Source organism: Acanthochromis polyacanthus, chromosome 9 (genome assembly GCF_021347895.1).
Source record: "Acanthochromis polyacanthus isolate Apoly-LR-REF ecotype Palm Island chromosome 9, KAUST_Apoly_ChrSc, whole genome shotgun sequence".
In the NCBI taxonomy this organism is placed as follows: Eukaryota; Metazoa; Chordata; class Actinopteri; family Pomacentridae; genus Acanthochromis; species Acanthochromis polyacanthus.
In genome coordinates, this window is record NC_067121.1 from 12,350,681 (window position 1) to 12,494,859 (window position 144,179).

At 41.1% G+C, this 144,179-nt stretch overlaps 4 protein-coding genes and 1 long non-coding RNA gene across 5 annotated transcripts in view; 2 read left to right on the plus strand and 3 right to left on the minus strand.

Annotated features, from left to right (window-relative positions):
- Positions 1-475: 475 nt before the first annotated feature.
- Positions 476-93,570, minus strand: LOC110970274 (contactin-associated protein-like 2). Its single transcript, XM_051953317.1, has 25 exons — positions 93,107-93,570; positions 85,577-85,687; positions 82,489-82,682; positions 74,231-74,378; positions 56,581-56,784; positions 56,247-56,431; positions 51,836-51,979; positions 46,255-46,513; positions 45,944-46,093; positions 39,004-39,166; positions 38,773-38,879; positions 38,416-38,535; positions 38,057-38,172; positions 37,161-37,245; positions 36,805-36,961; positions 36,219-36,346; positions 35,924-36,094; positions 28,038-28,256; positions 14,835-15,071; positions 14,501-14,734; positions 14,273-14,406; positions 13,369-13,462; positions 6,691-6,921; positions 6,497-6,571; positions 476-3,670 (listed from the first exon to the last, which is right to left on the minus strand). Exons 1-25 carry the CDS (start codon positions 93,186-93,188, stop codon positions 3,471-3,473), a joined length of 3,948 nt encoding a protein of 1,315 aa, XP_051809277.1. The 5' UTR covers positions 93,189-93,570; the 3' UTR covers positions 476-3,470.
- Positions 57,728-59,133, plus strand: LOC127535424 (uncharacterized). The gene is made up of 3 exons (XR_007944272.1): positions 57,728-57,937; positions 58,470-58,591; positions 58,733-59,133. It is a non-coding gene; the product is annotated as an uncharacterized LOC127535424 (long non-coding RNA).
- An 8,891-nt stretch (positions 93,571-102,461) lies between the features above and the next one.
- Positions 102,462-108,314, minus strand: LOC127535417 (C-C chemokine receptor type 3-like). The gene is made up of 2 exons (XM_051953406.1): positions 108,227-108,314; positions 102,462-105,664 (listed from the first exon to the last, which is right to left on the minus strand). Exon 2 carries the CDS (start codon positions 105,648-105,650, stop codon positions 104,568-104,570), a length of 1,083 nt encoding a protein of 360 aa, XP_051809366.1. The 5' UTR covers positions 105,651-105,664; positions 108,227-108,314; the 3' UTR covers positions 102,462-104,567.
- An 8,596-nt stretch (positions 108,315-116,910) lies between these two features.
- On the minus strand, positions 116,911-121,799 carry LOC110946148 (C-C chemokine receptor type 3-like). The gene is made up of 2 exons (XM_022187722.2): positions 121,688-121,799; positions 116,911-118,858 (listed from the first exon to the last, which is right to left on the minus strand). The coding sequence occupies exon 2, from the start codon at positions 118,842-118,844 to the stop codon at positions 117,762-117,764; it is 1,083 nt and encodes a 360-aa protein (XP_022043414.2). The 5' UTR covers positions 118,845-118,858; positions 121,688-121,799; the 3' UTR covers positions 116,911-117,761.
- An 8,824-nt stretch (positions 121,800-130,623) lies between these two features.
- The window catches only part of xkr4 (XK related 4), a 48,951-nt gene continuing 35,395 nt past the window's right edge, over positions 130,624-144,179 (plus strand). The window contains exon 1 of the mRNA XM_022220393.2: positions 130,624-131,778. Within this exon, the coding sequence (XP_022076085.1) occupies positions 131,084-131,778 (695 nt within the window). The 5' untranslated portion in view covers positions 130,624-131,083. The remainder of the gene's footprint in view (positions 131,779-144,179) is intronic.

A 144,179-nucleotide genomic window follows, 5' to 3' on the forward strand; every position in this document is an offset into this window, starting at 1 on the left:
GGACAAGGCCAAGGGTATGATTAAAACTGTGAGTCGGTTTATTTGCATGTTGAGAAAAGCCAAGTGAATCTAATGCATTAAATGCAGTTGTAAGGCTGTCACTTCTGTGCCAACATGAATGTTAAAGTCAGTCAATAATGGCTTTGTCTGAACTGAGCACTTTGATAAAAAGACAGAGATAGAGAGATTAAAAACTCAGAGTAAGGAACGGGTGGACGATATACAACAACAAATAAAACTGGTTTCTGAGCTTTCCAATCTGGATGAGAGAGAATAAGATTTTCAAATGAGCTATAATAGCAAATTTAACATCTGGGCAAAATTTTCAAATAATAAATTTTCATATAACTTTGCTAAAGTATACAGCGACTTTCATATCAAAATTTAGGGCCCTCTTCCAGTTTCCTCACCTAGAACTCGATTGAGATGTGTTAATGTTCAGTAAAAATAAATACATTTAAAAAACGAGCCAGTCCAAGATTTGTACTCATTTTTTAGTGGTCTTTCCAAGTGGAAGCATCCATTTTTTTCAAGACAATGAGAAAAACACAAAGAATCCAGAACCTGCTATTAAAACAACAATTTGAAAAGTTTTACATATAATCTAACATAAATAAAAGGCAATGCGATGCTACTGTGGCTTATGAAACACAAGTGTGTGTTATTCAGTGTCAAACAGCATGCCATTACACCACAGTGCAGTCCAATGAATACAGATGCAATACAATCAAAGGTTGTCAGGTCTTAAGCCATAGTGTAATATGTAGCTAACAAGCATTCTTTTGTAGTAACACCACCCTACTTCATAAATTTCAAAGAATTTTGAAGGTTAAGGGTTTTAAAAGACAGATACGAGAGGGGTCCTGAACTCAGAGCCCTTCCAGTCCATCTGAAAAAAAGTGAGTCGAGTGAATCTAGATGTGCCCCATCAGGAAATAGCTCACATCAACATGACCACACCTATTCTAATATGCCAACCTCAAATTCACTCAGTCAGAGAAGGGACAAGAAACTCACGAGAAAACAACATCAGCCACACTTTCTAACACTCTCTCTAAAATACTGTATTAAATAGAAACAAAAAAATCTTTCTCAGTGAGCAGGGTCATAAATTATGCCATGCCGCCAATACAGTGACTAATCACCTTGGAAAGATAGAACAATCGAGTGAGCGGTGAGTTGCCTGCTCTGCTTGATATTCCGCACATTAACAGTTGAGATGCTAAGTACTGCTTTCTCCTCTGACTCAAGTAATTTCATGTTTCATCTTCTAGAGATAGTTCCATAATGTGTTTAGCCAAATAGGCAAGCCCCACCAGGAGCAGTGGGACACTGTAGCCTAGTTCCATCACAAGTGAAACTACAAGTGGATTAGGAGAACACAGTCCCTCCCTGAGAACAACGCCCCACCTTGCAATCTAAAGTAGTGATCTGAGTCTCTCTTAAAATTTAATGAGTTCTTTCTTACCTCATGCTTCACCTTTTCATCAAGTTGCATGAAACTTGGTCTTGTCGTTTTTTTTATGTAATTTTGCTGACAGACAACCAAAGAAACAGTGGTTTAGTTTGTCATAACTGTCTTCCGGACATGTTGACTTGCACTAGTCTCAGTCACGGCTTCTGGTCTCACCTGGTCTTTGGTGTCTATATGACAACCAGTTTGCTTTTCTTTTCTTTTTTTCTGGCCAGTGTGGTTGGCTGCTATCCTAACAGAAAGGAGAGACTGTTCATAGGTTTAGGTAATGATTATTTCCAAATTGTGTTTTTCCTGCAGAATAACCAAAATACTGTACTTTTATCTTTAGTTTTTGACACTACAAAAAATATCCCCAATATTTTGTTTCCAAGATTTAGTTTCTTTGCCCAGAGTTGTTTATTGGAGTCGTGTTCTGTTTCTGTTACTTTTAGCTTTTCTGAAGTGATGAGTGAAGAGAGTGATAATATTCTACAGCTGACATACACAACAAACAGCAGGAAGACAACAGTGTTTTTTGCCATTCCTTTGTACTCAGCCTTGAAGTGATCTCAAAACCACTTTGATCAAGGACTAGTCTTACTCTAGACCTACCTACAGCCCTTGTACCAACACCTCTGCACTGTTTCACACATTTTATTTTGCATAGACATTGGAAAAACTAAACAAAACATAATGGTCGGATGTGCAGTTAGAGATGAAGACAGTTTGAAACATATTTAGTCTACATGTGGGTGCCTATACTAACTCTATTGTGGTGCTGAGCTGACTACAGTGACTATGTCAGTTAGGTGCTGAAAGGTGTATTGGTTCATTTGTGACAGAGCTAGGTTCGAAGTCTCCCCCTGCTTACAATCCTTGTGCTAAACTATGCTACACTCCTTCCCCACTTGTCTCTCTCCTGGATACACCAGCATAAATTTCATAATGTCTGACTCTGGGTCCGACTGTACATACAAAGATTTCCAAAATGTTATGATGTTTCTCAAATAGCAGTGATATGAAGAAACCTTTTTTTATTTGTTATCACTGTTAGATAAATGCTTTTGCAATATGATGTTCAGGTATTGATAACAAGAGACAACCTAAGACAAGCTCTTGTGATTGCCAGGATCTAGTTTTACCTTCAAAATTTTGAACTCATTGCAGAAGTCCTCTGGCAGCAAAACAGTAAAACAACAACAATTATGCTCGGAAGTCATTAAGAGACACTGTCAATTAAGTAGGTGAAAGTGCGTTTTTTTTGTTGTTTTTTTTTGCATTTGTTCCTATGTCTTAGTCCAAATAATGCAAACAAAGTCATGATGACATCCTCTTTGCAGACAAGCAAGCCAGTCAGCATACACACATGCCCACATGCCAATGTTTTCATTCTTAAGTGTAAAATTAAGAAGCTTTACTGAAATATAAAGGAAGGTAAATGGCGAACTATGCCAGTTAAAAAAATAACAGCCAAGAAACAAAAACTGTAATTTATGAGCATTGCCACACAAATTATTCTTTACCATCAATGACATCATTTTCTAAGGTAACATAGCTGCACATCACACAGACATAAAGATATTAAGTTATGAAAATAAAACCTACATAAATTAAACTTGTATTAAAAATATATATTACATACATATGCATAAATAAATTACATAAGTTGAGTGAATATCAGAATGATATTGAAAAATTCCAAAAATAAAAGCTAATGAACACAGTTACTCAATGCCTGTAACTGTATGGCACATCCTCTGAAGGCTGTCACTGTGTTACACTGTCCATTGTAAATAAAGTTAACATAAACTGTTCCACTTCTCCAGATGAGCGCTACACCCTGTGCTTTAATACCCATGCTGTAATGTCATGGTGTCCATTGTCCATAAGGTTTGTACATTTACCACGAGGCACATCTTCGACATTCCACAGGTGGTCTCATTACTTCGTTACTACTTCCTATGCTGAGAAAACTACATACATCCTAATGTCACATGTACATGTCATTGAGGGTTCAGATGAACCACTCCTTCTTGCTCTCATCTATAGTTTCAGTGAAGGCTGGGTCATTCACAATGATCGCTGCGTCGGCACAGTCTGCTGACTCCGCTCCCTTGGCTTCATTAGTATGGTAGGAGCCTTTATGACGAAACATATGACGGATCACAAACACCATGATGCAAAGGACAGTGAAGATCACAGTGGAGATGATGCCTGGAAATAAAACAAATCAGCACTTTTAGGTAACAAACTGAACAGCTGAAATATTCTGTCTGATGCTTCAATTATAGAAATGTCAGAACTGAAGCAGCAGCAGTCCAAAAAACAAAAACACATTCTCCACAATACCAACTGATGTTAGATTCGCCCTTCCTGGGAAGCATCCATGTCTACTAACACCACACCCTCAACATGTAGCACAGGCTTTTTGTTGCAAATTTGTAGTCCATAGGCCAGGGATGACAACACTGCTTCTCACTGGCTAATCCTCATATATGTACATACACTACACTCAAAAGAACACCCTAATTTTTCCATTTTTTAAAGTTAGAAATGATGCACTTTTTAATGTCTCATTGTACTCTGGAATCAAAAAGCATAGAAGAAATAAACAAATTGAGGAGAAAAATATACTATTTAGAAACCAAAATGTATTCTAAACTTTTGACTCATCAAAATAGGCAGCTTTGGCAGATGTAACATCTGAACACACTCGTGGCATTCTTTCCACAACGTAAATCAAATATTCTTTAGAAAGTTCTTCCCAAATTCCCAGTTGTTTGTAGGTTGCTTTGATTTCATTCTTCTGTCTAGCTCAGGGGTTGGCAACCTTTAACACTCAAAGAGCCATTTCGACCTGTTTCCCACAGAAAAGAAAACACTGGGAGCCGCAAAATCCTTCTGACATTTAAAATGAAGACAGCACTGCATATATCGCTTTTTACCTCTACGCCCTTGTTAATTTTGACAAATTAATTAATAGAAAAAATAATGTATTTAATCGCACCTTTCTCAGTTCCCCACTTTCTGGCACACTGGTAACACTGATGAACACTCTAGCCAGGTTGGTAGCGCTAATGAACCTAAAGTCTCTTTTCCAGCTGTGAAGAAGATTCACAGGATGCACTGTCAGCGCACAAGGAAGTTTGGTGAACAGTGATTGAAGACGAGAACACTCTGAGTGTGTTGGACAGAAAGTTTCTTTTAAAAACTTCCTGATGGCAGCTTGGATAAAAGCGTGGTTATTTGCAAATTGTGCAATAAAGAGTTTTCTGATCACTGCAGCACTTCAAGCCAGTGTATCCATCCCATAATAGACCACTTTTCGAGATGCTAAAGGTGCTTGAGTTTGCATAAAGCTATAAAATACTGAATATAATCGCTATAAATGAACTTTGAGTTTGCACTAATCTGTAAATGTAGTAGACAGATGAAAAATGCAGATAAATATAAATGAAATACACTTGTTGTTTAAGTTAGTGTATATGTCTGTTCACCAATTTTAGTCATCAACCAAAAGTTATTTGAATTCAAAAGCTCTGCTGATTATGTCAGATATTGTTATTTGATGCCATCAGTTGTGACTAATTAATTACAAAGCCTCTAATTAATTAGATTCCTTTTTTAATCGTGTCCTACCACTAATATTTATCTTAGTTGGTTAATGTCATTTTTGCTCCTGAACCTCATATGTTAGGCTACGTAACATTAGCTGGACATCAATATTTTGTGAATGTCTATTTAACTTGTAAAATTTATTATGTGTTCCCGTAAACTAATAACTTTTCTCCGGTAAGTCGCTGCTCTATTTTCCAAGACGACACTCCTCTGACTCTCTGACCTGCTGCCTGGATGGTGGACATGACATCAAGCTGCACTCTTGCAAGCAACGTCGTATTAACCCGACACATCAAAGAGTAGATACTGAGCAAGACAATTATCCGTAGTTTACCTTAGTACTCAGGAGTACCTGACACAATGCAGGACTCTGCTGTGAAGGCGGAGACATGTGGCAGTGGTGTATTTGCGACAATAAAAAAAGAAAGAAATTTGAAGGAGTGACGGCTAGGATTTAGGAATGGTGGCTCGCCGCTGCTGAATGAATGTAGCGCAAACACTGGAATCCAAATGAATACACGCAGGCCGGCGAGTGTCGGGGATTGACGGCTGGGACGCATATTTTGCTAGACAAAAAAATTAAAATGTTTTATTTTGATGTTACGAGATCACCATAATCTTCAAATTTAGAATTAAATTTTGAAAACTAACGAACTAAAATAAAAGAAATTTGAATTAATTAGCCTGCTGATTATTTATTTTCCAAAGCTACAGGGAGCCTCAACAGAGGGAAAAAGAGGCGCATGCGGCTCCAGAGCTGTGGGTTGCCGACCCCTGATCTAGTGTAATATCCCCTATGTTTTCTCTATCTACATTTTAAACATTTATTTATGCTCATTTATTTATGCATGCTCATTTCTGATTGTTAAAACTAAAAAAAACTGTTGATAGAAACACATATTGTCTGTATTATTGTTTTTTTTGCTTTGCCAGCCCATTCTGTAGTACACAAAGCACTGTCTGCACTACACACCACATTCTGCTATACTGGGAATAGATGCACTGGCTTGTTTGTATTTCTTTAAATCAGTTATGGTTGTTGTGGACAGGACTAAACAAAGAATTTGGCTTCAAGTTCACTCAAAAAAGTGACGGCTGGAATCGTTGTGGAGAACATTTGCGTGCAGCTCACTGAGTGCAGCTGTTGTAGCACTGTGATTAAAATGGATAATCCACCAATATAACAACTAGAAGAACTGTCTGACTGCACAATTAAAATGCTTAGCAACACTTTCAGTTTCATCGTCAGTGTGACACGTTGCAGCCCAAAAGCTTGCTGTTGTTGTCTCCCATGGCGAAGAACATTTTGAAGAGGACAAATGCTAACTGAGATCAGTGGCCAATGGCAGACTTCTAACTCATATCTTTAGTCAGACTAGGACTTTGTAGAGTTAAACAGTTCAAAAACGTTTCAGTTTTTACCTCCAATTATGGCAGAGTTGCGATCCACACCTTCACCAGTGGCCTTGCTCTCACTGAAGGGGAAAACAGCTCCAGCTGTGGGTAAAGCAAACACTTGTTATCTGTTTGAATCCTGACATAAACTCTTCTAATTTTGATTGTGACTTTGGCATGCCTTTATTTTCCTTTAAATTGTCATTTGTGTATGTCTTTACCTGCTTCTATGTGCCAGGGGTCACTACCGGAGGCCATGGGGGAGATGGTCAGAGGTGAGGCCCCACAGTTGGATGGAACTAATATCCCATGGGTACTGACAGGTGCTGCCATGCCAGAGCGCAGTGCAGCTTTTAGTGGCGCCACACTGTTAAACTGAACTTTGGACAAGCAGCCAACAAAACCAGGCGTGTTGTAGCGCTCAATTAGGATGGGATCAATCTGTCCTGTTTCTGCAAAAAGGACACAGCAACATTTTTCTTATTACTGATACATTTAGACCCTTTCAAATATTTCTGGAAACAACACAACTGAAACTGTTCTCAGAGTTCTACTTTGCCTTTTAAAGATTCATTGTTGTAACAGAATAATGTTAAATGTCCACAATGTCAGGTAATTGTTCAGTATGAAATAATCTCAAATTTGTTTTAAGCTTTACCCTCTGGAGTCTTTCCACATTTCATTTTCCTGCTCAGATGTCTTACTACAAAAACTTTAAGTTCAGTTCTGTAGCAGCTGATTTTTTTTAGCACGAGAGATGTTTAAATAAAAGCAGAGTGCTGCTGAAATGCCATGTGATACTACAAATAGTTACAAAGTACACATAATTTAGAATTGTAACATTTTACAACCACACACACACACACATACAAAATTATCTTCTTGAAGCTTGTAGATCAAAGTCTGAGGTAACAACACACATTAGGAAATGTTACTGTCTCCAAACTAAATGCTAAATGTAAAGTTTAGGGCTGGCCTGAATAGCAATTTCTGGGCTTTGGATATTCGATCCTGATTAATGCTGAATATCCAAATATTCAGATGGGATCGTAACATTCGACAGGGGAGGGGGCATCTGAATATTCGGATCTCAAAATAAATATTTGGAACACCGTAACGACCCAATATTCCGATATTTCGATATTCGGGTCCAGCCCTAGTAAAGTTATGCAAATACGAATATTTGACACTTTATGCTTTACATGATCAAATTATAAAAGGTATTGAGCTGATAACAGAGTCTACACAACTGTTGCACAGTACAGAAGTCGTTGCTACACTGATGCACCTAAAAAGACTATGTTTGGTGAATACCTGTCTTTGCCAGTTTTGGTTGCTGATTAAAGACAGTCTCACTGACTATCAAATGACTATGAAAGAGGCAAAATGTCAGTATTTATCTAATATCATCTCCAGCAACAGTCATCGCCCTAGAATTCAGTTCAACACAATGAACTCAGTTATAAACCCAGGCACATCTGTTCTGACTGATGCTTCAATTTAGACTTGTGATATTTTCCTTCACTTTTTCACTAATGAAGTTGTCCTTATCAGGCAGCTCACCGCAGGATATCTGAATGTTGACTTGACAGTTGCTCTGGCACATTCTGCTGTTTGAGCAGTTTGAACTGGTTTCTCAGTCAACTCTCACTAAAATGGTACAACACATGAAACCTACATCCCCTTGGGCATTGTTCCCACCTAATTGTTGTCAGAGGTTTTCAACATTGTTAGTTCCAATCTGCTTGGTTTTATTAACTCTTGTCTCAGTTCTGGACTTGTTCCAGCTGCATTAAAACAAGCTGTGGTCAGCCTCTCCTTAAAAAACCTCAGCTTGATCCTTTCATTTTATCAAATTTTAGACCTGTTGCACATTTGCCTTTTTTGTCCAGGGTTGCAGAAAAAGTTGTTTCTACTCAGTTACAGTCTTTCCTTGAGGACAATGATATTTTTGATAAATTCCAATCCAGGTTCAGATCTCTTCACATTACTGAGTCTGCTCTGTTAAAGGTCCATGATGAAATTGCAGTGTCCGTTGATGCCAAGCATAATTCTAGTGCTGCTGGACCTCACAGCAGCCTTTGACAAGGTGGAAGATACAGTCCTCTTGTCTTGTCTGAACCAGTATGTTGGCATCAACGGCATCGTTAAACGTGGTTCACTTCCTACCTTACTAATCAGAGTTTTTCAGTAATGACTGATGACTTGTCCTCCTCTTGCGTGTCTCTCTCTTGTGGGGTGCTGCAAGGTTCAATTCTTGGTCCTGCTCTGCTCTCTCTTTATGTGCTTCCACTTGGGTCAATTATAGCAAAACATGATCTGTCTTTCCACTGTTATGTGGATGACACTCAGACCCAGTCCAACCAACATAAAGTGAGGCACTGAGTTGAGTAACTAGTTGTATTAAGGACATTAAGCCGTGGTTGTCATCTAACTTTTTACTTTTCAATGAGGACAAAACTGAATGCATTGTGTTTGGGGGTACTGATATACAGGGGTTGGTAGTAACGAGTTACATTTACTCTATTACATTTACTTGAGTAACTTTTTGTAAAAAATGTACTTCTGAGAGGAGTTTTACTCTGCCATACTTGAGTAGATTTGTGAAGAAGAAACGCTATTCTTACTCCGTTACACTGGGCTACATGCGACTTGTTACTTTTTCATTTACCACGTTAGATATGCTTTATTTTGAAAGAGAGATGCCCCAGTAGATCTACCACATGACTGTGTTTCACCAATCAGACGAAGCAACAATAATCACGTGACTTCGTTTCACCAGACGTCGCCCTGCGGTCACCTCATATGAACTGTAGCGGCACAGCGGCACAAACTCTACACACGTAGCAGACATGGAATGAAAAAAATGGGGGCATTTTCGAGATGTTTGATCTTGTTTCGGAGTCCGACAACATTAGCATAGCATTAGCATGGATATCTCCGTCTTCGGCTTTTGTCTTCTGTTTACTAACACAGGCGAAGTGAAGCGTGACGTCAGGCTTGATCGGTCTCATATACCTGTAGTCACCTTACTACAAGTATTTGTTTCAAAAGCTTTATGCTGTGGAAAACTGAGATTTGGAAATTTGTGTTTCTTGTGCCTTAACTTGTCATTTTGTTATTTATTTTTGCTATTTTTTTTTATTTTATTATTTGGAAATACCAGAATTTGCCCATTATTTTACAATTTTGTTTGTCTGATCACATCATTTCTAAAAAATAAATCGGACATTACAATCAAAGTTACTCAGTACTTGAGTAGTCTTTTCACCAAATACTTAAGTACTCTTACTTGAGTGATTTTGTTGGATGACTATTTTTTTTTACCTCTACTTGAGTGATATTATTTTGAAGTAATGGTACTCTTACTTAAGTACAGTTTTTGGCTACTCTACCCACCTCTGCTGATATATCAGGTTTCGGTACAATGACTTTCAGAACGATGTTCAAAAATCTTGGGGTGATATTAGACAGAAATTTGAAATTTGATGAAAAATTGACACAATAGTCAGAGCAAGTTTCTTTTAACTGTGTCTTTTAGAAAGAGTCAAGCCTTTTCTTCATAGTACCAACCTTGAAAAAGGTATTCATGCTTTTATCTGCTCAAGACTGGTCTACTGCACTACTGCAATGCACTTATATTGGCATATCCGAGTCTTCCATCAGCTGCCTGGAACTCGTGCAAAATGCTGCAGCACGTTTTTTTAACAAACATTCCCAAATGTGAGCACATCACCTCTGGAAACTCAAGATTGTGATGACATACACGGTCTTGACAGCTGTGTCAAAAGATCTGTTCATGACATCGTCTTTACAGGTGTGTGAAAAGATTTGTTCATGACTACACATATTTAGTTTATGGTTTGAACTATTGGTGGGACGCGATTAAAAAAATGAATCTAATTAATTCTAGGCTTTGTATTTAATTGCAATTAATAACATTTTTGTCAAACAGCAATATTTGACACAATAAGCAAAGTTTTTCCATTCAAATAAATTTTGGTTGATGACTGAATTGATGAGTAGACATACGTGAACATAAACAACAAAAATGTTTGTTTTATTTATACAGTGGTATGATAAAGTATCTGAACCTTTTGGAATTTCTCACATTTCTGCATAAAATCACCATCAAATGTGATCTGATCTTTGTCAAAATCACACAGATGAAAAAACAGTGTCTGCTTTAACTAAAACCACCCGTACATTTATAGGTTTTCATATTTTAATGAGGATAGTATGCAAACAATGACAGAAGGGGGAGGAATAAGTAACTGAACCCTCTGCCTAAGGAGACTTAAAGAGCTATTGAAACCAATTTCTACCAAACAATTTAAGTCAGGTGTGTGCCCAATCACTGATGAGTGGCCTAAAGCTGCCCTGCCCACTATAAAACACACACCTGGTAAGAATTGTCTTGATGAGAAGCATTGTCTGATGTGCACCATGGCTCGCTCAAAAGAGCTGTCTGAAGACCTGCGATCAAGAATTGGTGATTTGTATAAAGCTGGGAAAGGATACAAAACCATCTCTAAAAGTCTGGATGTTCATCAATCGACAGTCAGAGAAGTTGTCTACAAGTGGAGAGAGTTTGGCACTGTTGCTTCTCTCCCAAGGAGTGGCCGTCCACCAAAGATGACGCCAAGAGTTCAGCGCAGAATACTCAGAGAGGTAAAAAAAGAACCCTAGAGTGTCTGCTAAAGACAGAAATCACTGGCACAGTCCAATATCTCTGTGCACACATCAACTATATGTAAAACAATGGCCAAGAATGGTGTTCATGGGAGGACTCCACGGAGGAAGCCACTGCTGTCTAAAAAAAACATTGTTGCTCGTTTAATGTTCGCAAAAAGGCACTTGGACACTCCACAGAAGTTTTGGCAAAATATGTTGTGGACTGATGAAACCAAAGTTGAATTGTTTGGGAGGAACACACAACGTCATGTGTGGAGGAAAAATGGAACAGCTCAACAACATCAACACCTCATCCCCACCGTGAAGCATGGTGGAGGGTGCATCATGGTTTGGGGCTGTTTTGCTGCCTCAGGGCCTGGACAACTTGCAATCATTAATGGAAAAATGAATTCAAAAGTTTATCAGGATGTTTTGCAGGAAAACCTGAGGCCGTCTGTCAGACAGTTGAAGCTAAAAAGAGGATGGATGCTGCAACAAGACAATGATCCAAAACACAGAAGTAAATCAACTTCAGAATGGTTTCAGAAGAACAAAATACACGTTCTGGAGTGGCCAAGTCAAAGTCCAGACTTGAACCCCATTGAGATGCTGTGGCATGACCTCAAGACAGCGATTCATGCCAGACATCCCAGGAATCTGACTGAACTACAGCAGTTTTGTAAGAAGAATGGACCAAGATTAGTCCTGATCGATGTGCCAGACTGATCTGCAGCTACAGGAAGCGTCTGGTTGAAGTTATTGCTGCCAAAGGGGGGGCCACAAAATATTAAATGTGATGGTTCAGTTACTTATTCCTCCCCCTTCTGTCATTGTTTGCATGCTATCCTCATTAAAATATGAAAACCTATAAATGTTTGGGTGGTTTTAGTTAAAGCAGACACTGTTTTTTCATCTGTGTGATTTTGACAAAGATCAGATCACATTTAATGGTGATTTTATGCAGAAATGTGAGAAATTCCAAAAGGTTCAGATACTTTTTCATACCACTGTAGTTGTCTGTGCATTTCTCATCTGTGTACTACCTTCACAGATTGCTACAAACTCAAATGCAAGTATACCTATTATTGTCAACATTTTGAGACTCTTTGGAAACTCATGCACTTTCAGTGTCTTGAAAAGTGGTCTATTGTGGGCTGGCTACACCGTTTGTTGGTACCAGGACTGTCAAAATATACCTGTCCACAGGATCCGTCAATATCTTGCATCCTATTCACTGTCTATGTGAAATGCACTGCGTTGCATGCTGATTGCATGCTGGTCGCATTGCGGCACGTTTCTAGCTGCGCTGCGGCATGTCTCTCTGCGGCTCATTTGCATAAAGTAGATTTGACATAAACTTTCTGCAAATTCGGTGCAGCGAGCAGAGGTCTGATGCACTGCAAAACATTCGTTAAACATCTAAACTGGCTGTTGAACTAAAATGAGGACAGATTCATCAAATGCCTAATTTATTTCTCACCTCAAATGCTTTCAGAAATATTTTCTGCTGAACTGTTTTCGTAATAAAAGAGAAAGTTTGTGACCGAACCACCACGTTGGTCCGACGCTTCTACCGGACTGAAGGTCTGAAGGGTTGTCATGTGATCAGGTAGTGGCCTGCCAGCAACACTCCCACCAAGCGGGCAATATTCAGATGTAGCGCGTTTCCATGCAAGAAAAAAGGATCCTGTGGACACATAGCTTTAACTTTGGTGTCCGTGATCGCAGCAACATGTTTTCGATTGAGGTGATAAGTCAACTTTTTGTTGCACAATTTGCACACAACCACGCTTTTGTCCAAGCTGCCATCGGGAAGATTTTTAAAAGTAAACTTTCTGCCCAACAAGCAAAGCAATGTGGTTTCATCTTCCTTCACTGTTCATCAAACTTTCTTGTGTGCTGACATCACTCAGTGTGTCCTGTGTATCTTCTAAACGGCTGGCAGACTTCAGTTTCATTACCACCACCAGGCTGGAGTGTGTGCATCACTGTTATCTGTGTGCCAGTAATTAAGGAATTGAGAAAGGTGCGATTAAATGCATTTTTTTAGTAATTAATTGAAATAAGCATGTTAAAGTTGATGCCCTAGTTAGAACACAACCATTTTCCCCAGTTTCCACTTATTATATTTACCAGATAAAAAAAATTAAAGTAGATTACCCCAAAATCCTGTTGCTGGATGAAACACTAAAGAACGCACACACACTGCTCTTTGACATACTCACCAAATACCTTTCCGAGAAAAATGCTTTTCACCAAGTTGAACTCGATGTCTGAGGCCTCAGGCAGGGTATATGTGGACACTGGGTAGTGGTCCAACTGAAGAATAAGGACAGAAGAAAGTAACTGACAAATTCAACTGACAACTTAAGTCTCCATCCATGCAGACACCAGGTTTGAAATATCCGTTTCTGACTTCTGTCTCCTGGTCTTCTCTATTGGCAAACCTTTGGGTAAAAGACTCTACAGTATAAAAACTAAACATTGAGCTTCTGCAGTAGCCCCCACCCAGAAGCAACCCCTGTAATCAATGCTTCATTGGTTATATGAAGCACAAACATGCATTCTAGCAATAAGGGCACTGGGCATATGCCTGCACTATTCTTGGTTTACTTTATAATGGCTGTGTGTAACAGTGTGTTTTCTGTGGTCATGACTTGTATTATGTGATTGTATGGTTCTTGTGGAGTGTACTGAAACATGTCTGGTGTGCACTAAATGATTCTATGTCTGCTGTTGCAGAGACACCAAAACAGATTCCAATCAGTGGTTTATATGACGGGTTCAAATTATTGAATCAAGAAACTGCTTGAAATTTCCAATTCGGGTGAACTTTTTAATACATTTTTTCTACAATTTCATCTGTAATGAAAATTAATATCAATATATCAAATCATTTTAGAAAAATCATAATTGACATTCCTCCAAGGTGACAAGTGTTATGTAACTACATTTAAAAACCACTGTTATTTCTGTTCATTTGTGGAAAGGGTATGTTAATTAGCAAGGTTCCAAGGTGTTGAAGAACTATGAATGAAGAAAGCAAATAAGTCGTATTTATGTTGCTTTTTTATGCATACATTATTCAGTTTAACTTTGTGAGGCAATATACTAGTAGGAAGTACTAACCTGTAATTGAATCTCCCTCAGGTTCCTAGTTATGTTGACAGAGTGTGGCTGTCCATTGGCCATGTTACGATGGTCGATATCTATGGTGTAAGGTTCTGTTAGCCCTCCAAGACGGTAACGGATTTGAAGAGTGCCTGGACACACCATCATACAGACATAGACAAAGCTTCTTAAAAATCTATATAAATAAATTAACAATTGACTCAGATATGATGTAAATGAGCCTACCATTGTGTCTGAGCACAACGGCCACATAGTCTTGCGTCCTGGAACTGATATAGACCAGGATGCTGGGAGCACTGTAGGTGCTAAAGCTGAACACCAGCTCCTCCTTAGTCAGGTTGCCCTCACTTGGAATACCAACAACTGACAGGCTCTTCATTTCCTGCAGAGCAAAAGGTCCTAACTCTGGCAGGAAGTCATAACGCACCAGGGTTCCTGTTTCAAAGTAGCCACCTACATCTAACATACAAACACAGAAAGTGTTAATCACTAATGACAGATGGCATCATCTAATCTAATTTTATGTAATCAAATGTAATTCAATCGAGCATTGGGGTACCATCAGTGCAGAAGGGTCCATCGTATGCAGTAAGTGAGCAGTCACAAGAATATCCATTGTACTGCTCCACACATTTCCCTCCATTCCTGCAGTGCATTCCATAGCTACTGCAGTGGCCCTGGCAGCCTGGATTCACCCCTGAAGTGATCTTTGCCCTCTCCTCTAGGTCAAACGTCATACCATTAATTTTCAGAGCACGCATGCAGCCAAGGAAACCCCTCTGACCACTCGAAGCACCTGGGACATAAGAAATAAAACAGCATAAGTTCAGACCAAAAAAGGGGAAACCCCAACATACTCATGCCAACACTACAGAAACAACATTAAAATCACTGACATGTGAAGTGTATCACAATGATTCTTCTCAAATCTCATTATTATGCAGAGTTCTGTCAGGAAATTTTGGGTCCTAGCATTTATATTGATGTCTCTTTGGCTTGTACCGCCAAAACCAAAAGTATGCCAGGGGTAAAAGTATGCCATGCTTCTTTTTGTTTCTTTAGGTTTCTTTTGTCATGGGCAAAGCACATTAGAGAGATGTATCATTTTACTGTCAGGCGAGTTGCAGTGTTTTTCCTGTTTCTAGCGGCAATTAAGCATAAGTTACATTATTTCAATAAATGTACATACATATTCACATAATTTTGGACTATTACAATATAAATACAACAGCAATAACTATAATAATTAGAAAAAATTTAATTGTGATTTTCTCAACCTCTCATTTACACATATCAGTGCTTATTTATAACATTTGTATATGTACAGAGACAGACAGACACAAGCACACACAAACACCCCTCCTCTATTCTCTTTCTTCCATTATTAATGTTCCCTTTTCAGCTAATACAATATGAAGACATCTCTGTTCATATAGGATGAAACATTTCATGTTTGTGTCAAAATGATTGGTTGCATTTGGTTTTACTACTATTAAGCATGATGGAGGCAGTATCATGGTTTGGGAATGCATGAGTGCTGCTGGTGTTGGTGATCTCGTTGTCTGTGATGGCACATTGAACTCTACAAAGTATTGTGCCATTCTCGAAACCTACATGCTCCCATCTGCATGTGCACTGTTCCGTCAAGGTCAAAACTGGATGTTTCATCAAGATAATGTCCCTTGCCACACATCCAGGACCAGTAAAATTTGGCTGCAGGTGAACAGTATCCAAGTCTTACGAGTGGCCAGCTCAATCCCTGGACATGATCCTAACTGAAAATCTGTGGTGGATTATCAAAAGGTCTATTTCAAAGCGTAAACCAAAGAATTTAGAAGAATTAAAAGCAGTAATTCAAGAATAATGGGACAAGATTACCCCTCAACAGTGTAAAAGGCGCGTGGGGAACATGCCTGCCAGGATTAGAGCTCTACTATGTGTTAATTGCAGGACTACTAAATATTAATTTGATGATTTGATGGTTTATTTATATTTTGTTCGGTTTTGAACACATTCTCTGTTATTTGTTGATTTTATTACCGACAGTGTTGAGACCTGACATATTGAAACTGTCAAAAATTTAGTTTGATTAGTTTTTCTTGTAAACAAGAAACAAAAAATGTAATTTGTATTTGTTCGTGTCTGTGTAATGCAGCCACATCTTTTGAAACACAAAAAAGATTTTTCCACAAATATGCCATTTTTGTAAAATTTTAAAGGTGTCCGAAAACTTTTTCCACTGTAGAGTTAGAGGTGTAACCAACATGAAAAGAAGAGAGCTGTCTATGGGTGAAAAACAAGCAATTGTCAAGCTGAGAGATAATTGAAAATAAATCCGAGAGATTGCACAAACATTGGCCATAGCCAGTACAACCATTTGGAATATCCTGCAGAGGAAAGAAACTACTGGTGTACTAAGTAACAGACGTCAAATGGGTAGACCAAGGAAAACAGCAGCAGATGACGACAGAAACATTGTGAGAGCTATAAAGAAAGACCCTAAAACAACTGTTAGCGACCAACCTCCATAGGGCAGTGAAGATATCACAATCTACTGTTTCAAGTAGTGGTGTGCGATACTGTAAGATCTGGTATCGATCCGAAACCAAGTAAATACAGGGCCAGTATCACTGATATTGATACCAATACTCCAGACTAACTTCTGCAGTAGTAGATTTTTAAGATAATTTTTTTGCACAGTTACTTTAGTAATGTCAAATATGATCTTTTAATTCCTCCAAGTTACTGTCTTTGACAATAAAGTGTGACAGGCATGGTCAGTTTGTCGCACCCACCTGGTCCCATTTGTGTCACAGTTCCGTTCCTCTGCCCTGTCTGTCTAGTTGTCTGTCTGTCTAGTTGTCTCCCATCCGCTTCTCTGCCCTGTCTTTCCCCTGCAGCTCGGTGCCTGAGTGGAGTCTGGCTTCTCCAGCTGACTCCACTCAGGCAATCAACTATCTCCACGGCTCCCGGGCAGCTGACAATCATCATGCTAACGACTCACCTCGGCAATAAATACCGGCTCAGCCTTCCACTCCCTGCCAGAGTATTGAACAAGAAACCACGCAGTTTGGTTCTCTCTCTAGCCTTCAACATCTTCTTCTGTTTTGAGTTCTGCCATATTCTGACATTGTTTTCTCCTGTTTGTTCAGTTCAGCTGCCCGGGAACCCCCACTCCTGCCTGGAACCCCCACTCCTGCCTGGAACCCCCACTCCTGCCTGGAACCCCCACTCCTGCCTGGAACCCCACTCCTGCCTGGAACCCCACTCCTGCCTGGAACCCCCACTCCTGCCTGGAACCCCCACTCCTGCCTGGATCCCCCACTCCCACTCCTGCCTGGATCCCCCACTCCCACTCCTGCCTGGATCCCCCACTCCTGCCTGGATCCCCCACTCCCGCCTGGACCCCCACTCCTGCCCGGAGCTCCCCGCTCCTGCACCCTGGTTTTCCCCCACCTAGCCACCTTTACTCACCCCCGCTAAATAAAACACTTTCTCCTCAACCAGCCTTGGTGGTGTGGCTCTCTGCTCGGGTCCACCAGCTCCGATTCGTGACAGAATACTCTGGCCAAACATGGACCCAGAGAACTCACCACCAAGGCCGGACCAGCCCACTCCATTCGACATCAGGCAATTACACCAAACCTTCCGTCTGCTTACTTCAAACTATCAGAAGATGAGCTCTCAACTCACCATTTTAGCCAGCCAGATATCCCAGGAAGCCCCCGACCCGACCCGGATTATTCAATACAGCCAAGCCCTACAAGATGTTGCCGCCACAAAGGCACAACTAAACCACTTCGTCACCCTGCTCAACCAAGTTTGCTCGTCTCCAGCCCAGCCCAAACCATTTTCCCTTCCACCAGTACCATCAGTCCCGGACCCAGCCGTCATCCAGACCCTAACCCAAGGCACACCCGTGGACATCTTCTCCTCCTGCGAGGAGCATAGCATTTTTTTCAATGTGCTGTACGAGTTGTGGGAGAAGTGGAGGGAAGATCCCCAAGACTCACACATAATCTTGGGCCGCAAGCTAGCAGGCCAGCGACCCGGATTAGTCGACGATTTACCTGCTTACCTTCATGAATTCTTGGGCGCTCCGCTGACTGACCCGCCTGCTGACTCCCCTGGTAGCCGACCGGGCCCAGTCTCCTTGCCGCCAAAGGAACCACCTGTCAAGCGGCCTGGCCGTCAAAGACGCAAAGCCAGGAGGCACCATGACCCCCCGGCTCCCGCTCCAGTCCCCGCGGAGGTCGACGACGCTCCGCCTCCAGTCCCCGCGGAGGTCGACGACGCTCCGCCTCCAGTCCCCGCGGAGGTCGACGACGCTCCGCCTCCAGTCCCCGCGGAGGTCGACGACGCTCCGCCTCCAGTCCCCGCGGAGGTCGACGACGCTCCGCCTCCAGTCCCCGCGGAGGTCGACGACGCTCCGCCTCCAGTCCCCGCGGAGGTCGACGACGCTCCGCCTCCAGTCCCCGCGGAGGTCGACGACGCTCCGCCTTCTGTCCCCGCGACCTCAGCGGCCTTAGAAGGCCATAAAGCCTTCCCTGAGCCCCTGGATCCTGCGCCGCCCCCGGAGGGGCCCCTGGATCCTGCGCCGCCCCCGGAGGGGCCCCTGGATCCTGCGCCGCCCCCGGAGGGGCCCCTGGATCCTGCGCCGCCTCCGCTCCCTGAGGAGGCCGTCGACGCCCCGCCTCCGCTCCCTGAGGAGGCCGTTGACGCCCCGCCTCCGCTCCCTGAGGAGGCCGTCGACGCCCCGCCTCCGCTCCCTGAGGAGGCCGTCGACGCCCCGCCTCCGCTCCCTGAGGAGGCCGTCGACGCCCCGCCTCCGCTCCCTGAGGAGGCCGTCAACGCCCCGCCTCCGCTCCCTGGAGCCTCGGCGGTTTTGGAGGGGCCTGGGGTCTCCCCCAAGTCCATGAAGAGGCTTTGCGCTTCCCATCCGGCTCCGCCCCCGGAGGACCAACCGGACCCGGCTCCGCCCCCGGAGGACCAACCGGACCCGGCTCCGCCCCCGGAGGACCCACCGGACCCGGCTCCGCCCCCAGTCCAGCCTCCAGCCCGGCCCCTCTGCCCTGTCCGGCCCCCGGGCCGTCCGCCGGAGCGGCCCCTCTGCCCTGTCCGGCCCCGGAGCCGTCCGCCGGACCGGCCCCTCTGCCCTGTCCGGCCCCCGGGCCGTCCGCCGGAGCGGCCCCTCTGCCCTGTCCGGCCCCGGAGCCGTCCGCCGGAGCGGCCCCTCTGCCCTGTCCGGCCCCGGAGCCGTCCGCCGGAGCGGCCCCTCTGCCCTGTCCGGCCCCGGAGCCGTCCGCCGGAGCGGCCCCTCTGCCCTGTCCGGCCTCGGAGCCGTCCGCCGGAGCGGCCCCTCTGCCCTGTCCGGCCTCGGAGCCGTCCGCCGGAGCGGCCCCGCCTGTCTGTCCGGTCCCCGGGCCGTCCGCCGGAGCGGCCCCGCCTGTCTGTCAATCCCCAGGACCGTCCTCTGGAGCAGTCTATTCCGGCTTTACCGCCCCCGGGCCGTCCCCCCGAACGATCCACCCTGTCTGTCAAGTCCTGGCCCGTCCGGCCGCCAGGCCACCCTCTGAAGCGGGCCCTCCGCCCGGTCCGGTCTCGACCTGTCCCGCCTTCGGGCCGTTCCCCGAAACGGACCCTCCGGCTTGCCCAGCCTCGACCGGGCCGCCCACCGGAACGGACTCTCTGCCCTGCTCATCCACGTCCAGTCCGACCCCCAGGCCGCCCACCGGAACGGACGCTCTGCCCTGCTCATCCACGTCCAGTCCGACCCCCAGGCCGCCCACCGGAACGGACGCTCTGCCCTGCTCATCCACGTCCAGTCCGACCCCCAGGCCGCCCACCGGAACGGACGCTCTGCCCTGCTCATCCACGTCCAGTCCGACCCCCAGGCCGCCCACCGGAACGGACTCTCTGCCCTGCTCATCCACGTCCAGTCCGACCCCCAGGCCGCCCACCGGAACGGACTCTCTGCCCTGCTCATCCACGTCCAGTCCGATCCCCAGGCCGCCCACCGGAACGGACTCTCTGCCCTGCTCATCCACGTCCAGTCCGACCCCCAGGCCGCCCACCGGAACGGACTCTCTGCCCTGCTCATCCACGTCCAGTCCGACCCCCAGGACGCCCACCGGAACGGACTCTCCGCCCTGCTCATCCACGTCCAGTCCGGCCCACGGTCCGTCCGCCGGAACGGATCCTCCGCCCACCGGAACGGACCCTCAGGCCCACTCATCCCCAGCCAGTCCGACCTACGGTCCGCCCGCCGGAACGGACCCTCCGCCCTATCCATCCTCGGCCAGTTGAGCCTTCGGGCCGACCCCCAGAGCTACTGCCCTGCTAGTTCGGTCCAGCCCTTCCCTTCACTCAGTCCAGTCCGGCCCTTCCCTTCACTCAGTCCAGTCCGGCCCTTCCCTTCACTCAGTCCAGTCCGGCCCATCCCTTCACTCAGTCCAGTCCGGCCCATCCCTTCACTCAGTCCAGTCCGGCCCATCCCTTCACTCAGTCCAGTCCGGCCCATCCCTTCACTCAGTCCAGTCCGGCCCATCCCTTCACTCAGTCCAGTCCGGTCCTGCTCTCAGTTCAGTCCTGTCCAGTCCTGTCCAGTCCTGCTCTCAGTTCAGTCCAGTCCTGTTCAGTCCTGTCCAGTCCAGTCCTGCTCTCAGTTCAGTCCAGTCCAGTCCTGCTCTCAGTTCAGTCTACTCCAGTCCTGCTCTCAGTTCAGTCTACTCCAGTCCTGCTCTCAGTTCAGTCTACTCCAGTCCTGCTCTCAGTTCAGTCTACTCCAGTCCTGCTCTCAGTTCAGTCCAGTCCAGTCCTGCTCTCAGTTCAGTCCAGTCCAGTCCTGCTCTCAGTTCAGTCCAGTCCAGTCCTGCTCCCAGTTCAGTCCAGTCCAGTCCTGCTCCCAGTTCAGTCCAGTCCAGTCCTGCTCCCAGTTCAGTCCAGTCCAGTCCTGCTCCCAGTTCAGTCCAGTCCAGTCCTGCTCCCAGTTCAGTCCAGTCCTGTCCCTAGCTCCGCTCAGTCCAGCCCGGCCCAGTCCTGTCCTTTCCTTCAGTCCAGTCCAGTCCTGTCCTGTCCTTTCCTTCAGTCCAGTCCAGTCCTGTCCTTTCCTTTCCTTCAGTCCAGTCCAGTCCTGTCCTTTCCTTTCCTTCAGTCCAGTCCAGTCCTGTCCTTTCCTTTCCTTCAGTCCAGTCCAGTCCTGTCCTTTCCTTTCCTCCAGTCCAGTCCTTTCCTTTCCTTCAGTCCAGTCCTTTCCTTTCCTTCAGTCCAGTCCTTTCCTTTCCTTCAGTCCAGTCCTGTCCTTTCCTTCAGTCCTTTCCTGTCCTTTCCTTCAGTCCTTTCCTGTCCTTCACTCCAGTCCAGTCCTTTCCTGTCCTTCACTCCAGTCCAGTCCTTTCCTGTCCTTCACTTCAGTCCTGTCCTTCAGTCCTGTCCTTCCCTTCTCTCAGTCCAGCCCTGTCCTCAGTTCCGTTCGGTCCAGCCCAGTCTTAGTTTATTCCCTCTCCCGTTCTCCCTTCTTGTCTGTTCCCCTCGTTTTTTCTGTCCTTTTGGTTCCTTCCGCCCTGTCTGGTCCCTGTGTCTGTCTGCTCCCTGGTTGCCCCAGTGGGCCTCTTTGGTTGGGTCCATGGGGCGCCAGGAGGCGCCCGTTGAGGGGGGGGTACTGTCACAGTTCCGTTCCTCTGCCCTGTCTGTCTAGTTGTCTGTCTGTCTAGTTGTCTCCCATCCGCTTCTCTGCCCTGTCTTTCCCCTGCAGCTCGGTGCCTGAGTGGAGTCTGGCTTCTCCAGCTGACTCCACTCAGGCAATCAACTATCTCCACGGCTCCCGGGCAGCTGACAATCATCATGCTAACGACTCACCTCGGCAATAAATACCGGCTCAGCCTTCCACTCCCTGCCAGAGTATTGAACAAGAAACCACGCAGTTTGGTTCTCTCTCTAGCCTTCAACATCTTCTTGTTTTGAGTTCTGCCATATTCTGACATTGTTTTCTCCTGTTTGTTCAGTTCAGCTGCCCGGGAACCCCCACTCCTGCCTGGAACCCCCACTCCTGCCTGGAACCCCCACTCCTGCCTGGAACCCCCACTCCTGCCTGGAACCCCCACTCCTGCCTGGAACCCCCACTCCTGCCTGGATCCCCCACTCCCACTCCTGCCTGGATCCCCCACTCCTGCCTGGATCCCCCACTCCCGCCTGGACCCCCACTCCTGCCCGGAGCTCCCCGCTCCTGCACCCTGGTTTTCCCCCACCTAGCCACCTTTACTCACCCCCGCTAAATAAAACACTTTCTCCTCAACCAGCCTTGGTGGTGTGGCTCTCTGCTCGGGTCCACCAGCTCCGATTCGTGACAATTTGGTTACAAGTGAAACACCTCATGACAGCTCAGTGACATGAACATGAACACCTCACAGTGCAGACTGCGGTAGATGCTGCTTAGTAGCTGGGTGATCAGACAGGTGTGAGAGCAAAATTGACTTTGAAAAAGAGTGACATAAAGTGTCCTCATTTCAGATTTGTCCAAGCTGAAAGCGATTGATTTTTTTTCCATGTATTGTTCTCTATGAGTGGAGAAAACAGCGCACGTAAGTGCACTACGTCTTTTTAGAGCGGAGTGCATTTTTAAATTTTAAAGGCCACAGTCAATTGTTTACTTATAGTGGTTTGAAGCTAAAAATCATGATTGTGATGAATGATTATTTACTTTTGTACAGCAGTAGTCTATGTAATTGTCTCTGGTTCAGTATCTTCTTGCCTGCAATCTGATCTGTCACGGCCGCTGCAGGTGATCTACATGAATGAGATGAGTTGCAGGACGTGGACCTCTCTTTCTCATCAACATGATAATGACAAAAATTGAGTCCCAGAGAACTAAGACCACAGGCCAGTCACTTTCAACAACGAACACTGTGAGCACTGTCTCACTAACAAACTCTCAGTTCAATGTTCAGTTCATGTCTACACACAAAAATATAGTAATTTACAATAGCATTTTTTTCTCTAACCACGCATGTTGCTTAGTGGGACTTCTGGCATTCCTTGCTCTCAACAATCCTTTTCAAATCTGGTTTATAATCAGTTGTTGCCACTCGATTCCTTCACATGTGTGTCAGAACAGATCGATTCTTTGATTTCACGTTTCAGGGTAGAAAAAACAGACTTGCAGACGTATGTTGACCCAAACATTGACAGTATCTTAAGCGCAGCCCATTTGACATTTGGGTACTTTTCCACAAGCAGGTTTCAGTTGGTCCTGTTCACAAAGATCGATCATCTCCAACTCAGTCGCAGCCTCATCTATGACCAGTGGAGTTTTCAAACAGCCTGTCTCCGCATTAAACGGGTTCACGAGAAACGTAATCTGCAGCCTTTTCAGTTGAAGATCACGGACCCGGGTCACAAAGCTTTCGTGCAGGTTTTCAACCAGTGTTGTATATCTGGCTGTTTGCTTATTCAGGACAGCGCTGGTGACTTGCCTGCTGGCTTTTAGCAGAGTGGGGAAATGAGTTAAATCTCTCTTCTGAATATGAGTCTTGAACAGCTTCAATTTGTTGGCAAACGCAAACACACTTTGCACCAGGTCAGGCAGTATTTTTGACTTACCCTGCAGGGTCAGGTTCAGTCTGTCCAAATAACACTGCATGTTGACCAAAAAAGCCAGATCCATAATCCACTTGAGATCTGAGAACTCGGGATAGTGCTTGTCCTTCTCTTCGATGAACAGTTTCACGGCATTCAAAAGCTCAAAGAAGCGAGAAAGCACCTTGCCTTTTGACAGCCACCTCACAGTGCAGTGCAGCAGTAGGTCACCTCGAAACCCTTGGCCCAGCTCAGCGATGAGATTTTTAAATTGCCTGTGGTTAAGCGCATGTGTGCGGATGTAGTTGACGATTTCCATCACAGGCTCCATGACGTTGTCTAAATTCAATGTTTTAGACACGAGTTGCTCCATGTGGACGATGCAGTGGAATTCCAAAACTCTGGAAAAGTTTGGTCAGCTTTGCGGAGCCCCACAAGCCTGTTCACAGATACGATCGTGGCTGGCGCTCCATCCATGGCTCTCGCAGTTAGTTTCAGTATCGGCAGATTTGCTTTCCAAATGCAGCCATCATTGTTTCTTTCACATCTGTGCCATGGGTTCTGTCTTTTAATGGCACAATATCAAGGAGTTCTTCTTTGATCACACCATCTTTTGACATAAATTGCTCATATATACAAATTTACATCAGCCTGAAAAAGACTAACGTCCTGGGACAAGGAACAGAAACACCACCAACCATTACCATTGATGATTACGAGCTTGATGTGGTCCACCATTTCACGTACCTAGGTTCCACTGTCACTGACAACCTATCCTTGGAAATGGAGCTTGACAAGAGAATTGGAAAAGCGGCTACCACACTTGTACGCCTCACTACACGTGTGTGGTCCAACCCCATGCTCACAGTGAAGACCAAGATGGTAGTGTACAACGCCTGTGTCATCAGTACACTGCTATACGGTAGCGAGACATGGACGACATACGCCAGACAAGAAAGATGCCTGAACACCTTCCACATGAGAAGCCTCCTCCGCATCCTGGGAATTTCGTGGCAAGACAAAGTCCCAGACATAGAGGTCTTGTCTCGTGCGGGTCCGCCTAGCATGTTCACCTTACTCAGGCAATGCAGACTCCGCTGGCTAGGCCACGTTCACCGCATGCCAGACGGCCGCATCCCCAAAGACTTATTGTATGGTGAGCTGGCCACTGGAAGTAGACGCACTGGACACCCACAGCTGCGATACCGTGAGATTGTGAAGCGTGACATGAAGGCTGTGGGTATTGACACAGAGAACTGGGAAAATCTCGCTGCTGATCGGTCACAATGGAGAGGAGCCGTGACCAAGCACCTCAAAACAGGTGAAGAGAAGCTGACACAAGCCGCCACAGAGCGGCGGGCCCGCAGACAGCTTTGTCAGCTCTGTCCAACAGTCAGCATACACATGCAACACTTGCAACAAGGACTGCCATTCACGCATCGGTCTCCACAGCCATAGTCGCCGATGCTTCAGCCAAGTACACAACTAGGATGCTATACCTATAGTCGACCCTGACCGACGGAGGCCAAAAAATTGCTCAAATACTGCCAGCTGAGGCTTGTCTTGTATGTCACAACACTCATCCAATGCGACACTAAAATACTCACAGGCTTGAAGGTCGGAGTGCAACTGTATTTAATAGCCATGTTAATGTCCGATATTCTGTGTTCAACCGTGTGACAGGACAGTTGAATGTCTGATACCATTTGATTTAGTTTGTCGTTTTCAGGAGACAAGATTTCAACATCACTGAGGCATGTTTTTACGAACTCCCCTTCATTGTATGGCTTTTTAGACTGTGCAATGTTCCAAGCAAGTTTATACGATGCAAGCGTTACGGTCTTTGAGTGCTTCATAAATTTTTGGAACAACTGTCTACTTTTCTGTCTGACCTTTCAAAGTGACCAACTTGTGGGTGCGAAGTTCAGTCCCCTTTGGAAGTTCCTGGTCGATGTTAGCATGGAGTGAACTGAAGCGCTGCTGAAGATTTGAAGCCTTGAAATGCGCTAATGATGCCTGACATACAAGGCAGAATGGTTTGCCATTACGTTAAACAAAACAAAACAAACTCTCCCACTCTGTTAAAAACGTCCTGTGTTCATCTTCATATTTTCATTTGGCTGTGCATTTTTTCCCTGCCATTTTGAGAGTGAATTTGGTAGGCCTACACTACTCAATGGATCTTCCCTCCAAGTCATTTAATGTACGCACATGCACGTGAGATACATGTGAGATGCACGTACTGTAAAAAAAAACACAAACACAAAATTTGACGTGAATGTAAGAGCCGCATGAAACTGGGCAAAGAGCCGCAGGTTGGCCAGGCCTGGTATACAGCTAAAATAAAGGAATTTGCCTCACTGTTCCAATACTTTTGGAGGGGAGTGAAACTGCTGGAAAATGTATTTTTATGCGATTTTTATTGATGTTCTATCTCATACAATTAAAATAAATAAATAACGACAGGATGAGCTACTTAGTACAAGTCACAAATGTGCACTTTGAATGCAGTCATCACAAAAGGTGGTCAGGAACAATTTCGCAGAACCTAGAAAGACAGTCTAAAATGAAAAAAAGCCTTAGTTAAATAATATCCATCATTAATTGGTTTCTTTGCAGCACTGTAGACAAGTGATTAAAAGAAAAAATCTATCAAAAGAGAATTTTATAATTCCTGTAATCTAATCTTTACTTAACCCGTTAAACTTCAGTGTACCGCCGGCTGTACACTTACTAATTTGCATAGGAATTTAAAGAATGTCCGAAGGCTGCAAATGCGATTATATAAACACTATACGCCGATGGAAAGCTTAGATTCTCATGAATCCGCTGGTGTAAACCACTTTCAGATGTGATTACCAAAGCGGATAATATAAACACATTTGTCCGACAAACAACGAATATCCATCCATCCGTTCTCTATACACGGCTTCAACGTACACAGCGCGACTCACATTTCCGGGTTTATTATTACACACAGATGAAAATATTCCACAAAAAACGGCCGTAATCCAACCTTGGACATCCAGACGACACAAGCCAGTAAAATATTTTGTCCAAAACATGTCCTGAAGTCGGTATATAATCCACAAATAGGTCGTTTTCAAGGAAATGCACCTCGTGATGCGCGTCCAATATTCCCTGTATTTCTCATCATATTTTTTATTTACAAATAGAATATTAGCGATTTTTTGTACTGAAAATGGCTGGAATTGACTGCAGTTTAAAGATTACTCTTAATCCAAGTGTTTTAGACAACACACACACACACACACACACACACACACACACACACACGGTTGGGCTTTTTTTTCCAGAACATTCTAGGCTATCCAGATCTTTCCAACAACTGATACTAAGATGCTTTTAGACTTTAGCCTTTATATTAAGAAAAATAAATATTTCATCTTGTGAAACTGCTATGCTTTTAGATTTGTCTGACAATATAATATTATCAATAGAGATATCTTTTCATAATTGCACAAGAAAGATTATCTGGAATCTGACAATGTCAGAACCTTGAAGTTTTAATGAAATATGTGCTCAGTGCCTAATCTAAATAACAGACAGGAACCAAACAAGGGCCTCCCAGTGGCCACTTTGCTTTGGGCACCCAGACACGAGTGGCTATCTTGCACATATGTGACCTGTGTTCGTCTTTTGACCACAACTTTTGAATCATTGCAATAAAAAGCAAATCCTCTTTCCTGGTTAAATACCTGGTACCGCTCCTCTCCTGTGTCTTTGACTCGATGAATTCATATGCCATTACTGAATGTCATTAACTTTGTATCTTTCTTCTTCCTGTAATTTGTGCTTTTTACTCTCTCCTCCCCTATTTCTAATCTGGACATTTTTTCCTGTTAGGGTAAAGGTATACGTCCTGCCAATTGTCATCGAGTGTTTGGGAAATTGTAATGTCAGCCTTCACGTCTCTGTAAAATTGTATGCTCGTTATTTGATGTAAAACGTTGTGATTCGGTGCTGTATAGATAAAATGTAAATGACTTGCACTGGTATACAGTTTTTTCATCAAGGTTTGAAGCAAAGTCTCATCCTACAAGTATTCCTGTGGGGCTCTAAAATGACAGGAATGTCAGAATTTCTAGTGCCCTCAAAAAGGAAACCTGTAGCTGCTTTGGAAAGCACTGCAGTACACTGTGTGTGTTTGTGTGTATACATGGCTCACCAACATATAGATCACTATAGAACTGAAGTTTTGCATGTCCTTGTGGGGGAGTGGGTCTGATCTCTCTGTACTTTCCATTAAGCTGCAGTACTGCCTCCTTGATGTTTTTCTCCACCTCCACACGATGCCACTGGTCATCATTTAGTGGTGCTGGTGAGCGGACACTGAGCTCCACCCGCTCACTGCCCACATCAAAAGAGAACAAGATCACTGAGCCTCCTGTAAGAACCAGAATAAAAATCAAGCATTAGGAACATTTTGGATGTTTAATCCTCACTGATTTCTCATTTATTTTGGAATTACTACATTCAAAATCTCTTTAAAAAAATACATACTTAATGAAGCTGCCCTCAGCTTTGTGCTGCCCAAATCTGAGCTATAGCCAAGTCAAATCAGAAGTATCTTATAAATCACTTTTCTGAACTCTCTTTTGCTTGAGTAATTCTTCAGACTATATCTGTCTTATTGTGTTTAAGTTATTTTAGGACCTTTTTCTGTCTTGTCAGATACCTTATGTTCAAATATCCTAATAACTCTCAGGAAAGTTTCCAGCTGATAAGACGGGAACCAGAAAAAACATATTTCTCCAGTATTAGTTTATCTTGACTAAATCCCTGAAAAATCCAGAATATAATTTAAAATCCCCTTTCTTACATATAAAACCCTTAATGGCATAGCTCCATGTTATCTTCAAGACCTCAATGCTTTTAATGAAAATTACTGAAATGAAAAGCTATTGCATACATTTTCTAAAATAGCCTGGACAAAATTTTTGTTAAAAGTGGTGATATGTAAGTGGATTGTAGTGAATATTCAAGAACACTCTTGTCTTTAAATTAGCTTCACTGGAGTGATTTATCTTATGTTATCTTATCTTCCCTTCACTCTATTTAAAAGATGAAAAGCATTCATTGTGGTGTATGGTATTATTGTATGTACCGTGGAACATTGAAGAGTTGAAGAGAGTTGTAAGAGAAGATGAGGGAAAAAAATAACTGTTAGGCATGGTCATACTAAAAGCTACAAGACTATCTCCAAGACACCTCATGTTCTTGTGACCATGGCTACTTACTGAAATTAAAGATGCCTAGGACTGTAGCCAACCTCCCTGGACGTGGTCACAAGAAGAAAACTGAGCCGTGATTAAACAAATAGATTTTCTAAATAGTTGAAAAGAAACTAAAAACAACATCAAAGTGTAATTCTCATTGTATGTTGATTTCTGAATAAATGCAGCCATCATGGAAGAAAAACAAGTAAGATACCACTTTTTGATAGAGAAACAAAAAAAGGCGAGACTGCAGTTGGGACAAAGTGAAGACTAATTTACAGCGTCTTGGTAAGCTCCATTTTCACCCTCTCTCTCCCTTATTCTTTGCGCATCCCCTTTTCTTCTTTTACACACGTGGACAAAATTGTTGGTACCCCTCAGTTAAAGAAGGAAAAAACCACAATTCTCACTGAAATCACTTGAAACTCACAAAAGTAACAATAAATAAAAATTTATTGAAAATTAAATAATCAAAATCAGCCATCACTTTTGAATTGTTGATTAACATAATTATTTAAAAAAACAAACTAATGAAATAGGGCTGGACAAAAATGATGGTACCCATAACTTAATATTTTGTTGCACAACCTTTCGAGGCAATCACTGCAATTAAACGATTTCTGTATTTGTCAATGAGCGTTCTGCAGCTGTCAACAGGTATTTTGGCCCACTCCTCATGAGCAAACAGCTCCAGTTGTCTCAGGTTTGATGGGTGTCTTCTCCAAATGGCATGTTTCAGCTCCTTCCACATATGTTCAATGGGATTCAGATCTGGGCTCATAGAAGGCCACTTTAGAATAGTCCAACGCTTTTCTCTCAGCCATTCTTGGGTGTTTTTGGCTGTGTGTTTTGGATGGTTGTCCTGTTGGAAGACCCATGACCTGCGACTGAGACCAAGCTTTCTGACACTAGGCAGCACTTTTCTCTCCAGAATGCCTTGATAGTCTTCAGATTTCATCGTACCTTGCACACTTTCAAGACACCCTGTGCCAGATGCAGCAAAGCAGCCCCAAAACATTACTGAGCCTCCTCCATGTTTCACCGTAGGGACAGTGTTCTTTTCTTCGTATGCTTGGTTTTTGAGTCTATGAACATAGAGTTGATGTGCCTTACCAAAAAGCTCCAGTTTGGTCTCATCTGTCCAAAGGACATTCTCCCAGAAGCTTTGTGGCTTGTCAACATGCATTTTTGCAAATTCCAGTCTGGCTTTTTTATGAGTTTTTTTCAGCAGTGGTGTCCTCCTTGGTCGTCTCCCATGAAGTCCACTTTGGCTCAAACAACGACGAATGGTGCGATCTGACACTGATGTACCTTGGCCTTGGAGTTCACCTTTAATTTCTTTTGGAGGTTGCTCTGGGCTCTTTGGATACAATTCGAACGATCCGTCTCTTCAATTTGTCATCAATTTTTCTCTTGCGGCCACGTCCAGGGAGGTTGGCTACGGTCCCGTGGGTCTTGAACTTCTGAATAATATGAGCCACTGTTGTCACAGGAACTTCAAGCTGTTTAGAGATGGTCTTATAGCCTTTACCTTTAAGATGTTTGTCTATAATTTTTTTTCGGATGTCCTGGGACAATTCTCTCCTTCGCTTTCTGTTGTCCATGTTCAGTGTGGTACACACCTTTTCACCAAACAGCAGGGTGACTACTTGTCTCCCTTTAAATAGGCAGACTGACTGATTATGAGTTTGGAAACACCTGTGATGTCAATTAAATGACACACCTGAGTTAATCATGTCACTCTGGTCAAATAGTTTTCAATCTTTTATAGAGGTACCATCATTTTTGTCCAGGCCTGTTTCATTAGTTTGTTTTTTTAAATAATTATGTTAATCAACAATTCAAAAGTAATGGCTGTTTTTGATTATTTAATTTTCAATAAATTTTTATTTATTGTTACTTTTGTGAGTTTCAAGTGATTTCAGTGAGAATTGTGGGTTTTTCCTTCTTTAACTGAGGGGTACCAACAATTTTGTCCACGTGTGTAGTTCTCCCTTCCTCTCTCTCTCGCTCTCCTGTGCCACTCTCTGCAGTAGCTGCAGCGAATCACAATCAGTCTCTCCACTCTCATCAGCAGAACTCTGGGCAGCTGCAGCGCAGAACACTTGTTTCATCTCCCTGACAATAAAAGCCGGTTCCACACTACACACCCTGCCAGATAGTTGCTTCAGCATCTGCTGTCAGTGTTCGGCCAATTGTACATTCCTGCTTGTGATTTTTCTACCTTGTCTAACCCATGTTTTCCCTGTTGTGCAGTTTCTGCTGGTCATGCTGCCTGGAGCTGCTTTGTCCTGCCTTTTCGTGCCATTCCTGCCAACGGTCCGACACTCACCTCTGGAAGAGGTTATTGGTCCTACCTGCCTCAGCACTGTCTACACTACCCAACCTCCAATTCTCACTTTTTGCTCTAGTGCAGGGGTCGGCGAGCCGCATGCGGCTCTTTCCTCCCTCTGTTGCTGTTCCCTGTAGCTTTGGAAAATAAATAATCAGCAGGCTATTTAATTCAAATTTCTTTTATTTTAGCTTGTTAGTTTTCAAAATTTAATTCTAAATTTGAAGATTATGGTGATCTTGTAACATCAAAATAAAACATCTTAATTTTTTGTCTAGCAAAATATGTGTCCAAGCCGTCAATCTCCGACACTCGCCAGCCTGCGTGTATTCATTTGGAGTCCTGTTGATCTTCGGATTCCAGTGTTTGCGCTACATTCATTCAGCTGCAGCGAGCCACCATTCCTAAATCCTAGCCGTCGCTCCTTCAAATTTCTTTCTTTTTTTATTGTCGCAAATACACCACCGCCGCACGTCTCCGCCTTCACAGCAGAGTCCTGCATTGTGTCAGGTACTCCTGAGTACTAAGGTAAACTACGGATAATTGTCTTGCTCAGTATCTACTCTTTGATGTGTCAGGTTAATACGGCATTAGTCGCGAGAGCACGGATCAATTTCACGTCCAGCATCCAGGCAGCAGGTCAGAGAGTCAGAGGAGTGTCGTCTTGGAAAATAGAGCAGCGGCTTACCAGAGAAAAGTTATTGGCTTAAGATAACTCATAATAGACTTTACAAGTTAAATAGACATTCGCAAAATATTGATTTCCAGCTAACATTACGTAACATATGAGGTCCAGGAGTAAAAATGACATTAACCAAGTAAGATGAATATTAGTGGTAGGACACAATTAAAAAAATGAATCTGTCTAATTAGAGGCTTTGTAATTAATTAATCACCACTGATGGCATCAGAAAGCAATATCTGACATAATCAGAAAAGTTTTTCAGTTTAAATAATTTTTGGTTGATGACTGAATTGGTGAACAGACATATACGTTAACTTAAAAAACAAGTGTGTTTATTTATATTTATCTGCTTTTTTCATCTGTCTACTACATTTACAGATTACTGCAAACTCAAAGTTCATTAATAGCGATTATATTCAATATTTTAAAGATTTTTGTAAACTCAAGCACTTTCACCATCTCGAAAAGAGGTCTATTATGGGATGGATACACTGGCTTGAAGTGCTGCGGTGATCAGAAAACTATTTGTTGGACAATTTGCAAATAACCACGCTTTTATCCAAGCTGCCATCAGGAAGTTTTTAAAAGAAACTTTCTGTCCAACACACTCAGTGTTCTCGTCTTCAATCACTGTTCACCAAACTTCCTTGTGCGCTGACAGTGCATCCTGTGAATCTTCTTCACGGCTGGAAAACAGACTTTAGGTTCATTAGCGCTACCAACCTGGCTGGAGTGTTCATCAGTGTTATCGGTGTGCCAGAAATTTGGGAACTGAGAAAGGTGCGATTAAATACATAATTTTTTTTAATGCATTATTTTTTCTATTAATTAATTAGTCAAAATTAACAAGGGCATAGAGGTAAAAAGCGATATATGCAGTGCTGTCCTCATTTTAAATGTCAAAAGGATTTTGCGGCTCCTGGTGTTTTCTTTTCTGTGGGAAACAGGTCGAAATGGCTCTTTGAGTGTTAAAGGTTGCCAACCCCTGCTCGAGTGGATCGGCTCCCACCTAGCCATTCCCCCTGCCCAGCTCTTTAGTAAGTTTTAATTAGTTTATTCTTCTTATCCTCACCTTAGTTTAAATCCGGTTTATTTAGAAGACTTAGTGTTTAGTTAGAATTCCCTTGTTTAATTCATTGATTTGGTTATTCTGTTGATACAATCCTTTGTTGAACCTTCACTGGTCTCTGCTGTGTCTGTGTATTCTCTGCTTGGGTTCAAACTCAGCACCGTGTCAAACTGCTGTGTTGCATGTGACACAGAGTGAGTTGAATCTGTGCAGGGCACAAAGACATAGGAAGATTATCAAGGCTTTCTAGGCAAATGTAGAGCTTAGTCTATGTCTCCATTTTTTTGTGTCTTATTTATAATCACATGTTGCAAGAAAAATTGAAAGCAGCATGTTGGTTCTGGTAAATTTTAATGGTGGATGCTAAGTACATTTGTTACTTTCAGCTTATGTCAGGGAAAACTTGTGTTTTCCTAAGTGAAAGATTACCAATAATTTTGGCCACATCGGTATACAATCTTTCTGTTTAATAGTGGCAGTTAGTTAATATAATACATTTAAAAAAAATGTATGTGAGTTAAGTGACAGAATTTGGGGATTTGTTCTGTGGCAATCTCTTCTGGTAGCATAAAAGTCTAGAAACATTACAGGATCTTTACACATTACTTAGGCTGAAAAAAAATCTTAGACTACTCACAATAAGTTAGGGATATTGTGAGGTCCTCAGTGGATTTCATACATAAGATATTTGCTTCACTTAAGGGATTTTTGGGGATAGGAAGGCTATTGGGTGCTAGACACATCTCACTTTGTTTTCCACGTAATGGTCTCTCTGTGTACAGTGTCCCTTACTTACTGGGGTCAATACCAAAAAAGACAGCCCTTTTCAACATTCTAGGGGTATAAAAAGCTGGTATTGTCACTAAGTCATTCCCAGTTCATCATTCAAGCAGCCATGAACACACAACGTCACTTAACGGACGAGCAGCACCACCTGGCCATAACGCACCTTCAGGTCAGTAGCAGGCAGTCAGATGTTGCTCGTGAACTCGGTGTGTCTCAAAGCAGACTTGCAGCAAGACACAGAACCACTGGCAGTGTCGGTGACAGAGCCAGGAGTGGAGCCCCATGAGTGATGGACCGCAATAATGACCAGTACCTAAGGACCTATGCACTCAGACACCATTATGCAACTGCCACACAGCTGCAGGCCTGTTTACGAGAAGTGAGGGGTACTAGGGTTTCCAGACAAACCATTTGCAACTGACTCCACCGCTTTGGCGTGAATGCCAGACAACCGTTGCAGGCGACTCCACTGACACCAAGACACCGCCGTGACCATTTGCAGTGGTCACAAGACCATGTGACCTGGACAATGCAGCAGTGGTCTACCGTCCTATTCGCTGATTAGTGTCCGGTCACCTTGCATAGAAATGGGGGTCATCAGCATTGCTTGAGAAGGGAAGGTGAGCGATACGCCGAGATCAACATGGTCCCATCATAGAACCCATCATCAACACACTTCACTTCACTGAAGAAGGCTCAACAAAGACTCTTCTTCCTTAGGAAACTGAAACGTGCTGGTCTCTCCCCTCAGCTCCTGGCAAACTTCTACAGGGCCACAATAGAATGCATCCTCTGTCTTGATGTAACATTGTGGTATGGGGGCTGCACAGCTCAGGAGAGAACTTATCGCGGGTGGTGAAAACAGCACAGGGGATTGTGGGAAGTCCTCTTCCAGACCTGGACTCGGTATGCATGGGCCGGGTCCAGAGGAAGGCCCGACGTATCGCTGCCAACCCTACCCACCCGGGAAATGGACTGTTCATTCCGCTTCCCTTGGGGAAATGGTAAAGGAGCATAAAAACTCTGACCTCCAGACTGATAAACAGTTTCTACCCCAGAGCTGTCCAGTCCATTTCCCCCCTACACACACAACAGACTCACTATGTGCAATAAAGAACTGAATCTTGCACTGGACTGCACTTTACACTGATCCTACTGCTCATGTGCACTAACTCTATTTATATATTGATATCTTTTAAGTATTTTCTTTAAAATGTATTTGTATATAGTGTGCTTTTTTCTCCTTTTTTATCTATGGCTGGGAGTCACCAATCATAATTTCGCTGTATGAAAACACAATGACAATAAAGATTCTTGATGTTTGATTCTTGATCCCCCAATTCCGCCAGCACACCCCCAACTTTCTGTTCATGGATGATAATGCTCTACCACATGGTGCCAGAATTGTCACAGCTCGACTTCAGGAAGTCGGAGTGTCTCATATGATATGGCCAGCAATGCCCCCTGACCTGAACTCCATAGAGCATGTCTGGCACCAGCTTAAGCAGCCACTGGACGCTCTTACCCCACCCCCACATGACCTGGCAGAACTGCACGTAGCACTTGTGGAGGAGTGGAACGCATTGCCTCAGAACAACATCATGAGGCTAGTTAGAAGCATGAGACGTCACTATCAAGCTGTCACTGCGGCAAATGGTGGAAACACCAACTACTGACTTTGTCAATTTTGGTTATTTGGGGCTATCTTTGTTATTGTCTAAATTGTTGGGGTAATAAATATTGCACTCATGAAAATGGTGCTTCTTCTCATTCATTATTAGTAATATCAAAAGGAATTGTTACTTATTTCATTAAAATTCTGAACAAATAGGAAAAGAACTCATGTAAATAATATCTTTAACTTATTGTGAGTAGTGTAAGTTAAAAGTATTCATGTCTTTGCTACAAATATGTTCCTGTCCCTTTGGTTCTAACATGTTGTACAGTGTGTGTACATACACACCTCTGAGTTCGATGTGAATGGCACCAGGGCTTCCCAGGTTTTCCAGAAACACTCCATGAGTGGAGGATGTCTTAAAATAGAAGGAGATGTCAGTGCCTGTTTCTCCTCTGTAGGAAGGGAAATGGAGGAAGGAGGCAGGGCTGGTGAACGAGGCTGCGTTCCAGTAGTTACCTTTCAAAACGACAGCAGGACATGCATTAAAATGCAAATGTTTATCTTACAATAAATATTTAATGTTCTCTGGTAAAACACTGTGTGTGCGTTTGTGTGAGGAAAAAGCTAGAAAAACACTCACGATCACCCTGGCATTTGAGTGGTCCTATTGTAAGCTTGGCTTCAGATCCAGCTCTGCTTGTATCACCAATCACAACCTGATTGACTGGCAAATGGTCTTTGTAGACCAATAGGCCTGCATCCTCTCTCCTGAACATTCAACACACATACACACAGACATCGACAAACAAGACACATTTTAGGGGCCAGTATCATGGTTGCTTTATACAATATCTAATCATCCAGTGCCAGGACTCAAGGCTTTCCAGCAGAACATTATATTAGAATTAGAACAAGTGGATTGATGTTATTCACTTCACCTATCAGTGGTCATAATGTTGTGGCTGATTGGTATTTTGGAAGCAAGGGACGTACAATAGAAAGAAACAACAGAAAACACAAATTTCCTGGTTGTATATCCCGAGCATACACCTGTCATGTAGTAATAGTGTGATTATCTAAAAGGAAAATTTGATCTGCTGGCTGCCACAGCTGTTTTGGTGAACACAAGGATGACATTTTTGAGTGTGAATATAAGAATGCTGTATCCTTAACTTGTCAAAAATGAGAAGCTGCTCAGCTGAGCTGCTAAAGCAAGATGCACTAACCAGGTACGCAGGTCAGCGTCACAGTTACAGTAGTGTTTGGGGTCAGTACAGTTGTGTTCAATACCACAGGAACACTTCTGTATCCCTGGTCCTGAACCCCCCCAGTAGAAATGCCTCTCATTGGCTCTTCCTACCCACCAGGTAAATGGGTTGCCATCTGAACATCAAAGAAACAAGTTAGAGTCAGTTTTTTTTTTCATTTCAGTTAGATCAAATAATAAGTCTTATTTTGAAAATGTCCTGCTGAGTTAATGACTTGTAACGTGATTCTGTGTTAATGATAAGCACTCTGACATAGAGTACATCTGTATCACATCAAAACCAAATTATTGTTTATTGAGTGATGGATACTTCACCTGGACTGCTGAGAAGACGAGACATTCGGCACGCATAGGCTACATACTGTTCACAGCTCACTGCACTGCTGGTAATTGACAACACCTGGTCACAAAAGGGACAAAGAAGGAACTTCGTGTATGTTTTATTTACTAAATACCAAATCATTATATTTTAATGAGAAACTTCTAACAACACATCATTCCATGTCACTTATATTAAGAGGTTTTCTCCGTAGTACACAGTACCTCTCTACTTTTCTGTTGATTAGTTCCTTGTTGGAGTGGTCTTGAATATGTACAGCATGGTATGGTTTGGTACCTACTGATATGATAATTATTATAATATTATTGTAATGATTTCTGAGAGTTTAATTAATCTGTTTAGGTTCCCATAATTATAAATTAGTCCCAAACAAATTAAACAATAAATATAGTTTGACATCTATAGGGAAAAAGGAAAACAGAAAGCGACAGGAAATAATTTCCAAATGAAAATAGTGATTGTGTTTAAAAAGAAAGTAAGAGCAACAGGATGTGTAACACAAATTTAATTTCATTGCTGGAAATGTTTGGGCTGTAAAAAACAGACATCATACTGAATTCACACTGTGTCTGTAGCACATAGGTCAAGTTTTGTCCATGCTGGCCATTATTTGTATAGTGGCTTGTATTTTTTGGTAGTCCCAAATGTATTATTACAAAAAAATGTTCTAATGTAGAATTGGCAGTTGGCTATTTTTTTTTACAGAATGTCCATTCATTCTTTTCCATTGAAATTTCTACTTTAATTTAATTCAGCTTGTGGCTGTAGGCTACTTAAAATCATGATCAATGTATTACCTACAAACAAACAACAAGAAAATGCAATGAAAAAAATTAGAAAGTATAAAAAAGAAGTGTGTGGCATGATGTACCTGTTCATCAGTCACATTATAAGTAATCTGCAGCACTGCTTTCCCTTCCTGGTCTGCCTTGGAGATTGCTGTCTGAGGAGACAGGTTGTTTCTCAGTGTGGTCCAAACCGTTTCCTCTAAAGGACCAGAAAACAATGTCAATGTTCTCTCACATCTTCTGGAGCAAAAATTTACCACATGCATGACTTGAATCCCACATACAGAGAAACATATTATCATTGGTGTACATTTCCATACCACAGTACCACCTGCTGTAACAGTAGTAAATGCTGTATAAAAAGGTATCTTACATTTACATCTTAAGCCACCTGAGAAAATTAAATGGCCCACCCAACACAACTCTCATTGTGACATCTCACCTGCCATTTCACAATTGACTCTGAAGGGGGCAATAGAGCCACTACCATCTGGGTCAATCCAGTAGCTTCCTGAACTCTTCCCCTGGTGCTTATACTCCACACAGGATTGCTGATACAGTGCTACAGAGGAGAGCCGACACACAGTTAAGCCAACACAAAGCAGTGTGTGAGTGTGTGTGCATTACCCACGTTGTGGAGAAACAGGTTTACACATTCACACTATGGGCAATCAACTTTTTATTAGGTAAAATGATAAAATTTCAGGGAGAATGCTTAGAGGAAGGTGAGGTTAAAATTCACTCAAACTTAGGTATTGGTTAGTCTACACAAAACCAATGAATTTATGAATGCACTCACAGGTATGGCATGTAGCTCCAGTGTAGCCCGTACCGCTGCAGTTGCAGTTGAATGTGTCCCATGTTTGAGAGCAACGACCACCATGCTCACAGTGGTTAGGAACACACCTGACATGACACAAAAATGCACAGCAAACTGTCAACAGTGAGAACACAGTCATTTCGAACCCACAGTATTTGCTGTGAACTAACCACCAACTGTGCTTAGAATTACGTTTTCTAAACTGTATACCTGTCTATAATGGCACACATATCCAGGCTGACATTTTCAAAGGTTCCAATGAGCCCCTGCTCCACAGCCCTAAGGTCAGCCAAATGATCATCGATGTGGATCATCTGCATGCAGCCCTGGAAGGACCGCTGAAGTGATCGTGCATTAGTGTGTAGAAAATAACCTGGAGACAAATGGAAGAGGTCAAAGGTCAATATTACAACCATTTAAAGAACAGAAATGGAATAAAACCAATGATAATTGGACAATTTATCTGTACCGAGTCTTTCTTATACTTTCTGACACCCTTTCAACAGTAGCCATAATTCTAGATCACTTACGTCATAAGGCTAAGCCCCCTGTTCCTGAAAAAAATAGACACCAATAGACAATAAATGCAAAAAATGATGATGATTTGCATGTAAGTAAATAATCACTAGACTATATTTTCTCTCAGTTATATTTCCCACCATGTAGGTCTACAGTTTCAGTCTCCTTACAAATAGAATTATAACACGAACTAATGAAATAATACAATGAAAGCAATTTGGGTACTTTGTTGGGAAACGATGGGTTCAGACAATACTGTAAATATGAAGATTTAGTATAGTCAAAAGCTGACCTCAGGCTATTAGAATAACGTATTCACTATTTTTGTTGAACTATAATGTTGGAACATCTGAGATTAAGGTACCAATCTGTTTCATTTAGGCTACCTTGTTCTGATCACAGATGTATTAAAAATGACTCCCAAGACACAAACATGTTTTGCACACACTGTTGCTCAATGAAATCTAGCTGGTACAACCATGTCCGACCAGTAGCGTGAACGCGGAAATGCCCGGCAGCAGCCGACCAGGCGAGTTTCGTGTTGCGGTGACGGACTGGCTTGGCTCCATGCCAGTGGAAACGCAAACTGGTTTTTAGAATGAACCAACTAAGCTCTGAACTAGCACTAGCTACTGGAGCCAGCGGGTGGAAACACGGTATATGGGTGCGATCGATTCTTCGCCAATTGCCGACCACTGTTCTATGATCAGGGTGAAACTCCTGGAAAGGTGCTTGCATGGTGAATGAAATAACAGCAGGCTGATCTTTTAGGAAATTCTTCAAATACATTCTTACTTCAAAGGCAACCCATGACAAATTAGATGTTATTTATTACACAATTTCACCAGCCACACCCACATAAGATAAATGCCAGACTTGTTGAATCTAAACGTCACTTGCACTCAGGCCCATAATATTTGGACATTGACACAATTTTCAACATTTTTGCTCTACACCATCGCAATGATTTTGAAATGAAACAATCAAGATATGCTTCAAGTTTAGACTTTCAGCTTAATTCGAGGGTATTTACATCCAAATCAGGTAAACGGTGTAGGAGTTACAACACATTTTATATGTGGAAAAAATGTGTTAACGTTGAAATATTTACGGTCCTGATGGTGAATAAAACCTGTTTGGGCCTTGCTCTAAAGAGATTCAAGAACTGATGCAAAACAAAATCATTGACATTTATCAGTGAGGAAAATGTTACAAAGCCATTGTTAAGGCTATGGGACTCCAGCTAAACACAGTGCGAGCCATGATCCACAAATGGAGAAAATATGGAAGTGGTGAACCTTCCAAAAATACCAAAATTTCTCCAAGAGCTCATCGATATCTCATCTATGAGGTCACAAAAGAACCCAGATGAACATCAAAAGAGCTGCAGGCCTCACTTGCTTCAGTTAAAATCAGTGTGCATGATTCCACAATGAAAAAAAAAACTAGGCAAAAATGGTGCCCATGGGAGAGTTGCAAGGTGCAAATAAAACCAAAAAGAACATAAAGGCTGGTATTTGCAAAAAAAGACTGCAACATTAAGTGTAAAAAATTTGAAACAATAGAAGAAAGCGGCAAATGCTTTTATACAGCACTTGATGCCTTACAGTGTCCTTCAACTATGTCGTGAAGAGTTGTAGCAACAACCTGATGTGATATTATCCTTTCCGAATCTCACACACAAGAGGCTGAAATGGTAGTATCAATGCACGCAGAAAAGGCTTTTGACTGGGTGGAGTGGGGATATTTATTCTCGGTTATCAACAGATTTGGCTTTGGCCCAAAAATATACAGTGGGTACGGAAAGTATTCAGACCCCTTGAAATTTTTCACTCTCTGTGTCATTGCAACCATTTGCCAAAATCAAAAAAAGTTCATTTTATTTCTCATTAATGTACACTCACCACCCCATCTTGACAGGAAAAACTGAAATGTAGAAATTTTTGCAAATTTATTAAAAAAGAAAAACTGAAATATCACATGGTCATAAGTACCCTGCAATTAGAAACACTTGGGAATCAGAGCTTAATGTTACTTTCTCAGCTGACTGTTGGCAGAGGGCCATGGAAAGAGTCAACACTACCTCTCCTTGTGCTAGTTTGACACCGATACAGTTTCAGGTTTTACACAGGACACAGTTTTCCAAAGTTAGGCTTCACAAACTATTTAACACTGGTGATATGTGTGACAGATGCTCCCTCTCATCTGCTAATCATGTGCACATGTTTTTCTTCTGTCCAAGCTGGGTCCATTCTGGTCCTCTTTTTATGACACACTATCTAGAGCTCTCAATTGGCCCATGGTTCCCAGCCCTTTTATCTCAGTTTTTGGGGTACCTGAAGACTTTGCTTGCTTTTCTGTCAGGGAGAGAAATGTTATTGCTTTTTCCTCCCTTGTGTCACGCTGACAAATCTTACTTCACTGGAAAGATCAAAAACCTCCATTTTCTAATCTTGGTTGAAAGATCTAATGTCCTTCATTCATTTAGAGGAAATTAAGTTTAGTATTAAAGGTTGTTCAGATCATTTCCATAAGACCTGGGGCCCTTTTCTGTCCTTACTCAATACTATGTCACTTTTGGTAGACTAACATATATTTGACAGCTTCAAAGAGCAGGATGCTAATAGGCTATACAGATCAACTTGGAACACACTGTAATTCTTTTTGATACCTCGGTTTACATCCTATAATACAATTTATTTATTATAACTTATTATATTTGCACTGGTTTTACTTTATTTTTGTTTACTTATTTGTCTAATATATTTTGTTATCCTTTTTTAGGTTTTGCTTCTATTGTCAATGCTGGTGTTTCTTGTTATCTACAATTCTATAATTTTCTTCATCTATATGTATGTATGGGGGGGCATTGTTTGAGATGGCGTTTTTTTTTGGTGGGGGGATGGGGGACGCGACATAATTGGGTTGTATGTCCCCTGAAGAGAACGTAAGTAAATGGTGAAAACCCACTAAAAAAATACATGGGGAAATAAACCAAAAATAACAACCTGATGTGATAACTATAGGTCACTTGCGGAATCCCGGTTCTCAGAGTAGCATGAGTGAGATGTCTCGCTATGGGATATGCCCCTGCGTATGCCTCAGAAGCATTTATCTCATTACGTCAATCCTGATTGGCTGGTGATTGTGACGCCTGCATCAGGTGGAGCCACCTATCCTTAAGTAGCCTGCGCTACCACGCAGCATCACTCAAAATAAGTACCTCTTTTTGCTTCGCCCATCAAGAAGGGCTGTTTGGTGAGACATCTCACTCATGCTACTCTGAGAACTGGGGTTACGCAAGTAACCTATAGTTCTCATTCCTAGCATTCGTTTCGATGTCTCACTATGGGATATGTAAACTCCTGTATTGCCAGCCATGCTTATCTCAAGTCAACCACCACCACTCAGGGAACGGCTCTCTGCTCTAAATGGGTCCAGTACTCATCACTGCATGAGCCAGGCTCAGAGCAGAGACGTCCAGCTTATAAAAGCGGCTGAAGGTGAGAGGTGAAGACCGGCTTGCTGCTGCACAAATTTCCTGTGCAGGAAAGCTCCTCTGACACCATTCCTCAAACACCCTACACTTACAGTCATAAAGAGACCTAGTGGACAATGCCCTAGTGCTCTGAACAGTGTTAATCACACTCTATGGGAGCCCTGTAGTATTCAAATTACACCACTCACGGACCAGGCCCGTTGGGCCAGGCGCTCCGGGTGTGGGTGAAATACTGCTCCCCCTGCCTGGGACAGCAAATTCCTGCACAGGGGAATCTGGCATGGCTGTCCCGACAGGAGCTGATATATCTCTGCTAGCCAGTGCATGGCTGGTCAGTGCGGAGCTATCAGAATTAGAGTGTGGCGATGCTCTCTGACTCTGTCTAGATTCGGAGGTATCAGAGCTAATGGGGGAAAGGCGTACAGGAGAACCGGCGGCCAGACGTTTGCAAGCGTGTCCATGCCGAGTGGTGCACCTGCATTGCTTATTGAGAAAAACAGCGGACACTGTGCATTTGCTCTCCATGCAAACAGATCCACCGCGGCTTAGCCAAAGTGGGCCCACACCTGCTCTACGATGACTGGATGTAGTGCCCATTCCCCGTAGAGCGACGCACCTCTGGACAGCAGGTCCGCCCCCCAGCTGAGAGCCCCTGTGACGTGAGTGGCTCTCAAAGACAGGAGACGCTTGCTGTACCACAGAACCAGTCTACGTGCCAGCATGTGTAATTGCCGGGAGTGCAGACCCCACTGACGGTGGATATATGCCACCGTCGTCGTATTGTCCATTCTCACTAGGACATGATGTCCACTGAGAAACGGGAGAAAGCGTTTCAGTGTGAGAAACACCACTAAGAGCTCCAAATAGTTTATGTGAGAGCGCTGGAGATCCTTGCTCCAGATGCCCCTCACACATCGGCCCTCACATATACCGCCCCAGCTGGACATGCTCGCGTCTGTAGTGATCACTTTCTGGGACAGAATGGGCCCCATAGGCACCCCCTTCACCAGGAAAGCCGGGTGGTGCCAGTGGCGTAGCACCATTACGCATGGCACACTGACCGTCACCCTCTGTGCACCATGACACACAGGGTCCAGCCTGAGGGAGGACACCCATCGCTGGAAATCCCTCATGTACAGGCGACCGAGTCGGACTACCAAGATGGCTGAGGCCATCAGTCCCAGTAGTCGGAGGCATAATCTGAAAGGGACCTGACTGTGCAGGGTGAAGCGCAAGAGGCAGGCTCTGAAAGCTTTCACTCTCACTGCTGACAGACGAGCTGTGAAGGACACTGAGTCTAGTGATAATCCCAGGAAGATTATTTTCTGTACTGGAGATAACACACTCTTTTCTGAGTTTATCATGAAACGCAAGTCAACCAGGTATTTTATGAGGGTGTGTGTTTGCACTATGGCTTCCTCTCTGGACCATGCCAGGAGGAGCCAATCGTCCAAATATGTGGCCAGACTGACGCCCCGCTACGACAGCGGTTGCAATGGCTGCCTCGGTACAGTGGTACACTCTCGGGCTTAGTGATAGACCGAAAGGGAGCACTCTGTACTCATAACAGACACACAGAAAAGCGAACCTCAGATATTTCCTGCGCAGAGGATAAGTCGGGACATGGAAATATGCGTCCTTCAGGTCGACTGATGTGAACAGTAGCTCTGATGTAACATACGAAGTAGGGATGCATGACCTTGTATGTTCTGAGGTATTTCTTCAAGGCCCGGAGATCCAGGATTGGGCGAATCCTGATCCCTCTTCGTTTGGGTACCAGAAAATACCTGGAGTAAAAGCCACTCTGACATTGTTAGGGAGGTACTACGCATATTGTGCTCTTTGACAACAGCGAATGAATTTCCTTCTGAAGAACACGAGCTGACTCTCCGTGCACCTGAGAATGCACTATACAGTGGGGATCGAAAGTTTGGGCACCCCAGGTAAAAATTTGTATTAATGTGCATAAAGAACTTAAGAAAAGATGGAAAAATCTCCAAAAGGCATCAAATTACAGATGAGACATTCTTATATGAAAAAAAAGTTAGATTTTATTTCCATCATTTACGCTTTCAAAAAGCAGAAAACAAAATAATGGCGTCTGCAAAAGGTTTTGACTGATTCTGATTTTACCTTTATATTTCACCTTAAAACCTGTTGATCTTGCTTTGCTTGGTGTCTTTTTTTCAGCACAACCTCACCTGTTTGATTCTATAATTATTTATACATTTTGATATAATGTAGGAACACACTTGACCTAAAATTACAGAAAAAATACAAACTCTAAGCAGGAAAAAGTTAGATTTTTTTTTACTGTGGACACCATTAACGTGTATCGAACCCTTTTCAGAACTTAGAATGAAAATATAAATTGTTTATGTCATAAAATGATGTGCAAATTTAGCAGTAAACACAGTTATACACCATTATTTGCACTAAAATGCAGGAAATTTTTAGGCGCTTTTGCACAACTATTTACAAAATCATCATGAGTCACAATAAAATTTTAGATAAATGAATTTGTGCCACTCCAAAAAAACTTCTGTCCACCACAGTCTCTACAAGTCTCTACATACTAGAGAAACGAGGGGGAACAGCGGCAAACTGAAGCCTGTAACCGCGTGAAATCATTCTCAGAACCCAGGCTGAGCGTGTAATGCCCATCTCTCTCTCATCATCAGTCATGGTATGCTAATTAACCAAAACGGTGTTAGCTGGTGTGCTAATTAACCGAAATGGTGTTAGCTGGAGGGTCGCAATTTGGCAGCTAGCGTTCGGCGACGGAGCAATAGCCAAGTTAGCTCCAATCTATGAACAGTTAAGCTAAGCTAACTTGTGCTTAGAAAGTTGAGATATGCTACACAAAGCGATAAGAGGTGTTTGAGTGATGCTGCGTGATAGCACAGGCTACTTAAGGGTGGGTGACTCCACCTGACGCAGGTGTCGCAATCACCAGCCAATCAGGATTGGCGTAATGAGATAAACGCTTCTGAGGCATAGGCAGGGGGCATATCCCATAGTGAAACATCAAAACGAATGCTAGGAATGAGAACACATAAATACAGACACTGTCGCCACATCAAGAAACATGTAAGTTATTTTAATTTGCTGATATTCCTTTTGAGTAATCACCTCCAAAATAGTAAGTTCCTCCAGTCTGGATCTGGATGGGGATAGCTGTCCTGACTGTGGATGCCTCGTCTCCATCAACTGTCAACATAGCATAGTTTTCCAATGCATTGAGATGGACGCTATGCCACTGGCCATCATTCAGACCTGAACCTGAAGGGCAAAACACATTTCAGTAAATACAATTTTAATAGGATAAAATTGGCAACAATAATAAAAACTGGAAGACAAAACAAAAAAGCTAAAAGCTAAAAATGGGTAAATAATTGAATTGAAGGCTCATGAACTTTCATTGAAAAAAGTGCTGAGGTCACCTGATGAGACATCAATACGTGTGTTTTTCTTCTGTGTCACATTCATGTAGACAGTGACCTTGCCCTCTGTCAGTCCCACCTCCACCCAGCCATCAGCCAGTGCTGTGAACATCAGCAGTCCATTGGGATTCCAAGTCCTAAAAGACAAACTGACTGATAGAGTGTCGCTGTCACTCTGACCCAGCAACCGCAGGAAGGACGTGGAGTTAAAGAAGACGGGGAAGGAGTTGGACTCAGCACAGAAGAATGTCAGGTTACGCTACAGTGGAAGAAAGAGAAAGATTTTTATTAAAAACAGAAATACATTAGTAGATTCTGTTCTAAGTACAGTCCAGCCATGATGTACTGTCCTTGACCAAAGTATTATGGTTCCTGATGACTGTGGGGACAAAAGATCTCCTGTACCGTTTGAGCGGTACAGGAGATCACAGTGCAGCACAGTGAGATGAGTTGCTCCTCTTTCCAGCCAGGATGTTGTGAAGAGGGTTGCTGGCATTGTTAAGGATGTGTGTCTTCCAACCACAGTTCTCAGTGAGCCCAAGCTCCTGTCAAAGACAGAGCCAACCTTCTTGTTTTGTTCAGCTGCCGAGTATTCCTCTCAGTCGTGCAGCCAAACCAACAAAAAACAGCATAGAAAAGAACGCTGGCCATCACCGACGAGTAGAATGCAGGCAGCATTTCACTGCCTACAAGGATCTGAATCTCCTGAGGAAGAGCACCTGTGTTTGCATGCCACTTCGGTTTGTTGTCAAGGTGCAAATCTAGGTATTTATAGGTTTGCACCACTTCAATGCCCTCCGCTCCACTGGACAGGCTGAAGCAGTGGCTCGCTAAAACCTTCTCCGTGATCTGGAAATGTTCAGCAGAAGGTACTTCTTAGCAGTCACCGATGGCCTTTGTCAGGTTACTGTACTCATGTTTCTGCCCATTCTTGATACATGCCACAATAGCTGTATCATCAGAGTACTTGTGAATATGGCAGGACGGGGGGGTCTGCGACATCATATTTCGCCGATTTACAGTCAGGTCCTTTCAAAATTCCCCAAAAGAACTACTCATCAGACTCATGCTAATGACCACCATTAGCACACAAGGGCTCAGTGACATCTGTGCATTTCAACGACCCCCACCGATACTCACAACGACCATCGTTGAGTAGTCAGATGAGTCTTGGTATTGGTCGTTGGAATAATAATAGTCCTGAACACACCTCACGGAGGTTTAAAAAGCTGAGGCAACACCAACCACCACCAGAACTGAAGAAGCCTCTTGGATGAGAGGGGAAACGTCTTCAAGCAACTTTCTTAAAGTCTTGATTGATTTAAACAACTTTGGATAACCATGACCTGGATAAATGAGAACCTACACAGACATCGTGGAGGAGGAGGTGATGAGAGAAAGGAGTGAGATAGAGATAGAGTGAAGGATGTGATGGGAGGGAAGGGGTGAAGTGGTGCTTGGGAGGTGATGTGGAAAGGAAGTGAGGCAGCATGGAGGAGGTGCTGGAAGAGTAGCTGCAGTGAAGGAGGTGGGGAAGGGAGTACGTCAGGCAGGGCAGAGACTGGCCTCTGTGCCAAACCACTTGAATAACTGGTTGAACTGTTCGGCTGTGTCCACATCCCATGCTGCTGCCTGACTGTTGTTCTTCTTGTAGCCTGTGATGGTCTTCATTTCCTTCCACATAGCTACGGTATTGTTATCCTCCAGCTTCCTCTCCAGCTTGGTCTCCTAGCCTGCTTTAGATTCCCCTTTAGCTCACTCATGTTGTGTCCTCTTTCTGACTGAGGATTGGGTTGACACTGCTGGTGATCAAGAGTGAAAGCAGCATACTGTCCTTACACGAATTGCAGTGTCCCGGCAGAAACTTACCGGGCTTTGCAAAAGTTCTGTTACACTCGGTTTCATGATCTTTAGAGACGTTTACATGTCGGAGTGAAAAATTCCATTGAATAAACTGAAAGTTCTACCTTATAGGCAGGTGTCCTTAATACAAATGTTTTTCTCCGGTGAAGTTGTATCAAGATGGAAGTTAAAAGAGTTGAGATATCTGCTCTCCTTTGTGCTGAACATCAGCCGGATGACCGTCCACAGAGTTGTGGAGAGGCTAAAGAATGGTGAAGATCTTTCAGGTCTTCACCATTCTTGAAAGATGACTGAAAGATCTTCACCATTCTTCAGCCTCTCCGCGACTCTGTGGACGGTCATCCAGCTGATGTTCAGCTGCTTAGCTCTGTCAGACTTGTTGTGGCCAGCATGAAGGAGAGCAGATATCTCAACTCTTTTGACTTCCATCTTGATACAACTTCACCGGAGAAAAAAATTGTATTAAGGACACCTGCCTATAAGGTAGAACTTTCAGTTTATTTAATGGAATTTTTCACTCCGACATGTAAACGTCTCTAAAGATCATGAAACTGTGTAACAGAACTTTTGCAAAGCCCGGTATGTAACCGATGTTTCAGTCAACCACTGTCTCCATGTCACTGTCAGTACTGTTTCCAATTTCATCTGAAATTTCATACACTCCAATCTGTGCACTCAAAGCAGTCCTTTAGAGACTCTCCGGCCTCTATGGTTGCCCTCCTGAATGAGGAGGATGCCTCAGAACATAGGATTTCTAATGTGGCGGAAGAAAGACCAGACTGACATCAAACGATGAATATGAGACAAGAGATCAACATTTCAGCTTTTATTTTCAGACTGATTGGAAGAGCCTTCATCATGCAGCATGATAATGTCCCAAAATACACCACCAAAGCAACAAATGAGTTCATCAGGGGCAAGAAGTTAAAGGTTTTAGACTGCCCAAGTCAACCTCCAGAAGTAAACCCTATAGAGCATGCATTTTACCTGTTAAAGGAAGACTAAAGGGAGGAACCCCCCAAAAGAAACAACAACTGAAAGAAGAAAGAAGAATGAAAGCCTGGAAAATCATCACAAAAGAATTCAAAAGTTTGGTGATGCCAGTGGGTCACAGGCTTGATGCAGTTATTGCAGGCAAAGAATGTGCAACTAAATATTAAGTGTTATTCACTTTAATCTATTTTAAATCTATCTGTTCCAATGCTTCTGTACACCTAAAAAATTGGTATTCTGTTACAAATAATGCCATCTTCTAAATTGTGTATCAGATCCAGATGTAAATACCTGAAAAAAATAGCTGAAATGTTGATCTCGTCTCATATTCATCTTTTGATGTCAATATAAATGTGTTCAGTCTACAGTATGTATGCATATAAATTTAGAAAAAAAAGTTAGTGTAAAAGATCATCTTTTTGTATACTAAGTAAAGCTTTGACATTGTTTTGAGAAGTCAAGACAGTTAAAATTCAGATTGGCATTTAAGCAGTTGGAAGATTCAGTGGTCAGATGAGTCCAGTTTCCAGCTTTAGCTTCCTCCTGCTAATGTGAGGGTACGCAGAAGGCCAGGCAAACCATGATCTCCAGCATGTACAGTACCTACTGTCAAGCATGGCGGAGGCAGTAAAAAAAAAATAGAATATATCCCCTTTGTGCCCCACAAACTGTGTCCTTTTCCACAGTGTAAGCCCAACTATGACACCAACTCCTATACTACAAGTGAGACACTCTTCATAATAGCTTTAATACTTTTGTTTTGATGACTGCTGTGTACACTCTTGGCCTTCTCTCAATGAGCTTCATGCGGTAGTCACCTGAAATGGGTTTCACTTCACATGTGTGCCTTGTCAAGGTTACTTTATGGAATTTTGCGCCTTCTTAATGTGATTGGGACCATCAGTTGTGTTGTGCAGACGTCTGGTTGGTACACAGTTGACAGTCCTATTTAACAACTGTTAGAATGGCCAGGACTCGATTGAAAAAGAGGTTCTTAATCTCAACGGGATCTTTCCTGGTTAAATAAAGGTTAAATAAAAAATAATCCATATTATGGCAAGAACCAATCGGCTAAGTAAAGAGAAATGACAGTCCATCATTACTTTAAGAACTGAAGGTCAGTTAGTCCGAAAAATTGCAAAAACTTTGGACATATCCCCAAGTGCAGTTGCAAAAACCATCAAGCACTATGACGAAAGTGGCTCAACGAGGACTGCCGTGGATAAGTTCATCCGAGTCACCAGCCTCAGAAATCGCAAGTTAACAGCCCCTCAGATTAGAGCCCAGATAAATGCCACACAGAGTTCTAGTAGCAGATACATCTCTACATCTACTGTTCAGAGGAGAATCAGGCCTTTAAGGTTGAATAGCTGCTAAGAAACCACTACCAAGGAAAAGGAACAAGCAGAAGAGATTTGTTTGGGTCAAGGAAAACACGGAATGAACATTAGACCAGTGGAAATCTGTGCTTTGGTCTGATGAGTCCAAATTTGAGATCTTTGTTTCTACCTGCCATATCTTTGTGCAACGCAGAAAAGGTGAGCAGATGGTCCCATATGCATTGTGTCCACCGCGAAGCTGGAGGAGGAGGTGTAATGTCATTGCGGTGCTTCGTTGGTGATGTTATTGGGGATTTGTTCAAAATTGAAAGCACACTGAACCATCATGGCTATCAGTGTCCTGCAGCGACATGCCATCACATCCGGTTTGCGTTTAGTTGGACCATCATTTATTTTTCAACAGGACAATGGCCCCAAGCACATCTCCAGGCTGTCTAAGGGCTATTTGACCAAGAAGAAGAGTGACAAAGTGCTGCGTTAGATGACCTGGCCTCCACAGTCACCTGACCTAAACCCAATCCAGATGGTTTGGGATAAAATGAACCGCAGAGCGAAGGCAAAAGGGCCAAAAAGTGCTCAACATCTCTGGGATTCAATAGCAAATTATCATGTTGTGCCGCAAATCTACCAACCACTTCATGTTAAACTAGAATCTGGCTGCTGCTAAGTTCCCACCGTCGTATGCCAGCTTGTGGAAATGGTTTGGAACGTTAAGTAATTGATTTCGGAATAAATATTGTCAATTACAGTGTTGAAACATGTTCTACAAGCTGGAAAAAATGCATCTTTTTACCAGTTGTCACTGTCTCCCGCAATTTCATCACAACAAATAACCTTAAAACACCGCAACTTTTATTGCAATTTTTTTAGAAAAGCTGCCACGAATTCAGGCATTTTTGGCCTCAACAATCACGAAAAACGCCCACGAAATCCTGCAGGGACTGACTATTGCGCTCCCTATTATAGTCAACAGCAGAATATTTGATGTGCTTTGTGTGTGACAGACATGTTAGTAGAAGCAGACCTTGACTTGTGTTTCCCAGGACTGATGCACATATTAGGGTTTTTTGAACCTGCAAAAAATATGTCTTAATGAATTATCCAAACCCAACAGGCAAGCCCTGTTGTTGCATAAATCATGACTAACATTTCTAATTCTAAGTTTTTCACCTTCCCTTCCTACATCAATTGTCATTTTACAACAGTCATAAAGTTAGATTAAATGTATCTGCTCCACTCACAGGTTATACCAAACATGGACAGTAAAAACTGTATTGTAGTCATGACTGCCCAGAATTATAATGTCATAGTTGTGGCTTACACAAACCTGTCAGGTGTCTCTGTTCAAAACAGACAACATTCAAGAGAGAAGAAATTTGTCTTACAAAGGTAGAGGTGTCCACCTTCTTTCTGCGGACCAGGTTGGTGATGTTGTCTCCATTGTACGTGATTCCCTCCATGCAGCCCACAAAGTTCTCTTTGCCTCCTAAACTTGGTTTGGTAGATACAGGCAGTCCTCCAAAGCTGATCTGAGGACACACAGTGGAACATGGAATGACACTAACCTCTCTCTCATTCTTTTCGTACAACTGTGACCAACACACACTTAGACACAATCATTCCCTTAGTCATTACTGCCTATATGATAGGTACTACAGAGTTCCCCTAAAAGTGAGCAGCAAATTGGGATTTGAGCGCCTTCATAGACACAACATTTTTAGTTAACATGGAACACTGCATTGTAGGATTGTTAGCAACACTGGGCATGGACTCTGCTTTCTGGGTTCACATTCAGAATGCACATTCATCCATCCCTTACACCAGGGGTTCTGAACCTTTTTAACCTCTGGGCTCAATTTTCCCGGAGTAAAGTGGCCCGGGGCCCATCCAAATACTAGCACTTTCATTGTAATTCATCTGAGTCTTGGTTCGATTTGTAATCAATTATTAAATCAAGTTATTTTAAAGTTTAACAAGTTAAAATCTTGTGAAATAAATAATCTTATACACTGCAATCATCTCAAAGACGTTTATTTATAGTCGGTGTATGAACCTGCACATACAAATTTGCATTGTTGCAATTATAACAAATCAAATTGCTAAAACAGCAAATGGCTCCAAGCCAAACTTTTAGATTTCGACTGACTAAAAAACTGAAGAGAAATTCTGATAAATAAAATTCAGTTGTACCAAAATAAATAAATAAATTACAATAAAACTTTCAAATTAAATAAACAAACTGCAAATAAAAAATAAAGTGCAAATTAAAATATTGTAACCTGCTGGTGAATTTGGCAATTTAGCAGTCTTCATTTTTGCACAGCAGAACTAGAAGGTGCTCTTCAAATCTGTGACAAATGATCAATAACAACAGTCACAACAGTCCAGTTTAACATGCTACTAGTCCCATTTCATCTTCACCTCTCAATGAGACACTTGGGCCTGCCTTTCAGACATGATCAGATCCAGTCTGGGTGGAACAGGGGAAAGGCTCACTCTCAGGGTAGCCTCCAGTGATGTTCTTAGTCTATTTCGAGCTTTGGTCTTAGTTGTGGCCACAATGGAGAACTCTGATTCACACAGGTATGTAGTTATGAATGGGTGAAGGAGTTTCAAAGCCCTCAGAGCCAGAATGGGGTACTCCTTTGAAACAACAATCCAGAAGGAGCCTAGGTCCAGTTTGTCCCACTGCCCCTTCAAAGTGCTATCAGTGGAAACTTCCAGAAGCTGTGATTCCAGATGTGAGGGTAAGGCAACATCATTTAAAGTGGGATCCACTGAAAATGGGTCCACAACCCACATGTGTCCCTCTCTGGGATCTTCTGGAAAGTATTCATCAAAATTCTCTGCCAGTTATGTGAGGTGCTGAAGGATTGACTGACTGATGTTCACCTGAGGAGAGTTTTCCAAAATGTCAGACAAAAGTGGAAACATGTCCATTCTCTCTTCCTGGGCCCGTTTAGTCCACAAAGCAAGTTTCCTCCTGAAAGCTTGAACTTTGTCTGCAACAAAAAATATGTTGCCATTTCTCCCTTGAAGTGAGATGTTCAGTTGGTTCATGTGTGAAAAAATGTCACAGAGATAGGCAAGTTTAGCTGTGAACTTGGTGTTAGTATAGTATTGTGCAAGGGGAGATGTTTTCCCAGTGAGGAAAGATAAAACCTCATTCCTCATCTCAAACAAACGCTTGAGGACGAGTCCTCTTGACTCTATCACAGTGAGCCATCTCACCTGACTGTGATAGAGCAGCTGGACATGATCTGCATCCAAGCCCTCACAAAGCTTAGCAAAACATCTGGAGTTAACAGCATTATTTTTTATGATGTTGATGGTTTTCACACTTAGATCCATCACCTCTTGGAACTCTGGTGACATCCTTTTTGCTGCAAGGCTTTCACGGTGGAGAAAACAGTGGGTCCATTTAGCTTCTGGCGCACGCTCAAGTATCTGCTTGATGACGCCTCGGTGCCTACGACGCGCCTAACGACGCGTCGACGAGTCGTCTGAGCACAATACGTCATCAAAAGCGGAAGTGAGCATGCAATGCAACAGAAACCCCCTTCCTACCGGAGCGCGGAACATGGACGAACGTCGGCGCTGCATCGTGCATGTATTATGTATGCACGATGCAGCGCGGACGTCCGCGTTTAGATACAGCTGTATACTAAACGCTGACATCCATGTTTACGATAGAACGCGGACGTCCACGCTGCATCGTGCATACATAATACATGCACGATGCAGCGCCGACGTTCGTCCGTGTTCCGCGCTCCGGTTGGAAGGGGATTTCTGTTGCATTGCGTGCTCACTTCCGCTTTTGATGACGTATCGTGCTCAGACGACTCGTCGACGCGTCGTTAGGTGCAGCCCTATCTGCCAGTCCAGGCCGTTCTCCATGAAGTAGTTATCTATGCAGCAGAAACATTCCTCAGCTGTAGTTCGGGTTGGTAGCTCTCCACAAAAGAGCATGTCTTCTTGCAAACTGCTGTCCCAGCGATAGGGAACAAAAACCAATAGCAGTGCTGCATTTGTTACATCAGTGGACTCATCTAGCTGCAAAGAGAAACATGGGCTACTTTTTATTCTCTCCAGAAGCTGATGCTGTATGTCGGAGGCCATGTCAGCAATACGTTGACTTATCGTTTCGTTTGAGAGTGGAATGGTCATCAGCTTCTTTGCAGCAGCCTCCCTGATCATCTCACGGCACATGTCCACAGAGGCAGGCAGAACCAATTCCTCTGCGATGGTAAACGCCTTGTTACTCTGTGCCACACGTCTGGCTACGAGGTAGCGGCTTTTAAAGCACACTTAGCACTGCCAGTCAGCGATATGATAGTTTTTTCTGCATCTGTATCCCAAGCTCTTTTCTCTTAAAAAAATCCACTGGCTTTTCAACTAGTTGTGCGTGTTTCATTTCCAGGTGCCGCCTTAATTTTGAAGGCTTCAGTGTTTCGTTTGATAGCGTAAGCCCACACTCCCAGCCCGATCTCACGAGGATTCGTGAAACTGTCACGTAAGTTTTAGTTTCGGTTTCGTGCGCACCAACACGATTTCGTCATGTTTTTCGTGCCGCTCACCACGAAATGCGCACCAATGTATTTTAAACGGCGGACTTTTCGTGCCACTCAGAACGTATTTCAAAAGAATGTGTATATTATATTTTTAATGTAAAACCGTGGCGAATCCAACGCTATATTTTGCATGACATCGTCCCTAAACATAACCCTAACCATAACCCTAACCATAACCTAACCATAAGCCGGTGGTACACTTACCAATTTGCATAGGAATTTCAAGAATGTCCGGCGGCCGCAAACGCGATCACACAAGCAGTATACGCCGATGGACAGCTTAGATCGTCATGAATCCGCCGGTATAAACCACTTTCAGATGTGATTACCACAGCGAAAAACATTTCGTGGTGAGCGGCACGAAAAACATGACGAAATCGTGTTGGTGCGCACGAAACCGAAACTAAAACTTACGTGACAGTTTCACGAATCCCCGTGAGACCGGGTTGACACTCCACACACTGCGCCCTCGGCTCTGCCTCGCTACCTCCATTCACAGAGCCGAACTTAATAAAGTCTGGGTTATACTTGCGCACACATTTTGTTTTTGATGATAGGTTGACTTCACTTTTATCTTCATTTTTTCGTTTCATAAACTTCTCCATAATGCTGCCGAGACCTTCATAGTTTACCCATGAGTTGACTTCTTCTACTGTCGCTCCTTTTGGGGTGTGTAAACAACTCGCTGACGTCTCACTGCCACCAAGTGGTGGGAAGCTGTATTGCGGTCCTGTGGCCCTCGTGGCCCACATGTGCAGAACTGAAATATTTTTGCGGCCCACTAGTCGGCGCGTGAGGCCCATTTGTGGGCCATGGCCCAATGGTTCAGAATCACTGCATTACACTATATCCTGTCATGGGAGTGAGGGGTTTGGGCTGGGGGGATGTGTAGTGGGGTGACATCAAGAGGAAGCCCCTGTCTGTGGGCTCTTCAACTCCTACGTTCTTGTGCATCTCAAAAAAGAACCCTGGCCAGAAAAACACTGGGACCATTGTTGGCAACTTGATGCCTATGTCACCAGGCCATATTTTTTGATGCATATACAATGGTTGTAACATTGCTAAGAGTATGAAATAGTGGACAACAGTCTCATCAGTAGGTTTCCATCATTAGCATGTGCTAAAAACAGCAATGCATCTCCCTAACATTTGAACTGAGAATAAAATCCTGCAATTGAGGCATGACGCTAAGATGATAAAAAAATGCCTCACATCCACCCTTTACCTCATAGTCCAGGTCAAGGTTGTCAAACTCTCCATTAGTCCTGAATTGCTGAGTGTGGTGGTCCAGAGTGAAATTGACATTCCTTCGGTAGCGCTCTATGACAACTGAGTGCCAGTGGTCATCATCCAGCAAGCTACCGCTGGTCACAGATGTGTGACCCTGAATAGAACCGTACTGGTTACTGCCTGGAAAGAAACAAACAAATTACAGAAACATGGCAGGGTGTAAGTGTCTATCAGGTAATTTGTGACAGCAGTAGTTAATACAGTCTTTATAATTTCAATAGAATGGAAGTTTTCTCTTGAGAACAATAAATAGTATAGAACCTAAGTACCTAAGTTGATGCTGAGCTGGAGTTTTGCCCTGTGAAGCTCCAGGGAAATGTAGTCTCCCTGCTGTCCCTCTCCATGGAGCAGCACCCCTTCTCCAGCCGTGGTTCTAAACTTCAGAGAGATGACATCCTTGATAATCTTCATCTTTTTACTTCTGAAGCGATAAGAGATGATGCCATGGCCGTCAAAACTAATCACATCTGCCCCTAGTAGATAAAAAAAAGAAGAAGAAAAAAATAAATTATATATTCTGCCAAGTCTGGGATCAAAAACTTTCATGTTACATTGAGTTCAGAATATGCAATTGTTCACACTTCAGTCTTAAATTGTGTGAGTTTGGGGTGCAAATAAGTACTTGGGACCTCCCCCCTCAGAGCTGAAGAAGTCTCTTGGATGAAAAACATCTTCATTAAACAAAAAAAAAAAAGGTATTTCACAGACTGTTAACAGCTGTAAAAAAAAAAATCATGAAATGTCCAAATTTTTTTGCAGGTCCTATGCAATATATGAAACCTCCAAACTGAATCACACAGATATTGTAAATAACCAAATGCAATCCAAAATGCAACACCTAAGATTATCCATTATGGTACAAACAAAAACCACAGAGGGCTATGTATGGAATAAATTTCCTATCATAATTCAAGAGCATTTTAAATTGATTTGAGGGCAGCATTTATCAATTTCATTCTCAGATTTTGTGATATTGTCTCTCAGAACTCTGCTCTCGCGCTCAAATTTGCTCTGCGCGTGCTCAAACTGTGTCCTCGCACTCGGTTACGATGCTGCTCGCGCAGATTTCCTGCGCTCAAACTCAAACTCTTCCTCTTGCTCTCACGGAACTTCTGCTCACGGATCTCTGCTCTGCTCTCAGATTTTTTGTGTATCAACGCTGTCAACCAATAGAAGGCCGGCGAGCTTTGACCAATCAGATTATCCCTGTTTGAATACGGGTGCGTTCGCTGTTTTCCGAGGAGCGTCGCATACGGGCGTGCACTATTTCAACAGGTTTTATCCACTCCCTACCTCCGGGACTGTAATAAATTAAATGTGATTTCTTTTATTTTTTTGACCACTGTTGGAATAAAATATCATTCAATGCATACAACAGCGTCCGAGCTTCTCATTAAAACGGCTATATTGTATAATAATAGCGGCCTCGAACACTGCTCTTTGAAGTGTCCTGGTGGAGAAAACAATGTCACCATGACGCCGCTCGGGGACGGCTGTCCTCTTGGTCCGGTCGTCATACTTACAGTTCAGCAGCAGAAAGAACCAGATGCCAGAGCACTGTGCCGCATATTCGTGTTCAAATCGCCGGATCGTCGAAAACAGGGCACGAGGGATTACTTTTCACAAGTAAGATTGAACATTACTATTGGTTGTATTTTGTGAATCGAATATTACTGTGCTGTATTTATGCCCACCAGCGAAATCATGGCCAGCTAGCTAGGCTATGTTTACTGCCGGTGCTGACCCGTCTGTGAACTGAGACTTTATAAGTCATATTCCATAATACTGACTTAGATTACAACTGACACAGGAAAGCTAAAATATATATTACTGGTATAACATTGACCAGCGAATTTTACACAGGTGGCACAGACTGTATTGTTCACATGTAATTCACCCTCACAACAGTAAGCTAGCTCTAATGTGTCATACCCACCCACTGACTGAAAAATACAGACAACTGAACATCTGACTGTAGAATAGTTTGCAAACAAGGTTATTCACATTTTAAGCAGTTTTGGTTCATTATCAACAGATATGCATCAAATTAGGAGTTTTGTTGAAGAAAGGTTGGAAGAAATTTGAAGAAAACCTCTTGACCTCTTTTGTAAGATGTTTTTGTATAGACTCTCCCAAATCTTCCATTTTCATTTTGAAGGTGATGTGTGCCGTGTAAGCTTGGTCAGAGATGCTGTACCATCATCATTTGACGAGAACTCCCACCTTCTAGCTCTGAAAAACAATGGCGGCCTACTGATTCCATCACAAGGCACAGTGAAGGTTTGATTTCATAATCTTGTTTATTTTTTTATATTTGCATGTTAAAGTTGCTTTGTTCTTTATTTTATCTGTACTGTAAAGTGTCTTTTAGCACAGTGTAAAGCGCTATATAAATATAATTTTTTAAATTATTATTATAAGGTGCTGAGAGTTGCAGAGAGCTTGATTTGCCAGGCTTCAGCAAAACAAGCTCCAAAGGTGTCAACAGTCTGGGAGGAGATTGGAATGGAGGTGGTTTTTCTGCTTGGGGAACACATTGAAGAAACAGTTTGGTATCGACAGCCATCCTTCCAGCTTGTTGTCATTGGTTGTGTCCGTGGCTGCACCATGTTCCCAGACTTACCTGTCTTGATCTGCAGAAAGGGAGCACGAGAAAGAAGCTCTGCAAAACAGTCCTCGTTCATTGGTTTTAGCTGTAAAACGTTTGTACATGTGTAAATGTGGTTTAGGGCAGGGATGTCATGTTCTTGTGTTAACTTGAGAATTCACATTTACATTACATTTTATTCTCTCTGCTTTGTACATCTATATGATATATATATATATATATATATATATATATATATATATTCATTTTCTGATATATATCTTTTTTTTAATATATATGTATAAATTATATTGATAGTCTATATATGATTTATATAATAATTTTCTCTGATATATTAATTATATTAATACTCCAGATAGGATTTATATATGTTATGTTTTCAGATATATTGATTATATTGATACTACATACATGATTTATATATGTAGTATGATTTTCTCTGATATATAACTTTTACATATATATATGTGAATGATGTTGATACTCCATCTATGATTTTATATATTCCTTTTCTCTGATATATAGCTTATATCTACTGTTTTATATAGAAATATGTGTTCATTAGTCAGTATATGTAAATATAGCGTAATCATACATTGTCTCTTCAAATTATTAAAAGAATTTACTTTACTGCTATTATCTGTTTACAGTGTTTGCAAAATACTTGTCTACAGTCGAGCTTAATATCAGAATATTCTATTACTGTTAATCCAGCTATGAATATTAAAATACGCCGAACCATTTGTCCTGTATCATAGATACATATATAACGTTTGCAACGAATAAAAAAAAAAAAGCGTGAAAATCAGTTTAATATTCAGAGTTAAGATGGATTAAATGCGCTGTCAAACAGTGCTGAGTGGCGCGGGTGACTGGACCAAGATGGCGGCCCCACCACTCGTCTGTGGCGTCTACTCTTTATATATGTCTATGCAGCAGATGGCTTGCTAAAATGGACCGGCAAAGTCGAAGCGCTCAGGCAAGTTATTTTTAAATTCATTTTAATGAAAACTATAAAATATTTATTTGATCATATACCTGGTTTTAAACATACATGAACACCATACAAAATGTATTTATATATCCCTGTATTTTCTTTGTTTTGTTTTGAGAACGACTTATATCATTAATAATCGGATGCTATCCTCATCAGGAAGTGGTACTGAAAATGTTAAATATAAGCATTCTTGTTTCAGGTTATGTTTAATTAGTTTTATCAGTCATCCTGACTTGGACCTTGACTATCTAAACTTCATGTGCACCCATGAATTGATGATTGAACTGATGGAATTACTTGCTCATTTTCTATGTTCTGTCTAACCAGACAGCACAGTTCTATTAAGCCATGTACTATATCCAATGGCAACTCTATCTGGTCTGCTAATGCGTCAGCAAGTATCAATTCATGGGTGCACATGAAATTTAGATAGTCAAGATCCAAGTAAGGATGACTGATGACATACTGAAACTTGGTTTGCAGTCTTTCAAAGATATGACGTCTGAGCAGGGTCTGTTGGAAAAGAAAGCAGTGCATATTGGTGCATTGTCTTATCCGAGTGTACTGACCTCATTTGCACATTAAACATAACCTGAAACAAGAATGCTTATATTTAACATTTTCAGTACCACTTCCTGATGAGGATAGCATCCGATTATTAATGATATAAATCGTTCTCAAAACAAAACAAAGAAAATACAGGGATATATAAATACATTTTGTATGGTGTTCATGTATGTTTAAAACCAGGTATATGATCAAATAAATATTTTATAGTTTTCATTAAAATTAATTTAAAAATAACTTGCCTGAGTGCTTCGACTTCGCCGGTCCATTTTAGCAAGCCATCTGCTGTCCCGCTGCTAGCTTCTGGATGGTGACATTGTTTTCTCCACCAGCACACCTCAAAGAGCAGTGTTCGAGGCCGCTATTATTATACAATTGTGACATTGTCACCTAAGTAATAAAATTAAAAGAAACATTAAAAGAAATAAAGAACCATAAATAACATGATGAAAACAAAATGAAAGTTTTCTGGTCTTTGTGCATGATGTTCCCTGTGCTAAAAATGTATTTAGGTAGGTGGGATAATAAACAATTCCAAAATAGTAATTAGAAAATGTGGTAAACAAAGGTTATATAAGGAGGATGTGGCGTAGAGGAACGGGGGAGACACGGCGTGAGCGGGAGTGACAGGAGGCTGCTGAAAGGAAAGGAGTGTGTAAAGTTAAAAAAAGAATGAACGAAGGCCTAAGACATTTTAATAAGGTTGGAAAAAGACTATTGAACCTGTAAAGAGCCCAGATCCTACCGGAGCCGACCAGACGTACACTCCCGGCCGTCAACATCTTGACGCGGACGCCACCCCAAGAGACAAAGGGATCCTTCACTTAAGGATTATCTCCTCTGCACCCGGGATATTGGTGAGATCCACCCTGTTTGAAACTCTTTTTTTTTGGTATACCAGTATTTTCTTTAACGATCGATCGCTTCTTTTTTTTGTTAGCGGAACTTTCTTTTTTGGGTCGGATTACCGTGTTGTTGTTGTTTTTTGCATCGAACGGACGGAGGAAAAGCCGCCGGCGTGAGGACCTTTCGGGATAGAAACTTTCTTAAAAGAGTATCTGAAGTGGACCATTTGACTGAAAACTTTGTATTTCGTTAGGGAAGGACTCTTACTTAATTTAGAAAGCATAAAGGTTTAGTTTCTATTTGTAATCTTGTGGCAATGTATTTTTTTGTATGGGGAAACAGCGGGTTTTTTTGGAGTAAAAGATGGAAGTAAAGAAACTTAAGAAATTTTAAAAGAGAATCCGATTGTGTTTATCAGCTGCATTACTACTGATAGTGACAATTAACTTTTATTTTTTCTGAGATGAACCCCTTGGTGAAGTGACCTCTGCTTGGAAAAGTTGGAGTGTTACAGATGGTGGCCCGTACGGGGAACAGAAAAAGGAAGTAGACTAAATAAAAGTTTACCCGAACTGTAAAAATTGCTGTTTAAATTCTAAGCAAAACGAACATATTTTTTTTCGTTGGACTGAATATTGTTGACAACTTGTGCACAACTTGTCCTTCAGAAATTTGAGTGGGTTTGACACAAGACATTTTGGAAAAATAAAAATAAATAAAATAAATCAACATATAGGTAGATATAAATATATTTATTCATATATATACATAAACAAAGAAGGAAAAAAGAACAAACATGGATAATGAAGAAGCCCTGATAGTACTTGATAATGCATCTAGTCCTATAAATGTTGACAGGAATATAGACAATGACACCAGAGTTTCTACTCCAAATGCTGGGCTTGAGGACAGGGAGGAGTCTCTGAAGAGAGCTTCTGATGCTTGGGTGACTAGACGGAATCCTGTAGGTGAAGTCACATCTTTAATAAGTTCTCTGTATTTATCTGACCAGGATGAGCGAGATGAGAGGGATGAACAGGAGATAGAGGCAGATGTTTCTGCTTATTTAAATCTCCCAGTTTTGACATCCATCAGCACAGACTTAGGAGTAGTCATTGATAAAGTAAAGTCCCTGGAGGTTGATTTCAGAGATTCTGTTAGCAGTGCCATTAACAGGGAAGAGAACATCAGAGGTTATATAGACAGGAGCTTGGAAGCGCTTGAACATCGCATGATGACCACCCTGAGGAACTTTGAGGAGCAGCTGGTGGAGTGTCTGCAACGACGGGATGAGAAGTGGAAAATGGATCTTGAAAGGCTGAAGCGCGCCAGTCTCAATACAATCCAAAGATCTTTTTACAGCACAGGATTGCGTTTCCAACCAGGTAATGTGCGTTCCTCCTCATGCCAAACAGCTCCTGATGACCCTGTCTCAAAAGCAAACAAATACACGGGATACTCACCAGCAGTAGTTAGTCCAAGCATGGCCTCTGTGGATACTCCAAACCCCATCTCTCTGCATGGAGGTTTAGCTGCAGGACCTACAACTCCCTGTTCTGCTGTAACACAGCCTAGCACCAGGCCTACATGTGCTACTGATCAGATGCAATCTCAGACTGCCTCTCATTCCATCAGCACCAGTCCCGTTATTCCTTCAACCAGCCAAGCTACTAGGGTAGTTTATTCAAAGCCTGCTGTACATATGGATTTTCCATCTTTCAGTGGCAGCAAAGAAGTGGCAGATATCCTAAATTTTATTGATCAATGCGAAACTTTTCTTGCTGTTAGACCTCTGAGTGATGCTGAACTGGTTGGAGCTTTATCAAGTGTTCTTAAAGGCCCAGCACACAGTTGGTGGACTGTTGCTAAGTGCACTGTTCACAATTGGGCTGATTTCAAACAGGCCTTCAATGCTGCTTTCCTGCCACCAGATTACCTCACAGAAGTAGAGGAGAAGCTCAGAGACATGATTCAACTACCTGATCAGTGTGTAAGGGATTTTGCTTACGATTATCGGGCTCTCTGTCTAAGGTGGAAGCCTGATATAACAGAGGCAGAATTAGTGAGGAAAATTCTCAATAATTGTAACCCCAGAATAGCAGGTTGCCTGAGAGGCACTGTCACCAACGTGGAGCAGCTAGTCTCCATTGGTACTTTGGTGGAAAAAGACTGTACAGCTGCCAAGGAGTATTGGGGCAAGGTGGATCAACAAAAAGCAAAAGTGAAGATGTCAAAGAAACCCCAAGAGAAATGGTCCACAAAGAAACAGGCTGATGTTGTAACCATCGTACAGCGGGGAAAGAAACAGCCTCCAACTCTCCTGCATGTCCCCATAGAAGTGAGGGGTGTACAGTGTAAGGCCGTTTTTGACACTGCTTGTACATTCTCGCTCATGCGACACAGTCAGTGGCTGGAGCTGGCCCGGGAGGATGAACAACTCAAGCCAAGTGATAATCAAAGCTTTGCCTTTGCAGATGGGAAAACGTCCCATGAGGCCATGGGAAAGGTTCAACTTCTTTACAGTTGGCATGATGTGATGTGGTCATTAGAAACGTACATCATTGCCGACAAACACCTGGCCTTACCCATCATTTTAGGCTTAGATTTCTTGATCAAGACCTCAACTATTATTAATTTGGGCGACAACACCTATGGAGTGAAAGGACCTCGAGGCTATACCTTTTACCCCTTCCTTACTCAGCCTACAGAGAGCCATGACACCCGTCCCAGTGTAAGTCTCATTATGGCCCTTCCAAGAACTGAGACAGCTGTCAGTCATGCTGAGACAGTCCCAGAATTTATAGACCATCCCCCAGAGGTTAGGGAACTCTTGAAGGCTTGGCCGAAGGTGTGCTCTGGTAAATTAGGTAAAACCACCGTGGAGGAGCACAAGATCTTTACCACAGATGAGGTACCGATCCGCTGTAAAGCATATCGCGTATCTCCTTTCAAACGTCAGATCATCATTGAACAGGTAGAGCAAATGCTCAAGGATGGCATAATTGAGCCTTCCCAATCACCCTGGGCCTCTCCTGTGGTCTTAGTCCCAAAACCTGATAAGACACCTCGGTTTTGTGTAGATTTCAGGCCTCTGAATGCTAAAACTCTTCAGGATGCGTATCCCATGCCCATTATCCACGATCTTTTGGAATCTATGCATGGAGCAGCTGTCTTTAGTACCCTTGATCTAAAATCTGGGTACTGGCAAGTGGCGATGGCTGAAGACAGCAAGGCTAAGACGGCAGTTATCACACCAATCGGGCTCTACCAATTCAGATCAATGCCTTTTGGCTTAAAAAATGCTGGCGCCTCATTTCAGAGACTTATGGAGAAGGTTTTGGGTGAGCTGAGAGGGAAAATCTGCTTTGTGTACATTGACGATGTGATCGTGTTTTCACCCACTCCAGATCAGCATCTAAAGGATTTAAATGCAGTGATGGAAAAGCTCCACAAGGCCAACCTTACACTAAATCTTAAGAAATGTCACTTTTTTCGTCAAGAACTGAAATTCCTAGGACATGTGGTGTCAGGAAAAGGGGTCCAGGTGGATCCGGAAAAGACACTGGCAGTGACGGCATACCCCACACCAACCAATATCAAAACATTGCAGCGATTTCTTGGTCTGGTGGGGTGGTATCATAAATTTATAGCACATTTTGCTAATATCGCTTCACCCTTGCATCGGCTGACAAGAAAGGAGGTGGAATGGTCCTGGACAGAGGAATCTCAACATAGCTTTGACCAGCTAAAACAAGCTCTGGCCGAGGCTCCCATTCTTATACAGCCTAACCACTCACTTCCATTTGAAGTACACACAGATGCTAGTGAGGTAGGCTTGGGAGCAGTCCTGGTGCAAAGGGACGAGGAAGGTGAAAAGGTGATAGCTTTTGCCTCAAGGGGGTTACGAGGAGCTGAGTGTAATTACTCTACCTCAGAGAAGGAGTGTCTGGCTGTGGTCTGGGCAGTTGAAAAGTGGCATCATTACCTTGAAGGGAAAGAGTTTACAGTGTACTCAGACCATGCTGCACTGACGTGGGCCTTCAATTGTCCCAAAACAACATCACGCTTGACACGTTGGATCCTGCGTCTCCAACGATTCCAGTTTAAGGTCTGCTACAGAAAAGGTCTGCAAAACATTGTGCCAGATGCACTGTCGAGGGCAGTCTCTCCTCACGACAACTCTCCTGCTTATGTAGCCGTTAACATCTCCAAAAATTCCTCTGATCTCCCAACATCGTTGGCGGAGATTCACAAAGCTCAGGAAAAGGATCCTGATATCATGGACATGGTTAAAGATCTCACCAATGTCAACAGACCTGGAAGGGTAGTCTTCACTACTTGTCAGGGACTTCTGTACAGAAAGTCCCCATTGAGAGATGGAGGTGATAAATATCAGCTGGTGGTTCCAAAGGATCTGGTACCTTGTTTCCTTGATTATTTTCATGATCACCCTTTAAGTGGACATCTGGGCAGACTAAAGACTCTGCTGCGCATTCTTGAGGTGGCTTGGTGGCCAACGATCAGAAAGGATGTCTGGGCTCATGTCAAATGCTGTCGTACATGCCAGTCCTACAAAGCTGAAAACCAAAAACCAGTTGGTTTCATGCAATCAACCAAGGTTGAGGCACCTTGGGAGAAGCTTGGGATGGACCTCATGGGACCTTTTCCCCAGAGTAAAAAGGGAAATCGGTTTCTTCTGGTCATTGTGGATTATTTTACAAAGTGGGTTGAAATGTTTCCCCTAAAAGACAGCAAGGCTCATCGCATTACAACTATTCTGAAGGATGAGATCTTCACCCGCTTTGGTGTCCCACAGGAGCTAGTGTCAGATCGTGGACCTCAGTTCACTGGCCATGAGATGGCTAACCTATGCAGGTCCTGGGGAGTGACCCAAAAGTTCACCACAAGTTACCACCCCCAAGCCAATCTCACAGAACGGTCCAACCGCACCATCAAGACCATGATAGCCTCTTATGTGGGAGACCAGCATAACAACTGGGATAAGTGGATTAGAGAATTTCGTTTTGCCATTAATGCTGCACAACATGAAACTACTGGTAGAACTCCTGCAGAATTGGCACTTGGAAGGACGCTTAAAGGGCCCCTGGAACGGATGATCTGTACATCCCCTTCTCCTCACCAGTCTCCTTACAAATTGCTAGAGAGGCAAAAAGAAATGACAGAACAAGTCAGAAAGAGAGTGGGAGTGTGTCAGGCCAGACAAGCCAGGTACTATAATACCCGAAGGAGAGGTGCACAACTCTTTCCGGGAGACCAGGTCTGGGTCCGCATGCACCCGCTATCTAAAGCATCCGATAGTTTCTCAGCTAAACTTGCGCCTAAATGGTCAGGCCCAGCTACAATAGTGAGAAAGCTAGGCCCAGTCAACTACCAAGTACAGTGGAATGACCTAAACAAGAGGTTAGACACAATCAACACGGTCAATCTGAAACCCTACTTTGGGGTTCAGCCTCCCTCAACCTCGGCTGGGGGGGGGGATCTGTGACATTGTCACCTAAGTAATAAAATTAAAAGAAACATTAAAAGAAATAAAGAACCATAAATAACATGATGAAAACAAAATGAAAGTTTTCTGGTCTTTGTGCATGATGTTCCCTGTGCTAAAAATGTATTTAGGTAGGTGGGATAATAAACAATTCCAAAATAGTAATTAGAAAATGTGGTAAACAAAGGTTATATAAGGAGGATGTGGCGTAGAGGAACGGGGGAGACACGGCGTGAGCGGGAGTGACAGGAGGCTGCTGAAAGGAAAGGAGTGTGTAAAGTTAAAAAAAGAATGAACGAAGGCCTAAGACATTTTAATAAGGTTGGAAAAAGACTATTGAACCTGTAAAGAGCCCAGATCCTACCGGAGCCGACCAGACGTACACTCCCGGCCGTCAACATCTTGACGCGGACGCCACCCCAAGAGACAAAGGGATCCTTCACTTAAGGATTATCTCCTCTGCACCCGGGATATTGGTGAGATCCACCCTGTTTGAAACTCTTTTTTTTTGGTATACCAGTATTTTCTTTAACGATCGATCGCTTCTTTTTTTTGTTAGCGGAACTTTCTTTTTTGGGTCGGATTACCGTGTTGTTGTTGTTTTTTGCATCGAACGGACGGAGGAAAAGCCGCCGGCGTGAGGACCTTTCGGGATAGAAACTTTCTTAAAAGAGTATCTGAAGTGGACCATTTGACTGAAAACTTTGTATTTCGTTAGGGAAGGACTCTTACTTAATTTAGAAAGCATAAAGGTTTAGTTTCTATTTGTAATCTTGTGGCAATGTATTTTTTTGTATGGGGAAACAGCGGGTTTTTTTGGAGTAAAAGATGGAAGTAAAGAAACTTAAGAAATTTTAAAAGAGAATCCGATTGTGTTTATCAGCTGCATTACTACTGATAGTGACAATTAACTTTTATTTTTTTCTGAGATGAACCCCTTGGTGAAGTGACCTCTGCTTGGAAAAGTTGGAGTGTTACACAATATAGCCGTTTTAATGAGAAGCTCGGACGCTGTTGTATGCATTGAATGATATTTTATTCCAACAGTGGTCAAAAAAAATAAAAGAAATCACATTTAATTTATTACAGTCCCGGAGGTAGGGAGTGGATAAAACCTGTTGAAAGAGTGCCCGCCCGTATGCGACGCTCCTCGGAAAACAGCGAACGCACCCGTATTCAAACAGGGATAATCTGATTGGTCAAAGCTCGCCGGCCTTCTATTGGTTGACAGCATTGATACACAAAAATCTGAGAGCAGAGCAGAGATCCGTGAGCAGAAGTTCCGTGAGAGCAAGAGGAAGAGTTTGAGTTTGAGCGCAGGAAATCTGCGCGAGCAGCATCGTAACCGAGTGCGAGGACACAGTTTGAGCACGCGCAGAGCAAATTTGAGCGCGAGAGCAGAGTTCTGAGAGACAATATCACAAAATCTGAGAATGAAATTGATAAATGCTGCCCTCAAATCAATTTAAAATGCTCTTGAATTATGATAGGAAATTTATTCCATAGCTATGGTGCAGTTACATGTTTTGTTTAATGGGAGGCAAACACATATGGCCTGCCAACTTAACACAGGACAAGTCTTATGACAAAGTATGCAAATACATATTGAAAGGCAAACACATTGATGCAGGTGTACATCTAAGCTTCCATTTATTTCTAAAATTCTTGAAATATCAGTTGCAAGCACTGTTCCCTCTAAGCTCTGCGCGCAATTGCGCACTCCTGACAGTCTCAGTGCACAGAAAATCTGCGCTGCGCACAAAAAAAAATCCAACCTAAATTGAAAATAAAATAAATTCATAACAATTCATTCTGTGCTATTTTTCAATGTGAGTCAGTGAGTGACCCGTGACTGGCTGCTCCAGCCAATGATGTGATTCACATAGGTATTTACGCAGCTAATCAATGCCATTTACAGACGTCCTTATGTGCAGCCACCTTAGCCGGCTGCTACAGTGCGCTAGCATAGCTAGTCGCCTATATATATATATCTATGCTTCTGTGCGTGCACGGTCCTATGGTCCTGTCGCGGGTTGCCTGGTTACAGACGCTGCTGCGCACAGCTCTGCGCACTGCTCTGCGCGTTTAAAAATGTCTACATCCATAACTCCACCACATCCAAAGAAGCAAAAACGTTTGAGTGGGAAGACTCGAACCCCTGGCAATGGGTACAAGAAAAACTGTGTTTTCTGCTGCTCATGGAAATGCCTTAAGTAAGGCAGAATCAGGAGACAAACATGTAAAGAAACATGAGAATAGAGAGGACCCAACCAGCAGGTCACAGATTATCATCTCCAATCATCTCCTGAAGTCCATATGGTAAGGGACATCATGATGAGATTAGCTGGATTTCCTACAGTATATGTTTGTGAATTTACCAGATTATGCTTATAATAATGCTGATGTGGCCGTAGACTCCACAGTATTTTAGTGACTCAATAAAGTCCTAAGTTTTATTTAAATGCTTTTTAGTTTCAATAAACATTTATTTAATAGCCTATATGTGATCAATAAATGGCCTTTGCCTATCTAAAGAAAAACTCACTCAGAACTCTGATATGTTAACGGTACTAAATAAATAAAGAAATATGTGCATACACACATAAATGAGTTAATACATTAACTGTGTTAAGATAAGATTTAGATATAGATGAAAAAATATCTGTAGATAATTTCTTTGTACAGTATTCTGCATTCAGTTGTTTATGTTTTTGCAGAATCCAGTATTGCACACTAGTTGGTCATTACATTTTATTTCATTAGTATGGTTTCACTGTTTAAAATGATACCACTTCTTTTCAGACATAACCTGTTATCATAAAAGAATACAAAATTCTTAGTTCCGTGTTAAAGCACTTTAAAGCTTTAAGTATGGCTAAATGCTTCTTTTTCAAAATTCAATACGCCACTCCTTGGATGGTAGTGGCCCCAAGTTCAGTAAAGTTGGAAAGAAATTCACAGATTCAGACTTCCAGCATCTATAACTCGTTAGATATAGGTTGTCAGAAACATAAACAATGCCTCTTTCCCATCGCTGTAAGGCACACAAGCCCAGTTTTATCAAAAGTAGCTGTCTTTCAAGCTGCAGAAATAACACTGGTGTCTGTGGAGTGAACAGGGACCGTCTGCATCAGCAAAGAGAGACAAAAATATTCAATAACTTCACTCTTATACATTGTCGTGTCACCAAAATCACTGCTGCCTTCAACTGGCCCCTGCTGACAAAGTGTTTTAACAGAAATGTAAATGCTGTAATTTGGTTCTTTTAACAAACCATGTAACTTGGATGGATGCGATGCTGGCGTGACCGCAGTGCACACGTCTGATGTTGCTCACAGTGGTCCAAGGGTCTGCTCAGTGAGTTTGTGTGTTTGCTCAGACTCATGAAAAATTAGAGGGAACATTGGTCGCAAGTCAATTATGTTACTATCTACATGGATATGACTTGTTTCAAGAGCTTAAGTCAGGATTTAGAATGCATGTTGTGTGTGTGTGTGTGTGTGTGTGTGTGGGGGGGGGGGGGGGGGGGGGGTTTGACTTTTCACATTGGCATAGTTTTTTAAAGAGAATTTTACAGAGACTAAGTCTCAGTACTATCCAATAAAATACAGGAGATAATTTAAAATCCTGCTTCTCACATTGAAATGACAAGCTGTTTCTGAAAGACATTATTGTACCATATTATTCTGACAGAGCCCTTCACTTCCAAACTGGAGATATACTTGTGGTTCTTAAAGTTTCCAGAAGTAGAATGGAGGCAGAACTTTCAGAACTTTTCATGTTGTCTCCCTCTAGATTCTGTTTGTCCTCTTTGCAGGTATCTCTGGATCTCGAGCTGCACGTCTCTGATCGGCAGTCAGTGGACGTAACGATCTTTCAAGTGCTCTCATATTGTCTCTCTGTTCTTAATCTGCTTTTACGCTGTCCCCAGCCCAATCCTGAATTGAAAGTGAACTGGAATTTTAGCACAAGAAACATGTCATATTATGTAAGAGTGTAGTTCAATGATGTGTTCTTAATGATGTTTGGGCAACACACCAGTTGATATGCAATGCTTGGTTTCCATCAAGCACAGTTTGGTGGTAGTTTGATTGCTAAAAAACTACATTTTAGTCTAATCAGATCAAAGAACCTTTTGCAGTTGATGTCGGAGTATCACATCCCTTCTGGTGAACTCTAGACGAGATTTAATAAGAGTGTTTTTCAACAGTGACTTTCTCTTGCTACTCTTCCATAAAACTTTGACTGGTGAAGAATGTGGCCAACAGTTGTCTTTCTCTTCTTAACTGCTGAAGCTTTTCGATCCTTGGTGGCAAGAACAGTATGTATGTTTTAGGCATATTTAGGCATGTGGCATATTCCTTTCATTTTCCAATGATGGATTTCACTGTAGTCTGAGAGATATTCAGTGACTTGACAATTTTCTTGTATCCATTCCCTGACATATGCTTTCTAAGAACCTTTTCACATAGTTGCTTGGAGTATGAGATGCTTTTTTTTCTTTATGGTGTAGTTATAGCCAGAAGTACTGATTCACCACTGACAGATAATTATGTGACTTATAGCATCTTTTGGCTACACTCGTGTTAAATAAGGTGACTCGCTTCAAAGGAGGTGAATACTTATGCTGTCACTAATATTACAATTTATATTTAGGGGTTTGAGCACCAACAGTGCAAGGAACCTTTTGGAATTTTCATTGACATTGCTCTGCAGAAATATGTTTTCCCTTTGACACAAGAAAGTCTTTTTGTGTAAATGAGTCTTGAGACAATTTGACTGTAATTGGCGGGATATAAATAAAATTGAATTGAATTGAATGCTATTCAAAAAACCCAAATTAAATTGACCACAATTCAATTTTGAAAGGCAACTTTCAAAGGGGGTGAGCACTCCAAATAGCACTGTAATAAACTACTCAAGTACTATGTACTAATGAGACATATATATCCCTCCAGAAAGTTCTTGGTCTAGTCCACGGTCCCCTTCCAGACAGATGTGCTTGGAAAATATTCAAATTAAGTCTCTCAGGAGGCACCTGAATCAGATGTCTGAACTACCTTAACTGGCTTGTTTTGAAACTTGTACTTGCGATCTCATTCTTTTAGTCACTACCCAGTGTTCGTGATCACAGCTGTGGTTGGAACACAGATGAACTGGTAAATCAAGAGTTTTGTCTTCCGGCTCAGCTCCCTTCTCACCATGATGGTCCGGTACTGCCAATGCTGCACCAAGTTGCCTGTCCCATCTCACACTCTATTTTTCCATGACTCATGAACAAGATCCTGAGACACTTTAACTCCTTCGCTTGGGGAATCAACTCTCCTCAAACCCGGAGAAATCAATCCACCGGTTTCTGGCGGAGAACTATGGTTTTGGACTTGGAGAAGCTGACTCGCATTCCAGCAGCTTCACACTCAGCTGCAAACCGCTAAAATACATGCTGAAGGTCATGGTCTAATGAAGCCAACAGTACCACGTGATCTGCAAAAAGCTGAGACACAGTCCTAAGGTCCCCAAGCCAGACACCCTCCTCACCCTAACTGTACCTTGAGACCATGAACACCACAAACAGGATCGGAGATAAGGAGCAGCTCTGATGAAGTCCAGCACCCACCAGAAAGGTGTTTGACTTTGTGCCCAGAATGCAAACACATCTATAACATAGATTGCATAGGAACCGAACAGCTTGGAACAGTGCGTGTTGCGCTCCGTTATCCTGCTGTACCCCCGACAGGGCCCCTCGAGGGACATAATAGTAAACCATTTCCAACTGCAAATAAAATTTGCAAAATTACAATAACTGCAAAACATGTTGATTTGGTGGTCAAACTCCAATGATCCCCTTAGCTGTTTTGCAAGGTTAACCCCTTAAGCTTCAGTGTACCGCCGGCGGTACACCTACTAATTTGCATAGGAATTTCAAGAATGTCCGACGGCTGCAAACACGATTATACAAACACTATACGCCGATGGAAAGCTTAGATTCTCATGAATCCGCCGGTATAAACCACTTTCAGATGCGATTACCATAGCGGGTGAGAAAAACACATTTGTCCGACAAAAACGAATATTCATCCATCCGTTCTCTATACACGGCTTCAATGCACACAGCGCGACTCACATTTCCGGGTTCATTATTACACACAAAAAAAAAAGATTCCACAAAAAACGGCCATAATCCAACCTTTTACATCCAGACAACACAAGCCAGTAAACTATTTTATCCAAAACATGTCCTGAAGTCGGTATAAAATCCCCGAATCAGTCATTTTCAAGGAAATGCACCTCGCGATGCCCGTCCAGTATTCCCTGTATTTTTCATAATTTTTTTTATTTAAAAATAGAATATTAGCGATTCTTTGTACTGAAAACGGCTGGAATTGACTGAAGCTTAAAGGGTTAAAGAGCTTGTCCACTGTTCCACAGCTACAATCCACATTGTTCCTCCTGCAACCGAGTTCCAACAATCGGTCTGCCACTCCACAAGCTCACGATGTGATTCCAATACATCACTGAAGAGACACGTCAGCCAAGATAGCAAAACAATGTCTAGAGCCTTTAGCTTTTTGGAGTGAATTTCATCCACACCTGGCACTTTCTTAAGTTGCTTGACTACCTCAGCAACCTTTACCACACATGCTCACATGTGCGCGTGCGTGCGCACACACACACACACACACACAAACACACACACACACATCATGTCGACATGCTTTTATCATCTTCTGAAGTATATTTATGATGCATGCTACAATAAATGACGTCAACATGGAGTTAGGCTCGCTCTGTGGCTCCACTAAATAGATCAGCAAACAAGAGTTTTACAACCGGCTGTCATCTGTTCAAGAACAACAACTTAAAACATAGTTTGTTTCTCACACTTTAACAATAACTGTGCTGTGGAACTTGAAGATATTAGAACAGGTTTTTACATTAAACAAATAAAACTCGAGTTATCTTCAATCCGTTATCTTCAAGCCTGTGAACATAGTTCATTTTGCCAGAAATGAGGTCTTTGTGACTCATCCAATTTAATCGGTAATGTGAAAACCACAGGTGCGGTCCTACAACTGGCATCCTAAAAGTGCACCCTCAGGGGCTGCAGACACATCCTACTCAATTCTAATTCTTTTTCTAAATTCTTGTTGTTGAACATTTGTACGCAGGGAGATGAGCACCGTGATTAAAATGGATAATCTGCTGAATAAAAGTAGCAGGGCTGCTATACAGCACAATCCAAATCCTTATAATTTTCCGTTTCATTTTCACTTTCAGTGTGGGAAGTTGCTGCCAGGAACTTGCCCAGAACCTACAGGGACGAAGAAATCTCTAACATACGGACAGTTGAAGGAGGGAGGTGGGGTTCCCCCTCCCTCGTCCACTGGTACTCACAATATGAGCAGCCATAGAACTCAAGACGTACTCCAATGCGTCCCTCCCTGCTCCAGGCCAGTGGGATGAAACGGATGTAGCGGGCCAGGATGGCGTGCTGCAGCTCATGGCGAACCATACCCTCACTGTTTGTGTTTCCCTCAAATGTCTGAAACACAAGAACACACATGCCATATTTGTATATTGGTCCACAGCAAAATTTCATCCCGTTTCTGTTTGTTTTCCTCTATAGATTTTTGGCATGCTACTGGCATTCCATGCTTGACCCAAGAGCATTCAAATGTCGTTTGTATTTGGCTAACTTGTTACGCTATTTATATATTTCACAGATAAATTCAAAAGCAAAACAGTGACAAGCCAGTCATTTGTGGTCATCATGTGCCCTCTAAAGCTGACATTTAATATTAATTACAAGCAAATGCTGTGAATAATTTTTGGTCTTTGTGCGCCCTCCATTGGTATGTCAGTTTCACTGTAAGAAAGTGTTGGGGGTGGGGTGGGGGAATATAACAAAACATGAGGAAATCTTATGGCAGCTGTGGCTTGTGTGGTAAAACAGTTTGTCTTCTAATTGCAGGTTTCTAGGTTTCACCCCAGCTGCTATGGCTGTTATGAACCCATCCTCCACAGAGTCACTCTGCATTGGCTAAAAATGCTTAGTTTAGGAAGTATTTTTCCTCCAAAGTGGAGAGTTTCACTACTTTTTGGAGATTTCATTTGTGTGTCAAGTGACTGAGTGTGGAGCAGTCCTTTTTAGAAAACAGAAAAAATAACTTCTAATCTGCTCCCAATCACACAAAGATTCATCTTCATTTAACCACGCAATAGAGATTAGACATCAGAATGTAGCCACAAGGATCTTCTCTTATTCACTTATGACATCTAACTCAATAGACTTCATGTATTTTAGAGTTTAACTTTAATTCATAGGTAATGCACCACTGACTTCTTATTTCACTGCAAAATACAGTGCTGGCTGACTTTCTGCTCAATTCCTGGATTTGACAATTACCATTATGTTTGGGGTGTGAAAAGAGGCCAACGTTCAGCCACTCATGTCTCAATTTAAAATACCAAATTCAGAGGTAAAATGTTTTACTTTTGAGGCAAACACATTTTTTTCTTAAAAAATGTGAGGATGTACTCATTTACAGCAGAGCTTGTTGACAGTATAGTGAGTAGAGCCGCATTTAGGCGCAAGAGAAACATGAATCCATAATTAAGCACATTTGAGAGATGCCATTATTCTGTTGCTGATATCTGCAGTTCATTTACATAATTTTTTTGAATGGCATTATGTGTGAGTTGGAAAAACATGCTGAAAATAATGAAAAATCCATAGACAATAAATACTGTTACACTGAAACCTTGTGGACAGTTTTCCCATACTCCAGTGTATCATATACTCACTGCACACTATTGCTATGTGGTGAGAAATAACCTAGGAAAATTGCAAAATGTTTTAGCTAATATCTTTGCAATGGTGAAGGTGACAAGACAGCTTCCATTGGCTGGAAATCGAGTGAACGATGTTGAAGTGATTAATGTAGGCCACAGTCATTTGCATCATAAAGATTTTTGTGCCTATTATTATTTTTTACTAGACATATGTTCTAAATATTTCATTCAATCTTCGCTAGATGTTGTACATGACATGTTAGTAGGATCCAGAACACAGGAGAAATATGTTCCATTTGACAGTATGTTGTTCAATTAGCTGACAAATTTTTGAGGAATCACTTATGAACGCTTTACCCAGCTGAAACAGACTGACGCCATGGAGAAGTGGCAGTTTCGCTTTTAGAGGGCCCTATAGTAGTTTTTTTTTTTAAATTGCTCAATACAAATGCTACTACTCTCACACAAGTACAAACTTCCAGGGCTAAGAGATCCTCAAATGGCCACTTGAGACTCGTTCCAAGTCTAGCATGTCTATCCCTACTGACTAAACAAAATGTTGACAGCCTGACACATAAAATGTATTTTATCTCTCTAACTAATTTACTTCCATTGTTCAAAAAACTGCAGGATGGGATTTTTAAAGCCTTCCCATTAAATATTAGCGCTGCATATTATGCATAATTTAGACCCTCCAGAAAAACGCGATTATGCGATCGCGTGAATTCCCGCATAAATCACCAAAATGCCGCTGATTATGCGGGGGTCAATTATTTCACAAAAGGCCCCATAATCCCCGCAAAACAGCGCATAATTCCCGCAAGAATCTCACAATATAAATGGAGTTGTGTGTGAGTTTTTATGTGACGCCCAGGTGTAAACTAACCGTGACGTCACCCGTTGGTTTCAATGCTGAGAAAATGAAGCCCGGATTTTGCTACTTCCTGGTCGCCGTTTTGGATTTTTTGGAGCCAGTGACGTAAAAAGCGTCATCAAACAGGCTGGACCGGAGAGCAACTAGGGGTAGGATTGGCTGAGGACTCTCTTATCCCGCCCACATTTTACCGCAGAGGCTTCTGTTGCTGTCTATCAAGTATAGCCACGCCCCCTGGCTCCGCCAACTTTAATGATTTATTTAAAATTCAGTATTGATTTATTTTAAGATCGGCCACCTGATCTCTCATTTTGACCATGAAAACTAACGGGAAAAAAATCCTGAGCTGTAGAAAATCAGTCTATCAAATTTTATTTTTTTCCAAAAATGAATTGGGGTCTATGGAGATAAAGCTATTTGGAGCCAACCCTAGCGGACGGCGTGATATTGCAAGTTTTTGACACTTCCGGGTGGGCTTCAATTCTGGAGCCAGATGCTATGTCCACTATATGTACACAGTCTATGGTGACGCTAGGGGTGGACGATATGGCTAAAACTTTTATCACGATATAGCTCTTAATTTCGGTCGATACGATATAATTCCGATATCGATATAAGTAATATAAAAGCCTCAGAAAAACTGTTAAGAATGCACATTATTTTGACAGGACGCACCTCCAGTGTAAAATTTTAGAAATAAAAACTACAAAAAATTAATGTTCACCTTTTTAAGAAATTTGAAATCCCTGTCAAATAAACACAAAAGTCTCACCTTTTTCAATACAAATAGCTTTAACTTTAAACTACAATACAGTTATGCCATTGTTATAGATTCAAACAAAGGTGCTTCAACCAGGAAAAAAAAAGTGCTCAGAACTGCTGTAATACACACAAAACAGAGTGAGCGACAAACACAAATGCTCCTGGCCCAGAGTTTAGTCGGTGCCCGAAGCACTGCAGTCTTGTCCAGGAGTTCAGTTCAGCGGCTTTGATGATATTGGTCCCGCTATCTGTGGTGATGCAGACCTGCTGATCCTCGCTGAGTCCCCAGGACGCAAGCGCATCTTTAAGTCCGGCTGCAACAGCTTCACCGGTGTGATCCTCGGGAAAACAGACCGTCTGGAGGCATAAGCTGACAAGCTTCCAATCTTCCAATCTTGGTCAATAAAATGAACCGTCAGGCTCAAGTAAGGCTCGGAGGTTCTGCTTGACCACAGGTCAGCTGTGGTCGCAAATTTCGTGACGGACTTCTTCAGCTGCTCCTCCACCCTCTCTCTCACTTCACCGTAAAGTGCAGGTATGGCTGTGCGTGAAAAATATTTACGTCCGAGGAGCTCGTATCTGTGGTCGAGGACTGACATAATTTTCCTAAAGCCCACGTTTTCCACTGTAGTAAACGGCATCATGTCTTTAGCCAAGAAGTTTGCGACGGCCTTGGTTATGTCTTTATGGCGTTTGGAGTTCTTGTCATAAGGCATGAAAACAGCGATCTGCGTTTGCTGCATGGGCTTCTCTTTTGACTCCGCTGTCGCTGCTGCTGGGGGTGATGCTTCAGGTACGAGTTGGTTCAAATTTTTATGGTGCTTTATCTTCTGACTCTCGGCATACTCTATCGAGTGGAAATGCTTCAGATGGTGGAACAGGTTCGATGTGTTCCCGCTGCTAGTTGGCACGACTCTCCGGCATATTTTGCAGCACACTGAAACCTGAAGTTTATCGGATTTTCGATAGCCGAACCACTTCCACACCACCGAATTAGTTTTTCCTCTCTTGTCAACTATTTCGTCAGCTTTTTCTTCGCTTGTGGTAGCTTGTTCAGTCACATTTACATTACGGTCATGGGCCCTCATTTGGTAGCTTGCCGCGGTGGGGCTTTGCTTGCTTGAATGGCATTTAAAACGCTGTAATTACATACTCTAATGTACTATATCGAAATATTGAAAATGTGTTTAAAACTCATATCACCGTTATTGAATAAAAATATACCGCGGTATATATTGATATTGAAATATTGTCCAGCCCGAGGTGACGCCCGGCCTGACGTCATCAGTTCGCGCATTCACACACACACACACACACACACACACTAGAAGCACGAGCTGATGCGGAGCGCGGCGCTCAGAGACGAAAAACGAGAATGGCGAATGCTCAAAGATCACATTTACCTACGAATATTTCAGCCAGAGACCGGGCAAAACAGTACCCAGATTTACTGCACGAAAGTGGAGGGAAACTTTTTTGCACCCCGTGCAATATTGTTCTGGAGCACCGAAGAAAATCAACCGTGTTGCAGCACTTCTCCATGACTTCTCCACGGAGTGTGCTGTGTGAGTGCGCTGTGTGGGTGGGTGTGTGTGTGTGAGTGAAGGAGCGCACCGGGGTGTGCATGCGTGTGTGTGGTTAAACCCCAATTACAATTTCTTAAAAAATTAACAGGAAACTGTTTTAACCTCAGTAAGGGATGTGTGTGTCCTAGTAACAGGATGTAGGAGAAGAATCACCTTTTTTTCCCCAATTCTTACATATTTCGCATCTTTTTGCATATTTCACAACTATTCGCATACTTTGCAACTTTCCGCAATTTCCCCACATAAAATGGCATAAAAACCCTGCATATTTATTCGCATAATCAAGGATTTTAGCCTGCGGAATCAATGATTTTTGCCCGCATTTTTCTGGAGGGTCTAATAATTAAAGGTGTTTCATGCTTTGAATGACAGGTCGGCAGAACATTACAGCCCAGTCACACAGATGGCCTGCTTCTGCCAGGAGTTACAAAAGTGTCTACTATCGCATATATGACAATGGTCAGGGTCAAAACCAGTTTCAAAACCACTGTTCAAGGACACCTGTTAGTAATGTCATTAAGCATTAATCCATCTTCACATACTGTTCATGATCCCATACCCTACGGACTAAAACCTTGAAACCATGCATCGATTGCACTTGCGCCACATAAATGGCTGCAAGTTACGGGAGCTCCTATTTACTTTCTCTCTTTTATTTTTTTTGTCTTTTTTCTTACTGATCTCATACGCACATGTGCAGTTATCGAGGTACTGGTGAGACTAGGGGCTATACAGTGGCATGGTGGCTAGCACTTTTTTCGTCTGCAGCAAAGAAATCCCGAGTTCACGTCCTGGCTTTCCCGGGATCTTTCTGCATGGAGTCGGTTTGGAGTCTGCCTGTTATTATTGGAATTGTAAGATTTCTCCCAAATAAGACTGGGGAGATAATGGCGCTAACCAGGCTACAGAGGGAGTACCGAAGGCTTGGCTGAATAAACTCAATCAGCCTGGACAGTTTTCAGCTTATACAAGAGGACAGAGCATAGGAGAGAGGGACAGAAGAAGAAGAAGGGACAGGGAGCAGATGTTTGTCAATGACAGATAGTCCCACACTGGGTACATTAGTGTTAAAGAGCAGTGCTGCACTAAAAATATCAAACTTTTAGCCATTAGCATTCAGCCGTACTACCTGCTGAAGGAGTTCTCACATGGCATTGTGATAACTGTGACCAGAAATGGGCAAACGACCTAATTCTGTTTTTCAACAGTCCTCCCCCACCAACCATGCTGCACCCTGGAGGGGTGGAGGAAACAGGATTGAACATACACCTGGCTCCATGGACCACTGACTACCTCACCAACAGTAGGTTCCACAGCTGTGTCTGATGAGGTGGTCTGCTCCACAGGGGATGGTGGTTTCTCCATTTCCCTTCACCCTGTACACATCAGACTTCACAGAGAACACTGTAAACTGTCACTCCAGGAGTCCTCCAGTTGTACTTATCTGTATCCAGCTGCTGCAACGTGAATTTCTCCGGTGAGGTATCAATAAAGTTTCTCTGAACTTATCTCAACCTGGATCCACTTTTAAAATGTCAAGCAATTCTATTCCAATTTAGCTTGTAAACAGCCTGTTGCTGTGTCTTACGTTTCTTTACACTAAGATACTGCCCTTGTGTGATTTTTGATGTCCATTTTCACCTTTCACAGACAGCGTGTTTCCTTTTTCTGATAGTTTCAACACTTCACTTGTTATTGTTCAGCCCTGGAATCCGAAACCTCTAAAGCTCTTAAACCTTTTATTCATAGAGGGACCATTGTGTGGTAGTTGACATAATTAATATAGAAACTTTCAGTATTTTTCTAAAAACTGTAAATATATTAAATTTAGTTTTGAACTCCTTCATGCAAGATTACGTCATGTCCTCCTCCACATCTGCTTAGCTGGCAGCTTCCATTCTCCGTCCATCTATTTTTCGCTTCCTGTGGGCATGAGAGAAGATACCAGTGCCTGGGAGTGGCTCCCCTGCTGTCACTCACCTTCATGTTCCATAAAACTCTGACTCAGTTCACAATTCAACACTAGACCATTGAACAGACTACAGTCAGTCAGCTCTGGACCAGCAATTCTATTAAGTTTTGTCTTTTGCTCTGGTTTAACCTTTCCTCTGCCTACTACTCTGCTTGGATCTTGTTTCTCACACTGCTCTCCCCCAAGTCAGCTGCCTGCTAAGTGGAGTAGCTTGTTCACTAGTCTTGTTTATTAATTCTTGCTACTTGGGTTCAGTCCGTTTTCATGGTGGTGTGATTCTGCTTGCTCTAACTTCATTTTTTGTGTAGTTTATGGATTACGCTCTACCGCGTCGCCAGCTCCTGGTTCGTAGTAGCAATTCTGTCTGTAGCTTTCTCCTAACTGGCCCTAGCATTGTGGTCAGTAGACCCATCAATATTCCAGAGAGATTAAGATACAAGGTTGAGTCTGCAATGTTTTTTGATTAGTTTTCCACCATTAATAATTTCTGGATTTAGTCTGTATTTGTCCATTAGTTTTTCCCATAGTTCTAGCATTTCCAGGTTACTGTCGTTACAGCTGTAAATTTCTGGTTTGTCGTTTCGATAGTTTACTCCCAAAGGTCGCTAGTGTACCTTGGGAAATCTTTGCCTCCTTTGTTCATAGTCTGTTTGTAGCCTTCTCTTTAGGTTTCCCAATTAGTTTTCTCTTCAGTCCCTTCCCTTTCTCAGTTCATAGTTCCTGCTGTCATCCTATGCCTTTGTACAGATAGCTTTTCAGTCCCATTTATAGCACAACCCTGTGGTATGGTCATATTCCAATTTTTACAATCAGTGTGTATTGTGCTCGGCAAAACAGTCAATTCCACCAGTAACGACTTCTCACTGTTATAATGGTCATGTTTTCCAACTCCTTTGATGGCCTGCTTTTGTTTTTTTCCTTCATTCCTAATAAACACTTTGACAGGTTAGTTGCTGGCCTCAGAACAAATAGAAAACAACCTGAAACTCGGATCATATTCTATAACAATAGGCTGATATAAATGAGTGCTGGTAAGGTAATTGAATAACATGTCGGGCTGAAAGACTTTGTGCTATAAATACAAAGCGTTTTTGTGGGCCCGCACCAGTAGCTTAGAAATATATAAGGTGGTGATCCTTGCCATCTAGAAGTTGTCGTCTTCCTGCTCTCTGTGAACTAGGTCACAGAATAATCTTCAGCTCTGTTTTCCAACAATAACGTCTACAGCTTTCTTTAAAAATGTTTCAGAAAGAAAATGTACATCCTTAACCTCATCGTTCTGAATGTTGTACATTGACAGAATGTCATGTTAGACCGACAGAGAATCGATATTACAATCGCAAGATGGGCTTCACGATCAAAAAATACCCCCCAATCCTGGGTCTCACAACCAGCTAAGTGATTTCAATCTAAGCAACTGACAATTTTACTGTTTAACCTTAAAACGTACCCTAGGGTGGCAAAAAAAAAACAACAAAAAACACTTTTTCCTCCTGGCCTTCATTCAAAATAGGTCATTGAGAAAAGATCAATAGCTATTTAATTAGCTAAAAAGAAACAGTTTATCATGGTACACTTTTCAACTATAGCACTAAGCCCTTCTCTAGCAGTATAAGTGACATGTTTGTGCAATTTTTAAAGGAAATCACATCAAATGGTTTCTTACCCAAATGTTTCCATCTTGTAGATAAGGCCTCCAGTTTTTCGGTGTGTCACTGTACAGCAGCCGATACTTGCTGGTCCAATCAAAACTACTGTAGCGACCCTGTGTCACTATGGCAACCACTTGCTTTCTAGATCCCAGGTCTACCTGTAGCCACTGGTAACGGTCTGTATCCAAGGGTGACCAGCCTCCAGCACCTGGATTTGTGGGTGTTGTAGGGGTGGACAGGATTAAAGATGGGAAAAATAAAAATAAATGGAAGAAGAGCAGACAAATGTATCTGGAACACTGGAAACACAATTATTATTTAATAAGTGTCTTTACTGTTTTCATCTTAGAGCAACATTGCCCATGCACTGTTTGATAGACCCCGCTCACACAGCTGATATCATCACAGTGTGTTTGGCAAGTAGGGTCAGTCTAGGTACCGTAAAACGGGGCTATAAGGGACAGAGGGGTAATAAGGGACATTTTTCCAGAAAATGTTTTAAATGTAATTCTGCGGTTTTTATGTTGAGCAGGATGCGGTTTTGTGTTGTTTTTATCAATTATCCATGAATTCTTAAAGAAATCTAGGTAAAAACCGCAGAATTACATTTAAAACATTTTCCGGAAAAGTGTCCCTTATTACCCCGCTGTCCCTTATAGCCCCGTTTTACGGTACAGAAAGTTGGCAGATTACAGGAAAATTCAAAATAGTGTCTGAATAGACATTGTGGATATAATTTTTTGCCAGAACAGCTTCAGTTTTAACTCTTCAAGTCTGATATTCAGATACCGAAATTAATATCCAGATACCGCTGTAGCGAACAAATATTCGGATATTTGGGATATTCGGGTCCAGATCTGAATTCTGGTTGAAGGTATTTTTGACCATTCTTCTTTACGAAACATCTCCAGTTCAGTCAGGTTTGATGGTTTCCAAGCATGGACAGCCTGCTTTAAATCACACCACAGAATTTCAATAATATTCAAGTCTGGGGACAGAGATGACCATTCCAGAACGTTGTAGTTGTTCCTCTGCATGAATGCCTTAGTAGGATTTGAGCAGTGTTTAGGGTTGTTGTCTTGTTGAAGTATCCAGCCCTGGCGCAACTTCAACTTTGTCACTGATTCTTGAACACTGTTGGCAAGAATCTGCTGATACTGACTGGAATCCATGTGACCTTCAACTTTAACAAGATTGCCAGTACCTGCACTGGCCACACAGCCCCACAGCATGATGGAATCACCACTAAATTTTACTGTGGGCAGCAAGTGTCTGTCTTGGAATGCTGTGTTCTTCATCCGCTATGAATACCGCCCCTTGTTATGTCCAAATAACTCCATTATAGTTTCATCAGTCCACAGCACCTTATTCCAAAATGAAGCTGGCTTGTCCAAATGTGCTTTAGCATACCTCAAGCGACTCTGTTTGTGGCATGTGTGCAGAAAAGGCTTCTTCTGCATTACTCTCCCATACAGCATCCCCTTGTGCAAAGTGCGCTGAATAGTTGAACGATGCGCAGTGACACCATCTGCAGCAAGATCATGTTGTAGGTCTTTGGAGCTGGTCTGTGGGTTGAGATTGACTGTTCTCACCATCCTTCGCCTCTGCTTATCTGAGATTTTTTGGCCTGCCACTCCGGACCTGAACTAGAACTGTGCCTGTGGTCTTCCATTTCCTCACTATGTTCCTCACAGTGGAAACTGACAGCTGAAATCTCTGAGCTAGCTTTTTGTATCCTTCCCCTAAAGCATGATGTTGAACAATCTTTGCTTTCAGGTCATTTGACAGTTGTTCTGAGGCTCTCATGTTGCCATTCTTCAGAGCAGATGCAAAGAGGAGAACAACTTGCAACTGGCCACCTTAAATACCCTTTCTCGTGATTGGCTTCACCTGTGTATGTAGGTCAAGAGTGAATGAGCTTACCAAACAATTTTTGTGTTCCAAAAATTAGTGCTAAAGGTACTCAAATCAATAAAACAACAAGGGTGCCCAAATGTATGCACCTGCCTACTTTTGTTCAAATAATTATTGCATACTTTCTGTAAATCCTATAAACTTCATTTCACTTCTCATATGCCACTGTGTTCGTCCGCTATATGAGATATTTAACAGAAATTGCTGATCCGAACAGCCAGTGATTTATAAAGGAAAATCTTGAAAATTATCAGGGGTGGCCAAACTTTTGCATACCACCGTATGTCCCAAAAGGGAACCTGAGGTACGAAAAAGGAAGTCAGAAAAACAGGAAATCCTAAACTAGCCATCAGTGAACTAAAATGAGGACAGATTCACTTACTGCATGGCTTATTTCTCGCCTCAAATGGTTTCAGAAATACTTTTCCCTAAAGTGTTTTCAAAATAAAAGAGAAAGTTGGTGACCAAGCCGCTATGTTTATGCGACGCATTTGCCGGACTGTCAAGCTGAAAGCTTGGTCATGTGACCACGTAGTGGTCTAGTATGGTCACACACTAGACCACACTAGACCAATGTTCTAGTGTGAAGCTCGAGCGCTGTCATGTGATAATGTTGTGGCCCGCTAGTGACCCCCCACCATGCAGGCAAATTTCAGATGTGGCATGTTTACAGGCGGGAAAAATGCATCTCGTGGACATGTACCTTCAGGGTTTCAAAGTGACTGTGAATATTTATTAAATTCAAGACAGATAGACACAAAGGGTAAACTTCTCTAACGCTACCCCTGTCCATACAAAGTGCTGCTTCATCTGATCAGCTTAAATCAAGTATAGTGGCTCTTGTAGCACCAACAAATCAATATCATACTTGTCTGTAGAGAGGAGTGTATTACAGCCTCATATAAAAGTAACAATAATGATAATAATAATATTAAAGCAAATAAAGCACTGGTATCGGAATAGTATCAGCAGATATCCAAATTCGGGTATCGGGATTGGATTGGAAGTGAAAAAATGTGGATCGGTGCATCCCTATTACTAACAAGGGCTAAGGACATTACAGTGCATAACGATCATGCTCCTGCTGTTCCTGGCCTCAGTGCTACCTATTTTGCTTTAGCCAGAATACAATTCAATGTGTGTATGCAATAACAGGAACTGTACAGTACCTAACATTACAAGGCATACCTTGTTTCCGGTTGAGTTTGGCATAACCGGCTCCATATCCTCGGCCATATATCGATGAACTGCTGAAGGAGCTGTAGGGGAGAGGAGTGGCCAAACTGTCCTCACACTTTCCTGAATCACAGACAAAAAACAGACACAGAGATATATTTGGTCACCCTCCTGATTCTTCTTGTCATGATGCTAGCAGGTCAAAATATTAAATAAGTCTACAGCTATAAGTAATGCACTGGTTCAATAAATTATTCATTAATAACAGCAAAATTTGTAGCATTCCATCAGCTGTATATTTTTTATAAAATGCAAATGAGAAAATATTTGTATTCAGTAATTTGTACTCAGTAATATAAGATGGTGAACGAAGAAAATGATGCACTTCCTAAACATCAGCATGACAGCCCATGCAACTGTTGAAATGGCTAAAGACTAAATTTTGTTGCAGATTAAGATTCAATTCCCTCTTTACTTTTAAGATTAGGCAGCAAACTTTCTTTTTTGAAAAGGCTTATAGTTTGTGCTGTCTCAGGTGAAACCATCCATTAGTTATGCTGCGTTTGAATTTTTCTGAGAAAAAGCACAACAGTTACCACAGTCATCTTCAGTCTCAAAACCTTTGTCATACATCAGGTAGATTTAGAGGAACCAGCAGGATTTTAATATACACTGCCTGGCCAAAAAAAGTCACCACCTGTACTTTACTAAGCAAATAGGTAAGAGCCTTCCATTGGAGAATTACTGCAGTGATGAATATGTTTCAGCTGGCAACAACTTATTTAACCCTAGCTAGTGCAGTGTGGTGCTTCCCATTTTGAAAACAACCATGTCAGAAGACATATTCTGTGGTCATGGAAAGGATGTTAATCTGTCAAATTATTGGCCTGCATCAAGCAAAGAAAAAAACTAAGGAGATTTCTGAATCTACTAAAATCAGGTTATGAATCGTCCAACGCATTATTAAAACCTGGAAGGATAGTGGTGAACCATCATCTTAGAGGAACAAACGTGATCGGACATGTGGTCTGATGAGTCCAGATTTACCCTGTTCCAAAGTGATGGGTGCATCAGGGTAAGAAGAGAGGTGGATGAAGTGATGCACTCATCATGTCTAGTACCTACAAGTCTGTGGGGGTTAGGGTTATGATCTGGGGTTGGTCAGGTTCAGCAATGGTATGTCCCCAAAGAATGAGGTCAGCTGACTACCTGAACGATCAGGTGCTTCCATCAATGGAGTTTTTCTTCCCTGATGGCACTGGCATGTTCCAAGATGACGATGCCAGGATCCATGGGCTCACATTGTGAATGAGTGGTTCAGGGAGCATGAGACGTCATTTTCATACATGGATTGACCTCCACAGAGAACAGACCTCAGCCCCATTGAGAATCTTTGGGATGTGCTGGAGAAGACTTTGCACAGCGGTCCAACTCCCCCATCTTCAATTTAAGATCTTGCTGAAAAATTAATGCATCTCTGGGTAGAAATAAATGCTGTGACATTGCAGAAGCTTATCAAAACGATGTCGCAGCGAATAAGTGCCATACTCAAAGCTAAAGGCAGTCCAAAAAACATTAGTGTGCGACTTTTTTTGGCCGGACAGTGTATATGTTAATGTTACAGGTAGAATCAACGAAATTAGTGCATTATGTTTCTAGTTTGTGCAGAAGTCTGACATTACTTTTACATTTTTTTTGTGCAACATTTTCTATATAAATGGACAATCTCTGTATAAAATTTAGGTTTTGAAAGGGGCGTGATGAACAGTAAGAGTGTTTCAGTGTGTGTGTGTGTGTGTGTGTGTGTGTGTGTGTGTGTGTGTGTGTGTGTGTGTGTGTGTGTGTGTGTGTGTGTGTGTGTGTGTGTGTGCATGCCTGTGTGCGCCAACGGCAGGTGCAGGAAATGGTAATGAGCTTCCTCATATGCATTACAAAATAAGCTAAGCATGTCTCAAGCAGTTTAAAAGAGCAATAAAAAGATTATCTGCATAACAGACAGCTGGGAAGACAACCTCAACACTTCACCAATAGCTCATCCCTTTTAGAAGAATACTTGTCTATTTATTATTTGATCATTTAAACAGCTTTGTCCATCTTGGTATTTTGCTTTAGTTTTCAGCAAAACACAACATGCAATGCAACGGTGATGTTTTTGGACATTCAGTTTAAAATGTCTTTTAATCTTGATAATTCTGCAAAGGTGTAGAGAAGCTGACCTGTTTGACAAATGTTGTTGCATGTTCTCTGTTCAATATGTATCACCTCAGACCTCTGCTCAGAAGGACTTGTAACCGCAAGCAACAGCTCCTAAGGAGGATAGCTGCAAGACAAATTATCGCCACTATGCAGACTGATAACACAAATTTACAGAAGAAATGAGCGTTGCTTTTATTGTTTTACCATTTTTATTACTCCATCTAGTACAGGAGCTTTTTCAGTTGTGGTATTTAAGTTTAAGAGCTGTCACTATCAGTGAAGCAAGCCATCACTAGGCTGAAAAATCAATACAAATCCAATAGAGGCATAGCAAAAACATTAGGCATGGTCAAATCAACTGTTTGGTACATTCCTAAAAAGAAAGAACACACTGGTGAGCTCAGCAATGCCAAAAGACCCAGAAACACACGGAAAACAAGTGTGGTTGATGACAGAAGAATTTTTTCCCTGGTCAAGAATAACACCTTCACAACAGTTGTTTAAATCAAGAACACTCTCCAGGAGGTGGGCATATCTGTGTCAAAGTCAAACTTCACTAGAGGTAATATTCTAGAAGTTATCATACAATAAATAATAATTTAAAAAAAACAGAATTTCAAAGTAAAATAAATTGTAAATTCTTAAATTATCATTTATTGATTTATCAACCATCTGGTAATCTTCAATTATTCATGAGTTGCTTATATGTTAGATGTTTTCAGTGAAACTAAATTTGGGTTCAGAGTTACAGACTGACTGCTGCTTATAATAATTTGAAATGTCTCTGTTGTATAACAGGAGTCAAAAAGAGTCAGGTATAGAGTTTCATTATGAAGAGGCTGCTCGGTCAACTTGTGGACTGTAACTTTGGCCACAGGTCCTGTCAAGGAAATGGCTTAGTGTCATATTTATATGCTGTTGTGTATGAGGACTGCAGAGCTTCAAGTTTTACATGGTATGGAATAGGGATGCAAACAATTAATCGATTATCGATTAATTGTCGATAAGAAATTACTCGATTAAAATAAGATAATTGCACTTAATTGCGTTTTGCACTTGTAATTCCCTGCCAGCCCGCATGAGGGCGCGCTTGACACCAGACATCCTTGACGCACACGGAACACAAGAGAATCTGGCCTCTGACGACAACAACCAGACAAACGAGAAGCAGTAAGCTGGCAGGATGCAGAGGACAAGACGGAGTTTGGTATGGAACCACTTTAAGTTGGTTAATAGAATAGAAAAGAATCTATTCACTAATGACGACAAAGACGCCAAATGCACAATCTGTGGAAGTATTTTAAAGTACAACTCCACAACTTCACTAAAATATCACCTCAATACGCCACATTCAGCCGTGCTGCAAGAAGGGAGTAGCTCTCAGCCTACAATCACCGCAGCGTTGGGACGATGAGTATGTGACTCCACGAAGGCAGAGGGCATTACCCAGTGGATATGTGACATGGTTACTCCAGACATGCTACCAATAAATGTCGTTGAAGGACAGAGGTTTAGAGAGGTAATAAAGTACATCGAGCCAGGATACAATATTCCCTCTAGAACAACAATAACCACCCGCATGAAAGCAAGCTACGCGAGGAATAAGGCAGAGTTAAAAACACAACTTGCAACCGCGAATGTGGCCCTCACAGCGGACTGTTCCATTTATGAATGTGATGTTCCCTGCTGTTAAGAATAAATCTTTTATTAAGGAATATGATTTGCATTTTCTCTTTCATAAGAAAGATAGCATTTTCATAGAAAGGAACCTATTGATTCAGAGGGAAATTGAGCTTCTCAGAACAATTGCCGCTTATCAATTAATCGATCATCGATCAGTAAGATGAAACAACTATCGATTAATGAATTTACATGATAATTTGCATCCCGAGTATGGAATATTGCACAAGGAAGTTTCAACTTATAACCTATTAATATGTTTGCGACCTATAAAAATGTTAATAAGTTAATGTTATAAGTAAAACACTATTCCTATTCTTCTTTGGAGTGAGAGAGAAATGAGGTCTCTCCAAAATGAAATGAGCACCAGTGCTAAATTTTACCATAAAACCAATAAGCTTTGACAATAACGATTCTGCTATCAGTACTTTATAGATTAATATAAATGTTATGTTGTACATTCTATCTCACCAATGGTATTGTCAAAGGTACATTATAATTTTTCAAATTCAGAAGCGACTTCTCTCTCTTGGAGCCTGTATGTTTGGAGACAGAGCCGCTCTGAGACAAGCCTGCAGCTCATTGCAAAAACTCTGCTCTCAGTGATGATGGAGGAGACAAGTAAACATTTATTGCCTGTTGATGCAGACAATGTGTAACAAGTCCTTTGCATGTAATCTTCTATCGTACCCCAAAATTTATGAACATTATGCTGACTTGCCATGAAGTGAATCAATACTGAGCATACGCAGTTAAAATAAGTCTCTCATATTTGGATATTAGTAGCAAACTGGCAGTTGATTTGACATAATAGTATCCTATTAACCTATAGAGACTAGATGCTGGCTCTCTAAACTAAATGAGACTCTTGCAACAGATCCTTTGAAGTCTCTCTCAGATCATTCGAAAATACAACCAGGTTTCCCAAACCGAGCAGCACATAAGGTTGCTATTGATCTGCAACAGTGTTCTAAAACAAAAGATGCAACAGGGCTGGTGATTTAAAGCTGGCACTGAATTTTTCAATCTTATGTAATTTGACTTTCTGAGCAATATCTAGCTAATGAATTTTCTTCTGCATTAATAAAGTCATCTAATTTTAACTTAGTTAACAAAAAGATGTTTAACCATTTAAATAGGCACCACAAAGCTCCGTCTGACAAGTACAAAACCAGATCTGAATGCCATTCGAAGCAAAAAAAAATTTTTTTAGTCTGTCAAAGTTACACCACATGAGAGAAAACACTGATGCAGTAATTTTTCACCTTGAAAGACATGATACCAATTAGCACTGTCACCAAATATGGCATATCAGATCACTTGATATGCAATATCACTACAAACCAATTTTTTCAGGCTGCCATCCTAGAGCCATGTAAAAAAGTCACAAGCTGAAACAGAGCTATTACAAGTGGAATACTATGCAGCTACCATGGACTTGGGGTCCAGCAAGACAATAGAGGCCACACATAAGTCTTTCTGTCCTCTCTACTGAAGATTAATAACTGAAATAACTGAATAACTGCTTCCAAAAACTTCATATGATCATACAAGTGACAAAACTGCAAAGGGGATTAAAGGAGGTGTTAGCTGCTTGAGGTCTCAGTGAGAGAAGTAATGTTTGTGTAACAACAGACAATGTAATGAACACAGTGAAGGCTCCCATCCTGAACAAACAGACCACCAGTGCTTGAAACACTGACTGCATCATGTAATTGATAAGTTAGACACATACAATATTTAAAAGGTATTTTACTTAACAACCTATCCTGGATAACAACAGCATTCATGAAATTAATCAGAAAAGCAAATGTTATTTGGTTGTTGGCAATGAACTCTAGGGAGCCACCAAAAGGCTGAGGTCAAGTGTCCAAGCGGCCAAAAAGAGTTTTCTCCATATGGTGGTTGGGCTCAGTCTTAGGGATAGGGTGAGGAGCTGAGACTTGAGGCTGGAGACTGGAGGCTTGGATTACCTCTTCGTATCAAAAGCGGGATCAAGCAGAACCACATCAAATTGGAATGTGACCACAGGACAGACAAAACAACTTGATGGAGGTATCTGATACCACATCTAGCTTGGGAATGCCTTGAGAATCTCTCTGAAGAATTGGAAAGCACTGTTGGAAGAAGGGACTGAAATGACCTGCTTAACCTGCTGTCAGAAGTGACCAGACCCTGAGAGTGCAATGCAACACAACAAGAATGGCATGTCTAACTGTACTGTGTTTTTCATCTTAATGGCTGTTCAGCACTCTGTAAAGAGTTTCTTAAAACAACAGCTATGAAACTGAGCTGATGCAAAACAGATAAAGGGAAAACCATTTTGATAAGGTCTGACATGAGAAACTGTGATGGCACAAGTATTAATCACTTTAGTATTTCAAATGGAAATTGTCACATTCTTCCCCAAAACACTCTGATCACATTTTAGGAAGCCACTGTAGATGGTGAATTATTTTAAAAAAATGATCATGACAATATGACAATTTGTGGCTGGATTTCAAAAGGCTGTTGACTCATGATCCCTGTACAATCTGGCAGTTTTAGAAAGAAGAATAGGGTAAAACTGCAGTGTTCAAATATGATTGAGACCTGTCCACATAGGCTCAATGCTGCAACTTTAGCCCAAAGTGAATCTGCTAAATACTGGCTTTTTGAAGCTAAATACTTATGCAATCACTTATTTTACATGCAGCAGGCTTTACATGGACAAAAGTACTGCTTAAAGATTGCAGGTCATTTTGATCCTTTTTAAGTGTGTCGGAGATCCCAGACAAATTGATGGGTCTGTGCAAATCATTTTAACTTTTGTAAAGAAACCATCACACAAAATCTGCCAGTATCTGTTAGTTTAAGAAATTGCATCTAACCCACACCAAATTTGACATAACAAACATGTGAACTACAAAAAAGGCCATATACCACATATGTGTGTGTATACACTATGTGCATAAGATGTAACCCTTTACATATGTAATGATTCTATTTCTGTACAACTGCATTAGAGTTATATAGCAGTTTATAAGCAAATGTAAATGAACTGTGCATGTAAATTAGCAATTCATAAAAGCTTTTAAACACAGTGAAATCACATTTCATTATGTATTAGAAAACAACTGTTGTAGAATTTGAATAGTTAAAACACAAGGCAGACTACGTGTTAAAATCTTCTGCTATTTTTGGATACATTTGTGGAGCACCTCTGAATGTAACAGCCAGTATGGGAGTTACACATTTCTTATCATTATTCTGTAACTGCTGTAGTTATGTTGTTCATAATAACTGCAGTAATAATAGACTGGTTGCTCTTTTTATACTGTGAACTTTTGTGCTTTCTAGAAGTTAAGCAAAATGAAGACAAATACATACAACAGCCTACAGATTCTGCTCTTGCTTGAGAAACACGCACGTCTTTTCCCCTTCAGCAACTCAAATATGATAATGACTGCCTTCAATGTTTATATGACCGAGTACTGTATCATTATCATTACAATATTTTATGATCCCCTGCCCTGCAGCTGATCCTGGTTATTTGACTTCATACGAAGTCCTGATTCTGATCCACATCCCTGACTGCATAGGCAGCTGGACTGGCCCCAGCAAGAGCAAGCTTCCAAATTAGCCACGACTGCTACTGTGTACGTGTGTTTGCGTTAGCCTACTTACGGGATACTGGGGATGCAGCGCTGGAGATGCTGACGATGCTGTACAGGACTGGCAGCAATAACATCGCGGTCAGATGTAACATCTTCACAGAAACTCACACAGTTAAATAGACAAAGACAATAACACGGGTACAGGCGGGTTGTGGTTCCCTCCCCTGGACTGTCGTTGTTTCAGCGATTCACAATCGAGATGCTGTTGTCTTCATTAGAAAAGAAGAATAAGCAATGGCTGGTCGCCTGATGCGCTTTGTGCGTGGCCTTTTGTCTTTTTCTCTCCTAAGCTATCAACCTGTCCAGTGACGGTCCAGCAGGGTCTGACTTCCGATAGTAAGCCTGTGAACAGAACACGGTCGTGCTGCGGGCCAGGCCTCGAGCTCCAGGTGCATGGTCAGAGAGAAAAGCAGACAGTCCGTAGCGGCACAAACACTAAACTGCCAGACCAATCAGTACACCCCCACTCTCTGTATAATTTGGTACGGTCCGATATTTACAACAATGCAGGGGTCCTTCAACAAAGGATGGGGCAGAGGGGAGCAAAAGGGTCTGCAGTAGAAAATAAAAGAAAGATGTAAGAACTGCGTAAAACACACATATTCGAAAAGAGAACACAATAGAAATATAAAATAGAAATGCATTGCCCATAGAGGTTTTGAATCTGAAGGATGCAATATACTACACAAAACAAAAAACGGTAACACACAAAAAAATAATATGTGAGTAAAACCTACAAATTGTAATCATTCACAAGAACTATTTGACACTCACTTAGTGTAAAGAATATATTTAGTTTAGCCTGTTTTTTTTTTTTTTGGACCAACCCAGTTTCTTTATGTTGTCCTTAATTAAAAACATTAATTGTCCTAATTAACTTAATGTAAGTGATATGTTCAGTGTAACTGAATTGATTACTCCATGTAAACCATTTTTGAAGGTTGACACAAAATTATTTAGAACACTTTCACATTTATTAAACAATAAATTAGTAACATCATAAACAGATGTACAAACCAATAACAGTTTCCCTCTGCTGAATACTAGAGATATAATGCCATCAAGAAAATAAATCCTGCAGGTGTTCCACTGACATTGAAACAACTCCTAAGATGACATGGTGATTTTACTGGGATATCAGTACGATTTCTATTTCAGAGGAGACCCCAACAATCGGTTAAATATATGTTCTATTTGTTGGCCCATTTGGGAGTAATGGCTTGAGCAGAAAATTCTTTGAGCCCCCATTTAGTCAGTAACTAAAATTATCACTTGATGACAAAGCAAATTTATAGTCAACACTTAAATATTTTTTCTGACAACACATTTCTTTTTAGCAACTTAAAAATAGAACAATATTAGACGTTAGTCCAAGAGCTTGTAAAATCTCCTTCAACTAAACACCAAAGACTTTTAATAATGATAAAGAAAATAGCATACCTATTGCTACAGATACCTACTAGTGTCACGTGTCACCCCTTCATTTTTATTTCCCATGGTGTTCCACAGCTCTTTCAACTTTTGTTATATGTTACTGTCTGTCGGACCCCCCTTACCTTTGTCGTCATACTTTTGGTTTTTGCAACTATTTAATTAATTTATTTATTTTTTAATACAGGCCCCTCCCTGCCCTCTGACCCACTGACTGACCATTCGTATATGGGGCAGGACGGCCCAGTCTGTCTCCACTCATGTTGTGTATTGGATCAGGTGGTATAGTTTTCAGTTGCTCCCAGTCATTGAATGCAGCTGGGAGCAATCATCCAATCGCATCTTGATTACTGGGCGGTGCTATAGTGCATTATATCTGTGAGAGGGCTGCACATTTTCCACATGCGTCCTCTACCTGGAGCTGGGGTGTTCACTCAGCTGCGTGGTTTGCCATGGCAGTCTCGAGATGCTGGCGGAGTATTTTTCTACCTACCTGTCAGGTATGTTCCAACGCAGTCACTGCGTCTCCCAGCAACATTTGTGCTGTGTCTGATCTGCTCGTTGCTTTCATTAGAATTCGGCTGGTACCTTGGCCAAAGGCTGGGAGCCGGGTGTGTGGCCTCGGAGCTGGGCATAACCTATGCATCATGTTGGATTTTTGAGGTAGGCTGGCTCATTCCTGTCATTTTGAATGTGTTTGCTGGGCTGCCTGTGAACTGACTGTTTGACTGCTGTTGGCAGTGATCGTGCGGCTGTTTCCCCTGATGCCTGAGGAGCTGCGGTTTTATTGACAAGCCGCTCCATGTCTGAAGCAAGCTGCTGCTGTTCTGTCTCCATGTCCATTGCAGCAAGTTCTCTGCTCTTCGGGAGTTGCTGCATCAGTCTTTTTATGGTGTTTTAAGGACAATCCTGGTGTGCGTGTGCCCATCGCCTGGCATGCCCGTTGTTGTTTGTAAAAATTATTAGCATCAGAATTACTTCTCTTTGTGTGGTTTTTTTTTTTTTTTTTTTTTTTTTTGTATCCGTTTATGCTCTCTTTCTGTGTTTAGTTTTGCAATTATTTCTTGTGGGTTATGTATGATTGTTTTAAATTTGTTTGGGTGAGGAGGTGGCCTGACTAGCTTTGGTGGCGACCTCTGGGGTTCAGGATCATATAGTGTGGTGTCAGGGTAGTTCTGGAGATGTCTGTTCCTGTGGCTAACCTTATTTCTTTCTGTGGACAGCTGTGTGGCGAGTGGCTGGCCTTTTTTTTTTTTTTTTTTTTTTTTTTTTTCCCCCCTGAGGTGGTGGTCCCCCTCACTCCCTGTACAGTAGAGCACTTGGGTGTCCATTAGTGGCTATTTTTTTTTTTTTTTTTTTGCATGTGTGGTGTGTTTCATCCAGACCCTCTCCCTCCCTCTTTAGTCAGTCATTCCGGTGTGGTAAGCGCTCAACCCTGAGTTCCGTATGTAGATGTTCGGTGGCTGCACCCTGGAGGTCCTAACAGATTACCTCTATTTGGCCACTTATTAAGCTGTCTCGTGGCACTGCCACTAAGGTTTTTATATTGAACCGTTGTCATTTTAACCAAAGAATACATTGTTAATAAATTCTATTTTGTGTATATTTGAGTCACGTCCGTCTCTCGTGTCATACGTACCTGTGACCTTTCCCTGTATTGGAGTGGTGGGTCCCTCTAATTGGATTTCCTGGGGGTGAAATTCCCCCAGGTGGCATTGTCAGTGATTTGGTAATCAGCCAAAGTACATTAACCCTTGTGGCATTGCCACATAAATTCTCTACTCTGCAAATGTTCAGGGGTTAGCTTACCTTCACAAACAAAAAACAATGATGTGGACAAATCCTGGAGATGCTTCAAAGGTATTTGAAAAAATGCAAAGACACGAGAACAGTGTTTCTGTTCCAGAGCAGTCTCCATGTAATATTGGTGAGGTCATAAAGGTGGTGACTTTCAAATGTCACTTGATACAATCACAACTTAAAAACTTTCTTCTGACTGAACAGAGTTGTCTTGACACCAAAATGTAGACAAAGAAATTTCCATATGAAAACTTTTTTCCACTTTCAGCAGAGAAAATTTGTGGCACTCTAATCTGAAAATGTAACTTATTGACCATGTAAAATCTGTGCTAACTTTGCAGTGAAAATGGAGTCAGGTCTCTCCTTCAGCTTGTGAAGTTGACACATTTAAAGACACCATGTAGTTGTGATTGCACTGTCCAAACACTAATCCAGAGTCTTAAAAATGAAGTTTTGATCACACTCGATCTCCATTGGCCTGTGACGCTGGTAATCTCTGAATATGCTTGTAGATACTGCAGTGAACAGGCAGATACAATTTCCAATGTAGGGTATGAATACTTATGTACATGAGATTTTTGGGTGTGCATTTGTAATACATTTGTAAAATTGTCTAGAAATATTTTTCCCTTTATTATGGGGTATTGTGTATAGAATGTTGAGAAATAATTTAATCCGATTTGGAATGACTATAACATAAAATGTGGACAAAATGAAGCGGTATGAACACTTTCTGGATGCATGGTATAGTCACTCTAGTTCACATGGCTTGTGGCCAATAAACAGAGGTGTTACGATCCCACTCCAGCTCCTGCCCTGTCTGCTTCACCATGTCAATTAATTACTATCAGCTGCAATCAGTCAGCTCAACACAGAGGCGTCACTAGGTTTTAAGGACAGGGGGGGCTTAGCCCCCAGGAGATGCACAGGATGTGAGCGAACATTCAATTTTACAGCTAACAAAAACTGAGAAATTGCTTTTCCACATTAAGATTTAGATTTTTTCAGAGATACTTTACTGTGTAAATGTTTTACACCACAGTGTCCATGACTTTTGCTCACAACACAATAACTCAGAGCTGCCAAGTTGTGACCAAACCTCAGAGTGAGATTTTGAAAATTTTGGAAATTACTGATCCTATTTCCTGCATTCTGGTATATTTTATGAGCATTTTGTTAAAATCTTATTATAGAGGGATGATAAAAAAACAACACTGAGCTAAAAAAAAAAATGCAGGCAGTATTGAAAATAGTTCTTCATGTAAAATATGGATGAAAGTTCTGTGGCTGGATGAGCACAACACATTTCAGCATTTTCCATAAATATCTGCATAACTGAAATAACTCCAGCAACCACTTTGTAACATTTGTCTTGGAGGATTCTAACGCACAACAACTTCAATTTGAACACATCAGCCAACTAAATAATAAAAAGTGCTTAAGCAAAAGCAAAACATCTTTATAACTTAAATTATCCATTCACTGAACAGAATTACAATCAGACACTAAACTCTGTCTCACAGGAGCAGGGCGTGAACTAAAATCAGGACTAAACCAGATCTGACTGGACATCACAGGAGCAGGGTATCATGGACTAAACCCAGGACTAAATGAATGAATAACTTATTAACAAGGCCCAAAAATAAATAAAGACTGTCAACTCAGAATAAATGGCACAATTGTAAACAGGAACAGGGAAAGAACAGGGAAAAATGAATTCTTGTGAGCCATATTGTACTCCCTGATGGCCTTTTTTGAAGCCTTGATCATCTCTGGGGTGGGTTCCCATTTATTGCATGGCTCCAAACCAGCCATCTTACTAGTCATAATAGAGGAGAGTGTTCCCTCAAGAGCCACACTGTTCCTGGTCTTAGTCTTCTTCAGTCCAACCAGTGAAAACAGAGTCATATTAGGTCCAAAACTAGCAAAATTATTTATTTATGACATGTATTTGGGCTGGGCTAATTTGTCTATCTCCACTTTCCAATCATTACTCTCCTAAACAAAAGCTCAAGTTAAATAAGTCTTATGTGGTGCATCTGGACTGAAATGTTTCATATTTCATATTCATATCAAGTTCCATAAAAATCCAAGACAGTCTGCATCACAAATGACTCTCTCCTGTGAAATCCTTTAGACTCACCTTTCCAGGAGAGGTTCCTCCCCTCTCACCCTCTCTGCCCCTCTGCCCTGACTCCTGCAGGTCAATAGTGGTGGTGGAGTGATTATTATTATTATTATTATTATTATTATTATTATTATCATCATCATCATTCACATAATCATACGTGAATGAGCTCAGCTCCTGTTTCATTGTGTGTATCTGATGCTGGAGCTGATGCTCCAGAAGGAAGTCACCCCAAAGATAGTATATGGTAAAAAAGAAAAAAGAAAAGAGCGCACACCCAACTCCATGAACAACCAGAACCTTCACAGTGCATTTCAGACTAACTAGCAAGCTAAGCAGCAGCGTTCTTTTAGAGCTGAAATGTCACTTTTGACCGCAACACAACAAAGTTAAGACGTGCACAGAAATACAGCAGTATCTCACGCTGCCTCCTTTACAGGGGGCTCTCTCCTACAGAGTGTGAAGCCAGATTTTTATTTGTCGAACAGGGAGCATTTGGTTCATTAATTACATGGGACTTTCTGCTGTTAGCTGGAGGGCTGGAGCTAACTTATTGTTACTATCAGCACTGATGAATACTTACTCTCCTGAAAACATTCGCATATCCATTCTTGTTCACGTTCTTCTCCTAATGCTGCTCTAGTCGGTTCTGTGCGCTCCTCCCGGAAAACACATGCTGCAGGTACCAGCAGCCTAGGTTGGAGGGAAAACGTGGACTGGATTTCAGTGATGTGGGCGTGCTCCATATGAACAAGTGGAATGGACTGGATAACGACGCACTGACTCGGACTCTCTACCTTCCACTATGAAGTGAAGAGAAACTAAGATTTATGAGCTTATCTATGTTAAAAATGACTGGTTATGTGATTATGTATTTAAACTCATATTCTGGTCACATTATATGGAACTTTTTGGCACTTTTTTTGTAAAAAACAAACAAACAATTTTTTTTTTAAATAAATGAACATGAAATTATTTAGGGGGCTTAAGAATATTTTAGGGGGGCTGAAGCCCCCCTAAAATAGGCCTAGTGATGCCACTGGCTCAACACATTTCACCTGGTTCCCTCCTCTGCTACTTAAGCTCTGCCCTGTCCCTCAGTCTTTGCTGGTTCATTGTTGGATATACACGTCATCTCTGTTGCCGCTCCCCTGCTTTCCTCACACCTCTGGACTGCATCAGTTTTTGGACTTCTCAGCGTTTCCCCTTGATGGAATTACATTTTATAAATTAAATTAATAGTGCTGCCTAAAAGCCAATCCCATTATTAAATGTAGCCACCCAAAAGTTTATCTTATTGCACCAAAGAATCTTTGTGTTCATTTCCGTGAATGTCTTAACAAGTGTAACAGAACTTTTGCAAAGCCCGGTGTGTGTGTGTGTGTATGTATATATATATTATATATATATATATATATATATATATATATGTATATGTACAGTGGGTACGGAAAGTATTCAGACCCCTTGAAAATTTTCACTCTGTGTCATTGCAGCCATTTGCCAAAATCAAAAAAGTTCATTTTATTTCTCATTCATGTACACTCAGCACCCCATCTTACGGTGGCCGACAGGGGCAAACACGCTGCAAACACAGAAATGATCCAAAACCAAAACCTCACAAATGCATAAAACACATGCAAGAAAAAAATGCTGCAAGAGAAACATGCTGCAATCACAGAAACGATGCAGAAGCAAAGACTTACAAAATCACAAAACAGATGCAAACGAAAAATGCTGCAAATATATAAAAACACACACAAACCCCCAGAACAACCGCAAGAGAAAAACGCTGCAAATTCAATCCACAACGGAAGTGCGCTGCTCTTCGATAATATTGTATAAAAATAATATTGTATAAAAGATGCCAGCCAAGTAAAACATGATGCTAAAACTAAATGAAAACGTACCTTTTCACACTAAAAAATATCAGACACTTTCACTTTCTTCTTCTTCTGCTTCTCCTTCTTCTCTTCTTCTTCGTGTCTGGTGCACTTCCATTGTGGATTGAATTTGCAGCGTTTTTCTCTTGTGGTTGTTCTGGGGGTTTGTGTGTGTTTTTATATATTTGCAGCATTTTTCATTTGCATCTGTTTTGTGATTTTGCAAGTCTGCTTCTGCGTCGTTTCTGTGATTGCAGCATGTTTCTCTTGCAGCATTTTTTTTCTTGCATGTGTTTCATGCGTTTGTGAGTTTTTGGTTTTGGATCATTTCTGTGTTTGCAGCGCTTTTGCGGTTTGCAGCGTGTTTGCCCCTGTCGGCCACCGCACCATCTTGACAGAAAAAACAGAAATGTAGAATTTTTTGCAAATTTATTAAAAAAGAAAAACTGAAATATCACATGGTCAGAAGTATTCAGACCCTTTGTAGCGACATTCATATTTAACTCACATGCTGTCCATTTCTTCTGATCCTCCTCCAGATGGTTCTGCTTCTTTATTGGAGTCCAGCTGTGTTTAAACTGATTGGACTTGATTAGGAAAGGCACACACCTGTCTATATAAGACCTTACAGCTCACAGTGCATGTCAGAGCAAATGAGAATCATGAGGTGGAAGGAACTGCCCAAGGAGCTCAGAGACAGAATTGTGGCAAGGCACAGATCTGGCCAAGGTTACAAAAGAATTTCTGCAGCACTCAAGGTTCCTCAGAGCACAGTGGCCTCCATGATCCTCAAATGGAAGAAGTTTGGGACGACCACAACTCTTCCTAGACCTGGCCGTCCAGCCAAACTGAGCAATGGTGGGAGAAGAGCCTTGGTGAGAGAGGTAAAGAAGAACCCAAAGATCACTGTGGCTGAGCTCCAGAGATGCAGTCGGGAGACAGGAGAAAGTTCCACAAAGTCAACTATCACTGCAGCCCTCCACCAGTCGGGGCTTTATGGCAGAGTGGCCCGACGGAAGCCTCTCCTCAGTGCAAGACACATGAAAACCCGCATAGAGTTTGCCAAAAAACACATGAAGGACTCCCAGACTATGAGAAATAAGATTCTCTGGTCTGATGAGACCAAGATTGAACTTTTTGGTGTTAATTCTAAGCGGTATGTGTGGAGAAAACCAGGCACTGCTCATCACCTGCCCAATACAATCCCTGCAGTGAAACATGGTGGTGGGAGCATCATGTTGTGGGGGTGTTTTTCAGTTGCAGGGACAGGAAGACTGGTTGCAATTGAAGGAAGGATGAATGGACCTCAAAATGACCTCAAAATGACTGTCCACCAACGTTCACCATCCAACCTGACAGAACTGGAGAGGATCTGCAAGGAAGAATGGCAGAGGATCCCCAAATCCAGGTGTGAAAAAGTTGCTGCATCATTCCCAAGAAGACTCATGGCTGTACTAGCTGAAAAGGGTGCTTCTACTCAATACTGATCACAGGGTCTGAATACTTCTGACCATGTGATATTTCAGGGTTTTTTTTAATAAATTTGCAAAAATTTCTACATTTCTGTTTTCTTCTGTCAAGATGGGGTGCTGAGTGTACATTAATGAGAAATAAAATTAACTTTTTTGATTTTGGCAAATTGCTGCAATGACACAGAGTGAAAAATTTCAAGGGGTCTGAATACTTTCCGTACCCACTGTATATACGTAGTATATATGAAGAGTTCATTTGCAAAAACAGATAACTCCGTTTTAATACATCTTCAGAAAACTTTTTTTTATTGTTTACTTGAAATAATATCAATCAAACTGAAGTTGAGTGGATTTGACTCAGTAGAAAAATACATGTCAAAATAGAGAAAAAATAAATTATTAGTGTTATTATTATTATCTCAAGTAAACAATAAAAAAATAAGTTTTCTGAAAACGGAGTTACCTGTTTTTGCAAATGAACTCTTCATATGTATGTATATATATATATATATATATATATATATATATATATATATATATATATATACATATAGCGCCTTCCATAACTATTGTCACCCCTGGTTAAGATGTGTTCTTTAGCTTCTAATAAATTCTTTTCTTTCTTTCTTTAAATAATATTGGACCACAATGAAAAAGAGGAAAATCCAACTTTTAATTCAAGTGCTTTTATTCAGTGGGGAAAAAATCCCACATTCAGAAATAATTCCTTTACATCAAATCATGTGTGCCAAAATTATTAGCAACCCTGATGTTCATACTTTGTACAACACCCTTTTGCCAACAAAACAGCACCTAAGCTTCTCCTATAATACATTTTTCTACAATTTTCAGTGTGAGAGTATGCTTCTGCAATAAAAATTTAATTCAATTTAAGGCTTTTAACACATCTTAACCAGGACTGCCAATAATTATCTCGCATGCAAAACACGAACACGGACGACCTCCTGTTATGTGCCTCGTGTGACAGGGCAAGTCTGCAGAGTCCTCTGTCAAGAACTCCATCTAAAGTGTCTCTTTCTTTTATTATTTCTTCATGGCTATGGATCAGGTGGTAGAGCGACACAGGAAACAGCTGTTCCATCAGAAAAAGGAAATGAGCTACAGAAATCATTGCTTAAACAAACAAACGCACACACACACACACACACACACACACACACACACACACACACACACACACACACACACACACACACACACACACACACACACACACACACACACACACACAACAGCTTCACTTTAAGGACAGATGTCACTTAGAAGCAGCTTGGTGTAAGAGTTTATTTCAAAACTTTATAAGTGTGTAAGCGCAAGCACTAAGAGTGTACGTTTGAAAATTTCTACAAATAAACTAATACAAAATAAATCAACAATAATGGATTACTACCACTAAATCACTAGGTTTCCTTGAGAAAGGAAACCTTTAACTACAGTTTCTCAAAAAAACTGTTTGTCTGTCACAGGGCTGCTGGCTTAACTTTCATGTGGCATGAAAACTCCCACTAGCTGTTGTCTGAATAGTGCTGCCTAAAAGCCAAATGATTGGGTAGTTTTGGCTTTTTAAACAATAAAGCATAATCACTATGGTGAGTTTTTGAAGATATATCTCTCCAGTGGAACACAAAGGCTTGGAACTGAGGACTGGAAAGCAACAAGATACAAAATAAAACGTTGCTTTTGGTCTTTTAACTCATGTTGTTAGGTTGATGACAAGAAAAGCATAGAATCACCTTAGTCTTAGCAGTGCAGAAGCATACTGTGTGTGATGACAAATGATCAAAGCATTTAAATGTGAGAGCTAGATGAATTGAGTAGTCTGGATAGTGTCAAACATATGCTGAAAAGAAGATTTAATCGTTAAATGATTTGACAGTATCGAGGAGTCCAGCAGGAAACAAGCATTGAGAAAACAAATAATTTACTGCAATCTCCAGCTAAAGAACACAACAAATATCTTGCAATGAGTTCAATCAACAAAAGATTCTGCATTATAAGGACTCCCTTCCTTTTGCAAAGGAAAGCAAAATTAAATGCTACTTTCAAAATCTGTGATTTTTCTTTGAGTGACAATCTTACTTACTGACTTGTAGTCCTTAGTAATCCCAGATGACAGGATGTTGATATTTTACAGTGTGTGTGTGTGTGTGTGTGTGTGTGTGTGTGTGTGTGTGTGTGTGTGTGTGTGTGTTTATCTATACCAGTGGGGACTTGTTGGGGACTTTGACCTGACTCCACGCTATCTCGGTGGGGACCAAAAATGAGGTCCCCATGGGGGGAAACAGTGTTTTCTTGGCCATGTTGTTGTTACTGAAAAAAGTAAAAGTGCAAAAAAGTTTCTTTAGGGTTAGGCATTGTTTTGGTATTGGTTAGGGTTAGGGTTAAGGGTTAGATATGAATGGGAGTCAATGGTAAGTCCCCACAATGATAGAAAAACATAATATGCGTGTGTGTGTGTGTGTGTGTGTGTGTGTGTGTGTGTGTGTGTGTGTGTGTGTGTGTGTGTGTGTGTGTGTGTGTGTGTGTTTTGGTTCTTCTTTACCACTTCAAAAGCCTGTTTGATGTTTCACACTAGGTTATAGGGTTCAGGCTAGAATCAGATTTAGCTTAGGGTGAGGTTATGGGTTTGCATTAGACATTTAGTTGTGATAGTCAGGGTTAGGGTAAGGGTTAGAGAAGGCCTTACATCAATGAGTGCCTCCATAACACGAGTATGACCAACATGTAAGTGTGTGTTTAGTATTCATAAGCAGAGTGTGGTGATCTCTGTGATGTGGTTTTGGTGCTCTGGCTGCTGAGGTTAAAGTGTCTCTTCAGACAGGGAATCTTCTTTGTCAATAGCCTTTTAAAATGACTCTGGAACTTCTTCCCTACAAATGTGTAAAACACAGGACTGACACAGCAATACAAATAGGCTATGTTTCGGGTCACATACAAGGCATAGTCCAAGTTCTCTGACTCAGAACACGATACTTCCTCACTGGTGCTGGAAATCTGAATAGCTCGGAGGAGGATGACAACATTGTAGGGTGTCCAACAGGCGAAGAAGGTGAAGATGATGACAAATATTAGCTTAATGGTGCGGCACTTTTCCTTCATGCGGGTGGACAGGACGCGCACTGTGATGCTGATGTAGCAGTACATCACCAGAATTAGTGGGAGGAGGAAGAAGAGAAGAAATTGTTGGTAGTAACTGACAAGGTGCCAGCGGTCCATGGTGCTCTCAGGATATCCAGACTCTTCACACATTAGTCCATTTAATGGATCCTTCCACACATTTCTAAGAACTAGCTCTTTTACACTTGCTGCAACACTCACACACCAAACTGTCACTGAGGCAATGAAGGCATAAGCCTTTTTCCTGCTTTTGGCAGCTGCCACTGCATGTACCACTGCGAGGTATCGGTCAAATGTCATGAGTGTGAGGAAAAGGATGGAGCTGTAGAAACCAATGAAGTATGCGCTACTGACCATCTTACATAGAACCATGCCAAAAATCCACTCAGACAGATGATATGTGGCCCAGAAAGGGAGACTGGAGGCAAACAGAATGTTGGAGAGAACCAAATTCAGGAGGAAGATGTTTGTCACTGTATTCAGCTTCTCATACTTGTAGATGATGAAAAGGACAAGCCCGTTACCAATGTAACTCAGGAGGAAGTTGACATAGTAGAAAAATGGGATGAATTTTGCACCAAACTGGTTGACAGGCGTCTTTGCACATAGCTGGACAGTTTTATTGACCACGTAGTCAGTTGCGTCATAGGTCTCATTAAATAAATCCAAGAAGAGCTGATATTGGTCTTCATCATCACTCATGGCTGAGATTTGTCCTGTGGGACAAGACACATTCGAGGCCCATGTTAGTCTGTTTGCCTAAAAGGAGTACGATGTTACAACTGGTCCTAATCAAATAAACTAAATGAGACTTCGGCTCAACCTTTTTACACAGCAAACCAACCAGATGTATTATGTATTCTCCACTATATTCAAGAGAAGTCTCCAATGCTGGCTTGGTAAAATTTCACATTAGACAACCAGAAACATATTAATAAAGGCAAGAAAATTGATAATGTATCATATTGTTTAAAATTTTTCAATTCATATTGTAATTTTCTTTGTGCTGTGCTGTTCCTCAAACGTGGATAAAATTATATGCCTGTATACTACTTTATTCTGTATTTTTGATGTTGAGTTAAAACAAAATGTTCTTCAGGGGCTCTCTCTTCTCTGTCTTACCCTGTATGAAATCTATTAGCTACAGACAACTGACTGTGTGAAAGTATTGACATGTGGACATGTGGTGTGCCATTTTTTTTGTTTAGTTTTGTATGCACTGTAACATTCCCACTCACACTGAAATATATTTATAGAAATTAAATAGAGCCACTGAACTGAGTCTTAACGACCAAAGAAGAGCCTTTGCTGCAATAATACTATTAAATAGTAAAAAAAAAAAAAAAATTCCCTCCTGATAGATATAACAGAATACTGTTATGAAACAACTGACTGTTAAACCAGTGCTGTCAGCATACTTCACCGTACCGCACTGATGTTTCTTCTGTGACTGTTACAAAAATGAGAACCAAAACCGCTGACTGGGCAAGTAAAAAAAACCTGGCTCTCTCAACTTGTTCCCAGAAATGATTCGTTATCCGCTAAACATTTTTAGGTTTTATACATATTACATATTAGATACATACATATTAAGCAGGTTGCAACTGACACTTTTCCCTTTGGGGAATAGTTTCCTGACAAGCTGCTGCTGATATTAGCGTTTAAAGCAAAATTGCTGCCCTCTACACCTTCTGTATATACTGAAATGCAGCTTGTACACCAAACAGTACCCAACAGGCCTGCGGGTCTCACCTCAGTCATTCATGTAACAGTGGACTTGCCTGTAGATATTTTTGTTAGACTGCAAACCAGTCTTTGTCAAGATTTTCTGCTGCAGTTTGGTTGATTTAGATTTCTCTGACATTTTAGTGCCTGTTCTGTATTTTCATTAAAATACTTTTAAAAATCTTTTCATGATACATACATATTTTTGTATTAAAAGAATCACCCTGTAGAATTACCAGAGTAAGCTCAACAAAAAATACTGTTTTACATAAAGAAAATGATTTTTGCACAGAAAAAAGTTTGGGAGAATTTCACTCACATTTAAAGGGGTTAAAAATGTGCTAAAGAACAGTGCAGCACAGCTAAGCTAGATACTATTTTCAGCATCTCTCTTTCTCTGTAAAGAAATAGGTCAACTGGTCAACATTGTAAAGAGATCTTGCTGTTGGTCAACAGCAAGAATTTGCTTGTCAAAGTAAACCAAATCTGAATTCCATGTGGAACATTCGAGTGAATTAATATTGTGCCCAAGAGTCCATTTGAATTAACAAATGTCATTGTAATATTTTGCCTTTTTAAAGATAGGACCAGGCCTCAACTAGTTACAGGAAAGAGGAAGCAGTTCTTCATCTTTCTCTCACTCTGTGTTTCTCCTGAAAAAAGAGCTTTGTGAAACTCATATTTAAATTCTCTTTCACATCTGCTTTTACCCTCAGAAAACTGTGCATTTATTTACTTATATACCTTGTTTACAGTATAATATTTATTGCAAGGGCAGTTTGTACTAGTAACTGATGAGGTTGGGTTGCTTTTTGTGATTGACGCTTAGTGAGCCAGTGGTTTACTCTGAGTTTAGTGTGGACTTATGAGTTGAAAGGTAATGGAAATTAGATTTATACACATATATGTGTGTTGTGCTCCCTTAAACAGATTATCACATTCGACTTCCATGGTATCACTTTGAAAGGAGCATGGTGGCCTAAGGTAGGGGCTATTTGCAACATCATCAGTATCTATCATCTGTTTTAATCAAATATTTCTGTATTGCATATCTGCATTTCTACATGGCTGTAGATGTTGACATTCCATTAATTAATACTATAATAAGCAATGAACAATAAATGTTATTCATGTAATTAACCTTGCTACCTGTTAGGATTCATTTTTTCCAATTAATAAATCAATAGATATATTTTGGGCTTGTTAAAAGAAACATAGTATATAAAGTATAAATGTAAGATCTGAATATCAAGACATTTATCATTTCATAATGCCATTCCCAAGTGTCAACTGTGTCTTATTATTCACTATTCAGCAATTTAGTTTCTTTGCATTTAAAGGTCCGTCAGTGTTTTATAGTTGTACTACACTGCAAATATAATCACAATGTAGTAGTGTTACTATTTTCACATAAAAGTAGGAAACTCATTTTCTCCAACCTGAAATTAGCAGATGAGGCTGTAAAATTTGTTTGATTCAGGTTAATAAGACTGGCTCTTTGATTGGAAAAAATGATCTTTGGTGTTAGTGTCCGAACGGCTGAATAAACTCACCAGTGCAGATCTTGAAGAATGCAATGGAAGAAGCACAAGTAAGGATACAGGAAAGCAATGAGTGAGAGTGTGTGCTTTGGCTGACTGCGTTGATGACAATAAGGCCAGCGTCAAAAGGGGCTGTCCTACAAACAGACAGACGTTCTTCAGTGTGTGTTGTTAGTGTTGAGGTAGGACAATATTGCTAGGGAGGGAGCAGTCATTTAAACAGTGGCTTTAACTGTAATAGGATTGCCTATAAACAATGTTAACTTAAGCACTACGAGCATATCTAAAGATTTATCTTACACTAGTGGTAAACATTGTAAACAACGACCAAAATGAATTTTTCACAATTTGTCATGTGCCTTTGTAGCAGTGCTTCCCAAATAGTGGGGCACACCACCCTGTGGGGATGTGGGGGCATGACAAGGGTTGCAGGCGCGAGCGACTGGGAGAAAAAGGTCCATTTATGCGGAACTAATTACCTGAAATATTGTTTTAACGGCGGCCTGTTTTTGAGAGACAGCAGGTCCGATTTGTGGCACTGGCAGCTAGCAGTGACACTTTTTGTGGCACCACCGGATGCCATGGTTAATGCCACTGTTTGGGCGAGATGCCACTGCCGCGGCGGCATTTCCAGTGGCCTCTGAAGATGCCAGCAGAGATGCCAAGGTTAATGCCACTGTTTAGGGAACATGCCACGCTGCCAATGCCACAATTCGGTCTTGCCCCGACTGCTGTTTTTCGTAGCGCCAGACCGTACTTGCGCACTTGGCAAATACGGACTACGGAGAATGCGAGAACGTATCATTAAGATGCAACTGGAACACTGACGTAAACTCTGATTATTTTTACTAGGGCTGTGAAACATATGGCCAGTGGTCCAAAACCGGCCGGACAGATGATCTACTTCGGGCTGCAGCATGACTTTGCAAAGTGTAAAAATTAAAGAGACATTAACTATAAATTGTAAATTTGTAAAACTGCAAATTTTAAATAATTTCTAGACCTTGACAAGTCATTTTGATCCTAAAGTAAAATACTACATTGTTCAGTTCCAGACAGCTGTGACTGAATGTCAGGGCCGGCCCGAGGACTTTGGTGGCCCTAAGCAAGATTTTTTTTGTGGCCCCAAAACATGCACAGGGCAACTCCCAAATCACACGCACAGCTTGTAATTGGATTAAAACACACATGCACATGATTAACAGCAAATATTTATTTTTTTTAAAAATGTATCCTCGACAGGGACAAAATGCGAATCACACACTTATTGTGGTGTGGCCCCCTCTAGTGGATGTGGCTATAAACAACGGCATAGAGTGTTTATGCCAGCGGCCGACCTTGCTGAATGTTTTGTGCCTTTGTAGATAAACTGTGATTTGTAAGTTTCAATGAACATGTGTAAATGATCAACTGAGGCATAATGCTGTTGAAATCGAACTTACTCTTACCAGGAAATTTCCAGGTGATCATAATTTTTTGAAAAACGGTAATTCATTAAATGTGAGCATTTTCAGAATGCACTTTTTTTGAACAAAACAAAGGGCAAAAGTTGGAGTTGTGGTCAGTTAAGTTATTCTGCTGTGATTTTACTGGGGTCCACTTGAGATCAAATTGGGCTGAATGTGGCCCCTGGACTGAAATGAGTTTGACATCCCTGACCTTTACTGTGAAAAACAACAAAATGGAATCAGATAAAATGACACAGACCTGTAGCCTGGCCATGCTACACCCATGTTTCTGACGGCACAAGGGTCTAGGCACGCTCGACAGGGAGGGAGGCGGGCGAAAAGGTTGTCTATCAAATCACTCTGCAGCAATTGGGTAGGTATACAACCAATCAGCGCAACGAATAGGCTCCGAGAGCGCCGGAAATCAGAGGATGCGGTAGTTCGGTGAAGCCTTATTTATACAGTCAATGGGTGAAGCTCAAGTATATTACAGACATGTTAACAGAAAAATTATTCAGAGTCGGTGCTAATGTAGCTCAACGACTGTTGTCGTTTTTGTTGTCGACCCTGGCAGAGAATTAAATTCGTTGCCGTGTGTTGTCTAGCGCAGCTAGGCTAGCTGTTTCCGGTTGTTTCTGTCAGAATCATCGTGCCTCTGTCGTCACTTAGTTAAGCCCGCCTTCTGACTCTACACTTCATGGTGATTCGTCCGGCCAGTTTTAGGAGAATCCAGCCTCGAGCCTAATGGAGGGTAACTCGACCCACCCTGGCAGAGAATTAAATTTGTTGCTGTGGGTTGTCTAGCGCGGCTAGGCTAACAGACCTGCATATTCATGTAAAAAAAATAGTATGTATATATATATATATATATATATATATATATATATATATATATATATATATAAGGTTGAAAAGTTCAAGGGGGCCGAATACTTTCACAAGGCACTGTATATATATATATATATATATATATATATATATGGCATTCCGTTTAGGAAATTATATATTGAATGAAAGTCGATATATATTGAATGAAACTTGATATATGTTGAATGAAATTCGATATATATATATAATGAAAGTCAATATATATATATATAATGAAAGTTGATATATATTGAATGAAAGTTGATATATATATATATATAATGAAAGTTGATATATATATATATATATATAATGAAAGTTGATATATATATAATGAAAGTCGATATATATATATAATGAAAGTCGATATATATATATATAATGAAAGTCAATATATATTGAATGAAAGTCGGAATATATGGAATGAAAGTCGGAATATAGAATGTTCAGATTTTCATTCCATCTATTCAAAGTTTCATTCCATATATTCAGACTTTTTCCTACTGAGCCCTGGAAGGACATGGCAAACAAAAACAGGAACCTTATTGGACATTTGCTCTTCAGATGAGCTCTTCTGTGATTATCTATCTGTCTTCATGGTAGTCACAGGGAACGGCAACTACGTTTGAGAAAACAGGTAATTTTTAGAGATGTTTTGATTCTCAACACTGAACGTGTTAGCATTAGCTTAGCTACTTAGCTTCGACTACATTTGCATCCCTACATAGCTTAAAGGTTAAACACATGCACCATATGTTGATGATAATGATAACATCTATGTTTATCTTTATAGCTGGTCTTAAGGCTAATTACGAGGCAGAGGTCAGCTGTTGCCTGGACACATCCATGATCACGCCACTGGTGGGACACAATTGTACTGGATTTCAGCTGAAGGCTGCTGTTTTGTCCAAACTGAGACATTTTTTAGTGACATACCCTCCACTGTTGTTAGCTTTTGATTCAATAAAATTTGAGATGAGGAACTCACTATTGCATGTTTCTAGTTAAATACCATACTATTATGATATTTCACTACAGCATGCACTTTTTATATCCTCCATCAATTTCACCCAAAAGTTGAATAACTATTTGTGAGCAGTGTATGTAGACACATAATAGAAGCACATTTCAATAATATGTCTGCTGCAGTAGTGCAGTTTATCTACCTAGATTGGTGTAACAGTAAAAAAACAACAACATATGCTACTGATGTTTCTGACTAAAATCTGCTTGAAAAGCACAACTGCTTATCTGTCAAAATGTGTGTAACAAAAGTGTGCACTGAACACTGAATAAAGTTTCTGTAGATTATAGACAAAATTTGCACCTCTCATCACAAATTTCTGTTTATTCACCCAAAGTGCATGAGTAAAATACAAAACAGGTGAAGTACTAAAAAAGATTTATTTTCTAGAAAAGCCAATAGTCAACAATGCAGTTTAATTCTGGGACAGTTGCTCCAGCACCGACACCATGGGTCCCATCAGTGCAACCAAGGTTTTCATTCATCTTCTGGATGTTCTGGAGAATGGCAGAGGTCACGTCTTGGTGTCTTCTGATCTGTTCCAAGAACCGTTCCTCTGACCTCTCCAGACACTGCAGAGGATCCACAGCAGCTTCCTGGTTCCCTTTTCCTGCATAAAAGCACCTAAAAGTACTAGTTGTCAGTAATTATTTTCTATTTTCATAAACACAGTTAACTTAAAGTAAATGTTCTATTTTGTGATTTTAGGATGGGTCAAAAGATAACATACTGATCATGTTGATGTCTGCATAGTCTAAACAGATCTTACTTGATTTGGTCTTTTGAGAGGAGGACGGCGTGGAGGAGCTGCAGGATGGGACCAGCAAGCTGCAGACTAGTGCTCCTGGTAACTGGACCTCATCATCCAAGGCCGACAACTAAATAAAATGAACAAGACATGCTGTTGATAGAATCTGTAATACAAATGATTTTCTCCATTAACTGATTAATTATTGCTTTGTCCATACAATGTTAGAAAGTGTTACAAATAATACCTGTAATCATTTCCAACAGTGATAAATGCCTTGTTTCATTTTACAACAGAAAAACACCAAAAGCATCTGTGTATAAGAAATCAGTGCATTGGATTTCCACATCTGCAAAGCTAGAAAATCACACATCAGAATTTTACCTTGAAATTATGAAAATAGCTGCAGATTACCAGTACTCTTTACTTCATTGTGTTAACTTGATCATTTGAATTAGTTTTTTAGACTTGTATTACTGATAGGAAACACAATCAACACATAAATTAAAATGTGTTCGCAAAGAGTTCACTGGTTCTTCAAGGGAAATTTCCATGATTACCATATAGTTCAGTAATATGATTAATGGGTCATTGTGTAACAGCGTGGGAGGTTCTGAATACAGGTCTTGGACTGAAATATTGCTGCTGCTTTCCTCCGGTTTTATAAGGAGTTGTTTCATAGCTTGTTAGCTTACCAGCGGCTAACTGGCTGGCAAACAATAGTTCAACACCAACCTCTAATCACTGATCCGGTGTCCGGACCGCGTTAGCTGGCGGAACGTTCATAATACTGATGTGGGACTGTTGTAGCGAGCGTATTCATAGTAGGATAACAGCAGGATGTTGGAGAAATAAAACTTACCATTATCAGGATCGCTGGTCTGCATGGCAGACTCTTAGCGCATCGCACTGCTCGAATGTCTGTGTATTTCGGGCCGATTTAAAAATAAAACTCAATAAAATTCTCGTCCGGGTGAGTGTCCTTCATTGTCGCTTCGCCATACGGACATGTCCCTTCCAGGGCTCGGTAGGAAAAAAAGATTTGATATATATTGAATGAAAGTACGAATATATATACAATGAAAGTCGGAATATATTGAATGAAAGTACGAATATATTGAATGAAAATCGGAATATATTGAATGAAAGCACAAATATATATATAATGAAAGTCGGAATATATTGAATGAAAGTACGAATATATTGAATGAAAATCGGAATATATTGAATGAAAGTACAAATATATATATAATGAAAGTCAGAATATATTGAATGAAAGTACGAATATATATGTAATGAAAGTCGATATATATTGAATGAAAGTACAAATATATATATAATGAAAGTCGATATATATTGAATGAAAGTATGAATATATTGAATGAAAATCGGAATATATTGAATGAAAATCTGAACATTATATATATATATATATATATATTTATATATATATATATATAAATATATATATATATATATCGACTTTCATTATATATATATATCAATTTCATTATATATATATCTACTTTCATTATATATATATCGACTTTCATTCAATATATATCAACTTACCTAAACGGCATGCCATATATATACATATATATATATATACATATATATACATATATATGTATATGTATATATGTATACATATATATATGTATATATATATATATATATATATATATATATATAAATATATATATATATATGTATATATATATATATATATATATATATATATGTATACAGTGGGTACGGAAAGTATTCAAATTTATTAAAAAAGAAAAACTGAAATATCACATGGTCATAAGTGTTCAGACCCTTTGCAGCGACATTCATATTTAACTCACATGCTGTCCATTTCTTCTGATCCTCCTCCAGATGGTTCTGCTTCTTTATTGGAGTCCAGCTGTGTTTAATTGAACTGATTGGACTTGATTAGGAAAGGCACACACCTGTTTATATAAGACCTTACAGCTCACAGTGCATGTCAGAGCAAATGAGAATCATGAGGTTGAAGGAACTGCCCAAGGAGCTCAGAGACAGAATTGTGGCAAGGCACAGATCTGGTCAAGGTTACAAAAGACTTTCTGCAGCACTCAAGGTTTCTAAGAGCACAGTGGCCTCCATAATCCTCAAATGGAAGAAATTTGGGACCACCACAACTCTTCCTAGACCTGGCCGTACAGCCAAACTGAGCAATGGTGGGAGAGAGTTCAATCAACAAAAGATTCTGCATTATCAGGACTCCCTTCCTTTTGCAAAGGAAAGCAAAATTAAATGCTGCTTTCAAAATCTGTGATTTTTCTTTGAGTGACAATCTTACTTACTGACTTGTAGTCCTTAGTAATCCCAGATGACAGGATGTTGATATTTTACCGTGTGCGCGCGCGCGTGTGTGTGTGTGTGTGTGTGTGTGTGTGTGTTTGTGTACGTGTTTATCTATACCAGTGGGGACTTGTTGGGGACTTTGACCTGACTCCACGCTATCTCAGTGGGGACTCGCGTCACGGTGGGGACCAAAAATGAGGTCCTCACAGGGGGAAACAGTGTTTTCTTGGCCGTGTTGTTGTTACTGAAAAAAGTAAAAGTGCAAAAAAGTTTCTTTAGGGTTAGGCATTGTTTTGGTATTGGTTAGGGTTAGGGTTCGGGGTTAGGTATGAATGGGAGTCAATGGTATGTCCCCACAATGATAGAAAAACACAGTGTGTGTGTGTGTGTGTGTGTGTGTGTGTGTGTGTGTGTGTGTGTTTTGGTTCTTCTTTACCACTTCAAAAGCCTGTTTGATGTTTCACACTAGGTTATAGGGTTCAGGCTAGAATCAGATTTAGCTCAGGGTGAGGTTATGGGTTTACATGAGACATTTAGTTGTGATAGTCACAGGGCTTAAAGTTTTCCGGCGCCGTGCCGGATTTCCGACGCATGGAAGTGTACCATTTAAAAAATTTCATCCATCTCCGTCCCGAAGGCTCCAAGCATGTGCGTCATTGTGCATTCAGTTGCTCCGCTTTAATCAATCAAACTCCAAATCCTACATTAAAAAATATACACCTTCTGTCCAGGCATGCGACTTTCGGATAGAACTTTTATCCAGTTACAGTTTTCTAACTGCGAGTGCGCATCGACTGCTGGGCGCACGATATGCTGCGCCCTCTTGGTTCGGCATCGTCAGTGCTGCTGAGCCACTGATAAGAAATAACAGTATCCCACAAACAAAATCCAAATTTGCAATATTTGTTGGTGTTTTTTGTCATTATATTTAAAGGGAATTACTGGAAACACATTGATATATATTGCATATTATTTATTTTATTTCTGCTTGGACTGTATACCCATTCTGCATGTCCCAGCCCTGTGGCTGCCTGGTCTGTCCAGAGCGCACGGAGCTCCAATCTGTGAGTGTTGCGGTGAAGAATCGAGCAGCTGATCACTGGTCAATAGTGTTGGAGCTTGTGTTTAGTCCAAAGACGCAGATACTAAAGTTTGCTCAGACTTTGTGTGACAGAGGAGAGAGGATGTGTCTCTGCTGATTAACAAAGAGAGCAGCCGCTGCTGCGATCCCTGAGCCGCGGTGTGTTGACTCGCCCCATTGGCGTAAGTGCGTGCTGTGGAGAACTGCAGGAATACACGCCTCAGTGGCGATGCGCGTGCACGCCCCACAGTCCCCAAGGTTTTGGCACAAAATAAAAACAAACGGGCTTAGGTATTGAGTTAAAAAAAAGTAACAATAACAGAAGTTGTTGATTTTCTTTGATTTCTTAATCTTTAAACATTTTCTATGTGTTTTTATAATGGCAAAAGGAAAAAAGGAAACAGCTCTTTAGTTTGCTGGATTTTATTTTGAAAGGAAAAAAAATCAAAGATCAAGCCATACGGATTTGTCCCATTATTCTACTCAGAACATCTGTTTAGTTAAATATGCACAAACTGAATGTAGCTTAGGTGATATGAACCTTTTTTATTTGAGGACATATAGGATGCTTGTAATAATGAGTTAAATAGCTCTCAGCAGATTTTGTGACCTTATGCATCTGAATGATGTCTTGCCACAAACAAAAAATCTCCAATCTTAAGCAAATATTATAAGAACAGAACGAACGTATGGGTTGTGTGAAATGAATAATGGATAGATAGTTAAATAAGAATGTTCTTAGCCTGCTTTTCACCGTTTTTTCTTCCCAAAATATAGATAAAAAATAGAAACATTTAAATTGAAAGCCAACTGAACAAATTATACAGTGAATACATGTTTTTCCCTTACCAAAAACAAACAAAATGTGTGTCAGTTCAAATTGAAAGTCAAATGATTTAAACTAATCACACAGATTATTGAGGTGTATCAAATGAGCAGTTACTAACATGCGTATGTGTGGTTATGTGCTACAGAGGGCTTCTTAATCAGATCTTCATGAGAAATGGGCTGACTCCAGAGGAAAAGGCCAGAGTAGAAGTTCTTCAGCATGAGCAGTCCATTGTCGCCAGGACCCAGATAAACCAGATCAGGAAGGCCCGAATTTCTTTGCGAGTTACAGAGTTTGAGAGAGTCAGCATCATGATCAACTTATTCAGAGGTATCTTATATTGTGAGGCAATAACTAAAATTGCATTTAAGAGTTAATACTAGTACTTTTATTACCTGCTTAAATACAAAGTTGGTATAGCAAGTGACATATGACAGTTTATTCTCTTGTAGTGTTCCAGAGAATATTAAACAAGTTAATTCTGTTGTCTGTGTTTTGCAGTTTATTTCAACAAACAACATTTTGAACAACATGTTAAAAAGAAAATGTTCAGAAAATTCACAAACAAAGCAAAAAAGCAAAAAGAAATGAATTTTTCCAACAGTATTCTCCAAGCACTTAATATTCTCTTGAGACTGACACTTGAGATAATGTTGTAAGTAAAAATTGTGCCTTATGAAGGAAAGCAGCATAGTAAAGTAGCAGTTCTGTTGTGGTTGGTGTTGTTTTGAGTTCTTGTCAAATCTACTGAAGAGATAAAAATTATTAAAAGTTATTAATAATACATGTACTTGATTTTCATGATTTTTTCCCCTTTACACTAAAATAAATCTTTGCAATTATAGTGATGTGGTATTGAAACATCAACACAAAAAAAATCAGACTTGGGGCACTTTCTAAAATGCGTTAAGTTTTGGCCAAGTAAGGTTTTACATTTGAGCAACAATAAAATAGTGGGATCATAATGGGCATTATTTCCACCAGATGACCTCATATTTGCTCTGAATTAATAGAATCTCATATATATTGTGTTTTAGTGAGTTTTAAAACACATTTAAATACGTTTATTGACATTATAAATTGGATCTTAGAAGTTCAGGCTGAGGATTTTTTCTCACTTTAAGTCCTGTAGTCAGGGTTAGGGTAAGGGTTAGAGAAGGCCTTACATCAATGAGTGCCTCCATAACACGAGTATGACCAACATGTAAGTGTGTGTTTAGTATTCATAAGCAGAGTGTGGTGATCTCTGTGATGTGGTTTTGGTGCTCTGGCTGCTGAGGTTAAAGTGTCTTTTCAGACAGGGAATCTTCTTTGTCAATAGCCTTTTAAAATGACTCTGGAACTTCTTCCCTACAAATGTGTAAAACACAGGACTGACACAACAATACAAATAGGCTATGTTTCGGGTCACATACAAGGCATAGTCCAAGTTCTCTGACTCAGAACACGATACTTCCTCACTGGTGCTGGAAATCTGAATAGCTCGGAGGAGGATGACAACATTGTAGGGTGTCCAACAGGTGAAGAAGGTGAAGATGATGACAAATATTAGCTTAATGGTGCGGCACTTTTCCTTCATGCGGGTGGACAGGACGCGCACTGTGATGCTGATGTAGCAGTACATCACCAGAATTAGTGGGAGGAGGAAGAAGAGAAGAAATTGTTGGTAGTAACTGACAAGGTGCCAGCGGTCCATGGTGCTCTCAGGATATCCAGACTCTTCACACATTAGTCCATTTAATGGATCCTTCCACACATTTCTAAGAACTAGATCTTTTACACTTGCTGCAACACTCACACACCAAACTGTCACTGAGGCAATGAAGGCATAAGCCTTTTTCCTGCTTTTGGCAGCTGCCACTGCATGTACCACTGCGAGGTATCGGTCAAATGTCATGAGTGTGAGGAAAAGGATGGAGCTGTAGAAACCAATGAAGTATGCGCTACTGACCATCTTACATAGAACCATGCCAAAAATCCACTCAGACAGATGATATGTGGCCCAGAAAGGGAGACTGGAGGCAAACAGAATGTTGGAGAGAACCAAATTCAGGAGGAAGATGTTTGTCACTGTATTCAGCTTCTCATACTTGTAGATGATGAAAAGGACAAGCCCGTTACCAATGTAACTCAGGAGGAAGTTGACATAGTAGAAAAATGGGATGAATTTTGCACCAAACTGGTTAACAGATGTCTTTTCACATAGCTGGACAGTTGTATTGACCACGTAGTCAGTTGCGTCATAGGTCTCATTAAAAAAATCCGAGATGAATCGATATTTGTCTTCATCATCACTCATGGCTGAGATTTGTCCTGTGGGACAAGACACATTCGAGGCCCATGTTAGTCTGTTTGCCTAAAAGGAGTACGATGTTACAACTGGTCCTAATCAAATAAACTAAATGAGACTTCGGCTCAACCTTTTTACACAGCAAACCAACCAGATGTATTATGTATTCTCCACTATATTCAAGAGAAGTCTCCAATGCTGGCTTGGTAAAATTTCACATTAGACAACCAGAAACATATTAATAAAGGCAAGAAAATTGATAATGTATCATATTGTTTAAAATTTTTCAATTCATATTGTAATTTTCTTTGTGCTGTGCTGTTCCTCAAACGTGGATAAAATTATATGCCTGTATACTACTTTATTCTGTATTTTTGATGTTGAATTAAAACAAAATGTTCTTCAGGGGCTCTCTCTTCTCTGTCTTACCCTGTATGAAATCTATTAGCTACAGACAACTGACTGTGTGAAAGTATTGACATGTGGACATGTGGTGTGCCATTTTTTTTGTTTAGTTTTGTATGCACTGTAACATTCCCACTCACACTGAAATATATTTATAGAAATTAAATAGAGCCACTGAACTGAGTCTTAACGACCAAAGAAGAGCCTTTGCTGCAATAATACTATTAAATAGTAAAAAAAAAAAAAATTCCCTCCTGATAGATATAACAGAATACTGTTATGAAACAACTGACTGTTAAACCAGTGCTGTCAGCATACTTCACCGTACCGCACTGATGTTTCTTCTGTGACTGTTACAAAAATGAGAACCAAAACCGCTGACTGGGCAAGTAAAAAAAACCTGGCTCTCTCAACTTGTTCCCAGAAATGATTCGTTATCCGCTAAACATTTTTAGGTTTTATACATATTACATATTAGATACATACATATTAAGCAGGTTGCAACTGACACTTTTCCCTTTGGGGAATAGTTTCCTGACAAGCTGCTGCTGATATTAGCGTTTAAAGCAAAATTGCTGCCCTCTACACCTTCTGTATATACTGAAATGCAGCTTGTACACCAAACAGTACCCAACAGGCCTGCGGGTCTCACCTCAGCCATTCATGTAACAGTGGACTTGCCTGTAGATATTTTTGTTAGACTGCAAACCAGTCTTTGTCAAGATTTTCTGCTGCAGTTTGGTTGATTTAGATTTCTCTGACATTTTAGTGCCTGTTCTGTATTTTCATTAAAATACTTTTAAAAATCTTTTCATGATACATACATATTTTTGTATTAAAAGAATCACCCTGTAGAATTACCAGAGTAAGCTCAACAAAAAATACTGTTTTACATAAAGAAAATGATTTTTGCACAGAAAAAAGTTTGGGAGAATTTCACTCACATTTAAAGGGGTTAAAAATGTGCTAAAGAACAGTGCAGCACAGCTAAGCTAGATACTATTTTCAGCATCTCTCTTTCTCTGTAAAGAAATAGGTCAACTGGTCAACATTGTAAAGAGATCTTGCTGTTGGTCAACAGCAAGAATTTGCTTGTCAAAGTAAACCAAATCTGAATTCCATGTGGAACATTCGAGTGAATTAATATTGTGCCCAAGAGTCCATTTGAATTAACAAATGTCATTGTAATATTTTGCCTTTTTAAAGATAGGACCAGGCCTCAACTAGTTACAGGAAAGAGGAAGCAGTTCTTCATCTTTCTCTCACTCTGTGTTTCTCCTGAAAAAAGAGCTTTGTGAAACTCATATTTAAATTCTCTTTCACATCTGCTTTTACCCTCAGAAAACTGTGCATTTATTTACTTATATACCTTGTTTACAGTATAATATTTATTGCAAGGGCAGTTTGTACTAGTAACTGATGAGGTTGGGTTGCTTTTTGTGATTGACGCTTAGTGAGCCAGTGGTTTACTCTGAGTTTAGTGTGGACTTATGAGTTGAAAGGTAATGGAAATTAGATTTATACACATATATGTGTGTTGTGCTCCCTTAAACAGATTATCACATTCGACTTCCATGGTATCACTTTGAAAGGAGCATGGTGGCCTAAGGTAGGGGCTGTTTGCAACATCATCAGTATCTATCATCTGTTTTAATCAAATATTTCTGTATTGCATATCTGCATTTCTACATGGCTGTAGATGTTGATATTCCATTAATTAATACTATAATAAGCAATGAACAATAAATGTTATTCATGTAATTAACCTTGCTACCTGTTAGGATTCATTTTTTCCAATTAATAAATCAATAGATATATTTTGGGCTTGTTAAAAGAAACATAGTATATAAAGTATAAATGTAAGATCTGAATATCAAGACATTTATCATTTCATAATGCCATTCCCAAGTGTCAACTGTGTCTTATTATTCACTATTCAGCAATTTAGTTTCTTTGCATTTAAAGGTCTGTCAGTGTTTTATAGTTGTACTACACTGCAAATATAATCACAATGTAGTAGTGTTACTATTTTCACATAAAAGTAGGAAACTCATTTTCTCCAACCTGAAATTAGCAGATGAGGCTGTAAAATTTGTTTGATTCAGGTTAATAAGACTGGCTCTTTGATTACTCTGGTTTTCATTTATTAAAAAACAAACCAAAACAACAGTGAAATAGGTCCTTTGACATAAAAACCCCCTATGAGTCAGTATTTTGTACAGAATTAATCTCACCACTTTGTTTGGTCTGTTGAAAAGTCACCTTTCAAAACGACATTTCATCTTCACAGTGTATCTCGTATATCACTAAATCCCCAGTTTCAAATCAGAATTTACAAGCAAACACCATATGTACCTTTCATAAAGAAGCGTAATATATTAAATGCATAAAAAATAATGGAAAAAATGATCTTTGGTGTTAGTGTCCGAACGGCTGAATAAACTCACCAGTGCAGATCTTGAAGTATGCAATGGAAGAAGCACAAGTAAGGATACAGGAAAGCAATGAGTGAGAGTGTGTGCTTTGGCTGACTGCGTTGATGACAATAAGGCCAGCGTCAAAAGGGGCTGTCCTACAAACAGACAGACGTTCTTCAGTGTGTGTTGTTAGTGCTGAGGTAGGACAATATTGCTAGGGAGGGAGCAGTCATTTAAACAGTGGCTTTAACTGTAATAGGATTGCCTATAAACAATGTTAACTTAAGCACTACGAGCATATCTAAAGCTTCATCTTACACTCGTGGTAAACATTGTAAACAAAGACCGAAATGAATTCTTCACAACTTGTCATGTGCCTTTGTAGCAGTGCTTCCCAAATAGTGGGGCGCGCCACCCTGTGGGGATGTGGGGGCATGACAAGGGTTGCAGGCGCGAGCGACTGGGAGAAAAAGGTCCGTTTATGCGGAACTAATTACCTGAAATATTGTTTTAACGGCGGCCTGTTTTTGAGAGACAGCAGGTCCGATTTGTGGCACTGGCAGCGAGCAGTGACACTTTTTGTGGCACCGCCGCGGATGCCACGGTTAATGCCACTGTTTGGGCGAGATGCCACCGCCGTGGCGGCATTTCCAGTGGCCTCTGGAGATGCCAGCAGAGATGCCACGGTTAATGCCACTGTTTGGGCGAGATGCCACCGCCGTGGCGGCATTTCCAGTGGCCTCTGGAGATGCCAGCAGAGATGCCACGGTTAATGCCACTGTTTAGGGAACATGCCACGGTTAATACCAGTACTTTTACCGCCGTTTAGGCGAGATGCCACGGTTAATGCCACTGTTTAGGGGATGTCACGGTTAATGCCAGTATTTTTACCGCTGTTTGGGCGACATGCCACGGTTTATCCCGCTGTCTGAGGGAGATGCCACGGTTAATGCCAGTACCGGTGTTGTAGAATTTTCACACTGCCTGGAAAAATCTGACTCCCTCTTCGTGTGAACACGCGCGACTTACTTTTCACTCTGTGGCCACTTGACAGGTTTTCTGTTGTACGTTCACTGTTTTTACTGTTGTTTTCGGGTTAAATGTTATTAAGCACCGACCTGCAGACATGTTTTCCCGTTATTTATGATTAGGTGACATGTTTCTCCTCCTCTTCTCATCCGTATGTGCGCACTCTAAATTTTCATCGGGGGGAGATTCTATGCTACTCTCAGCTTCACTCCTATGAGGACATCAGGACAGGGACAGGACAGGGTGTAATCGCCAAATATTGTTCATATTGCATCAGTGTTCTACACGTGTCGATAAAATAATTGTTCACTGAGAAAACTTTTATCTCCTGATTTAAAATCGGACTCCCCTAAGAATGCAAGATATGGCATCAAAATATGTCTGGTATTTATGTATAAAGTCTTTAATATAAGTATAGTTCTGAAGTATAAAGTCATTTGTTATTGTTATTTTTATTGGGCCAGTTAACAATATAATAGAATTGAATTTCTTTATTTATTCCACACCTGGGAAATTATTTGCTACAACAGCTAAAACACCAAATTACAACAATTTTTAAAAAAACCTAGTAAATTACAGTATGTAGGAACAGAATAATAAAATAAGGGGCTAAATGATCACAGTATGGCAGATTAAGAACAAACAGACTATTTCAAAACTAGGACTTTAACAGAAATATGCAGGTTGAGTTAAATGTGCAGATTGTGTGATATGAAATAAAATCTGGAGTCAGATTTGTCTGGGCCACTTAAAATCTGACTCCCCTACTATTTTGGGAATGCAATAAGTGGCAACCTCCAAACTTTCTCAGCTACAACACCTGCACCTCTGCTGCTGTTGTGTGACGTATCAAGTATGTAGTCATCACAGGAGAGAAGTTGTAGGGGGAGTCAGATTTTGTAGACTTTTTATACCCACTGTACGTTCCTGAATGTTTGTCCTTCAACATCCAGAGGTTTATAGTCTGACACATGTACAAACATCACTACACTTTAATGTGATCACCAGGACTTCTGTATGCTGAACATTATCACTGATTAATGAGAGAATATTTCATGTCAACTACTGTACTCAGAACCTGAATACAGGTGAGCTCCTACAGGTGAGCTCTTCTTCTGCCTGTGAGAATCAGAATCAGAATCACTTTATTCATCCCCGAAGGGAAATTCAGTCAGGTAATAAACAGAAATCTTCTCAAACATCAGCAGTGCCTGATCAGACTGGTCTGATATTAGAGGAACATTTACTTCTGGCTTCAGCAATTCAATTCATTTTTTGAACACAGTCAAAAATATTTCATTGCAAAATACTTAAATATATTTAAGCACTTAATCTCCTTCAGTTTCCATGAGCAGCATCCTGCTGGTGCAGATGCTGAAGATGGAGCAGCTGATGTTCTGTCTGTGGAGTCTCCCAGCAGTCAGTGAGGATCTGGGTTTCTTCAGACGTCACAGGAGTGTCAAACTCATTTTGGTCCAGGGGTCACATACGGCCTAATTTGATCTCAGAAGGGGGCGGACCAGTAAACTTATAGCATAATTACCGAGAAGTAACAATTAGTACGTTTTTTCAACGTTTTAGTGCAAAGGAGAACAAGTATATTAGGAAAATCTTTATATGTATTTAACTGTCCTTTTTAAAAATTACAGTGCCTTGTGAAAGTATTCGGCCCCCTTGAACTTTTCAACCTTTCGCCACATTTCAGGCTTCAAACATAAAGATATAAAATTTTAATTTTTTGTCAAGAATCAACAAGTGGGACACAATCGTGAAGTGGAATGAAATTTATTGGATATTTTAAACTTTTTTAACAAATAAAAAACTGAAAAGTGGGGCGTGCAATATTATTCGGCCCCTTTACTTTCAGTGCAGCAAACTCACTCCAGAAGTTCAGTGAGGATCTCTGAATGATCCAATGTTGTCCTAAATGACTGATGATGATAAATAGAATCCACCTGTGTGTAATCAAGTCTCCGTATAAATGCACCTGCTCTGTGATAGTCTCAGGGTTCTGTTTAAAGTGCAGAGAGCATCATGAAGACCAAGGAATACACCAGGCAGGTCCGAGATACTGTTGTGGAGAAGTTTAAAGCCGGATTTGGATACAAAAAGATTTCCCAAGCTTTAAACATCTCAAGGAGCACTGTGCAAGCAATCATATTGAAATGGAAGGAGTATCAGACCACTGCAAATCTACCAAGACCCGGCCGTCCCTCTAAACTTTCACCTCAAACAAGGAGAAGACTGATCAGAGATGCAGCCAAGAGGCCCATGATCACTCTGGATGAACTGCAGAGATCTACAGCTGAGGTGGGAGAGTCTGTCCATGGGACAACAATCAGTCGTACGCTGCACAAATCCGGCCTTTATGGAAGAGTGGCAAGAAGAAAGCCATTTCTCTAAGATATCCATAAAAAGTATCGTTTGAAGTTTGCCACAAGCCACCTGGGAGACACACCAAACATGTGGAAGAAGGTGCTCTGGTCCGATGAAACCAAAATGGAAGTTTTGGCCACAATGCAAAATGATATGTTTGGCGTAAAAGCAACACAGCTCATCACCCTGAACACACCATCCCCACTGTCAAACATGGTGGTGGCAGCCTCATGGTTTGGGCCTGCTTTTCTTCAGCAGGGACAGGGAAGATGGTTAAAATTGATGGGAAGATGAATGGAGCCAAATACAGGACCATTCTGGAAGAAAACCTGTTGGAGTCTGCAAAAGACCTGAGACTGGGACGGAGATTTATCTTCCAACAAGACAATGATCCAAAACATAAAGCCAAATCTACAATGGAATGGTTCACAAATAAATGTATCCAGGTGTTAGAATGGCCAAGTCAAAGTCCAGACCTGAATCCAATCGAGAATCTGTGGGCAGAGCTGAAGACTGCTGTTCACAAACGCTCTCCATCCAACCTCACTGAGCTCGAGCTGTTTTGCAAGGAAGAATGGGCAAGAATTTCAGTCTCTCGATGTGCAAAACTGATAGAGATATACCCCAAGTGACTTGCAGCTGTAATTGCAGCAAAAGGTGGCGCTACAAAGTATTAATGCAAGGGGGCCGAATAATATTGCACGCCCCACTTTTCAGGTTTTTATTTGTTAAAAAAGTATAAAATATCCAATAAATTTCGTTCCACTTCACGATTGTGTCCCACTTGTTGTTGATTCTTGACAAAAAATTACAATTTTATATCTTTATGTTTGAAGCCTGAAATGTGGCGAAAGGTTGAAAAGTTCAAGGGGGCCGAATACTTTCACAAGGCACTGTATATTAGAAACAACCAGAGATTAAAGTAACTGCAATTTCAACAACACTATGACTCAGTTTAACATTTATTTGTGTGCATTACAACTGATCACAGTGATTGTACAATGGCACAACATATTTAGTCACAGGTATGTGGAACTTAAAAACATAGTCCAGGAATTTAAAAAAAATCTAACTTATCAAGATGTAGAAATTTTTTGAAGTCCATTTTCCACATCTGGGAAGTAATTGTAAACACCTAAATTAACTCTGCACACCTTTAAATCTTCAGTAGCAGCTATTTTATACAGTGTCAAGTGGGATGCAGAAATTGAGGTCTTAGTAAGCACTCAGGCCTTAAGGTAACAAAGGTTTTAAGCAGACAAATAAAAAGATCAAATAAAGAAACATAAGTTAACCACATGATTATGCTTGCTGAAATACATATATTCTAAAGTGTTGATTTGATTAAAGTGATGATTCAGATGATTTATTCTGTATAAACTAAGAAAAATGATTCAAAGAAGTGATTCAGTGTAACTGGATGTGTTTTTAAAATGCAATAATAAGTGTTCTTCTGAGCTGCTTACACAAGATGGGAAAAGCAGTGAGAATGGCAGCAGTTTCTTCAGAAATAGGGAACTTGGAGTTTCCACAGGCGTGACAGGATGGGCTGAGGCCTGCTAGCAAAACATTGTCATAGCAACAGAGTGTGTGTTAACAGTGTAAGATGTATTTGCTGTAAAGAACATGATTCTATGCAACTGTTGTGTGTGTAACAGGAAAAAGGTTGTGTGTTAAACTTATGAGTCAAGTATATGGGCGTACCGAGAGGTAGAATTGTGTGTAAAAGGTGTATGTGTTAAGTAGCGGTGGAGAGAGAGTATGAAAACGGGAGCGCAGAGACATTATACGGGAGTTGTTCGTCGGAGCTGCTTGAGAGCTGCAAAGGAGAACTTGGCCAGAGTTCTGAAGACATCGTACCGAGTCTTCTGGACAACTGAGGACTTCTTCCAGACGCAAGTCAAGACTGGGTGATACAGTGGTGGCCACGCTGTCCACTCTCTCTATCCTAAATTTACTAATTAGAGAAGATTGTTAGGTACGCTCAGTTTAGTTTCATTTAGTCTAATTTTTAGTAATCAGAAATAATTAATTGTTTAATCATGAATTGATGCTGTGCCCCTGCTAATTTTGCTTAATAAAACGCTATATTGCATTTAAAGAGAAGCCTAATGAAATTATTATAAACCACTAATTCTGCATAGTGGTAAAAAGTTAAGCTGATTGTGTGCATTAAAGGGATAGTTCAGGATTTTTGACATGAATCTGTATGGCATCCCCGTCAGCAGTGTTGTGCATTCACACAGACTTACCCCCGACAGCGTCAGGTGAGCAGAGATCTGGTCTGGTTTTGGTCCAGACGAAAGGCAAACAAAAGGCATTTTTGACCGATGAGTGAATGTTAGCCACGCTCGCTGCAGTCAACAATCAGCCCCGCTGACCACCACTTCATGATATGCATAGGTAATGAGGCAGATGTGACTTCATTTGCAAGCCACCTATATCGTAAACATGGATCTCAGCGTTTACTATACAGCTGTATCTAAACGCGGACGTCCGCACTGCATCGTGCATACATAATGCATGCATGATGCAGCACCGACATCCGTCCGTGTTCCGCATTTCGGTCGGAAGGTGATTTCTGTTGCATTGCGCGCTCACTTCCACTTTTGATGACGTATCGCGCTCAGACGACTCGTCGACGCGTCGTTAGTTGCAGCCCTACTGTAGAGGTGTTCAGCATTCCGAGATACTTCTTGTAATGTGCCCCTGCCCTAAAAAATTAACCTCATCTTTCTTTTCTGTGGCTATTGCATTCCACAGTTTGTAGCATAACATACTCTACCATCATAGCAATTCAGATCCTCAAATGGCCTCCCCTTTGCATAGCCCTTGGAGATTATATCATTCATAAAGTTTGTGTAATGAGCATGGAAAAAACCGTCCTCAGACATTTTTGGTAAGCTTTGTTCCTGTGGTCAATACACAAACAGCCAAAACACTTGACATTTGCTTTCAAAAATACATATTATCAAAATGTGTCTTACTTTCCAAGAGAAGGCATCATTCCAAGGTGTGTCTTACAAAAATCTTGTGTTTAAAGACCCACAAGAAGATTTGATACTGTAAAGGTGGTTTCAAAGTCTACATGTCTCGTCATCTCATTAACATAGTGGACTTAACGTACTTTTCCTTCTCTTTGAACTTGCAACATAAAGCCCTGTCCTTGTACAACTTTACCATTTCTTGTCAGTGAATAATTGTGATCAAAGAAATGTTTGCAGTTATAATCAGGCCTGATGTTTAGGATATACTAGAGATGCAAAAAATAATCAGTCAGTTCATCAACTATAAAATTTGGTACCAACTTTTTGATCATTTCTTAAGTGACTTGAATAATTTTTTCAGAAAAAGTCACAATTCTCTGAAACCAGATTATAATTTGATGGAGAAAACAAGACATATGGGGATGTTATCTTGAGCTTTGAGAGACTCTAATTGACATATTTCTCCATTTTACAAACCAAAGGACTAATGCATTCATCCACAATATAATCAACAGATTAATCAACAATGAAAATAATGAATGAAATCAAGTCATTTTTATGCATTTCCAACATTTCAGTCACAATGTAAATGCTACAGTCAGAAAGTGCAGTGCAACATATTTCCAAGAAAAATTGTCAGTCTGCAAAGGCCAGCGAACTCTTTGTTTGACTAGTCTTCTTCTCTCCCTCTTCTCATTTATTCACTTGCCTATTAACCAAATGCCGACCTTTGTGTGTGGATTTTATTAAGCTACTACACACAAATGAGCAAGGCATAATGCATAATAACAGGTCACAATCACAATCACACAATCATTACAAAAATTTGGGCTCACTTACAAATTTCCTTATTTTCAAGAGAAGTGCAGTTTTTTTCAAATGAAGATAACATGAAATTAATCAGAAATACAGTCCAGACATTGTTAATGTGGCAAATGACTATTTTACCTGGAAACAACTGATTTTTAATGGAATATCTACATAGGGTTCAGAGGCCCATTTCCAGCAACCATCTGTGCTGTAATGATACATTGTGTTAGCTAATAATGTTGATTGACGATTGATTAATTGATGATTAAAAAACTCTTGTGCAGTTATGTTAGCATTTGATTAAAAGTGTGAATTTTCATGGAAAACATAAAATTGTCTGGGTGACCCCAAACTTTTGAACAGTAGTGTATTTCTATCCATTGAGCCAAACATAGTAACACACCTAAAACTTAAGTGCTAGTGCAGTATGAACATACATGTCTGTATATGTAGCCCTGCAATGGACTGGCGACCTGTCCAGGGTGTCCCCTGCCATTGCCCCAGATCAGCTGGGATAGGACCCAGCCCCATGCCACCCTAATGTGGATCAAGCAGTGTATAGATAATGGGTGGATGGACACATAGTTATGTGGGTATTTCGGGCTATCAGTACCAGGGCCCAATTTAAAGGAAGGGGAGAGAGCCATAACTGCATTTTCAATGTTGACTTGGACACCAAGAATCACAAGTCAAATTTGATGACCACCATTTGAAAGTCTGGTAAGTTTGTCTCAAAGTAAAGTTTTTTCATGCTGGTTGTATATGCATGATAATATACACTTTTATTTTTAAAGCTAATTACCATGAACAGATGTAGCAGTAGCTGTTTTTATAGTTGTTTACTGTAAACAACAACTGCTTTGAATTATAAAATTTACAGTTGTGAAAAAGTTCTGGTATCCAGAGCTGCCAGTATTTTACTGTAAATTACACTTTTTTCAGCATATAGCTATAGTGAATAATTATCTTTTATATGCTGTTAAACTGTAAAATAAGACGAATTGTCATCAGTGTCTCTGTGCTACTGACACAAAGACTTCCGCTTGTAATTATAGAAATGCTTTTTACACATTTTTTCTTTTATTCATTTTGTTTTGTTCTTAACATTGCTGCCATCCGAGGATTAGCCCACAAATTCTGTTGTCTTGCATATAATGGCAGCTGTGCCTGTTATATAACTCTGCCATTCATTGGATTTCTTAATAAAAAAAACTTAGCCTTCCATGGTTTGATTGGTGATGGGTACAATAATTAGTGTATATGCATCAACGTTGTGTGTCATTGCTGTTTCTGAAATAGTATTTTTATTCTAACATCAGACTCTTCTTTAAACAATATGTCTATCTAACTTAGGCTAACTGGTTTGCTTCCATTTCTTCTTTTTCACTGTTGATCAATGACCACTCTCCCTCTGAAATCAATGTTGAGCTGCACTATCGTGTTGGGGTAACTGTATAATGTTTTGATGAAAGCTGTAGAGCACGGAATTCCAGATACCGCAGCAGGAGCTGTCTGTGGTGCTGAAAGTCAGTCAGGAAACTGCAGGACTTCAGGCTGCTTCAGGTTATGTATTTACTGATTCGCGTGGCAGGCAGCATTTGCACATATGCGTGCCCTCTGTAAAGTATTTTAACAAGAAATGTTACCTCTGCTGTCGCAAAGCTCAAACCATGTGCATGGCCAAGAGACGGGCAGAGAGAGGAAGGGAGTCAGATAGACGGGGGAGGATGATGTCATAGTTTTCAGTCTGTGCTATGAAAAAAGCAGATGGCTGCAGCCTCCCTTCTTTACTTTCACTACGGTCTCTGTCTCTTTACCAAATATCAGCCTCAGCATCAGGACTCTTCGAGGGCAAAGACTGACAAGTTGCAGACTCAAAAACCGTTCAGGTAGGCTGGAGTAAACAAAGCGGACCCCCCACCCCCCACCCCCACACCACGTCGGCTGGATTTCAATGGATCATCAACCGACGGACAGTTAAATGAAAGACATAGTATGAACCAAAATATCGGAGTAAGCACGGAGCTACATTCAGTCTTAATTTTTGTCGTTGTTCTGTATTATGAGCAGACGGCAGTGTGGAGAAGGTAGTCCTGCCCAGAAAGGAGGAGGAGTAGGAGAAACGCAAAAGGGTGTCGACGGAGATAGGCAGGGGTGGAGGAGAAGAGGAGGGGAGGAACGGAGGATAAATAATAGAGTAGGCTAATATTTCAAGATTCTAATAATGGCGGCTAAATCAGACGGGGTACTAAAGATGAAGAAGAGCGACGTGGCCTTCACCCCCCTGCAGAACTCAGAGCACTCTGGCTCGGTGCAGGGACTCCACCCGGGCGGCCAGCCCGAGTCTGCGGGCACTGGGGACGGTGACTTTGCCAACGGGGAGTCGCGGTGCTGTGGTGGTGGAAACTCCAACTCGACGTGCCTTCGACTGGGAAGGGAGCAGCAGAAATACACAGTGTGGGACGGCTTGTGGATCGTAGCGGCCGTAGTAGTGTATCTGGCAGATGTGGGCACCGACGTGTGGCTATCGGCCGACTACTACCTCCGACGCGACTACTGGTGGTTCGGCCTGACGCTTTTCTTCGTGGTGCTGGGCTCCTTCTCGGTGCAGCTCTTTAGCTTCAGATGGTTTGTTCATGACTTCAGCACCGACGACAGCGCCGATTCTGCCGCTGATTGCTCCCACATGGATGGGAATAAGCTGCTGAGCGGCTCGGCCTCACATGGGGACGTTACCGCTCAACATCACCCAGCCACGCCGCAGAGACAGGCGTCGACCGCTAGCAAGAACACCACGACCAACAGCACCGCGAGTACCGCCCTGGGCGGCAGATATAGAAAACGATCAGCCTACTACTCTTTCTGCGTCTGGTTCGGCCAATCCGTCATCCACATCCTTCAGTTGGGCCAGATATGGAGGTAGGATGGAGCCTGGAAGGCTGCCCTTTGGACGATTAACAGCGATGTTGTGTGCAGATGCGTTTGTTAATGTGTGTGCGTTTTTGTGTGATGGGGAAAAAATGAATGAATGAACAGAGAACTGCTCTGACCCACAGTTGGGACTGTTGTCACTGTGGTGGCCTCTGGATGATGCCAGCTCCTACAGCATAGCTACCAGCTGCCATCTTTAGCATGCTTCCCCTGTACAGTTCCAACAAATCAAATACTCTGTTTATTTCTGTTGTCCTTACCATTGCGTCACAGAAGTCAACAAAAGTTAAACATGAATCAAATTTTACATCTAATGAATGCCTAGACCTGTCCCATACCTGGTGTCAGACAGTAAATGCTGCTGCAGTTGTGACTACTGTTCCTTTTTGTGCTATTGGAAAAAACTTCCATGGCAGGTCTGACAGTTTCAGGGTGTCATGCAGCTGAAACATAAATGAGAAGAAGCATTAATTCAGGATACACATGATCTGACAATAGTTAGACCACAGTCCTTTATTAGATCTCTATAGGTATGGAATGCCATCAGCAGACTGCAGTCTACTCTGGCGTGCACAGACAGTACCTGTGGTGAAAAAACATTCAAATTCATGACTTCAGTAAAAGTAACAAAATGCAGAGAAAATAATCAGCTACTTGAAAGTCATTTGCTGTGAGAGGCACTTGTGACTATTTAGATAACATCTGTCTCAAAATGTTATATATACATAATGCTTTACTGCTAAAGCTGATGAATGTGGCACTAATTATCTCTACAAGGTGGTTCAGCCTGTAACAGTATCAATAACCGGAACAATAATTCACCCTTACAGAGACAGGAGTGGATTTGCATTAGGTTAAAATGAATAAAAAATAGTGCTCTCATTAGTTCCTAGTTTAAGTCTCCTTCAAAATAGCATGGTGTTAATTTTAAATTTTTTTTGGTGCTGTTTAGGCAAAATTAGATAAAACAAGGAGAGTATGTTTTAGAGCACGACCATCCTGTGATTGACAGATTGGATGGGCATGCGTAGAGTTCTCATTCAGGTCCATGTTGAGGTTTCAAAACGTTAGTCAAGATGTGTATTGTCCCTGTGTCTGCATGTGTTCCAGCTTTTTTCACAGCCCAAAAATTCTAAGTTGGTTGGTTATGAGTGTGCTTGGTTGTCTGACTGTGTGTTGGCCCTGTGATGGACTGGCAACCTCTCTGGGGTGAGCCCTACCTTTTGCTGCCCTTTGTCAGCTGTGATAGACTCTAGCCCTTCACCTGTGATCCAAAGAGGATGAGGTTGATGTAGAAAATAAATGGAAAATAGACAGAAACTGCCAACACCTACAGTTTACCCACACGGCTGTTTCATTAAAACAACTGTCTAGTGTAGAATAGTGCTGTTTTTAAAAAAAAAAAAATTTCTCATAAATTTTCGTATAAATTTTTTTATAAAATTCTCATCTGTTTTTTTTTTTATAAAAAAGCACACAAGAATTTTAAAATAAACTTAAAAGTCCTTTTAAATTGGTTGTACTTTTATTAACCATCATTATTTATACAGGGAATTTAAAATAACATACACTGAGTCAAAGTGCTTTCAGTGGAGAAGACAGATTGACTTTACAAATTTAGTGGCCAAGTTAAAATATGGAAATACAGACCTGTTAGGAGACAAAATTAACTATGAAGGTTAAGACTCTACCATATTATTTATAATACAACAAATTGTCCAATAAATTCAAACATTAAGGTTAAGACCCTGAAATGTCATTAACTTTATATATTTACTGAATTATTTGTTATACAAATTTCTTGCTCTGTTTTTGAAATTGGTGGTTGGAAAAAACAATACACTGGATGATATTAAAGAAGCTGAGCCTTTTTCTGACAGCTGTTGGGAAATATATGCTCAAATTAGATTTGAATGCTTATGCAGAATCATTACACTATGTAGCTGATATTCAACTAGAGAAATATTTAGATCAGGTTAAGGTAACAAAGCAGCATATGAGGCACTTCGTGTTATTGTGTAAAGACGAGCCTCAGGGAAGCTGAAAGTTATTTATGAAAGCTTGGAAGCTGGAATCTGTACAAATAAGGGACTGAAATGTGAACAATAAAATAGTGGAGGTGCTGAACTTACAGTTATGTACATGTATTAAACTAGCAACATTTAGCAAAAAACAACACAATAACAACTAACTATGATACAACAATAACACCCATTAAGACAACAACCCCAAACAAACAATGCTGTGAATGAGAAAAGAGAGATAATGAGAAAGTTGCACCAAATTTCAACAACTGAAAATTACTTGCATGCATGTTGCAATGCTTTGGTGGTGCTTCTGCTGATAGGTAGTCTGTTGGCCTCTGGATGTGGGTCGGAACAGCAGTGGACAGAGTGGTGGCTCTTAATTAGTCTTGAGTAGAACTCAGATAAAACCCTTAAGAAGACTTCTGGTCAGAACATCGTTGAGAATGGCCGCACGGTGAGAGAGCACAGAAAACACAGAAAATGTTGTGACGGAGATGCTAAAGCTACACTTAAAGCAAGAGGATAACCTAAAGATCTTGGTGAGTCGCTCCAGATGAGAATATATGCGAATCTAAGGGGTGCCAGAGGGAGCTGAGAAGGATTCAACGGTGATGGCTGAGTACATGGAAAATCTCCTCTGAAATGGTCTCGGGCTAACTGATGATACGCCGGACATACAGATTAAAAGAGCGTATTGTTCAGTGGGACCGCGGCCGCCAGACGATGGACCACCTCACTCCATAATAGTGCAGTTTTTAAGCTTCAAAATGAAAGAGACTATACTGCGCAAAGCATGGCAGGGGAAAGGGATCAACTGGAATGAAAAAATAAATCTAGACCACAACTACCCACCACTCATCCTCAAAAAGCGAAGAGAACATGCAATATGCAGAGGTTCGCAAAGTCCTGAAGGAAAACCAAGTACAATTCTAGACTCTCTTCCCGGCGAGGCTGCGCATGAGACACAAGGATGAAACCAAAGTTTATGACACAATAGAAGAGGCAACTGATGACCTGTCGAGAAGAGGTTACTCCGTGATGATCATCAAACCTCCAGAGACACTGATGGAGCAGATGCAACAGCTAACCTGCAGGAAAGTAGAAAGATAAGCTGCAAAGAGTGCATTCAACACCGGATGAGACACGAGCTACAAGAAGAAGCTATGAGCCTTCAGGAGAACTTCACAGGGACCTTCTGCGAACTAACGGACTACACACTGCTGGCTATACCTTTATGCTGTGAAATGTAAGGATTGATTTCAATATTGTCTCTGCCACCTCTTTTTGAGACCCAGCTGAATCAACATGAAGATGGGTGAGTTGCTAGACACTTGAGAGACTAGGGATGTGCGCGACTAGTCGTTGAATCGTTTAACCGCCTACTCATTTATTAAACGTTTGGTATTTTGCTAGTCGGTTAAACGCTGCATTAAGCATCATGCACAGTGTTCTTCGTGCGTCTGCCTCGGCTTCTTTGTAAACAGGCTGAGCAGCCAGGGAGAGAATTGCTCCTCCTTCCCTCCCCTCACATGCACGCGTAGCAGGGGGCAGGGATACACAGTTTGGGGAAGAAAGTTTGGAAAGGTAATGTGGGAAGATGGCGACGCTCCCGCGTAAGAAAATCAGCACCGTTTGGCAGTATTTTGACGCAGCAGATGACAACAAGGTCGCCTGTCGGCTGTGTAAGCAGAAACCAGTGTTGCCAGCTTAGCGACTTTCTCGCTAAATCTCGCGACTTTCCTTGTCAAAAGCGACTAGCGACAAATCTAGCGACTTTTTCTGCCGTTTTGGAGACTGACAGGAAAACTCGGATCATTCTGCAGTTACTGTCCTCAACGAGCAGCAGGTGCTGCTGTGAGCTTCTCCCCGTCCCAAAGCACAGGCTGTGAGTCCAGTAACCCTGCAGCAGTCCCTATGTCTGAGTAGTAGGGGTGTAACGGTACGCTAAAATGTAATTTCGGTTCGGTTCAGTTTCCTAGAGTATTCGGTTCGGTTAATTTTCGGTACAAAAAAGGCAGAAAAAGATAACTTAAATTGTTTTTATTTTAAAGAATGAAAACAATAGAACTTGAAAATAAATAAAAGCGACCCATCTGAGTGATTTTTCCATTAAATAAGAGTGTTTATAAGTAAAAATATTTATCAAAAACATTACTACAACAAATTAAAAGTCTTAAAACAATTATAAATAACTTAAAACTGTAAACTTTGAACTCTTAGCAGGAACAGCTTAGTTATGACAAAAGTAACTATTCAAGCTTCAAGTTTTTTCCCAGAAAGATCAACTTATCCACATTTTCTGCAGAAAGCACATATCTGGTTGCTGTGACAATATCTCTAACAGTGGAGAAAACCCGCTCACTAGCAACAGAGGTGGCTGGAATACAGAGGTAACACTTTGCTAGTTTTGCTATGTGTGGGTATGTGACCTCATTGTCTTTCCACCAAAGAAGAGGATCAGCTTCAAGAGAGAGGCACCCTGTTGCTCTGTATTTACTGACCTCTTCTTGGACCTGTTCCAAAAGAGTTGGTTTTCTACTTCCCACCTGTGTCTGGAAAAGTTCACCAAAGAGTTCAGTCATTACAGACTTCTTAGCTGGAGGTGATCTGGTGGATGATGTCCCTGGAGATGATGAAGATGCAGCTGCTACCTCTGTGACATCAGCAGTCTGCAAAATAAAAGTCATGTTTAGGGCTAAATAAATAATATCATTAAAAATAAAAAAGGTCATAGATCATAATACAATACCTCTTCTTCTGTGACTGTCATCAATTCCGCCGTGAGGTTGCTGAATATCTTTTGTCTCTCCTCATCTTCAATATGAGGCAAGGCTTTAAATCTGGGGTCCAGGGCTATGCATTTGTGCAAAAAGTCATAGCACACAGAGTATCTTTCCTGCAGGGTTTTTGTGATGGCTTGCTTGACTTCCCTCACTGTAGGACTGTCCTCTTGTTTTGGTGCCATCGAATGCAGAACAGTAGTTTTCAGGGGGATGATCATGGACACAGAAGCTCTTCTTTCAGTGCTCATTAGGGTTGTGACTGTTTTTAGAGGTTTAAGTACTTCAATCACTGCCTCAGCCAAAACCACTTCTTCATCATTTAATGCATAGATGTCTTTGCTTTTTAGAGCTTTTTCAGACAGTGATGAATATATTGAGACTTGCTGTTCAAGATATCGTTCAAGCATGTCATAGCTTGAGTTCCAGCGCGTTGGGACATCTTGAATGAGGGCATGCTTTGGAATATTGAGCATTTCTTGTTTACTCTCCAGGATGTGGGCAGCTGTGGTGCTTTTGTGAAAAAATGTCACAATCTTTCGGACTTTGCCCAAAAGTCTGGATATCTGGTTGATGCCTGTTGCTTTTTGAGAGGCTAAATTAATGGTGTGTGCAAAACAACCAATCTGAGGGCCCAGTCCTGCTTCTTTTACAGCATTGACAATGTTTTTGGCATTGTCTGTGGTTACAGGAATTGTGCTCCCAGGTCTCTCCAGCTTCCATTCATCCACAGCCTCTTTAAGGTGCTCTGCAAGATTTGTGCTAGTGTGCTGTTCATAAACGGGTCTTGTCTGCAAAACATGACTCCTCATCTCCCATTGTGGTGAAATGTAGTGCACAGTGACAGTTAAGTAACTTTCTGTTGCTCGTGAAGTCCAACAATCTGTTGTAAGTGAAACGGCGGACACATGCGATAGCTCATTAACAACCTCACTTTTAACCTTTTCATAAAGTCCTGGCACTACTTTCTGACTAAAGTAAGGACGTGACGGTATTTCGTAACGAGGTTCAAGAACTTTCATCATATACTTAAAGCCAGCGTGCTCAACTATTGAATAAGGACGTAGTCCCATGGCAATAAAAACTCCAATGCCATGTGTTATTGCTTTGGCCCGGTCAGAGTCACGTGTTAGAGGTTGTTTAAAAGCAGACGTTATCGGTGTTTGCACCAAGCTGGTTTTCTTTCTTGTTGATGTAACATTTACTGTCGGGTGATGCCGTTTTAAGTGCGTTAACATATTAGACGTGTTTCCTGTAGCATACTCGATCTCCGTGGAACAGACTGGTCGGTTAGGAAATTAGTCGAAACTCCCATCCCTATGAGAGACTATAAGATGATTTGTTTCGGGTTCACTTTGTCATCATGCTGCCATTGCCAAAAGGGGCCCCTTTTACTGGACTTTCCCCTTGAAGCCCCACCAGTGAGGCTCCATAGGGTCAAGTTGATTGACCCCTACATTGGGAGTCGTACAGACTGTTGATGTTAAGTTTTGAAGCTACTAGTGTGATGTTTGTTGATTATATATTTGTTCACTTCCTGTTGGTTCTTGTGGGGAGTACGGAGCTTACCAGGCCTATGAGGGTCGTCTCACTTAATATAAATAGTGTCCTCAATCCAATTAAGAGGTGGAAAATTCTGTCAAAACTAAGGAAGGATAAAATCCAAGTAGCGTTCCTGCAAGAATCACATCTTGATGACTCTGAACCTGCTAAACTGAATAAATTGGGATTCAGACATGTTTGTTTTTCTTCTCATAGATCAGGGAGGCATAGAGGAGTAGCAATTTTGATATCCAGTGTTGTACACTATGAGCACATATCTGAATATAAAGAAAAGGAAGGCAGCTACGTTATAATTACAGGTAAAATAGAGGGTTCTGTGATGAGCTTCTTTAATGTCTACGCGCTTCCTGGTAGGGACTGATTCTTTTATAAGAACATTATCGAATTAAGAACTACAAAAAGTAAAGGGACCTTAGTATGTGGCGGTTATTTTAATATTCGATTAAACCCGAGAATGGACTCTTCAAATGGAAAATCTGACGCAGAAAACATTAGTAAGAGATTTAACAATTGGATGAATGAAATAGGAATTGTAGATGTGTGGAGGGATATCTTGTCAAGATTATACACACTATTCATCTGCCCACAATGTCTATTCCCAGATAGACCATTTTTTATGTTTAAAAATGAGCTCCATAAAGTACAGGATAGTGAAATTGGCCCTAGCACTCTCTCAGATCATAGTCTTGTCTACCTCTCATTAAACCTTAACAACAAGATTAGATCCACCCTCTGAAGGTTGAATACAAACATCCTAAACGACCCAGCAATTAAAGAAAAACTGAAAATTGAAATAAAATAGTATTTGGAACATAACGACAATGAAGAGCTGACACCGCCAATGCTCTGGGATGCGCTTAAAGCCGTGATTAGAGGTAAAATAATAGGAATGTCCTCCAATGAAAAGTAAACTTGCAAACAAAGACTTAAACTCTTAGAAAGCGAATTGAAGAAACTTTAAAAAGAACACTCAGAAATTCTAAAGGATGACACCAAACTTAAAATTACACAGTGGAAAAAATAGATGAAATCAATACACAGGATATACAAAAAAAGCTCCTCTTTATAAAACAACAGTTTTTTTTGGGAAAGAGAAGGAAATGTTTCACTATCTATTGAGAGCTGTGAGAAGAGTGCGGGGGAAGACCTGCAGCAAAGGGCCACGAGGTGGAGTTGAACCCAGACCACTGTTTTAGGGACTATAGCCCCTGTTTATAGGTTGAGAGCTGGGATTTGTCAACTAAAGCGGGTCTCAACAGATTTGAACACATGGAGAGAGTTCTGCAGCAAAAATGCCGTGAGTTTTTTTGTTACACCTGTTCAGAAGCGACATCTGGGCCGGGGTGCTACCTGTTGGAGACTTTGTGGGAATAATGAAGTTATCCACTTTCATGTGTTCCGGGATTGCCAGATTATTAGACCTTACTGGGAATGGATCCATGAACACATAAATAATATATATTGGGGGAAATATTCCTTTTAAATGCGAAGTCGTGTATTTGGGTGACATACTGTTTGACAACTGTGATGTTAATGACAAGAAATTACTTGGTATATTATTAGCAACGAGTAAGAAAAAAATTATGAGAAAGTGGTTAACAGTGGAACCTCCCACTATTGAGGACTAGATTGATATTGTACACGAGGTTTATGTTATGGAAAAGTTGACATTTTTCCTGAAAGTGCAAAAAGACAAGTTCGATTAGATCTGGACTAAATGGACTGAATATGTAAAAGCCATAAGGCATGACTTTACTTGAATCTACTCACAACTAGATACAATCAGTTTTCTTTGTCTAAAATTTTTAAATTTATTTATTTATTCTCTCAAATGTTGTCAAGATGGTTACAAATGATGGCTCCCCCATTCTGTTCTTCTGCATCAAAAAAGAGTAATGTAAAGAATGAAAATATTGGAAAGACAATATAGTCTTTGGTGCTGTAAATAAGACATGTTTGGAATTGTAATAATTTGCCTTTTCAATTCAAATTACGGAGCCCCTCTGATGACATGGTAAAAAAATAAACAAATTGTGGCCACGATATAGCTATAACATGTGCACGAAATACTACGTCGTTCCCAAGAAATACTAATTCGTTCACACGAAATGCTACTTCTTTCCCATGAAGTAGGTACAACGTGCGCTCAAAATACTAATTTGTGGCCACAAAATTGGTGTCTGTAGGAGCTGCAGCCCTGCACACATATCAGGACACTTTTCAAGAACAGCTGAGGGATGTAGTCATACTACTAAGCGAGGTATGTTGAGGATAAAACCGGAGTTTTCTGTGTCACGAAGGTGCCTCTGTGTTAAATTCTGATCACTGATAGGCTACTGGTTCCCTTGGCAATATATACAGAGAGCGCTACCGTAACTGCATGGCTTCGTCCGGTAGCATCATTAAACACTGCGGTTCATATAGCCTATCTATTCCCTCAGCTGAGAGTCTGACACACATGATGCTACTTTCAGAGGAGATGATCAGTGAAAAAGGCACTTTGGAAGATGATTTCAAGCTGAAACTCTGAACCAGTGGCGTATCCAGGACTTTTTTACCGGGGTGGCCTTGATGGGACACAAAGCTAGTGTGGGGTGGCTATGGCATAGCGGAGTTTAATGCCATGTACGCAGCCGACCACAGTTCAAATCCCAGTACTTTGCTGCATGTAACATCCCCTCTTTCTCCCATGATTTCCTGTCTCATAAGTGTTGAATAAAGGTGTCTATTCTGGTTTATTTTTAAATTCCATTTCCCATTATTACAGTCCTCAATTATATCTGGTTATTTTAACTACTCTAAATCAGTAAAATATGTTCAGGATAGGGTACAAATTTTCTAAGAGCCATTTCCTTGGATTAAAGTCCTCATCTCTTCACAAATTAGATTAGATTAGCAAAATTCAACTGCTCTCAACTCATCCTGTAGAATAACATTATCAGTCATCAGCTCATCAACTGTGTCACCTGTATTGTTGCTTTACTAATTGAAGCGCCATCTTGTACCAATTACTGCAGTAAGTTGCTAGGAATGCTAGATTCATAACATCGAATTTTAAACAAAAAATTGTCTCAGATTAGTTATTTAACCGGTAAGCAGCTGTGTAATACACAGGATGATGTAGAGAGCTGGTTAGATCATGGGTAGTAGAAGCCAGACACGGAGCTGATGGGGTTCTATCCGTCTTCTCGGCGTTTATTTCACTCCAGCTATGACAACCTGCTAACAATATATTATTCCTTACATACATCTTACATGTGAAAAGTAATCCCACGAGCTCTTGTTTCCTTACAGCGCTCATTAGAGCATCCATAGGCTGAACAGAAGTCCGGCATCTAAGTGTTGAGTGGCAAAACCAGCATTGTAAAAAAATATCTGAGCACCTTGTATAGTAGCTACACGTGTGACGTTTCTATCATTGATTGACAGAATTTCTCTTGTTTCTCGTGTTGACGAACTTGACCAACCATGGGCGTAACCACCATCTCAGAAGTGAGGGGGACAAATTTTTCAGAGGGATTTATCATTCTCTTACATTTAATTGCACCGTCCTTAGTGGCTAAAGAACCACACAATCCCTAACAGCCACAGTACAATACCAGGGGACCAACTAGGCTAGTTCTTTATAAAGTATAAAACTTTAAACGATAAAATCTAAAGTTTTAGTGGCCAAACTCTAGTTAAGTTGACAACAATGTCCCTTGAACATCTACTGGACGAGTAGCCAAAGGTGCCAAACACTGAACATGAAATGATCAGTACTGCCTGGTTTCTCCCTGCAATAGATTTCTTATTTTCAGGAAGTTATAATCTCTCCTTACCTGTAAAGACCCTACATCCTTGTCCCTGCTGCTGGCCTCTGATCCATCTTCTCCCTGACTCTGCTCTTTCTGTTATGGCAATAAACATAAAAAATGTGGTAAGAAAAATTCTGAAATAGCATTAGGAAGAGTAAAAATTGCAGTAGAATTTAACCTCAAAATCCCTTTAACCCATAGATACATATTTTTTTCTCAGCCACTTATATATGTTTTTTCACCTCTGCAGACCCTGCATGGTCAACATTACTGCTGGCCGCCGCCTCTGGTCCATCTCCTGCCTGACTCGGCTCTTTGTTATGGAAATAATCATGAAAAAAATCGGAAAATCAAAATTCTTAGATAGAATTTGAAAGAGAAGCAGTAAAAATAGCTGTAAATTTAACCACTTTTATACCATAGATAGCCTATTCTTTTTTCTCCTCCCTGACTCTCCTCTTTTGGGACCAAAAGACTTAAATACATGGAGAGCAATTGTGAGCACATCTTCTGCCCAGAAATGAAAGAGGACTGGGTTTATTCCAAGAATAAATTAATTAGCAGTAATGTAACAGAGGCAACAGCATTTGAATTATTGTTAACTAGCTTAACATATTGATATATTGCCACGTTTTACCTTGTCATCATTTAGCTAACAAGTCTAACATTGTTTACATCCAACAAGGTCACACAACTTACACGGTTTGTTTGGAAAGAACTGTGTAAAGTTTTTTGCTTCTTGCTAGCTCTGGCTGGTTTTGCTAAACATTACTCCAGACGCACGTTCAGCACTGCTCAGCACAGCAGCACGTCTCCTCTGGAAAACCTGCGTTAGCATGCGCTCATGGTGCATTCAAAGACAGCTCGGGAAAACACGTTACTGGATGCTAATAACGGGTTTAGCTGTTGTAACGGCTGAAAAAAGTGCGGGGGACAGAGGGGACAGATGTGGAAAGTGCGGGGGAAATGTCCCATGCGTACCCCGCGTCCGTTACGCCCATGTGACCAACTACCTATCAGATCTGGGGTGGCCGCAGGGGTGGCCAATGAGATTTCAGGGGTGGCCCCGGCCACCCCAGGCCACCCCCTAAAATCGCCATTGCTCTGAACAGAATGTGGTCCGGACCAGGTTTGGTCTGCAGCATAAGTTAGCATGGTGATCTAGCCTGGTTAAAACAGAGATGCCTTCGTGACACAGAAAACTCCGGTTTTATGCTCAACATACCTCGCTTAGTAGTATGCCTACACCTCTCAGCTGTTCTTGAAAAGTGTCCTGATATGTGTGCAGGGCTGCAGCTCCTTCAGACACAAATGAGTTTACGGCTACATATTAGCACAACAAAACAACGTGTAGTAACAGGATGAAGATAAAAAGTTTGTAAATTGGGTGACACATCAGCAGCTAGGCTACCTGTTGCAACAAAGTAGCAAACACATGCCTAAATAAATAACTTCCTAAATGCAGGATAACAAGATATGGATTAGAACAGCTAAGAAAAGACACTCATTTTAGGAACATCATGTAGGTATGGCCCGTACACATATTGCAGGTTGTAGAGAGGGTGCGCTCGATTTGCTTACCCAGCTGTCCAGGAATGATATTAATAGTATTAGTTAGTATTTCGTGGGCACGTTATACCTATTTTGTGGCTACAAATTAGTATTTCGAGCGCACGTTGTACGTACGTCATGGGAATGAAGTAGCATTTCATGCGAACAAAGTAGTATTTCGTGGGAACGAAGTAGTATTTTGTGCACATGTTATAGCTATGTCATGGCCACAATTTATTTCTTTTTACTATGTCATTAGAGGGGCTCCGTATCAAATAAAAAGAGAATTTAAAAAAAATAATAACTGAAGAGTTCATTTGCAAAAACAGATAACTCCGTTTTGATAAATTTTCAGAAAACTTTTTTTATTATTTATTTGAGATAATATCAATCAAGCTGAAGTTGAGTGGATTTGACTCAGTAGAAAAATATATGACAAAATAGAGAAAAAATAAATTATTAGTGTTATTATTATTATTATCTCAAGTAAACAATAAAAAAAAACGAGTTTCCTGAAAACGGAGTTACCTGTTTTTGCAAATGAATTCTTCAACTGTTAAGAAGGACTGTAGGAATGTGGATACTTAGAAGGACTCTCATTTACTCAGGAGGGGGCCTGGCACAACCTCTTTTGGGGAGGGCTGTTGTCCCTAATAGTTACATTTTCAGAA

Bases quoted from the DNA above. Each gene is read 5' to 3' on its own strand.
- LOC110970274 (XM_051953317.1), bottom strand. From the start codon at position 93,188: ATGTTACATCTGACCGCGATGTTATTGCTGCCAGTCCTGTACAGCATC. The intron at 46,514-51,835 runs GTAAGACAAATT...CTTCCACTGTAG, and splicing joins AGGTGGACACCTCTACCTTT to CGTAACCTGACATTCTTCTG. The intron at 38,536-38,772 runs GTGAGTGCATTC...TCTCCTCTGTAG, and splicing joins TGGAGCTACATGCCATACCT to CACTGTATCAGCAATCCTGT.
- LOC127535417 (XM_051953406.1), bottom strand. From the start codon at position 105,650: ATGAGTGATGATGAAGACCAATATCAGCTCTTCTTGGATTTATTTAAT.
- LOC110946148 (XM_022187722.2), bottom strand. From the start codon at position 118,844: ATGAGTGATGATGAAGACAAATATCGATTCATCTCGGATTTTTTTAAT.